The sequence below is a fragment of the Oncorhynchus gorbuscha genome, linkage group LG12 (genome assembly GCF_021184085.1).
Source record: "Oncorhynchus gorbuscha isolate QuinsamMale2020 ecotype Even-year linkage group LG12, OgorEven_v1.0, whole genome shotgun sequence".
NCBI lineage: Eukaryota > Metazoa > Chordata > Actinopteri > Salmoniformes > Salmonidae > Oncorhynchus > Oncorhynchus gorbuscha.
Window position 1 is genome coordinate 35,405,793 of NC_060184.1, and position 139,874 is coordinate 35,545,666.

The 139,874-nt window shown below is 44.0% G+C and overlaps 1 protein-coding gene across 1 annotated transcript; it reads left to right on the top strand.

Moving 5' to 3' along the window:
• The first annotated feature begins 18,942 nt into the window (after window positions 1–18,942).
• Window positions 18,943–105,809, top strand: LOC123990367 (disks large-associated protein 2). The gene is made up of 3 exons (XM_046290934.1): window positions 18,943–19,066; window positions 102,040–103,259; window positions 105,798–105,809. The coding sequence occupies exons 2-3, from the start codon at window positions 102,117–102,119 to the stop codon at window positions 105,807–105,809; spliced, it is 1,155 nt and encodes a 384-aa protein (XP_046146890.1). The 5' UTR covers window positions 18,943–19,066; window positions 102,040–102,116.
• The last annotated feature ends 34,065 nt before the right edge of the window (window positions 105,810–139,874 follow it).

Sequence of the window (139,874 nt, forward strand, 5' to 3'; positions counted from 1 at the left end):
GTGTGTGCTTTCCAAATCATGTCCAATCAATTGAATTTACCACAGATGGACTTCAATCAAGTTGTAGAAACATCTCAAGGATGATCAATGGAAACAGGATACACCTGAGCTCAATTTTGAGTCTCATAGCAAAGGCTCTAAATTCTTCCGTAAATAAATAGTCACTTTCCGAATGCAGTGTATGTATATGTGATGGGACGTATAGACGATATATGCGTAGAATATGTACTATATCTGAATAATAGTATATGTACAGCAATAGTTAAATAGGAAATGCCTTGACTAGAATACAGTATATACTGTACATATGAAGTGGGTAAAACTGTATGTAAACATGATTCAAGTGATCAGTGTTCCATGACTATGTACAGTACATAGGGCAGCTGCCTCTAAGGTGCATGGTAGAGTAACCTGGGGGTAGCTGACTAGTAACAGTGACTAAAGTTCAGGCCAGGGTACTGGGTGGAGGCTGGCTAGTGGTAACTATTTAAGTCTTATGGCCTTAAGATAGAAGCTGTTTTTCAGTCTCTTTGTCCCAGTTTTGATGCACCTGTACTGACCACACCCTCTGGATGATAGAGGGATGAACAGGTCGTTGCTTGGGAGGCTGAGGTCCTTGATGATCTTCTTGGCCTTTCTGTGACACCGGCTGCGGTAGATGTCCTGGAGGGCAGGCAGTGGTGATGCGTAGGCATGTTGTCTTTGTGTTTACTGTGTCGTAATGTGTGATCATTGAGATCCTAGTAGATGACATAAGTATTCTAATTCATTATTCTGTGTGTGATACTCTTCATGTAGCATATGTCAGTATGTATACAGTCCTTCCTTTGTTAATATTATTGTTTCTCTACTTGTGCTACCAGTTATTGATTTGTGTGCTCCAAATTATTGTTATTGTAATTGTTATTGTTATTGTAATTATTGTTTAGAATGTCAAGACATGAACACAACATGCTTTCTCAGTCGTTCTACAGAAAATAATATGATAGACAGCTGTTGTGATTTTTGGGTTCAGCTGAGGCTGCTCCATCACGTGAAAAAGAAAATGAGAGCCGCAAACTCTAGCTCAGATGCAATCATTTAATAACCAAATAACCAACGTTTCAACAGACAAGTTGTTCTATCATGTAACAGGTAAATCTGCATGGTCTTCCCCGGTAGACCTTGGTATTAATCTCTTCATTTGGATTGGATCAGAACCAGGGATCAACAGTGCCTTCATATAGTCTATATCCTTGGTCAGGTTTCTAGGCTGCTCACCCAACAAATGATTACAACGGTCTCTCAATGCTTCCTCTTTTGAAAAACAATACCTCACTCAGTGCATACCCCGGTGCACATGATTCGGACCCCAATGCATTATGTATCCGTTTTTTGTTGTTGTCAGTTAAGACGCAGATGACTCTTTAACAAAACTCCTCATACAGAGTGAGGATGGTTTTGATGACAAAATGCATATTAAAATAAGCACACTGATAAAGCAAGTACAAGATCTCACCACAGTATAGAGAAAACCGTGTTCCCAGTCGAGCTATAGGACACTTAACACTCATATTAAACTGGTCCATTTAAACGGACCAGTTTAACGTTGTCCATCAAAGAGCAGGTAAAGTTCTTCATATGACATCAGTCCTTCAGTCACACGCAATGACCAGCCCACACTGTCCATCTGTACTGCATGTCAAGGCTATATGTTAAACTAGACATCAATGCTAAAGAGCGATAAAGTGAGACACGGATATAGGGGAAGAAGCCATGCATCTTGTTCCATCTATACATATTCTCCTTCACCGGAGCACACGGGCGCAGGGCTTGTTGTGTAGGGTGAGCTGGCGGGAGCTGTACCCAGAAAGGGTGATGCCCATGGCCCCTAATAGGAAGGCAATGTGGGGGGTCATGATTTCCCCAGGCCCGCTCCTCTCCAACCAATCCATGTTATGCTTTGTCTGAGTCTGAAACACACATACAAACACCCGAAACCACCTAATAGAGCTTCTTATCTCCCGTCAGAATTTAAATGTTTAAGAAAACAAGTTAGTGAATTTATGCCATTAAAATGAACTCAATATTTTTTTCCATCTATATGTGGGATGTAAAAATGGTCTTACATGGTTACATGTACTTAAGCATGAATGAGAATGGGTAGTATGGTTTAGGGCACTCACCTTCAGGTATTTGATGTACCCTGGGGATAGCCTGGGCAGCTGGAAAAACACATTTGCCCTCTTCATGGTTGCGCTTAGAAAAGAACGTTATCAGCTAAGTTTCCTGGGCTTTCAGTCTGTTCTCACACACAACTCCACTCAGTTCTCCTATCTTTCTACTGTGATGCAAACCCTTAACCTGTATATAAAGGCTCTCTCCATAATAATTTAATCTCCTACGTGGTTTGGCCTGTCCTAGTGATAAGAGGCTTGGACGCAGGGCCAGCAGACTGCTCCAATCCTAAATTCATGGCATAGACACGCACACACCTGGTCAAACAAGCAAATGCACAGTTATAGTAATGACAAGAAATGAATGAATTCTAGTACTAAAGAGTAATTATTTGTACTTTTGCTAAATACAGTGATAAGCATTAAGACAGAGAGAGAGAGAGAGAGATACGATGATTGTGTCATTAAAGTTGTTATGCTACATGAGCTAACATGCCAAGAAATCAAGACTTATGTCTCATCGGTTAATGTAATGCAGAGCTGCACAAAAATAGTGTACATTGAAAGAGTGTGTGTGTGTGTGTGTGTATGTGTGTGTTTAGCAAGGAGCTTATCTCCAGCCATTTGTCTGAGCTGGATCAGATAGGATAATAGGATCAGCAGCTGCATAACATGTCTTTCTACAGATGGGAAGCCTTCATCAGTACTTACTGACAGGTCAAGCTTGTTAGAGTTTTTATTATTGGATGATGATTTGCATGACATTTTCGATACAAATCCGGGTATTTGTATGGTATTTGTTGTCATGAGCAATCCATGTGAGATCGCCTTGCAGTGCTGCCTAGTGTATGTTCATTGTACTGTATGTGTGTGCTCTTATGTTTGTTTTGTGTATGAAAATGGTATATGCAAAAAGTATGTTATTGAGACCAATACACCATGGACTGACTGACTGTGTGACTATCTCTCTGAGGGTAGGCTGGTTTTGAGAGGGGGGAGCGTGGACCTTGTCCTCTCACTCAGTCTTGGCAGCCCGTTGAGACGGCATCATGGGGAATATCTAGCTCGTTAAAGAGCTAGTGTGCAGCACCTGTTTGTTTGTAAAGTTCCAGAGATGTGGGCGGAACATGCTGATTAGCAGCCTGTTCTCAGCCTCCCGCGGTTCTGTGTGTCATCATCCCCTCATAGTCTCCACTGACGCGAATGTTTCTGCAGAATCTTCTCTTTCAACACGCACCCACCATCCCAGTCACAAAGTATTGTATAGAGATGCTTCTTACTACTGGCTTCACCGGTGGATCTGAATAATAAACGATGTCAACATTTCCTGGCTACTGCATTGGTGAAGGTATCCCTGAGAGACAAACATGTTTGTATCAAAGTTCACCCTGTCCTCATCTCTCTCTCTCCTACAGACATATGTTTGTATATACGCACCGTCACACACACACACACACACACACACACACACACACACACACACACACACACACACACACACACACACACACACACACACACACACACACACACACACACACACACACACACACACACACACACACACACACACACACACACACACACACACACCACTAACATACAGTATAGTATCCCTATTCCCTATCTTCACTCGTCTCCGCTCCTCTGTCTTCCTCATACGCACTCAGTTAGCTGCATTTATATTGCCGTTTGCAAAATATGGTCCCTGCAGGCTCACAGTGGCGAAGTGATTGGAGTGCTAGATCTCTGCCGGGGACACATTTTAACATGGGGAGACGCCACACCTCAACATGGCATCATCCCACACAGCCAGTGCAACCGCCAACCAGAACGTTTCCATACTCATGAGAACTGAGATGCCCCCATCTAAAGACAAATCATCATGTATCACTGGATAGTTTGACTAGGGTAACCACATGTTGTGTGGCTTTAGGTCACTTATGGATAGACGCATTTAATATCTCTCAAGTTAACTTAGAAGGTGGAAGCCTACCCAGCTGCTGGGCCATTAGGCCTATGCGTTGCTTGATAAACAGGCAATGCTGAAGGGTAAACTGGTCAACTCACATTGACATCATTGCATGTAGTAACACAGCTAGATTTAGTTAGAATCAAGCTGAAATTATTACCCCATCTAGTGGTTTGAATACATTCATGTATGTACCTTCTCATTTTTTTGACAAAGCATCTCCTCACAGCCTGGTCTCAGACTAGACGTAACATAGTAAATGTAAATCAAGGATACTCGTTAGTATGATATGTTATGTTTGGTTACATAAGACAGTAGGGTGGTTGGTTGGGGTGTATAAGTGGCTGTATAACATGAACGTCTAGCAACCCAAATGTTGCGAGTTTGAATCTCATCACAGGCAACTTGAGCATTTTTGCTATTTAGCTCATTTTCAACTACTTAGCATGTTAGCTAACCCTTCCCCTAACACTAACTTGAACTCTTTTAGCTGACCGTTCTCCTAACCTTAACCCTTTAACCTAAGTCCTAACCTAACCTTAACCCCTAACCCTAACCCCTAGCCTAGCTAACGTTAGCCAGTTAGCTAGAATTCGTAACATTTCATACATTTTGCAAATTCATAACATATTTTACATTTTCCAGGTTTGACATATAATAAGAATTGTGTCTCAGATTTACATACATAATAATACAAAATGCTCTGAGACTAGGTTTCTTCTCAACATCTTTAACCAAGAGGGTATTCATTACCTCTTGCAACAGAAACAATTGACAATTTATGAATCAAAAGGAAGTAAACAGAATGAATTGGGTACGGACCTACCTGAATTTGTTCAATAGAACTCTTGTTTTTGTTGCAAAACCTTTCCTGTTTGGACTAAACTGTTTCTGTTGTAAAACATTTTGTTAAAAGGCAGCAAACAGAACAAAATAGGGAGGGACCTACCTGAATTTCTCCAATAAAAAACTCCATATATTGCATCAAAACTGTAGCCAATACTTTATATTTGTGATGAATAATGCTGTAAATGTGATATTATGTTAAATATCTTGTGTTACAGTCATGGCCATTCAGTAGTTTGGTATAGGTAGGCCCTACTGAGTGCCTTAGTAGATAGCCTAATATTAAATTCATGTGCATATCTGACTCATTCAATTGATTCTATATTCAGATTTTCAAAAAATTGAAAACAACAAAGTGTAACGCCGTTCGTCTGTTGAAAGAAGAGAGTCGGACCGAAATGCAGCGTGTTGGTTACTCATGATCTTTAATGAAGAAAACGAAACGATACATGAAATAACTAAATACAAAAACAACAGAACGGAACGTGAAACTAATTACAGCCTATCTGGTGAATACTACACAAAGACAGGAACAAACACCCACGAAATACAAAGCGAAACTATGGCTCCCTAAATACGGTTCCCAATCAGAGACAACGAGGATCACCTGACTCTGATTGAGAATCGCCTCTGGCAGCCAAGCCTATACAACACCCCAAATTAGCCGCGATCCCAAATACTACAAACCCCAATACGAAAACAACATATAAACCCATGTCACACCCTGGCCTACCCAAACATATAACAAAAACACAAAATACAATGACCAAGGCGTGACAGACCCCCCCCCCCCCCCCCTAAGGTGCGGACTCCCGGACGCACCTCAAGAGCATAGGGAGGGTCCGGGTGGGCGTCTGTCCATGGTGGCGGTTCTGGCTCGGGACGTGGACCCCACTCCATTAATGTCCTTGTTCCTCCCCTTCGCGTCCTGGGATAATCCACCCTCTCCGCCGACCATGGCCTAATTGTCCTCACCCAGATCCCCACATAACTGAGGAGCAGCTCGGGACAGAGGGGCAGCTCGGGACAGAGGGGCAGCTCGGGACAGAGGCAGAGGGGCAGCTCGGGACAGAGGGGCAGCTCGGGACAGAGGGGCAACTCGGGACAGAGGGGCAGCTCGGGACAGAGGGGCAGCTCGGGACAGAGGGGCAGCTCGGGACAGAAGCAGCCCGGGACTGAGGGGTAGCCTGGGACTGAGGGGAAGCCCAGTACTGAGAGGAAGCCCAGTACTGAGAGGGAGCCCAGTACTGAGAGGAAGCCCAGTACTGAGAGGAAGCCCAGTACTGAGAGGAAGCCCAGTACTGAGATGAAGCTCAGGCAGGTAGTAGGCTCCGGTAAATCCTGGCTGGCTGGCAGAACTGGAAGAGACTGGTTGTCTGGCAGATCTGGAAGAGACTGGTTGTCTGGCAGATCTGGAAGAGACTGGTTGTCTGGCGGCGCTGGGCTGACTGGCGGCACTGGCGGCGCTAGGCAGACTGGGAGCACTGGCGGCGCTGGGCAGACTGGGAGCACTGGCGGCGCTGGGCAGACTGGGAGCACTGGCGGCGCTGGGCAGACTGGGAGCATTGGCGGCGCTGGGCAGACTGGGAGCACTGGCGGCACTGGGCAGTCTGGGAGCACTGGCGGCGCTGGGCAGACGGGAGAGACTCCGGCAGTGCAGGAGAGGAGAAAAGCTCTGGCTGCGCTAAACAGGCGGGAGACTCCGACAGCGCAGGAGAGGAGAAAAGCGCTGGCTGTGCTGAACAGGCGAGGCACACTGGAGGCCTGGTGCGTGGTGCTGGAACTGGTGGTACTGGATCGAGGACACGCACAGGAAGCCTGGTGCGGGGAGCTGCTACCGGAGGACTGGTGTGTGGAGGTGGCTCTGGATAGACCGGACCGTGCAGGCGCACTGGAGCTCTTGAGCACCGAGCCTGCCCAAGCTTACCTGGCTCGATGCCCACTCTAGCCCGGCCAATAGGAAGGGTATGGGCCGCACCTGGCTCTGCACCCGCACTGGAAACACCGTGCGCTCCATAGCATAACACGGTGCCTGCCCTGTCTCTCTAGCCCAACGGTGAGCACAGGGAGTTTGCACAGGTCTCCTACCTGGCATAAACATACTCCCTTCTATCCCCCCCCAATATTTTTTGGGGCTGCTTTTCAGGCTTCCAACCGCGTCGCCTTGCTGCCTCCTCATACCAGTGCCTCTCCGCTTTAGCCGCTTCTATTTCGTCCTTGGGACGGCGATATTCTCCAGGCTGAGCCCAGGGTCCTTTACCATCTAATTCCTCCTCCCATGTCCAATTCTCCAAGTGGTGCAGCCTCTCCCACTGCAACTGCTCTTCACGATTAACAGGGAGAGTTGGCTCAGGTCTGAACCCTGACTCAGCCACTCTCTCTCTGCGCCCTCCCCCAATAAATAATTGGGGGTTACTTTCGGTTTTTGCTCTGCGTCGCCGTGTTTTCCTTTTTGACTCCATTCGCCTGTAGCCCTCTTCGCACTGCTGAAGCGAATCCCAGGCGGGCGCCTGCACTCTCTCTGGGTCGGCCGCCCACCTGTCGATTTCTTCCCACGTCGTATAATCCATGCCTCTACCGTCCATAACGTCCTCCTTTAGCTCCTGAAACTGTCGCTGTCGTAGCCAGTTTACACACTGCTCGGTCCGTGAGTGGTGGGTGTTTCTGTAACGGCGTTCGTCTGTTGAAAGAAGAGAGTCGGACCGAAATGCAGCGTGTTGGTTACTCATGATCTTTAATGAAGAAAACGAAACGATACATGAAATAACTAAATACAAAAACAACAGAACGGAACGTGAAACTAATTACAGCCTATCTGGTGAATACTACACAAAGACAGGAACAAACACCCACGAAATACAAAGCGAAACTATGGCTCCCTAAATACGGTTCCCAATCAGAGACAACGAGGATCACCTGACTCTGATTGAGAATCGCCTCAGGCAGCCAAGCCTATACAACACCCCTAATTAGCCGCGATCCCAAATACTACAAACCCCAATACGAAAACAACATATAAACCCATGTCACACCCTGGCCTACCCAAACATATAACAAAAACACAAAATACAATGACCAAGGCGTGACACAAAGTAGACTGTAAGAGGAGTTATCTTTTTCACAGCATAACTGTGGTTTTTGTCAGGCACACAAACAACACAGTAGTCTACTTCAAACGTCTTATGACACATTGTAGGCGAAAACTACACAGAAGACAAATGGAAGCGCAACATGTAAAGGTCCCATGTATTATGAGCTGAAATATAAGATCCCAGAAATTTTCCATAGGAACAAAAAACATATTTCCTTATTGTTTACATCCCTATTACTGAGCATTTATCCTTTGCCAAGATAATACATCCACCTGACAGGTGTTGCATATCAAGAAGCTGATTCAACAGCATTATCATTACACATGTGCACATAGTGCTGGGGACAATAAAACGCCACACACAACACAATGTCATAGATGTCTCAAGTTTTGAGGGAGTGTGCAATTGGCATGCTGACTCCAGGAATGTTCACCAGAGCTGTTGCCAGATAATTGAATATTCATTTCTCTACCATAAGCCGCCGCCAACGTTGTTTTAGAGAATTTGGTACTACGCCCAATTGGCCTCACAACCACAAACCACTTGTATGGCATTGTGTTTGCGAGAGGTTTGCTGATGTCAACGTTGTGAGCAGAGTGCCCCATGGTGGTGGTGGGGTTATGGTATGGGCAGGCATAAGCCACGGATAACGAGCACAATTCCATTTTATTGATGGCAATTTGAATGCACAGAGATACTGTGATGAGATCCTGAGGCCCATTGTTGCTCCACTCATCCACCACCATCACCTCATGTTTCAGCATGATAATGCATGGCCCCAAGTCGCAAGGAACTGTAGACAGTTCCTGGAAGCTGAAAATGTTCCAGTTCTCCCATGGCCTGCATACACACCAAACATGTCACCCATTGAGCATTTTTGGGATGCTCTGGATCGATGTGTACGACAGTGTGTTCCAGTTCCCGCCCATATCCAGCAACTTCGCACAGTTGGACAACATTCCACAGGCCACAATCAATAACCTGATCAACTCTATTCAAAGGATATGTGTCACACTGCATGAGGCAAATGGTGGCCACACCAGATACTGACTGGTTTTCTGATCCACACCCCTGTATTTCTTTTATGTATCTGTGACAAATACTGTAGATGTATATGTGTATTCCCAGTCATATGAACTCCATAGATTAGGGCATAATTTATTTATTTCAATTGACTGATTTCCTTATATGAACTATAATCAAATTGTTGCATGTTGCATTTATATTTTTGTTCAGTATAAGTAAAAAGGCAAACATATTTTGGACCAAAAATAGACAAATAAATTGTCAGTAGGCTAAATGAAGGTCAAGATGTAGGCTAAAGAATGTAGCCTACCATTCGCCTATATATGTAGGAAAAGTGATTATAGGTCTATTAGGGTATTGACCTCATGAAAATGGCATATGCCTATGTTCATTTTGCATTTCACACTCAATGTGCAAAAACGTTGGCTTGGATATGGGTGTTGGGAGAGCTTGAAACTGTCAGAGGAACTATGAAACTGCAAATGTTCTGCAGCTGACTGCAATATTTTTTAATAACATATCAGGCGACCTCGACACGCATGGATAGACCCTATAGCATGCTATAGACTATGTTTAACAATGCATTTCCATATTGAATTAATGCAATTAGACTGCAAACATGTTTAAAATATGTAGCAAATGTGTGGCAGGCTATTTAACAAACTAGGTTATAACAGACTAACATTCAAGTTGGAGTTGATGACAACGCAATATATAAAAGACTGTACTTGAAGCAACCACAAATTTAAACATGGAGCACGTTGTGATTGGCCAGTAAGGGGCCAAGCCTCAATACACCCACAACTTGTTTATTCATCAAAGCCCAGCCCTTTCGCACCACCGCCAGCTACTGCGCCCTAATTCCGGTTGTGAAAATTGCCAACAAAATCGTTGTAGAGGTCTTGGTGAAGGTGGTGGTTTATGGCTATGCATTATGTACATTTTCTTCTTTACATTTTAAAGTGTTGTAAATAATGGCCCACCACTTCTTGTTAGACGTGAATGATCATGCATATGTGTTGCAATAGCCATGTTGCCTAAAATGTCCCCTTTTCAGCGTTGAAGGATACTTTCACATCTACTTTTTACACGTTCTAGATGAACTGATTGTTAATCTCTCCTTATATGAGTACGGAGGCCTATATTAAGTTGCCCCACCAGCAGAATACCTCCTGTCTATCAGTGAATCAGAGTGTCAGCATGGCTTTTGATGTTCAGAACCAGCGATGGAGGACTGTTCCAAGCATTCCTTATCGCCAACTCCTCAGACCTCGCAATTTATCTAGCATGACTCATCAGATTCTCAAGGTTTTGGCATCCTAAGTTATGCATGTTAATCACTTACAGGACACTTCAGTATAGAGAATCTGGCAAATCTACTGCACCTCCTGCCTGATTAGAACACATTGTGAGAAACTGGAGAGGATGGGGACCATATAGGAACTTCGGGGGACTGCTCAGTCTAATATGTATTTATTGAGGAACCAAAAAAATGTGTATGTATGAAATGCTCTTAATATAAATGACTTGCAACACTGTACTTATTGACAATTCTCAAATCTTACTCTACTTTCACTCTAAAATTACCAGGACTATCATCCTCTGAGTTATACACCACCAGGTGGCGCTATCTCCTTTGATGATGAACACATCAAATCAACCAACGTACCAGTGCGGCACAAGAAGCAGTCAGTGTGGCAGTCATATTAATTTAGGCCTACATGTGCAATGTGTGGCCTTTGGGGAAGTCACTTCATCAGTGACCCAATGCAATATGTTTGTGATATTCTAGGTCAGCACTATTACAAATACATTTGCATATTAATATCTAGATTTACTCAGGAAGGTAATCAAGACTGGCGACCTCTCTATCCTGTTAGATAGTGTTCATAGAGAGACAGTGTCTTCCAAAGCATTTTCCCACTGAAAACTGACCTGGAAAATCTGTGCGTTTTGGTGCGTAATGAATACAACCCTGCTCTATCGATCTGCCTCTCTCCCGTGACACCAGCCACCCTATCATAACACAACCGCACCTCTAATTACCTTAAAATGGATCAAATAAAGCCCAGATGCAATTTTAATTATGCCAATGTTCAGATGTATCACTTTGTATTCATGGCTCGGAGCATTGAGCTGCATTTCTCTGGAGTGGAGCCATTTGTCAAGCACCACGCTTGGGTCCTTGAGGGAGCGGGGAGCGGTTACCACACCCACCTTCTCTACCCCTTACTGGTGTAATTAATGCTCACCTTATTCAAATGAGGGGCAGAAACAAAATAAAGCGGGGCCTTACTTGAAAATCTGTGGCAAGACCTGAAAATGGTTGTCTAGCAATGATCAACAACAAATTTGACAGAGCTTGAAGATTACTATTTTTAAAATATTTTAAATGATACAATGTCTGAGGTTAAAGTGCAGACTCTCACATTTAATTTGAGGATAATTTCGTCCATGTTGGGTGAACCGTTTAGAAACTACAGCACTTTTTGTACATATTCCCCCCATTTTAGGGGACCAAAAGTATTGGGACAAATTCACTTATATGTGTATTAAAGTTATAAAAAGTAAAATATTTGGTCCCATATTCATAGCATGCTATGACTACATCAAGCCTGTGACTCTACACATTTGTTCGGCTGTATTTGCTGTTGGTTTTGGTTGTTTCAGATTATTTTGTGTGCCCAATAGAAATTAATAGTAAATCATGTATTGTATCATTTTGTAGTCAGTTTTATTTTGGAATCACTTTTATTTTGGAGTCACTTTTATTATTAATATAATATGTTTCATAACACTTCTACGTTCATGTGGATGCTCCCTGTAACGGCAGATTTCCTCTTCGTCTGAAGAGGAGTAAGGATCGGACCAAGATGCAGACCGAAACAGTACCGTGTGGTGACAAACACTCACACGGAAACAAACACCCACAAACCAACAGTGAAACCCAGGCTACCTAAGTATGATTCTCAATCAGAGACAACTAACAACATCTGCCTCTGATTGAGAACCATACTAGGCTGAACACAAAAACCAACATAGAAAAACAAACAGACTGCCCAACCCAACTCACGCCCTGACCATACTAAATAAAGACAAAGAGGGCACCGAGCCTGCCCAACCTTACCTGGTTGAATGCTCCCAGTAGCCAGGCCAGTGCGGCGAGGTGGAATAGCCCGCACTGGGCTGTGCTGGCGAACCGGGGACACCATGCGTAAGGCTGGTGCCATGTACGCCGGCCCGAGGAGACGCACTGGAGACCAGATGCGTAAAGCCGGCTTCATGGCACCTGGCTCGATGCCCACTCTAGCCCTGCCGATACGAGGAGCTGCCCGGGTCCCTTTCTCTCCCTGGTAAGCACAGGAAGTTGGCGCAGGTCTCCTACCTGGCTTCACCACACTCCCCGTGTGCCTCCCCCAATAACCTTTTGGGGATGCCTCTCGGGCTTCCAGACGCGCTGCCGTGCTGCCTCCTCATACCAGCGTCTCTCTGCCTTCGCTGCCTCCAGCTCTGCCTTGGGACGGCGATATTCCCCTGGCCATGCCCAGGGTCCTTTACCGTCCATAATCTCCTCCCAAGTCCAGGAGTCTTGTGTTCGCTGCTGCTGCTGCCCGTTACCACGCCGCTTGGTCCTTTTGTGGTGGGTGTTTCTGTAACGGCAGATTTCCTCTTCCTCTGAAGAGGAGTAAGGATCGGACCAAGATGCAGCTTGGTAAGTGTTCATGACGATTTATTAAAAACAAACTGAACACTGAAATACAAAACAATAAACGATGTGATGAAAACCAAAACAGTACCGTGCGGCGACAAACACTCACACAGAAACAAACACCCACAAACCAACAGCGAAACCCAGGCTACCTAAGTATGATTCTCAATCAGAGACAACGAACGACACCTGCCTCTGATTGAGAACCATACTAGGCTGAACACAAAAACCAACATAGAAAAACACACAGACTGCACACCCCAACTCACGCCATGACCATACTAGATTAAGACAAAACAAAGGAAATAAAGGTCAGAACGTGACACTACCATAATTTTGGATAACCCTGAATGAATCGTGAATAATGATAAGTGAGAAAGTTACAGAGACATAAATATCATACCCCCCCCAAAAAATGCTAACCTCCCTTGTAATGGTGAGAGGTTAGGATGTCTTGGGGGTATGATATTTGTGAGTCTAACTGTCACGATCGTCATAGAGAGGAGCCCAAAGCGCAGCATGGTGAGAATATATACTTTTAATGAATGACGAAAAAACACAAAGTACACTAAACAAACAAACAAAATAACAAAAACGAACATGACCGCTATCGAAACTGAGCGGCGGCGGCTCGGTTGCGGGACGTGGACCCCACTCTACCTCAGTCTTGGCCCACTTAGGTGGCGCCTCAGGAGCGGGGACCCTCGCAGCGGGCCCTGGACTGAAGATTATGTAGAGAGCGCCCCTGGACGGAAAGGCACCTCTTTACTGAGGAGCGACTCTGGCGGCTCTGGACAGGAGGGAGACTCTGGCGGCTCCGGACAGGAGGGTGACTCCGGCATCGCAACGTGACAGGCGGCTCTGGCAGGTCCTGGCTGGCAGACGGCTCTGGCAGCTCCTGGCTGACTGACTGCTCTGGCAGGTCCTGGCTGACTGACTGCTCTGGCAGGTTCTGGCTGACTGGCAGCTCAGGACAGACGGGAGACTCTGGCGGCTCAGGACAGACGGGAGACTCTGGCGGCTCAGGACAGACGGGAGACTCTGGCGGCTCAGGACAGACGGGAGACTCTGGCGGCTCAGGACAGACGGGAGACTCTGGCGGCTCAGGACAGACGGGAGACTCTGGCGGCTCAGGACACGGGGACAGGACAGACGGGAGACTCTGGCGGCTCAGGACAGACGGGAGACTCTGGCGGCTCAGGACAGACGGGAGACTCTGGCGGCTCAGGACAGACGGGAGACTCTGGCGGCTCAGGACAGACGGGAGACTCTGGCGGCTCAGGACAGACGGGAGACTCTGGCGGCTCAGGACAGACGGGAGACTCTGGTGGCTCAGGACAGACGGGAGACTCTGGCAGTGCTGGGCAGGAGGAAGGCTCTGGCAGCGCTGGACAGGCGGGAGCACCTGTAGGGATGAGATGGAGAGACAGCCTAATGCGGAGGGCTGCCACCGGAGGGCTGGTGCGTGGAGGTGGCACCGGATAGACCGGACCGTGAAGGCGTACTGGAGATCTTGAGAGCAGGGCTGGCACCATCTGCCCTAGCTGGATCCTCACCCTAGCCCAGCAGATGCAGGGAGCTGGGATGTAGCGCACCGGGCTAAGCACGCGTACTGGGGACACCGTGCGCTCCACCGCATAACACGGTGCCTGACCAGTACAATGCCTGCCACGGTAAGCAAGACTCGGAGAACTGTAACGCTGAGCTGGCACAAGACGTGAAGGGCTAGGGAGGCGCACAGGAGGCCTGGTGCGTGGGGCTGGCACAGTCTTCACCAGACGGCTAGCAAGCACCTCAGGACGAGTATGGAGAGCTGACCCAGGTGACATCAAATCCCCGACACGCTCAATTGGGCGGATGTCGTGCCTCAGGCACCAACACAGCACCTCCCTCATAACTCTCTCCTCCAATCTCCCCATTAACTCCTTCACTGTCTCTGCTTCGCTCACCTCCAATACCGCCCTGATCGGCTCTGGTTCCATCCTTGGCTCCTTACGGTAAGCAAGGGGAGTTGGCTCAGATCTGACTCCTGACTATGCCCCACTCTCCCTGTTCCCCCTCCCAATACATTTTTGGGGCTGCCTCTCGGGCTTCCAGCCGCACTGCCGTGCTGCCTCCTCATACCGGCGCCTCTCTGCTTTTGCTGCCTCCAGCTCTGCTTTGGGGCGGCGATATTCCCCTGATTGTGCCCAGGGTCCTTCGCCATCCAGAATCTCCTCCCAATTCCATGTGTCCTGCGTTCTTTGCCGCTGCTGCTGCTGGCCGTTACCACGCTGCTTGGTCCATTGTTGGTTATTCTGTCATGATCGTCGTATTGAGGAGACCAATACGATGGTGTGAATACATCATTTCAATGAATGACGAAAAAACACGAAGTACACTAAACAAACAAAAGAAATACCAAAGAAGAACGTGACCACTATCGAAACTGAGTGCTAGCATGCAACATCACATAGACAATAACCCACCAAATACCAAAAGAAGATGGCTGCCTAAATATGGTTCCCAATCAGAGACAACGATAAACAGCTGCCTCTAATTGAGAACCAATCTAGGCAACTATAGACATACATAAACCCCTAGATGGTAAACAACCCCATGAACCTACAAAACCCCTAGACAGTACAAAAACACATACATTACCCATGTCACACCTGACCTAACCAAAATATATAACGAAAACAAAGAATACTCAGGTCAGGGCGTGACACTAACATTCTCACTCAAATTTGTATCGTCACGCCCACTCAGTCGGACTTGAGAATTCCAATGAGCTACATTAACCCCAAATTTATATAATCCGAAAACAAGCGGTATTTATTTTTCTCACAAGATTTTCTCCTCAAAGATTCCCTCTGTTGAGCTGAGAGAGAGAGAACATGGCCTGGTTTCCCGATAGCGATTGAATTTAGGCTTACAAGTGTTTTAATGATGCATCTTTTGTACAACGGTCGAAGCTGTAACATACAGTATGGTACCCCCAAAAACACGCAGAGAGAGCATTCGCTAAGTTCGTCTTTGAGGCATGTGTCGATGCTGATAGGATCCAAAAAAATGCAATGCTAGATTGGATCCTCTTTCTCCATTCAAATCTTACGATAATCAGGGGCGATTTTAGCATGTAAATCTTGGTGGGGCAAAAAATATATATAATTATGCATGTCAGCAAAGCCACGACATGACACAACACAACACTAAACAATACATTAATTGCACTATAACAGTGACAAACGGTGCACACAAACTGTTAAGGCCTACATAAAGCTGTGTCCCAACAGAAGTCACAACACCTTACCACTGCTACACCTGGCTATCAACGGAGCCTTGTCTGGCAGCAAAACAGTTCACTCATCCTCATTTACTGCCTTTAAAAAAAACATAGCTGATATGACTGACTTTCTTGAACAAATGTGGTTTCTCCTGACAATTGAGATGTACAAAATATGGCATAAGGGAACAACGAGCGGATAAGAGGCAATCGGTAATTTCGATTAAGACATTAATGAACGAGCTAGGACGGACATTGTCAATATAACTATTTGTTCAGCACTTTTGAAATGTTCAGCGACAGAATTCAGAACATGGGCCGTTCGTTCAGTATTCTCCCTACACACCAAGTCAGAACCGTAGGATAAATAACGGTGGCATATAAGCAGACAATGAAAGCACTTACAATATTCAACGATTATATTTCTCATTTCTCTCTTTGGCTATAGGCCAAATTATTAACTTGCGGCACATGGGCTACTAACAGCTTACTACACAACGTACACCTAGTAACGTTATTACTTTCTTAGCTACAGTATACATATCTTCCTGGCATATTACATAATTTATGCAGCAGCATACAATACATTTTTGGACTCATGCTGTTGTGCTGTGCTCACTTTCTTCCTAACCACTCATTGTTGAATTTGCAATCAAATCAAATTGTATTTGTCACATGCCACCTTACAGTGAAATGCTTACTTACAAGCCCTTAACCAACAATGCGGTTAAGAAAAAATATATAATAATACAAATTTAAAAATACTTAAAGAGCAGCAGCAAAATAACAGTAGTGAGGTTATATACAGGGGGTACCAGTACAGAGTCAATGTGCAGGGCACCGGTTAGTTGTGGTAATCGAGGTAACATAAACATGTGGGTAGAGTTGTTAAAGTGACTTATGCCTAGATAATAACAGAACGTAGTAAAAATTATTGTAAAGGATTGAAACAGTTTCCCATGCTTGTTTAATGAGCCATAAACAATTAATGAACATGCACAGTCGTTAAGACACTAACAGCTTACAGACGGTAGGCAATTAATAAGGTCACAGTTATGAAAACGTAGGACACTAAAAAGGCCTTTCTACGGACTCTGAAAAACACCAAAAGAAAGATGCCCAGGGTCCCTGCTCATCTGCACGAACGCGCCTTAGGCATACTGCAAGGAGGCATGAGGAAAAGTGGAGGGTCCGTCATGGTCTGGGGTGGTGTGTCGCAGCATCATTGGACTGACCTTGTTGTCGTTGCAGGCAATCTCAACACTGTGCGTTACAGGGAAGACATCCCCCTCATGTGGTACCCTTCCTGCAGGCACCACCTTACATGACCCTCCAGCATGACAATGCCACCAGCCATATTGCTCGAACTGTGCGTGCAAGGCAGGAATGTCAGTGTTCTGCCATGGCCAGCATAGGCCCGGATCTCAATCCCATTAAGCACATCTGGAACCTGTTGGAATGGCGGGTGAGGGCTAGGGCCATTCCCCCCAGAAATGTCCGGAAACTTTCAGGTACCTTGGTGGAAGAGTGGGGTAACATCTCACAGCAAGAACTGGCAAATCTGGTGCAGTCCATGAGGAGGAGAAGCACTGCAGTACTTAATGCAGCTGGTGGCAACACCAGATACTGACTGTTACTCCTGATTTTGACCCCCCATTTGTTCAGCGACACATTATTTGATTTCTGTTGGTCACATGTCTGTGGAACTTGTTCAGTTTATGTCTCAGTTGTTGAATCTTGGTATGTTCATACAAATATTTACAACATGTTAAGTTTGCTGAAAATAAACACAGTTGACAGTGAGAGGATATTTCTTTTTTTGCAGAGTTTATAACGTGATTTGACGTAATTTTATCTGTGGCCAATGACCTTGATCCTTCTTTGATGGGCACTTCGAGGTCTCCAAATACACTTCGTGGTGACGTAGTTTCCCCATGAGTGTCAGAACACTGAGCCAATCACGGCGCAACGCTCTGTGATATAGCCTGGATTCGAACCAATTGGCCCAGAACTTAACCTTACCCTACCACTTACCCTTATCCCAACAACAACCTAAACCTAACCTTTTGCAATTGCATGTAAATGTAAGTTGTCTTGGGCGTTAGCGTTTCTCGGGCTATTTGATTAATTTTTTACCACGCGGTGTTGTCTTGTGTAATTACGTTATTACATGATCTGCAACCCCAAACTGGGTAATTGTGTCATGTGATATCACCTAGGATGAGAAATCATCAATGGAACTTCCAACTGAATCCAAGAAATGTGTCTGATGTCAGTGACGTTAATATTCACACGAGACGAGAAAAAACACTCCATCTCAGTCAGCTGAAGCAGTGATGTAATCAGAGGAGGAGGAGGTTGGCGCTTTTGGGCTTTACAATTTATTGCCAGGAGTATCAGACACATGACGGACATCTAGTGAGAGGAGAGAGGGACAACGCAAAGGACGGAAAAGGAAAATAAGGATTAAATGAAATAGAGATAAACATAAGACATACTGTGAATCTCTAGAGTCTAGAGAAATAGGTTTTAAAAAAAGGGGGTGAGGGGGGTATGTGGAGATATAGAACTGCAGAGTCCTGAATCCGTTCAACAGGAATTTCGTAGCCGTGTTTTGCTGTGTACCGGTAGAGCCTGTGGAACAGGCAGCGTGCGCCTCTGTCTCTCACACTGCTGCAGTGGAGTACACGCAGAGCCCAGCACTGCTCTTGGTGATACACAGCACAGTACACCAGACGGGTCCTCCTGCCTCTTCTCCTCTCCTCTTCAGTCTATTCCTCTGAGGGCTTGGATAAAAAAAAGAAACGGAAGGAAGGAAGAGTGGGATCTTCTTTTTTTTTTTTTTTTTTTTTTTTTTTTACCCACCGGAGCAGACTCTTTCTCAGATCTGATCAGAAACACCACTGTCTGTGTCTCTGTATGACTCTGCTTTCCTGTTATCGAGTGAAAAAGCGACACATGTGCTCCGATGTCTCCACAGTATAGGCACGCTGCAAGGTAAGAGCATTGGGATGCATGTCATGTTACCCCTAAAAGCTCAGCCACATTTCTCGCAAGCAGGAGGAATGTGAGACCTATTGCGGTAATATAAATGTTATTGTCATAGCCTTGCTTCTGTCTCAGAGGCTGATGAAACAGGTTGATTGAAAGTTGACGGACCCTGACCTAGTACCTGGTGTTCATCTTCTTATTGGATTTCGGGACGGGTAGAAAATACCACCAAACCAAGCCTCGGTGGAGGCTGAGAAATTCATAACACCTTGGGCAGAAGTGAAGAGCGAATGCTCTCCCCCTCGATCTTCAGTGATCCGTTCGGCTACTGTATGCATGTGTGCGATAAGCTTGAAGAGTGGGAGGGCCGACCTACTGCCAATGCTCTTGATGGGCAACGGGGGAATTTTTCTGTGACTAACATCTGTAGATGGAGCTACCTTGATATGTTGAAGCCGTGTATCTTTGGGGCTCAGTTTCTCAAATGAAATGGATGAATGAAATGGGGAAGGAGATAATGTTGCCGAGCAGTAATCTCATAGGGGTTTGGTTGGCCGGAGTGGGGAGATGTGATTTGTGTGTGTGAGAGACAGTGGTTGCATGTACGTTGGTGCGTGCAGGTGTTTGTGTGTGTGTGTTTCTGAAACATAGAGACAGATACTGCGAGACAGGGAGACAAGGGAAGAGAGCAGGGAGGGAGCGAGAGAGAGTCACAGAGTCCTCCGTTTCTCACTCGCCTCTCTCTCTCTCTCTCTCTCTCTCTCTCTCTCTCTCTCTCTCTCTCTCTCTCTCTCTCTCTCTCTCTCTCTCTCTCTCTGCAAACCATGGGGCAGACATGTGGTGGTTTCCCTCGCATTTCTCAATCACATGTGGGACATCTACCCTAAGTCCTTACCCTAGTCTGACCTAAAAGAGATGTCACTTTCAACCTTCTAGGTCCGTCCACCCCCCACCAAGCCTATAAATTAGAGACGGCGAAAAGCTGCTACTGCAGCTCCCTCTAAATCCTCCATGCTGCAGTTGAACAGCTTCACCGGCTTGTGGGTGCGTGCGTGCGTGCGCGTGTGTGTGTGTGCGTGTCTGACTGGCCTGTATGAGATAATTTACCATGTGTGAGGCTTGTACACTCCAAGCACTACAATGTGATAGACAATTCTTTAACACGGATCCAGAGATCGATGTCCTCACTGTGGATATGGTCCGTTGCATTGATGTGACAAACAGGCATGTTCACACACACACACACACACACACACACACACACACACACACACACACACACACACACACACACACACACACACACACACACACACACACACACACACACACACACACACACACACACACACACACACACACACACACACACACACACACACACACACACACACACAAGGACTTGACGTTAACTTTTAGTAGGACAACTTTAGAGAATGGTATGGAGGGAACAGCAGCCGTGTTACGGGCTCCTGACCAATTGTGCTATTTTGTGGGGTTTTTGCGCTGATTTGAACTTTTTTTGTAAATAATGTTTCCGCCATCGTTTGCTATGACTGACAAGAGCTTCTGGACATCACCAACTTTGATTTGGATGTGGATTTCTACTTCATTGATTCGGTGGCGAAGGACATAATGCTCATCCCGGACCAGGCCCAAATCCCGACACCCGTAAAAGGAAGAGGCGGCGTTATAGAGGCCAACTTGACGAGACTATGTTGGCAAGTGGGTAAACTGCCTCTACCCTCTGTTCTATCAGCATACCTGCAACACTGGAAAGTAAACTGGTAGAGCTCCCTTTGAGACTATCCTATCAATTTGATCTGAAGAACTTTAATATCCCATGTTTCTTGTTTTCTTGAAGTCGTGGCTGATCAAGGACATGGACAATGTGAATCCTGCTGATTTATCTATACATATATCATTTTTTTATTGTTGGACCATAAAAAACTGAAAAAACACAAGAAATCAGCGCCAAGTGATTTTAATTTAGGAAATCTGTTCCCAACTATTTCCACGCGTAATAGACACGTGTAAGCAAGGTTTGAAATGATTGTGTTTTAGTCAAATATTATATCTGTTTGTGCTTCTTGCGGTCAATTTGTAATGATTTGGAATTATGTTCCGGCCGCACGACCATCCACTCAAGAAAAAAATCGCCCCGTGGCTGAATCTAGTTGATGATCCCTGCTGTAGACCATACTATTTAACAAGAGAGTTTTCAGCTATATTTTTCGTAGCTGGCTGTTTACCAACGAGCTGTACAGGACCATAAGCAAACAAGAAAATTATCACCTAGAGGTGGCGCTCCTAGTGGCCGGTGTTTTACTGCAGGAAAACGGAAATCCGTTGTAACTAATTTCTACCAGCATATCACCTGTGCAACTAGAAAAAACTCTAGATCATCTTTACTCCACACACAGAGACGCATACAAAGCTCTCCCTCGCCCTCTATTTGGTAAATCTGACCATAACTCTATCCTCTTTATTCCTGCTTACAAGCAAAAACTCAAACAGGAAGTACTAGTGACGCGCTCAATAAGGAAGTGGTCCGATGAAGTGGATGCTAAGCTACAGGAATGTTTCGCTAGCATAGACTGGAATATGTTCTGCGATTCATCTGATAGCATTGAGGAGTTTACCACGTCAGTCACCCACTTCATTAATACTGTAGGTGCATCAACAAAATCATCCCCAGAGTGACCATACGTATTTATCCCAACTAGAATACATGGGTTACAGGCAACATCTGAACTTACCTAAAAGCTAGAGCTGCCGCTTTCAAGATATGGGACACTAATCTGGACACTTATAAGAAATCCTGCTACACTCTCCGATGAAGCATCCAACAGGCAAAGCTTCAATAACGGACAAAGATCAAATCCTACTACAATGGCTCTGACACTCGTCGGATGTGGCAGGGCTTGCAGACTATCACAGATTACAAAGTGAAACCCAGCTGAGAGCTGCCAAGTGACGCAAGTCTACCAGATGAGCTAAATGCATTCGATGCTTGCTTCAACACTGAACCATGCATGAGTGCACCAGCTGTTCCAGATGACTGTGTGATTATGCTCTCCGTAGCCAATGTGAGTAAGACCTTGAAACAGGTTAACGTTCATAAGGCTTCAGGGCCAGACGGATTTCCAGGAAGCATACTCAGGGCTGGCAAGTATCTTCACTGACATTTTCAACCTCTCCCTGACCCAGTCTGGAATACCTGCAAACCACCATAGTCCCTGCGCCTAAGAACACCAAGGTAACCCGTCTAAATGACTATCGCCCTGTAGCACTCACATCAGTATCTATGAAATGCTTTGAAAGGCTGGTCATGGATCACATCAACACCATCTTCCCAGACACCCTGGACCCACTCCAATTCACATACTGTACCACCCCAACAGATTCACAGATGATGCAATATATATTGTACTCCACACTGCCCTGTCCACCTGGACAAAATTAACACCTGTGTGAGAATGCTGTACATTGACTACAGTTCAATGTTCAACACCATAGTGCCCTCCACGGTCATCACTAAGCTAAGGACCCTGAGACTGAACACCTCCCTCTGCAACTGGATCCTGGACTTCCTGATGTTGAGTCCCCTCCTGTACTCCCTGTTCACCCACAACTGCATGGCAGCACATGACTCCAAAACCATCATTAAGTTTGCTGACGACACAAAGGTGGTAGGCATCATCATCGACGATCGCCTATAGGGAGAAAGGCAGAGACCTGGCAGGGTGGTGCTAGGACAACGACCTCTCCCTCAATGTCAGCAAGACAAAGGGGCTGATCGTGGACTACAGGAAATGGAGGGCTAAGCATGCCCCCATTTACATTGACGGGGCTGTGGTGGAGTGAGTCAAGAGCTGAAAAGGTTTGGCATGGGCCCTCAGATCCTCAAAAGGTTCTGCAGTTACACCATTGAGAGCATCGTATCTGGCTGCCTCACACTTGTTACAGTATGGCAACTGCTTGGAATCCCACCATAAGGTGCTTCAGTGGGTATTGCAAACGCCCCAGTACATCACTGGGGTCAAGCTCCCTGACATCCAGGACCTCTATAACAGGCGGAAGGGCCTAAAATTGTCAAAGACTCCAGGCACCCAAGTCATAGACTGTTCTCTTTGCTATTGCACAGTAAGCGGTCTTAAACTAATGATGGACTGTCGTTTCTATTTGCTTATTTGAGCTGTTCTTGCCATAATATGGAATTGGTATTTTACCAAATAGGGCTGTATACCACCCCTTACTTGTCACAACACAACTAATTGGATCAAACGCATTAACAAGGAAAGAAATTCCACAAATGTACTTTTAACAAGGCACACCTGTTAATTAAAATGCATTCCAGGAAGCTGGTTGAGAGAATGCCAAGAGTATGCCAAGCTGTCATCAAGGCAAAGGGTGGCTACTTTGAAGAATCTCAAATCTCAAATATATTTAGATTTGTTTAACACTTTTTTGTTTGCTACATGATTCTATGTGTGTTATTTCATAGTTGTGATGTCTTCACTATTATTCTACAATGTAGAAAATAGTAAACACACAAAAAAAGTAGTAGTAGGAGTCCAAACATTTGCCTGGTACTGAAAGTATTCACACCCCTGAGTCCATATGTTGTAGAAGCACGTTTGGCAGTAATTACAGTTGTAAGTATTTTGGGGTAAGTCTCTAAGATCTTTCCACACCTGGATTGTGCAACATTTGCCCATTTATTCTTTTCAAAATTCTTCAAGCTCTGTCAAATGAGTTGTTGATCATTGCAAGACAACCATTTCCAGGTGTTGCCATAGATTTTCAAGTAGATTTAAGGCAAAACTGCAACTCAAACACTTAAGAACAGTCACTATCTATACTGTATATGGTCTCAGAGTTGCATGTCAGAGCAAAACCAAGCCATGAGGTCAAAGGAATTGTTCGTAGAGCTCCAAGACTGGATTGTGTCAAGGCACAGATCTGGGGAAGAGTACCAAAACATTCCTGCAGCATTGAAGGTCCCTGAACACAGTGGCCTCCATCATTCTTAAATGGAACAAGTTTGGAACCACCAAGACTGTTTCTAGAGCTGGCCGCCCGGCCAAACTGAGCAATCGGGGGAGAAGGGCCTTGGTTAGGGAGGTGAACAAAAACATGATGGTCACACTGACAGAGCTCCAGAGTTTGTCTGGGGAAATGGGAGAATCTTCCAGAAGGACAATCATCTCTGCAGCACTCCACCAATCAGGCCTTTATGGTAGAGTGGCCAGACGGAAGACACTCCTCAGTGAAAGGCATGAAAACCTGCTCCAGAGCTCTCAGGACCTCAGATTGGGGCAAAGGTTCACCTTCCAACAGGACAACGACCCTAAGCACACAGCCAAGACAACGCAGGTGTGGCTTCGGGACAAGTATCTGAATGTCCTTGAGTGGCCCAGCCAGAGCCTGGACTTGAACCCGATCGAACATCTCTGGATAGACCTGAAAATAGCTGTGCAGCGATGCTCCACATCCAATCTGACAGAGCTTGAGAGGATCTGTAGAGAAGAATGGGAGAAACTCCCCAAATACAGGTGCACCAAAGCTTGCGTCGTTATACCCAAGGAGACTCGAGGCTGTAATCGCTGGCAAAGGCACTTCAATAAAGTACTGAGTAAATGGTCTGAATACTTACGTAACATTGATTTTTACATGCTCTATTCATAATACATGTAAAATATGTCGGGAAAAAAACAGTTTTTGCTTTGTCATTATGGGTGTGTAGATTGACGAGGGACATGTCTCTTTAAAAATCCATTTTAGAGTAAGGCTGTATCAAAATGTGGATGAAGTCATCGGGTCTGAATACTTTCCAAATGCGCTGTACGGTACTGGCCCTGATAATATTACAGTAAATGAGGTGTGGGTAAATGAAGGTGTAGTATGAAGTTAGCACCTAATGAACTAAACCACTAATCTCTCTGATGATATCAACATATTCCATCACTTTGCTGCAGACAAATTGAATATGTTCTTTTCAGGATCACTTTTCATCAATTAAAACTCAGAGGAATCTAGTGGATGTAACCTGTTCCATTTCATTCCCACCAATTGAGATTCTGGCTCTTTATTTCTTTTTTAAATTCTTACTAATAAATACAATCAAGTTGCATTTTTTAAAAACATTTAATAAATAAATAAAAAATCTGGAATCTTTTGTGTATGTCTATTTAGGCGCAAATCTACATTTTGCCATTACATCTACGTTACCAATCACCTCCATTACATAAGATGGATCAAACTGAAGGAGAGAAGGGAAATAAATGTCCCTTCAGGGATTTCCATCAGTTTTCTCCATTTCCTTTGACAGAGAGGAATCCACATTCCCCTAATTATTATTATTATTTTTTACATTCACATGAAATAACACCCGGATCACTATAGGTCATATTTCCATTGAGATGGGATTAGTTTTAGATGCCTTTTTCTTATTCAACAGTTTATTATTTGTTCTTATACCTTTTTGTAATTGCAGAATTCATGGGAGAGGTGAGAAACTTTTTAGAGACCGGTTGGAAATCTAGGTTTCCAGAACCCTTCTGCTCTCTTACGCAGTCTAACTAAGGGAAAGCAGTGGTGAAATATATAATGATGTGTGAAAAGTCTGTTAAGCCGACTCCACATCGGCCTGATAATAAAAATGTTCCATTGAATTATCGTCAATCAACATCTAAACGTATAAGCTCACAATGACTTTTGTAAAATATACTACATTTAATGCTACTAATAATTCCCATCTGTTCATTTCCAGCTGCCAAAGAGAAGTGGAGAATTGGAAAGTGTTCAGAAATGTCAGTATGAAGTATACCTGTATTAGCCACATTATTCAAATCATTTGTGAAAAAATATGATCAATAAATGTGCAGACGCGGCTACACAGATCTGCTCTTTGATCTCAATAGCACATCTCCCAACCCGGGGATGATTGAAAGTCCGCTCTGCCTGTCATGCAATACAATCCTATCGGAATGAGCTCTGCAGAAATTGGGATAAGATCATAGCATCCAGAGGACACAGATCTAATTTAAAAAAAAATATATTCTCCCGGACAAGCGTTAATGTCGAGCTCTGCGCATGCACGCACACACACGTACACACACACAATAGTTGGACAGCTGTGTCTAACCGAGACAGCCATTTCTCATCCCCTGTAAATATAGAGGAGATTCTCGGAGGGATAGGACAGCAGAAGCTCCTCACAGCGACCTGCGCTGTCTCGGGTATCTGTGCTGCTCCATTCCCCCCAGATAGCAACCTTAAAACGGTTTCCCCAGCAGTTAGCCTAGCATCCCTAAAGCCCCACTCTTCAGCTTCTCCCTCACTATTGCACGTTTACCTGTCTGTCGCAAATCATTCTCATAGCTCGATTTACGAGACGGGTGACGCCGTTATCTGGCCTTTAGTTTCAGTCATGGGAGGCCTACCACCACGTATGTTTTATGGGCAATAAAAGCAGTGTGTAGCCCTCTCTCTCCATATCTAATCCTACAGTGTTATGACCTCGTCTACGGTGTTTAACAAGCTGTAGTATTTATGTCTGACATTGGTTGATGTGATCCTCAGTGTGTGTTCTTCTGTTGGGGTCCATGGTGTGTACTACTGTATACAGGATAATGATATTACATAGCCTACTGCTTAAAAGACTTGGATCCCTTGTTTGGTGGATAGTCGTGCTTAGCATCATGCACTGGGTGTGTGAGTGAATACGAGTTGGACTAGAGTGCATTCAGAGCCTCCTCTTTGATTGTGTGACATTCCTACTCATTCCTACGCACGCACGCACGCACACACACACAGAGAGAGAGAGAGTACCTCAATATTGGCAATGAGGGTTTGGTGTGATGCTGGAGTAGCAGCCAGCTCTGCTAGTAAAATGTCTCAAAATAACTTAACCAAAATAAACACCCAAAATTTTGTGCCACATCAAAAACCACTATTATTCCTCATGACTTGGCGACTAACAAGTGCGCGCATGTGCGTTAGGGTGCTTTTGGGCATGTGTGCATAGTGTAGGTATTCCTGTGGGAGCCGGGAAAGGGATATTCCGCTTGATGTAGGCACCCATTATCTACAGTAGGCACCCATTATCTACAGTAGGCACCCATTATCTACAGTAGGCACCCATTATCTACAGTAGGCACCCATTATCTACAGTAGGCACCCATTCTGAACCGTGAATCCAACGTTGAATCTCTTTACCACCCTATTCATGACTACTCATTCGTTTATGGTCAATGGGTCCATTTGGCACACACATTCCCCTTTCCATATCATGCAAGCATGGTTAATACACTGCATGTGTTCCATGGCCTCAAGGCTCTCCTTTTGCAGACGTTTAGTGGGTTAAAAATGGAGCTAAACACCATGACTGCACATCCTGAGTATATCATATCCCCACCACAGATCCGCATTGAGACCTTCTCTCTGTGTCGAGGTTAGAGTGCATGCGGAACCATGCGGAACCAGAGCTCAGGTGTTTGTAGAGAGGAAACCTTTCATGGTGGATATTAAAGCATGTGTTCTGTTCTCCGGTAGAGAGATGTTGCAGTAAATAATAGGTTTCCGTGGCTTCCCTAATGAGGGCTGGATTCATGCTTTCTCTGACAGTAACGCAGATCGCAATGCGCTGCTCTCCTCTCCAGCCTGTTTCCATGGAGATGCTCAGCAGCTGTAGTGTTTTTTTCCCATCCCCTTTTTGTTCCTCTCTCTCTCTCGCTTTGTACATTCCTCCAAACGATGATGGTGGTGCTTCATAGGATCTGGGCCAGAGAGTACATGTTCTATGTGTGTGTGTGTGTGTGTGGAGGTTGACTTGTTTAGAGGTTTAACTGTGTGTGTGTGTGTGTGTGTGTGTGTGTGTGTGTGTGTGTGTGTGTGTGTGTGTGTGTGTGTGTGTGTGTGTGTGTGTGTGTGTGTGTGTGTGTGTGTGTGTGTGTGTGTGTGTGTGTGTGTGTGTGTGTGTGTGTGTGTGTGTGTGTGTGTGTGTGTGTGTGTGTGTGTGTGTGTGTACTGCGGGGGTGGTTTTAACGTGTATTGTGTGTTACTGAGTAACCGGCAGTGTGTGTGTGTGTGTGTGCAGGGGTACGTTCATGGACGGGGGTGCAACTGACTGTGTGTGCGTATGTTCAAGAGTGGGTGGGATTATGCTCTTCTCTCGTTGGGTTATTCAGCCTCTGATGTGTTGTGATTCACCAATACAAGATCTTCTCTGTTTCACCGCTGATAGCAGGAGCGCCCCATGGATCTATATTTAGGCCTGCAAATGACAGATGACACACAGATTCCTCAGACAAAATCAGCCAAAGTCAAGTCGTTTCTATGGGGGAGTCCAAGATATCGTTTGATGAATCATAGCACAATTATAGATGCAAGTCAATGGCCTTGGTCATCAGTAGATATTTTACAGAACATTCAATCCTGACACATCAGAACGGACCTATACTCAACAAAAATATGAAATGCAACATGTAAAGTGTTGGTCCCATGTTTCATGAGCTGAAATAAAATATCCCAGAAATGTTCCATACTCACAAAAAGCTTATTTCTATAAAAGGATGTGCACAAATGGACAATGACCCCAAGCATACTTCCAAAGTTCTGGCAAAATGGCTTAAGGACAACAAAGTCAAGGTATTGGAGTTGCCATCACAAAGCCCTGACCTCAATCCTGTAGAAAATGTGTGGACAGAACTGAAAAAGCGTGTGCAAGCAAGGAGGCCGACAAACCTGACTCAGTTACACCAGCTCTGTCAGGAGGAATGGGCCAAAATTCACCCAACTTACTGTGGGTTACTGTGGGTTGTGGAAGGCTTCCCGAAATGTTTGACCCAAGTTTAACAATTTAAAGGCAATGCTACCAAATACTAATTGAGAGTATGTAAACTTCTGACTCACTGGGAATGTGATGAAAGAAATAAAAGCTGAAGTAAATAATTCTCTCTACTATTATTCTGACATGTAACATTCTTAAAATAAAGTGGTGACCCTAACTGACCTAAAACAGGGAATATTTACTAGGATTAAACGTAAAAAATGGTGAAAAACTGAGTTTAAATGTATTTGGCTTAGGTGTATGTAAACTTCCGACTTCAACTGTATCATGTGGCTGTCCATGGTACTGATTTCTATGTGTGTGTGTGTGTGTGTGTGTGTGTGTGTGTGTGTGTGTGTGTGTGTGTGTGTGTGTGTGTGTGTGTGTGTGTGTGTGTGTGTGTGTGTGTGTGTGTGTGTGTGTGTGTGTGTGTGTGTGTGTGCTCAAGTAAAATTGGTGAATGCACCAATTTGTAAGTCGCTCTGGATAAGAGCGTCTGCTAAATGACTTAAATGTAAATGTAAATGTAAAGTAAAACTCAGATACATGGGCTACAGATACTGAGGTCAGAGGGGTGCTGTTTCCCTCACTCTGATGATTTCTCCAGTGAGATTCAGCCACTTGCGAATTGACAGAAAATTATGAAAACACTCTGTGTTACAGAAAGAGTTGTAAGACAAATTATTTTATAATGTAAAAAAAATGTATTCGTCAAATATTTGGGGAAGCCTTCTCCCCTGCTGATGTCAACGTTGTGAACAGAGTGCCACATGGTGGTGGTGGGGTTATGGTATAGGCAGACAGAAGCTCCGGACTACGAACACAGTTGCATTTTAATGATGGCAATTTGAATGCACAAAGATACCGTGACGAGATCCTGAGGCCCATTGCCGTGCCATTTATCCGTGCCATCACCTCATGTTTCAGCATGATAATGGACTCCCCCATATCGCAATCTGTACACAATTCCTAAAAGCTGAAAATGTCCCAGTTCTTCCATGGTCTGCATACTCACCAGACATGTCACCCATTGACCACGTTTGGGATGCTCTGGATTGACGTTTATAACAGCGTGCTCCAGTTCCTGCCAACATCCAGCAACTTCACATAGTCATTGAAGAGGAGGTTGACAACATTCCACAGGCTAAAATCAACAGCCTGTTCAACTCTATGCGAAGGAGATGTTTCACGCTGCATGAGGCAAATGGTGGTCACACCAGATACTGACTGGTTTTCCGGTCTGCGCCACTTCTTTTTTTTAAGGTACTGTTTCTGTGACCAACATATGCATATTTGTATTCCCAGTCAGGTGAAATCCATAGATTAGGGCCGAATGAATTCATTTCAATTGACTGATTTCCTTATATGAGCTGTGACTCAGTAAACTCTTTGAAATGATGCATGTTGCGTTTATATATTTTTTTCAATGTATATTTTACCCCTGTTCATGTCCTCAAAATGTAAATGCCGCCCTTTCAAGCTTAGTGTGAGTGATAGCCATAACGCGACTAGATGAAAAAAAAGATTGCGTCTGACCCCACATTTGCTCCGATCTCCCCAGAGGCTGAAGACTGAGAGCAGTGGTTAAGACAGACTACTGGGGGTTTGTGGTGACAAGGATGATAGACAAGTGTGACCTTTGGCCAGACAAAATGGCCACCATGGGACTGGAGGAAAGAGGGGATGTAAAAAAGCTGTGAAAGGGTCTTTCTCGGTTTCAGCCGGAGTGATGCAATGCAGAGGCCTTAACAGAGAGAGCCAGAGAATCCTGACAATTATCTGTGGAATAGATGGGTAAAGCCTCTCTCTGTTATGTTCAACTATCCTCCAGTCCTCCTGTCCTCCTGGCTAGTGTTAATACTTGAATAATGGTTTTGTTGTGAGTTTTACACAGGAGTATCTGTCTATCTAAGTGCTAGGGTCAAGGGAGTGCCCAGAAATGATTGACTGTGCATGTGTGTGCGTGTGTGTTGAGTGGTCAGGTGTATGCTCACCTTACCTTGTGGAAACCCACAGAACTATGAGCCGAAAACTACATCAACCTGTGTTTCCTGATTAGTGTTCTTACCAAGCATGAAGTCAACATTTTTTTGTTTGTTTTTTTGGGCAGCATGCAAAGTGAACATCTCCACAACAGATAATAGGATTGTCTCTGTGCTGGGTTACCCTGTGGAAAAAAACAGTGGGGTTACAGTAACCTCTGTGGGGGGGAGAATGCTTATAGGATTAGGGAGGGGGAGAGAGGGAGCTCAGAGTATCATCTCCACCTGGGCTTGGTTGATCTCTTGGCAATGCCTTGGCTCTGCCAAGGGGACTGTAGGGCGCTAATAAGGAGAGTGTTAGAGTGGGAGTGGGATAGCAGAGCCGTGCCAGGCTGCACATGTCCACACTGGTAATGCCGAGCGGCTAATGCTCTAACGACTGTAACCACATCGGCAGGCAGGCATTGGGGTGAGGCTGCTGTGACCAGGGCCAGGCTAATGCCGTTAGTGCATGGTAGAAGAACGAAATCAGCTGGTTAACTTGGCTGGACAGACAGACACATGCACGACCACACACACACACACACACACACACACACACACACACACACACACACACACACACACACACACACACACACACACACACACACACACACACACACACACACACACACACACACACACACACACACACACACACACACACACACACACACACGCCATAGACTGTCCACTCTGCACTGTCCGGCAAACGATACCGGAGCATCGGCTCTCGGACCAGCTCGCTCCGAGACAGCTTCTACCCCCATGCCATAAGGCAGCTAAATAGCCATAAGACTGCTAAATAGTTCAATTAAATGGTTAGTGGACTATCTTGCACTGACACTGTGCACACACAAGATAATATATACAAACCATAGACACACACTCACTCACACACACTACATCAGTGGTTCCAACCTTTTTTCGGTTACTGTAATACCAACTGAGTACCCCTGAATTACCCCCCCCCCCCCACGTGTATTTTACCAGGCCTATGGTGACATGAGTCTTCTCAAGTACCCCCTGTGGATAGGAAAAGTACCCCTAGGGGTCATAGTAACCCTCGTTGGGAACCACTGCACTACACTGACACTCTCACACAAAACCCACACACATTCACACGCACATAACACACTCCCGTATACCGACGCACACACACGGTAATCAACCCCCAAATTACCTACACAGGTGTTTGCATGTGTTTGCGTAAGACTGCATGAATAGTCTGCTTTGAAAAGCCAGCCTGGTATCATTCAAGCCACACCTGACTTCGAGGTAAGCCCTGTCAGGTACCATACTTACCTAAAAAAAAAATGAGCATGTTTTACAGCAAAACTACTACATTCTACAGGCACAATCAGTGGGCTAAATTAACCCAGAAATACAGCCTTGGGTCATTGTAATTGATCCGGGAAGACTCATCCGGATTTGTGCCAAGCTTAACTCGTTCAGCCTCACCAGGGAATGAGAACGCCAATGTAAATCATTGTTAGAAGGAAACACACATATGGCCAGTTCACACTGTCATTCGTCTCAGTGTCCTAATAGGGTGTTACACTTCATTATCGACAGTTGTCTCGTCAGATGAATTAGTCACTGTGTATAGAGGTAGACATTATTGGTGGTATACAGTTTATGCTGGACCTCAGGTGACTGCCAGGTGGTTCATGGTTCTGTAAAAGCATTTTGTGACCCACTGCTGATGTAAATACTTTGGATTGATGGATTGTTAGCGTAATGACTCCATTTGGATGATTGATTGATGTTCTCTCTGAAGAGGTTGATGATGTCCTACGGTGGATTGTAGTGACTGATTTAGAGGTTTCCTTTGAAAGGGAACGATGGGGAATTGACCTTGTGTAACCTTGAGTATTAGATTAGGTGGTTATGAGAGGGAGCACGTGTGTGCATTGTGTCATGCTGTGCTCTGAGAGGAGAGAGACGGGGAACCACACACCTCCTATCCAACTAGTTCTGCACAGCCTGTACTATCTTAGTCACACACGGGCACTGCCGACACTGGGAGAAAACAGCCACTTTTGAGAGGTCAATAAACTGCAGAAACATCCCAGTAACGTTTCTGAAACGTTTTCGAAAAACTAGCTGGATGTGAATGGGCAAACACTGACTAGTGTTAGACTGTGAAATACCTGGGTTCACACCAGGTAATTATCAGAGTAGTTCTCTGTGTTAATGTATCTGGTAGGGGTTTGACCTCAATGGCATTTATAGTTTAGGGCAGTGGACTCAATGACCTTACTTTGGTGGTTCCCAGTCGTAATGTCACCCACCCACTGTATCATGGTAGTCTGGAGACACAGACACATGGTAAGCACCATCTGGTCTGGGTGTGTGCAACATTCATTACACACACACACACAGGATTACACTTGTACGCACGCACGCACGCATGTACGTACGCACACACCGTACACAGGTTCACAGCCCCAGACGTCAATACTAATTATCTGCGTAGCATCTGTCAAGAGGGCTAGGGCTCACTAAAGAAGAATTTTACGCATAAAACAACACTCATTTCAGGCACTCATTAACACAGAACAAGACCTAAATTCACCCAGCAATGTTAGGTTCCATGTTCCTACCAGTAGCTTCTGTACACACAATAGATCATTCATTACACGTTATTTGTTCCAATTTGCAAAGTCATGTGATTGAGGTGATCACCAGTTACAGAGTCACAGAAGGTATGTGTATCACAGGAAAGTGTGATAGTTAGATGGAATGGATTTATTGCTAGGTCTGTGTGAAGAGTGGCCATGGGTGTATCCCAGATGGCTCCCTTTTCCCTATATAGGGCACTACTTTTGACAAGGGACCCTCGGGCTCTGGTCAAAAGTAGTGCACTATGTAGTGAATAGGGTGCCATTTGGGACGCCACCAAGTCTTGTCCTGTTGGGGCTGTCCTACAGGGACTCACAACATTGTACCCATCTCTCTCTGCAAACATCTACTGTAGAGTACTATGTGTTCTGTGAGCTGTGAGTCGCATCAGTTGAGGGCAAATAAACGTGTTGATGCGGCAGTCCCCCCCCCCCTTCCTTTGCCTATTTCCTCCCTCCTCCCTCTATTTGTGGAGCCTCTACTCTTCTCTCTCCTCAAGCTGTACTGAAGTGATGCCTAAGATTGGTACACAAGCCTACTCTGCAAGATGAAATGAGAGTTGTCGCAGGCCGTTGCCTAGTTACAGGGGACAGGGGCCATCTCCATAGTGAAAACACTCAGCCGGGCTAACCGTCTCTGTCGCCGAGACCCTTCACAACTGTTTGCCTCAGTAGGTGACTTTGGAGAAAGCAAACAGCATTTAGACAGGAAATGATCTGCATTAGCTGTTTGATGGTGCGGTAGATTTTTGCCCGGACTGTAGTGGTCTTATTCGCTGTATGGGGAAAACACATGTGGAATAGCAAGAGAGAAGCTAACTGTTTCCACATTTTTGTATCAGACACTGTTACAGTAGACGGCCTTTTCGGAACTACTCCCCAATGTAATATACCTAAACTTAAAGCATCATTTGGATGATGTGATGGTTTGCTCAGTATGTGTTTGTGCGTATGTGTCCGTGTGTGCGTGCACGCACCGGGGGCAGCTGATGTGGCGGGACACAAACCCCCTGCCCTCCTACATCTTTGGATTGCTTTTCTGGGGCATTAAACCCAACCTGGAATGAACCCCCTCACCTCTCTCTATCTTTTTCCCCTCTCTTCTCTCCTTTCTCATGACACACACACACACACACACACTTCAGTACTAATTGCCTGCATAGACATCTGGTTATGAGAGCAAGGGCTCACTAAAGAAGATGTCAATCTGGGATGAACCCCCTCACCTCTCTCTGTCTCTTCCTTTTTTCTCTTTCCTTTCTCATGGCACACACACACACACACACACACACACACACACACACACACACACACACACACACACACACACACACACACACACACACACACACACACACACACACACACACACACACACACACACACACACACACACACACACACACACACACACACACACACACACACACACACACACACACACACACACACACACACACAGTCCCAGGACCTGGACTGGACCCTGTAACTAGTAGCATAGCAGCTGCCTCAGAGATAATTGGACTTGATTACATCTGTGGAACAACGGGTGTCCTGTTGAACAAGGACACCCGTTCTTCATATAGGGCATCAAATTCCCCAACACACACATGTACAACAGGCTTTTAAAGGTGAATGAGGATTCCTCGACACACACATGTACAACAGGCTTTTAAAGGTGAATGAGGATTCCTCGACACACACATGCACAACAGGCTTTTAAAGGTGAATGAGGATTCCTCGACACACACATGTACAACAGGCTTTTAAAGGTGAATGAGGATTCCTCGACACACACACGTACAACAGGCTTTTAAAGGTGAATGAGGATTCCTCGACACACCACATCATCGGAAAGTATAGTTGCTACTTACAACTGTAATACCCCTGTTAAAACCAAGTATAGAGTCTATTTGCTATATTTAATTGGTATTCGATTTAAAAGGTGATCGAATTGCTCCTGAATTGTAATGTTGTTAATGCACTTTTTAAAGGAATATTTTGTTTAAAGAACAAGTTGGTTTACTTTTAAGTTTAAGTTTTGACCAATAAGGTAGCTTGTTAAGCTGTGGCCAATAGGAGAGTTGACCTGGTTAACAGAAGGAATGGGAAAGAGAGGTTGAAAAAGGATGGAGAGACATTATTAGTGTAGGTAAAGAAAAACTATAAAAGACAATAAAAGTATAACAAAACCCATATCTACCGAGTTGTGAAGGGGAATACTGATTTCATTTCATAAGAGAGTTATTACTATTTTGTTAAGAAAGACTTAGTAGAGAGACTGAAGCTACAGTCTTATTGTGGAGGTATTTGACAGCTCGAGGTTAGCCTAGCATCGTGCCAGACCTGGAGAGAATTGCTTGTGGGAGACGAGTTCATGTTTCCATGGGATATCTGTTGCTGCTAAGGAGTACTGTCTGCATTGATAGCTGTGGATCTAGTGGGGACACCTGCACAGAACTGCTATACTTTGCTGAGGAAATATCTACAAGTAGTGAGTAACCACAACTGTGGGTTGATTCGGGACTCTATGCGTATCGTCATTTTTGAGCTCCAACTCGCGCCAACGGGTTCAAGCAAGCTTGCCAGTAATTTGGACATGGGTTGTGAGAAATCATTGGGGTTCATTATTTGTATTTATTTTGATGTGGTACATTGAAAATGTGGTAATGTACATCTTGAACCTTTTGTCTGTTGCATTGGTGGAGTCATTTACAGTTTCAGTTTCATTCAATGCATGGGAAAGCATATCTTTATGGAATAACACAAATCTATAATCATTCTATCTGAAGGTAATCCCCTACTTGTCATCACCCTAGCGAGTTTACAATAGGGATTCTTATTGGAGATGTCCTTCTCACCTAATATCCCATGCTGTTCAGATATTCTAAGTAAGGTAACATCGTGAGAGGCAAATCCGAGCCAAGTGAGAGGGTTACACAACAGTACATGAAACCAAACTTAGTACGCCTCAGTACATTGTGACTATATCAGTACCACACCCCTCCTTCCACTCACCCGTCCCCTTTAAACACCCCACTGACACAGATGGACAACAGTAGATGGGAGCTGTCTCTTACTGTAGCTCCCCAGGCGGTGGACTGCTGACGGGGAAGATCTTGGAGATAAGTGATGATTGCCCATCATGTACTCACCATCTGCTGCTGTGGAACCACTGCACAGAGAGAGAGAGAGAGAGAGAGAGACTGAAAAAGAAACCGGAGGCCCAGGGGGCCAGGGCCTGATACTGGGCAGCCTGAAAGGGGCCTGCTGGCTATACCACATCAGCCTGCCTGACTGTCCATAATAAACCAAGCCTGTCTGGATGAATCTGACTCCTGTACGACAGGTAGACAATCTTATGCCACCAATTCAATCAATTGCAGTCAGATAAAGGACAATCACAGTGTCTGTATTTTAAGGACAGGTGTGGTTTTGCATATAATTACATATATAAATTATTTATAGGGCCTTTGTGTGGTTTTGCCCTAATATCCAACAGTGATTTATGTGTGAGGAACAGCTTGTGGGGTGTATTGGCTTTAACTTAACACTTTGTCAACTGATTGAATGTTACGGGCTTCTTCCTGGGAAGGAGAGGCAGACCAAAACGCAGCGTGGTTATTTATAAACAGCTGTAATAAAGATGATAACTTGAACAATGTATAATACAAAATAAGACAACCGAAAACAGCCCAATCTGGTGCAACAAACAAAGACAGGAACAATCACCCACAAAACCCAACACCAAACAGGCTACCTAAATATGTCATGTTTGTCATTTATTATCATGTCTTGTCCCTGTGCTCCCCATTCTATTCGTTTCCCTCTGCTGGTCTTATTTGGTTCTTTCCCTCCTTCTATCCCTCTCTCTCCCCCTCCCTCTCTCACTCTCTCGCTCTCTCTTCTCTCTATCGTTCCGTTCCTGCTCCCAGCTGTTCCTATTCCCCTAATCATCATTTAGTCTTCCCACACCTGTTCCCGATCCTTTCCCCTGATTAGAGTCCCTATTTATTCCTTTGTGTTCCGTTCCTGTTCCGTCGGTTCCTTGTTTAGTATTCACCATGCTGTGATTGCGTTTCGCCCTGTCCTGTCGTGTTTTTGCTGTGATTGTGTATCGCCCTGTCCTGTCGTGTTTTTTGCCTTCATCAGATGCTGCGTGTGAGCAGGTGTCTCTGTCAACTACGGCCTGCGCCTACCCGAAGCGACCTGCAGTCTGTGGCCGCTTCTCCAGTTATTTCCCCTCTACAGACTAGAGGATTTCTGTTATTCCCTGTTTGGACTTAAATAAACTCTGTTTCTGTTAAGTCGATTTTGTCCTCTTTCACCTGCATGACAGAAGGAACCGACCAAGGAATGGACCCAGCGACTTCAGACGCTCGTTACACTGCCGTCAAGATCCAAGGAGCCATGCTCGGCAGACACGAGCAGGAATTGTCTGCTGCTCGCCATGCCGTGGTGAACCTGGCCGCTCAGGTTTCCGACCTCTCTGGACAGTTCCAGAGTCTACGTCTCGTGCCACCTGTTACTTCCTGGCCTGCCGAGCCTCCAGAACCTAGGGTTAATAACCCACCTTGCTACTCCGGGCAGCCCACTGAGTGCCGCTCCTTTCTCACGCAGTGTGAGATTGTGTTCTCTCTCCAACCCAACACATACTCTAGAGAGAGAGCTCGGGTTGCTTACGTCATTTCACTCCTTACTGGCCGGGCTCGAGAATGGGGCACAGCTATCTGGGAGGCAGGGCTGATTGCTCTAACAAGTTCCAGAACTTTAAAGAGGAGATGATTCGGGTTTTTGACCGTTCAGTTTTTGGTAGGGAGGCTTCTAGGGCCCTGGCTTCCTTATGCCAAGGTGAACGGTCCATAACGGATTATTCTATTGAGTTTCGCACTCTTGCTGCCTCTAGTGAGTGGAACGAGCCGGCGCTGCTCGCTCGTTTTCTGGAGGGACTCCACGCAGTGGTTAAGGATGAGATTCTCTCCCGGGAGGTTCCTTCAGATGTGGACTCTTTGATTGCTCTCGCCATCCGCATAGAACGACGGGTAGATCTTGTCACCGGGCTCGTGGAAGAGAGCTCGCATCAACGGTGTTTCCCTGCTCCGCATCGCAACCATCTCCCTCCTCTGGCTTTGAGACTGAGCCCATGCAGCTGGGAGGGATTCGCATCTCGACTAAGGAGAGGAACGGAGGATCACCAACCGCCTGTGCCTCTATTGCGGAGTTGATGGACATTTTGTTAATTCATGTCCAGTAAGAGGCCAGAGCCCATCAGTAAGCGGAGGGCTACTGGTGAGCGCTACTACTCAGGTCTCTTCATCTAGATCTTGTACTACTATGTCGGTCCATCTACGCTGGACCGGTTCTGCTACATGCAGTGCCTTGATTGACTCTGGGGCTGAGGGTTGTTTCATGGACAGAAGCATGGGTTGAAACATAACATTCCTTTCAGACCGTTAGACAAGCCTACGCCCATGTTTGCCTTAGATGGTAGTCATCTTCCCAGTATCAAATTTGAGACACTACCTTTAACTCTCACAGTATCTGGTAACCACAGTGAGACTATTTCTTTTTTGATTTTCCGTTCACCGTTTACACCTGTTGTTTTGGGTCATCCCTGGCTAGTATGTCATAATCCTTCTATTAATTGGTCTAGTAATTCTATCCTATCCTGGAACGTTTCTTGTCATGTGAAGTGTTTAATGTTTCTTCTGTCCCTACTTCTCAGGAGGAACCTGGCGATTTGACAGGAGTGCCGGAGGAATATCATGATCTGCGCACGGTCTTCAGTCGGTCCCGAGCCAACTCCCTTCCTCCTCACCGGTCGTATGATTGTAGTATTGATCTCCTTCCGGGGACCACTCCTCCTCGAGGTAGACTATACTCTCTGTCGGCTCCCGAACGTAAGGCTCTCGAGGATTATTTGTCTGTGTCTCTTGACGCCGGTACCATAATTAACAGAAGGACGGTACTCTGCGCCCCTGCGTGATTATCGAGGGCTGAATGACATAACGGTTAAGAATCGTTATCCGCTTCCCCTTATGTCATCAGCCTTCGAGATTCTGCAGGGAGCCAGGTGCTTTACTAAGTTGGACCTTCGTAACGCTTACCATCTCGTGCGCAACGGCGTTTAACACTCCGTTAGGGCATTTTGAGTACCGGGTTCTGCCGTTCGGTCTCGCCAATGCGCCAGCTGTTTTTCAGGCATTAGTTAATGATGTTCTGAGAGACATGCTGAACATCTTTGTTTTTGTCTATCTTGTGATATCCTGATTTTTTCTCCGTCACTCGAGATTCATGTTCAGCACGTTGACGTGTTCTACAGCGCCTTTTAGAGAATTGTCTCTACGTAAAGGCTGAAGTGCTCTTTTCATGTCTCCTCCGTTACTTTTCTCGGTTCCGTTATTTCCGCTGAAGGCATTCAGATGGACGCTAAGGTCAAGCTGTCAGTGATTGGCCCGTTCCAATAAGTTGCAGCGCTTTTAGGTTTCGCTAATTTCTATCGGCGTTTCATTCGTAATTTCGGTCAAGTTGCTGCCCCTCTCACAGCTCTTACTTCTGTCAAGACGTGTTTTAAGTGGTCCGGTTCCGCCCAGGGAGCTTTTGATCTTCTAAAAGAACGTTTTACGTCCGCTCCTATCTCGTTACTCCTGACGTCACTAGACAATTCATTGTCGAGGTTGGCCTTCAGAGGTAGGCGTGGGAGCCATTCTATCCCAGCGCTTCCAGTCTGACGATAAGGTTCATCCTTGCGCTTAATCGCCTGTCGCCATCTGAGCGCAACTATGATGTGGGTAACCGTGAACTGCTCGCCATCCGCTTAGCCCTAGGCGAATGGCGACAGTGGTTGGAAAACCGTTCCTTTGTCGTTTGGACAGACCATAAGAACCTTGAGTACATCCGTTCTGCCAAACGACTTAATGCCCGTCAAGCTCGTTGGGCGTTGTTTTTCGCTCGTTTCGAGTTTGTGATTTCTTACCGTCCGGGTAGCAAGAACACCAAGCCTGATGCCTTATCCCGTCTGTTTAGTTCTTCTGTGGCTTCTACTGATCCCGAGGGGATTCTTCCTTATGGGCGTGTTGTCGGGTTAACAGTCTGGGGAATTGAAAGACAGGTTAAGCAAGCACTCACGCACACTGCGTCGCCGCGCGCTTGTCCTAGTAACCTCCTTTTCGTTCCTGTTTCACTCGTCTGGCTGTTCTTCAGTGGGCTCACTCTGCCAAGTTAGTTGGTCATCCCGGTGTTCGAGGCACTCTTGCGTCTATTCGCCAGCGCTTTTGGTGGCCGACTCAGGAGCGTGACACGCGCCGTTTCGTGGCTGCTTGTTCGGACTGCGCGCAGACTAAGTCGGGTAACTCTCCTCCTGCCGGTCGTCTCAGACCGCTCCCATTCCTTCTCGACCATGGTCTCACATCGCCTTAGACTTCATTACCGGTCTGCCTTTGTCTGCGGGGAAGACTGTGAGAGCCGCCAATAAACGCAGGATTAAGAGTCCAAGGTATTGTTGCGGCCAGAGAGTGTGGCTTTCCACTCGCAACCTTCCTCTTACGACAGCTTCTCGTAAGTTGACTCCCGCGGTTCATTGGTCCGTTCCGTGTCTCCCAGGTCGTCAATCCTGTCGCTGTGCGACTGCTTCTTCCGCGACATCTTCGTCGCGTCCATCCTGTCTTCCATGTCTCCTGTGTTAAGCCCTTTCTTCGCACCCCCGTTCGTCTTCCCTCCCCCTCCCGTCCTTGTCGAGAGCGCACCTATTTACAAGGTACATAAGATCATGGACATGCGTTCTCGGGGACGGGGTCACCAATACTTAGTGGATTGGGAGGGTTACGGTCCTGAGGAGAGGAGTTGGGTTCCGTCTCGGGACGTGCTGGACCGTTCACTCATCGATGATTTCCTCCGTTGCCGCCAGGATTCCTCCTCGAGTGCGCCAGGAGGCGCTCGGTGAGTGGGGGTACTGTCATGTTTGTCATTTATTATCATGTCTTGTCCCTGTGCTCCCCATTCTATTCGTTTCCCTCTGCTGGTCTTATTTGGTTCTTTCCCTCCTTCTATCCCTCTCTCTCCCCCTCCCTCTCTCACTCTCTCGCTCTCTCTTCTCTCTATCGTTCCGTTCCTGCTCCCAGCTGTTCCTATTCCCCTAATCATCATTTAGTCTTCCCACACCTGTTCCCGATCCTTTCCCCTGATTAGAGTCCCTATTTATTCCTTTGTGTTCCGTTCCTGTTCCGTCGGTTCCTTGTTTAGTATTCACCATGCTGTGATTGCGTTTCGCCCTGTCCTGTCGTGTTTTTGCTGTGATTGTGTATCGCCCTGTCCTGTCGTGTTTTTTGCCTTCATCAGATGCTGCGTGTGAGCAGGTGTCTCTGTCAACTACGGCCTGCGCCTACCCGAAGCGACCTGCAGTCTGTGGCCGCTTCTCCAGTTATTTCCCCTCTACAGACTAGAGGATTTCTGTTATTCCCTGTTTGGACTTAAATAAACTCTGTTTCTGTTAAGTCGCTTTTGGGTCCTCTTTCACCTGCATGACAAAATATGGTTCCCAATCAGAGACAATAACCAACACCTGCCTCTGATTGAGAACCATATCAGGCCAAACACAGAAACAGACAAACTAGACACACAACATAGAATGTCCACTCAGATCACACCCTGACCAACCAAAACATAGAAACATACAAAGCAAACTATGGTCAGGGTGTGACTTTGAACCTGTAGTGCTGTGTTCCTTTATTTGCAATGAGTTGAATTGGGGCCTCGGGCTCCTCTCATAGTAGGTTTTGTAAATGTTCTGAACTTCTGATCCAAGCTGGAGGGATACTGCTGGTCAGCGCATTGGTTAGTTATTTGAGACTTATTGACTCAGTTTTGAAGCTACAGGAGGAGCTCATAGAACAGAACAGGTCCCTAGCACCATTTTAAATGTATTTATTTTGCTTTGCCCCGTTGGCCCTAAGAGCTGACTGTATTTCAAATAGGACATTATCATTGTGTCTGGAATTGCACAAAGTTAATGCACACTGACATTTCAGTCTGAAAAACAGCTTCTATCTCAAGGCCATCAGACTGTTAACTAGCACATTAGAGGCTGCTGCCCTGTAGACTTGAAATCACTGGCCACTTTAATAATGTTTAAATATTTTGCTTTACTCTTCTCATATGTATGTACTGCATTCTATCCTATTATACTGTATCTTAGTCTATGCCACGCTGACATTGTTCATACAAATATTTATATACTCTTAATTCCATTCCTTTACCTAGATTTGTGTGTATTGTTGTGAAATTGTTAGGTGTTACTTGTTAGATATTACTACAATTTGATTTGATTACATTTTTTTTTCTCGGTTTTAGCAAGCCTGAAAGATGGAATCTTTGTCTGATCTCTCTCCCAGATTTGGGTCACAAGTGTTGTGTGTGTTTGAGTTGTTCACTGCCTGAGGTGAAAGACACTTCACACAGTGTGATGTACCCCTAAGCGCTAGCATTGACACTACTATCTTTCACCTAGCTGCAGTAACCTGAGGCCACACACACACACACACACACACACACACACACACACACACACACACACACACACACACACACACACACACACACACACACACACACACACACACACACACACACACACACACACACACACACACACACACACACACACACACACACACACACACACACACAAAATAAGGGCCTTTCAGGACACCCGACATAAAGTAAGCGGCACTTTTGACCTATTCAGACCTTTTGTCAATCTCCAAACATTAAAATGTGTCAACATCCCCAACACTTTCCCCTATCCTCTCCACACCAGCAGAACTGGGAGTGCTTCATCTCTTCATTTTCCCTTCATCTTGAAGAACAGAGCTGTGTTCGAATACCCATACTAACATACTATAGTGCCTTGCGAAAGTATTCGGCCACCTTGAACTTTGTGACCTTTTGCCACATTTCAGGCTTCAAACATAAAGATCTAAAACTGTATTTTTTTGTGAAGAATCAACAACAAGTGGGGCACAATCATGAAGTGGAACGACATTTATTGGATATTTCAAACTTTTTTAACAAATCAAAAACTGAAAAATTGGGCTTGCAAAATTATTCAGCCCCCTTAAGTTAATACTTTGTAGTGCCACCTTTTGCTGCGATTACAGCTGTAAGTCGCTTGGGGTATGTCTCTATCAGTTTTGTACATCGAGAGACTGAATTTTTTCCCCATTCCTCCTTGCAAAACAGCTCGAGCTCAGTGAGGTTGGATGGAGAGCATTTGTGAACAGCAGTTTTCAGTTCTTTCCACAGATTCTCGATTGGATTCAGGTCTGGACTTTGACTTGGCCATTATAACACCTGGATATGTTTATTTTTGAACCATTCCATTGTAAATTTTGCTTTATGTTTTGCATCATTGTCTTGTTGGAAGACAAATCTCCGTCCCAGTCTCAGGTCTTTTGCAGACTCCATCAGGTTTTCTTCCAGAATGGTCCTGTATTTGGCTCCATCCATCTTCCCATCAATTTTAATTTTTGTTGCTTTTACGCCAAACATAACATTTTGCATTGTTGCCAAAAAGTTCCATTTTGGTTTCATCTGACCAGAGCACCTTCCTCCACATGTTTGGTGTGTCTCCCAGGTGGCTTGTGGCAAACTTTAAACAACACTTTTTATGGATATCTTTAAGAAATGGCTTTCTTCTTGCCACACTTCCATAAAGGCCAGATGTGTGCAATATACGACTGATTGTTGTCCGATGGACAGAGTCTCCCACCTCAGCTGTAGATCTCTGCAGTTCATCCAGAGTGATCATGGGCCTCTTGGCTGCATCTCTGATCAGTCTTCTCCTTGTATGAGCTGAACGTTTAGAGGGACGGCCAGGTCCTGGTACATTTGCAGTGGTCTGATACTCCTTCCATTTCAATATTATCGCTTGCACAGTGCTCCTTGGGATGTTTAAAGCTTGGGAAATCTTTTTGTATCCAAATCCGGCTTTAAACTTCTTCACAACAGTATCTCGGACCTGCATGCTGTGTTCCTTGTTCTTCATGATGCTCTCTGCGCTTTTAACGGACCTCTGAGACGATCACAGTGCAGGTGCATTTATACGGAGACTTGATTACACACAGGTGGATTGTATTTATCATCATTAGTCATTTAGGTCAACATTGGATCATTCAGAGATCCTCACTGAACTTCTGGAGAGAGTTTGCTGCACTGAAAGTAAAGGGGCTGAATACTTTTGCACACCCGATTTTTCAGTTTTTGATTTGTTAAAAAAGTTTGAAATATCCAATAAATGTCGTTCCACTTCATGATTGTGTCCCACTTGTTGTTGATTCTTCACAAAATACAGTTTTATATCTTTATGTTTGAAGCCTGAAATGTGGCAAAAGGTCACAAAGGGGGCCGAATACTTTCACAAGGCACTGTATATACTACATGCTATTAGTTCATTTTAGTATACTGTAAACAAACGTTGTCCATTCAGTTGAGCGTACTAGTGCTTCTCCTGTCTACCGGAAGTTGATGCTGTTGCTATGCAACCTCTTGCTAGATTGCTAGCATAACAAATGACTAGCTGGACATTTTACGACTTTGGGTGTGTTCTTAAATTCAATCTGGAGTGCCAGAGTGCACTCTGGGGCGTTCGTAAATTCAGAGCTTTGTCAGACTGTCCGCTTGTAAATTCAGAGCACACACTGGATGCTCTGGCTGAGGATTAGGGTTGATTCGAGCGTTCTGACCTCACAACGGCAGTCAAACACCCAAGCTAACGTTGGCTAACTTGCTAGCTACTTCCAGAAACAAATGAGAGAACACCTCACTCTGACCATTTTACTCGCACTAGCAGAGCTGGTTAGGCAGTTGTCATGTTATCCAGGGAGTTGGTGACTGTAATTGTGCTTCTGGCAACATTTTAATTATGCCTTTTTTCCGACTTTTACTGAAACCAGCCATATTCAACGGGTGTTGGGCGTTCATAAATGTATCAGTTAATCTGCACTCTGGTACACTCAGACGAGAGTGCTCTGAAATTGGAGTAGATAGCCAGAGCGAATTTACGATAGCACCTAAATGTCCATTGAGAATGCCCATTGACTATACCACTTAGCTAAGAATGACGGCAATAATCAAGTCAATAAACGTTGGGTAGTTAGTTAGATAGCAGCGGTCTAAGGCACTGCATCTCAGTGCAAGAGGTGTCACTATAGTACCTGGTCGAATCCAGGCTGTATCACATCCGCCCGTGATTGGGCATCCCATATGGCTGTGCACAATTGGCCCAGCGTCATCCGGAATTGGCCGCAGTAGGCCATCATTGTAAATAAGAATTTTAATTAGTTCTTAATTAACTGACTTGCCTAGTTAAATAAAGGTAAGAAAATATATAGAGTTAATATACTGTCAAGTTTGATGTATTGGTAGCCAACTAATGTTAGGTAGCTAGCGAACATACCGGTGCATACTGCTGTAATGATATGCTGTGGTTCGTAAGGATAGCGTAGCTAACAAATTGTTAGCCAACATAACGAGTAAGGTAACTTATTTGAAAAGTCACTACTTTATTACGTTGCTCAACATTTTCTTAACATCTGTCATAATTAGTGAAAGCAATTCATTTGTATCCGCTCTTGTTGGACTTCAGGTGCATATTTTCCATCATTTTCTTCAAATTTGAAAACTTATGTGAAGCCACTCCCATTTGCCTTAAGAATTGTTTATGGGCCCTAAAAGCACGGAAATAGTTCCCACTGTTTGTATAATTCGTATTTTGCTGAGTGTAGTACGACATCCAGGAACTTTTGGCATGGTAACTATATCCGTACAATGACCAATAAGCATACTGTATCCTGAATTTACGCCACAAATAGATGTACTTTTTTTGAAGTCACCTTGTAAAAAAAATATGTAAAGTTGTGTCATTCCCTTCTCCCAGAAGTCCCTAGAGGACATACACTCTTCCCTCCTACAGTGGCAGAGATCGTCCCTCTGTGACAGGCTGAGAGCACTAACACCTTGTATTTCCCCCCTCTCAACTTACCCTTTTCAACCCAGCGGAGGAAGTCAAAGAGAAGTATGGTGTATGTCGACAAACAAACTCAGACATTTGTAGAACATGTCTTATCACACATAGGCCAGGTAGAAATGAAACCGACGTCAGTGTGCTGCTAACAGTGTAGCTTCCTCCTCTGTCCCTGTCCCCATACCGGTCTCGAACCAGTGAACCTCTGCTCGTAACACACATGACCGCGCTCCTTGACAACTGTCACATGTGCTCCCTCTCCGGCCTCTAGGTCACCAGGCTGCTCATTAGGGCACATACCTGTCACCAGCATTATGCGCATAATGACTCACCTGGACTCCATCACCTCCTTGATTACTTGCCCTTTATAAGTCTCTCCCTTTGGTTTCTTCCTCAGTCGTCATTGTTCCTGTTTCATGTCTGTGCGCTGTTTTTGTCTCTTGTTTTGTTCATTTATTCATTAAATGTATTCACTACCTGAACTTGCTTCCTGACTCTCAGCGTACATCGTTACAACGACGTGCCAACCAATTGAATGATCTAAAAAGAACGAATTTGGCGACATTTCAATCTAGCTGTGGAGTGCACTTACAGTACGTTCTTTACTCCGTCACAGAAGGATCAATGATATATGAGTGAGTGAATGAATGAGGAGAGGAGTTTAGTAAACAGAGGCAATTAGCATGTAAAAATGAGGAATGGACATGGGAGCGGTATGTGGGATAAATGGGTTGCATTATCTTTTCGATTCGCTGAACAGGTGTTTACGGGTCATTGATATGTAAACATGCTCTGAGCACGTTGGAACCATTTCATTTAGGGCCTAGATGTTGGCTGTGGGACTGTTGGTGTGACACGAGGAGACTCTGGCTGTGTCTGAAATGGCACCCTATTCTCTATGGACTCTGGTCAGAAGTAGTGCACTATATAGGGAATAGTGTGCCGTCTGGGATGCTGCTGAGGAGACATTGTATCCTTAGAGAACATAAGCAGGAGTGTTACATTCCACCCAACCCCTCATATACAATATCTCTTATGTTAAGTTGGAATTTTTTGGTGCAATACAATTACGGTCTATCCAGATTATTGGGGCTGTTTTGGCTAGATTGGCTGCTTTGGGTTACTTTCACTTCCTCACCTTCAGCATCCTTGTGATCCAAAAGTCTGGCAGTGTCCATATGAGCGTTTGTAGGCGTCTAATAATAATTTTAAAAAAAGACCTAATCGAAAAGTTCAGATGGGTTCATTCTGAGTGCCTCACTATTCAGTTCATGTCCTACTCTGAACTCGGAGTCTCTGTTGATACGGGTATGAAGTTGCAAGCGGGTGAGGGTTACCTTTCTACCTTGCTATAGTGTCTCTCCCACTGACATCTTTTGAGTTGCCTAGCAATGGGCTACCGCATTTCATACGAAGGATACCTACGTCCAACAAATGAAACCGTGAAGGCTAAATTCCGTCATCTGCCACTGTGGGTGTTTGCCCCGCTGAATACACTAGAGCCTCACCAGTAACCCTTCATTGGAATAGCATCCGGATAACGCTGGGGGAAGCGTTTCTAAGGCAGTACTCTTGACCCAGAGCATCTTCTTCAGCCCTAATTGGTTGTAAAGAGGCAGCTACAGTAGAACTGTGGGATTGTGTGAAGTGAAAGGAAGGAACTGTTGGCAGAAATCAATAAGGTTGTAAATGCATTTGGTGGTTTAAAAAGCCATTGTGTGTTTATTTGCTGGAACACAATGAAATGGATGTTTCACAAATGCAAGGTCATTGCCAGTTTGGGCATATGCTTTTAACATTCAAATTATAATTATTGTGTGTCCAAGCTCAAATAGGATAATTCTGCATAATAGCAGTATGGTACACTTTATCCCAGTGTCAAACGTGTACATCATGTTTACATAAAAATCTCTACTTGTAACAGAGGTGGTTCAGAACAACGCTTGAGTGTGACGAGTAACCTTGCCTGAGGACCTGAAAACTTGGATTATCTCCCTGAGCAAATGCCTAGGCATTAGCTCAACTTACTAACACAGTCTTGTGGTGCACAGGACGCCCAGAGTTGAACCCTGGTCTGTCACATATTTAACACAGAACATGTGACTTTCATAGCGCTCTACAATTTGGGACTTCTCCTTCCTGTCACCTGACATGTTACTTTGTTTTATCATTGAGCTTGCTGCTGTGACCCACTGGGGGACATGTGATGCTGCAGTGAGGGGTCATGGGTCACCCTGATTAACCATTCCCCTCTGCCTGCCCCGGGGCTGATGGTTTGATGGAGTAGGGCTCACTGAGCTAGCTGCTCATGAGGTGCCATAGGTGGGATTTCTGTTCAAGGACAAGGGCACAGATGTAGCCATATAAATAGGAAAGGTATAGAATCTATACATTTTTTAAATGTATTTATTTAACCTTTATTTAAACTAGGCAAGTCAGTTAAGAACAAATTCTTATTTGCAATGATGGCCTACCCCGGCAACACTGGGTCAATTGTGCGCCGCCCTATGGGACTCCCAATCACGGCCAGTTGTGATACAGCCTGGAATCGAACCAGGGTCTGTCGGGACACCTCTAGCACGGATATAGTGCCTTAGACAGCTGTGCCACTTGGGATCCCACACAGTATATTCCCCAACTATGCTAATATCTTAGATTGATGGCCAATATGAACCTAGTTTGAGAAGTTGAGACAATAAGCCTAAATGATGCTAAATGATTCCTCTGCAGATTACATGCTAAAACATGCTCAGCAGCAGTTGATTAGTCTGTGTCTGGTCATTAGCTCTATTTCCTTTCTGGACTGTTTTTACATTCATAAACAGACCATCTGCATACCATTGTAACAACATACACAGCCAAATGAGATCAAACTAACAAGGTTCTGGCAATGTCCCAATTGTCCAAATCTTTGAAAAGGCTGTCAAACGTACTGTTAAAGAGTAGGAGACCAGGTGTTGGGTCAACGCACATAGGCTTCAACAGGGAGGCGCACTGTTAGATGGAACTTTGGAAGGGCTAACCTATTTCTGTTTCTGTCTGTCTGACTGTCTCTGTCTGTCTGTCTGTCTGTCTGTCTGTCTGTCTGTCTGTCTGTCTGTCTGTCTGTCTGTCTGTCTGTCTGTCTGTCTGTCTGTCTGTCTGTCTGTCTGTCTGTCTGTCTGTCTGTCTGTCTGTCTGTCTGTCTGTCTGTCTGTCTGTCTGTCTGTCTGTCTGTCTGTCTCTCTCTGTCTCCTTCTCTGTATTAGAGGTTGATCGATAATGATTTTTTAACAAAAAAAATTGACCTGTGGGTGAATTTAAAACTGGGTACATTATTTACCTTCAGAGTTATCAAACCGGTTGCCGTGATAAATGTTTTTAGTTGTTGTGCACTCTCCTCAAACAATGTCATGGTCTTTTTTCACTGTAATAGCTACTGTAAATGGGACAATGCAGTTAGATTAACAAGAATGTAAACTTTCTGCCCATCCCGTTGCATAAGAATACAACATGCGATCCACAAATAGGCTGGGGAATCTGATTATGTATTAGTGTGGCAACGTAAAGTGTTGACCACAAAGGGGATTACGTAATTATTTCTTGAATTGGATTAGGAAATTATTGTTGGCATGCATTATATGGCCATTTTAGAGAGTATGGCAAATGTGCCATTTCAGAGAACATGTGGTTGGTTAGCCTACCCTGCACGTATTTGTTCTTACTAGGCTGTGTAATGTAACAACATGTGTGAGGTTATGTGCTAGTGCTACAGTGTGATGACTGTCCATGAGAATCCAAATAGGTCAGATCAGGTTTGCAATGAATAACTTCAATCAGTCCCCTCTCTCACCGTAGAGGGGGAAGGCAGAACTAGTAAATGGCATATATATATATATATAGTGGAGATGAACAACTCACATCCTGTTGTAAATCAAGGGAGAAGATTCAGGTCTGCACTCTCAAGATTCACCAAAGGAATGTCTTTTGTTTTAACAGACTACTTCCCGCTGAAACTCCAACATGTTCAAAAGCGAATACTGGATCAATATTTCTAATGTAGCATCTGACCATTCCCCAGGTTCTATCTATATAACACTCATGTCATTTTCTTTGTTATTTTGTGATGTCATTACAAATGTTATAAAGGAAATACTGTTACTTGGAAAGTATACCCACTACGTACACAACATTTCCATACTATGCATTGTGCATGTAATATGAAAAATTGTGAAAGTGTTTTTGTTAAGAGAGGGATGAGATTTGAGAAGTTATAAGAGATAATTGTTTTCCATATACTTTGCACAGTGAGTAGTTACTGCCCGGAGTGAGGTCAGAGAGCATGTCAACGGCACGTTCAAAGTGGTTTGCACTTTGAATCTCAACACGAGGTAGAGACGACAATCACTGGTATGGCTGATTAGCTCTCCTATGTAAAGTATCTTAGAAAGCGAATTTAAGTAGGACCATTCTGTTACTCAGATCAAACCATCGTATTACACTACTCTCATCACCCCACTGGGAAACAATCGATGCGGCTGGCTAAGCTTATCTTAGCCAGCCGCAAATGTAAGGAAAATCAACTCTGTATTTCTGTTCAGGACTACACAACAAGTCACTGGATACAGGACAACTAACTACAAAGGAGGACAACAGTAGAAGATGTGTTGGAACCATTTTGGACAATCAGAGCCTTACAAGTGTGACGCGGAAAGGCCCAACCCCTTTCCAAGGGGGCAAACCCAGGCATTTCACGTAAAAACATTCATGATTTCTCACTCAATGCAGGCGGCGGTTCGTGTGGAAAGTATATGGTTACTGTAGGTGGGAGTAGTTTCTGAATGTACCAATGTTAAGTGCCTCTGTCTCTCTCTCTCTCTCCCCATCTATTCTTTAACAAGCAGCCATCTTGTCATTCTGCTAGGGACCTGTTTTCAGCGTATTAAGTCTCCAGTCAATAACGATGCAAAGTGTGTATGTTTATCCTGTGTTCCCTTTTAATTATCTAGTAAATAAATAATTAAACCAATTAGTGTAGTACTGAATCATGAGCATGGCTCTGGTTTTTGCAGATGCAAGGAGGTTACAACTGTTCAGAATGATGATATGATACGAGTTTATGATTAATAAGTGGGCTATTTATAGATGTGATAGGTAAAGACCTTTTAGAATTTAATTTGGGAGATGGTAACTCTTTAAAGAACCACTCTCGTGGTGCCCCAGATCCTAATGAGTTAATTGTTACATGATTCATTTAATTGGGTAACAATTAAACATAGTTAACAGTCTTCAGATTGATGTTAAAGTCAAGTCACGACACATGTATGGTTGCTAGCATGAAAGGAGGGGAAATTTAGTGGACTCATTCTTCACTGAGTGTACAGTAAATGCTTGTGAGGGACGTGGATGTTTCGTAACGGTCTAATGACTGTTTCAACCAGTCAAAGGCTCATGTTTACAAATGTGACACAAACACTTTGTTTTCATACGCACAGAATCTCAAATTTGGAAGAATCTCAAATACAAAATGTATTTAGATTTTTTTAACATATTTTTGGTAACTACATGATTCCATATGTGTTATTTCATACTTTTTTTTGTTATCATTATTATTCTACAAGAAAATATATAAAATAAAGAAAAGCCCTGGAATGAGTAGGTGTCCAAACTTTTGACTGGTATTGTCACGGCTGGCTAGATGTGTAGCGAGGAATCAGGCGCAGAGAGCAGAGAGGTCCAGGGGAAAAGTGAGCTTTAATACGGCACCAAAATGAAATGCCTACACGCAGGGCGCAAACACTGACCAACCCAAACAACGGGTAACAAGGTCCAGAGCACGAACAACACCAACAATACAACGTGAACATCAAAATAATCCCGCACAGCAAATGGGCAGGTTCCCTACGCAAAATAGGGAAGAAAATCACGCACACACAAAATAGGAACAGGTGGAACAAATGAGACAAAAGTAACCGAAAAGAAAAAGGGATCGGTGGCGGTTAGTAGTCCGGTGAAGACGACCGCCGAGCACCACCCGAACAGGCGGGGGAGCCAACTTCGGCGGGAGTCGTGACAGGTACTGTATATATATATTTTTTTAAATTAATTGCTTACTAGTTTTTCAGGTTATTACACTGAAAATGAATTGCATAGGAGGCATTACATCCTATGCAATGGGAAAGTTGATTGGGCAAGTTGATTGACAGCTAGTCAGTCTAATGTATCGCTACTGAACAGTACAGTATATTACTTTAGATGCCACTACTACTTTACTTTACTCTTCCACCACATTGTCTGATCTAATATTTCCATATCAAAGCCGCCACACTCTCTATAGTCTGTCTTTAACATTTCCTAAACACTCAGAGGTTGTGTTTGAAATGGCACGCTATTTCCTATATAGTGCCCTATGGTCCCTGGTCAAAAGTAGGGCACTATATAGGTAATGGGGTACCATTTGGAACACATCCAGAGATAGGGACAGATATCAGATGAGTGCTCCTTAGGACAAGTGTTTTGTGGAGCTGTTATCTTGTTTTTGATCTAGTTGCACCAGAGTGGAATTATGTGTTGATCAAGGGAAATCCTCGGGTCTTTCAGCTTTATCACATGGGGATTATGTTGAAAGCTTATTAAGCTTCACCTTATTACTTGCATGCAATATGAGTCTGAGTAAGATTTAGCCCATGACAATACAAACAGGATATATCTGAGAGTGGACTATATGAGGTAAAAGAGGTATTATAGAGGTAGAGATTTAAAAAATAATAATAATAATTGTAACGATTCTCCTCTTCGTCTGAGGAAGAGTAGTCAAGATCGGACCAAAATGCAGCGTGGTATGTGTCCATGTTAAATCTATTAAAACTGAACACAAAAAAAATACAAAATACCAAAGTGAGGGAAAGAAGTTAAAATCGAAACAGCTCTGTATGGTGAAAACACAGACACAGAAAACAACTACCCACAACCCATCAGAGACAAAGATTGACAGCTGCCTCTGATTGGGAACCATACCAGGCCAAACACCTAGAAATATAACACACAGAACTAAAACATAGAATGCCCACCCCAACTCACGCCCTGACCAAACTAAAATAGAGACATAATAAAGGAACTAAGGTCAGGACGTGACAATAAGAATGATTTTGTCTTTTTGGAGAAAAATTGAATGTACTCTATGTCCTATTCTATGAAATGCAGGACATGACCTGGCATGTTGTAACGGTCGTCGTATGACGAAGGTGTGGACCAAAGCGCAGCGTGGTATGTGTTCATGATTTTTGATTAACTGAACACTGATATACAAAACAACAACGTGAATAAACGTAAAACCGAAACAGTCCTGTAAGGTGCAGAACACACTAAACAGAAAATAATTACCCACAAGACTCCGGTGGGAAAAGGCTACCTAAGTATGGTTCTCAATCAGAGACAACGATAGACAGCTGCCTCTGATTGAGAACCACACCCGGCCAAACACACAGAAATAGAAAACATAGAATGCCCACCCCAACTCAACCCTGACCAAACCAAATGTACTTCGCTGTAATGCAGTAAGTGTTACTAAAGATCTCTCCGGTCTTATTGGCTCGGTCCTTAAAGTGGAATGGATAGTTTTAGAGATTGAAGTTCATCATGCTTTCCCATAAGCGGTTGGTGTTGCTGTAATAACAGGAGATGGAGACAGGTGATCAGGGGCTATTCTATCCCAGTAGTGGGCTACTGTCTGTCCATTGCCAGAGGAAGTTTAGTTAGCATCAACGAAAAAGCTACTATATGCTTTTCCTACACCAATGATCCTGCTGCTTGAAGTCAGTGAACTAGCTGGCTCTCATCCTATTTCTCTCTCATGTAATGCGATCAATGCACCACTGACTTTATGCTCTGTCAGACAAAGCCACTGCATACTTATCCCCGGCCTCACTCCAAGATGGCACTGGAGATCAATAAATAGTGTCTTCCATGGACAGGGCGGAAAGGGAGGATGGCCAGAGGGGTTAACCTCTTCCTGTGTGTACACATTAAATGCCCTACACAGCAGTTGTTCAGTACTAAATGAGGGGACATAAATAAACATATTTTGGAGTCATCGTGACAATTGTTATCTTTTGGTTTGCATTTTTTGTAATCACATGACCAAGAGATTGCCTACTTTCTTCTTTTTCTTTTGTGTGAATTTTACCCTTTTTTTCTCCCCAATTTCGTGGTATCCAATTGTTAGTAACTACTATCTTGTCTCATCGCTACAACTCCCATACGGGCTCGGGAGAGACGAAGGTTGAAAGTCCTCCGATACACAACCCAACCAAGCCGCACTGCTTCTTAACACAGCGTGCATCCAACCCGGAAGCCTCACCAATGTGTTGGAGGAAACACCGTGCACCTGGCAACCTTGGTTAGTGTGCCCGCCACAGGAGTTGCTGGTGCGCGATGAGACAAGGATATCCCTACCGGCTAAACCCTCCCTAACCCGGATGACACTAGGCCAATTGTGCGTCGCCCCACGGATCTCCCGGTCACGGCCGGTTACAACAGAGCCGGGGCGCAAACCCAGAGTCTCTGGTGGCACAGCTGGCACTGCAGTACAGTGACCTTAAGCACTGCGCCACCCGGGAGGCCTAGATTGCCTACTTTCAGCTGGATGTTTATTATGCCTACATTTGATGTACAGTATACAAAAAAGTATTCAACCACAAAGAACAGGGAGGTTTTCAAAGAAGGGCACCTATTGGTAGATAGGTAAAAATAAAGAAAGCAGACATTGAATATCCCTTTGAACATGGTGAAGCTATTAATTAAACTTTGGATGGTGTATCAATGCACCCAGTCATTACAAAGATACAGGTATCCTTCTTAACTCAGTTGCCGGAGAGGAAGGAACCGCTCAGGGATTTCACCATGAGGCCAATGGGACTTGACAATAGTTTAATAGCTGTGAAAGGAGAAATGGATGGATCAACAACATTGTAGTTGCACCACAATATTAACCCAACTGACAGAGCGAAAAGAAGGAAGCCTGTAAAGAATTCAAATATTCCAAAACATGCATCCTGTTTGCAACAAGGCATTCAATTAATACTGCAAAATAATTGGCAAAGCAATTCACTATTTGTCCTGAATACAAAGTGGTATGTTGTATTGGATTTGCCCCAAACCTTACTGAGTACCACTCTCCATATTTTCAAGCATAGTGGTGGCTGCATCATGTTATGGGTATGCTTGTAATTGTTAAGGAGTGGGGAGTTTTTCAGGATAAAAAGGAAACAGAATATAGCTAAGAACAGGCAAAATCCCAGAGGACAACCTGGTTTAGTATGCTTTCCACCAGACACTGGGAGATTAATTCACCTTTCAGCAGGACAATAACCTAAAAGGCCATATCTACATTGGAGATGCTTACCAAGAAGATAGTGAATGTTCCTGAGTGGCAGAGGTACTGTTTCGACTTAAATCAGTGTCACGTGTGCTCCCTCTCCGGCCTCTAGGTCACCAGGCTGCTCGTTATGGCGCACACCTTTCACCATCATTACATCACCTGCGCGTCATCAGACTCACCTGGACTCCATCACCTCCCTGATTACCTTCCCTATATATGTCACTCCCTTTGGTTCCTTCCCCAGGCGTTATTGTTTCTGTTTCTTGTCTGTGTGCGGTTAGTGTTTCTTGTTTTGTATTATGTTCTGTTTGTTTTATTAAAACACTCACTCCCTGAACTTGCTTCCCGACTCTCAGTGCACTCGTTACAATCAGCTTGAAAATATATGGCAAGACTGGAACATGGCTGTCTAGCAATGATCAACAATCAATTTGACAGAGCTTGAAGACTTTTGTAAATAATAATGGACAATGTTGCACATCCAGGTGTGGAAAGCGCTTAGAGCCTTACTCAGAAAGATTCACAGCTGTAATCACTGATCTAACACGTACAGTATTGACTCAGGGAGTTGAATAGTTATCTACTCAAGATATACATATTATTGTTTTCTTTTTCATGTTTTCTTTTTTTGCACATTTTAGCATTTTTCTTCCACTTGACATTAGAGTGTTCTGTGTAGAGTGTTGAATGAAATGACAATTAAATCCATTTTGATCCACTTTGTAACGCAACAAAATGTGGAAAAAGTCAAAGGGTGTGAATACCTTTTGAAGTCACTGTATATGATTGCGAACAGCATATTGCTGCTGAACATAGAGCGGAGGGAGCTACGATTCTCTTTATAGCTTTCAAATCGTTTTCTTTTTTCCAGGGAATGGGCTGTCATGTGTGTGCGTGTGTGTGTGCTCGTGTGTGTGCGCGTGTAAGGGCCAGCTTTTGTGCATGTTTGTGCGTGCGTGTGTTTTGTAGGCGTGTGTGTTCTCTGAAGGTAACTCCGTACTATCTCTAAAGAATCACAATCCCTGTGTGACTGTGGCTGTGTAGATGGTCATTCTCCTCCACTGGGTTCCTGATTGACAGTCCGAGTGGTCTCAGTCTACAGTAACGTGATTGACTACACAAAGCACTAGTTTCACTTGACAGGGGTGATACCGTAGAGGATGTATTTTTCTATTGGGGGAGTACCCTAGAGATATGTTGTATGAAGAGCAAATGACTGCAAGTTGAAGAGATGATAGAGAGAAGTCTGTTTAACATTATTTGTACATGCAAAATGTATGACCCAAGAAGCTTTACTACAAGTTGAAATTCAGACCGATATGGCTAGTAAGATTTATCCTACCAAGTGCATTGAGAACATTTTGTATGCTAGGCTATATTTAGTGAGTATGAGATTATATAAATAAAACATTTCATCTCACACTGTGACTTGCTCACACTTGTGTGAAATATTTCCTGGAGAGCATTGGCCGTGGGAAGTAGGGGTGCTGAAGGTGCTGCAGCATCCTCTGATGAATGTAAATAATTTTTCCAAAATGATATTTTTAAAAAGTATTTTGCCAAAATACTATACCAGAGAGCATCATTTAGCCACAGGCGATCAATAGCTTCTAAAAAATAGCTGTGGATTAATCACAAGCACATACAGTCGGGAAGGCCACAATTTGGACAGTACGAGTGCCAAATATAGAAAAGCTTGCTGCTTTGTGGTCACACACACATAATCCAAAAAGGTTTTGGAACCTCTGACCCTTGCAATTTGTCAATTAAACTCATGGTTACACTAGCAACGGACGCCAGTTCCGACTTGAATGGGAACTGCCATCTATGGATTATATTGCTATGGTTGGTTGCGGCTGTTAGTTTCCCTCGCAAATTTCTAAATACATTTGCTGGAAAAAAACGTTCAGCTTAGAAAAACTATGCTGTTCGCTCAAATTGGGAGTTGAGAACTAATTTTCGCTTCTACAGAGATATTAGTCCTCAATGTTTAGCAGCAGCTTACCTTGAGATAGGCTATCGGCCATCACCGGTGGTAGTTTCATCTTCATCATTGGGTGAGTCAGTTCCACAGGAAAGTTTACTTAGTAACCTACAGTAGCATATATATGTATACAGTGGGGAGAACAAGTATTTGAAACACTGCCGATTTTGCAGGTTTTCCTACTTACAAAGCATGTAGAGGTCTGTCATTTTTCTCAAAGGTACACTTCAACTGTGAGAGACGGAATCTAAAACAAAATCCAGAAAATCACATTGTATGATTTTTAAGTAATTAATTTGCATTTTATTGCATTATCAGTATTTGATACATCAGAAAAACAGAACTTAATATTTGGTACAGAAACCATTGTTTGCAATTACAGAGATCATACGTTTCCTGTAGTTCTTGACCAGGTTTGCACACACTGCAGCAGGGATTTTGACCCACTCATCCATACAGACCTTCTCCAGATCCTTCAGTTTTCAGGGCTGTCACTGGGCAATACAGACGTTCAGCTCCCTCCAAATGTTCTATTGGGTTCAGGTCTAGAGACTGGCTAGGCCACTCCAGGAACTTGAGATGCTTCTTACGGAGCCACTCCTTAGTTGCCCTGGCTGTGTGTTTCGGCTCATTGTCATGCTGGAAGAACCAGCCACGACCCATCTTTAATGCTCTTACTGAGGGAAGGAGGTTGTTGGCCAAGATCTCACGATACATGACCCCATCCATCATCCCCTCAATACGGTGCAGTCATCCTGTCCCTGTTGCAGAAAAGCACCCCCAAAGAATGATGTTTCCACCTCCATGCTTACATTTACATTTACATTTAAGTCATTTAGCAGACGGTCTTATCCAGAGCGACTTCACAGTTGGGATGGTGTTCTTGGGGTTGTACTCATCCTTCTTCTTCCTCCAAACACGGCGAGTGGAGTTTAGACCAAAAAGCTATATTTTTGTCTCATCAGACCACATGACCTTCTCCCATTCCTCCTCTGGATCATCCAGATGGTCATTGGCAAACTTCAGACGGGCCTGGACATGCGCTGACTTGAGCAGGGGGACATTGCGTGCGCTGCAGGATTTTAATCCATGACGGCGTAGTATGTTACTAATGGTTTTCTTTGAGACTGTGGTCATTGACCAGGTCATTGACCAGGTCCTGCCGTGTAGTTCTGGGCTGATCTCTCACCTTCCTCATGATCATTGATGCCCCACGAGGTGAGATCTTGCATGGAGCCCCAGAGCGAGGGTGAGTGACCATCATCTTGAACTTCTTCCATTTTCGAATAATTGCACCAACAGTTGTTGCCTTCTCACCAGGCTGCTTGCCTATTGTCCTGTAGCCCATCCCAGCCTTGTGCAGGTCTACAATTTTATCCCTGATGTCCTTATACAGCTCTCTGGTCTTGGCCATTGTGGAGAGGTTGGAGTATGTTTGATTGAGTGTGTGGACAGGTGTCTTTTATACTGGTAACGATTTCAAACAGGTGCAGTTAATACAGGTAATGAGTGGAGAACAGGAGGGCTTCTTTTTTTTCTTCTTTTTTAAAATTTGACCCTGTTTTCATGGTATCCAATTGTTTAGTAGCTACTATCTTGTCTCATCGCTACAACTCTCGTACGGGCTCAGAAGAGACGAAGGTTGAAAGTCATGCGTCCTCCTATACACAACCCAACCAAGCCGCACTGCTTCTTAACACAGCGCACATCCAACCCAGAAGCCAGCTGCACCAATGTGTTGGAGGAAACACAGTGCAGCTGGCAACCTTGGTTAGCATGCACTGCGCCCGGCCTGCCACAGGAGTCGGTGGTGCGCGATGAGACAAGGATATCCCTACTGGCCAACCCCTCCCTAACCCGGACGACGCTAGACCGATTGTGCGTCGCCCCACGGACCTCCCGGTCGCGGCCGGTTACGACAGAGCCTGGGTGCGAACCCAGAGTCTCTGGTGACACAGCTGGCGCTGCAGTACAGCGCCCTTAACCACTGGAGGGCTTCTTAAAGAAAAACTAACAGGTCTGTGAGAGCCGGAATTCTTACTGGTTGGTAGGTGATCAAATACTTATGTCATGCAATAAAATGCAAATCAATTACTTAAAAATCATACAATTATGATTTTCTGGATTTTTGTTTTAGATTCCATCTCTAACAGTTGAATTGTACTTATGATAAAACATTACAGACCTCTACATGTTTTGTAAGTAGGAAAACCTGCAAAATTGGCAGTGTATCAAATACTTGTTCTCCCCACTGTATATATATTACAGTACCATTCAAAAGTTTGGACACACCTACTCATTCATGTTATGCAGGTGAATGAGGACCCAAAAGCGACTTGGCGAAAACAGAGTCTTTAATCCAGTAAAGTAAAAATACAATCAAAAAACACAATTTCCACTCGTAATGACGAGAACAGACTGGAGACTCGATCTTGAACTGCAGGTTGCCTCGGGAAGGCACTTGAACTTAGCAGACTCAGACACCTGCTCACCACGCAGCATCTGAGGGAAACACGACACGACAGGGCGATACACAAACACAGCACGGTGAACAATAGACAAGGATCCGACAGGACAGGAACGGAAAACAAGGGAAGAAATAGGGACTCTAATCAGGGGAAAAGATAAGGAACAGGTGTGGGAAGACTAAATGATTGATTAGGGGAATAGGAACAGCTGGGAGCAGGAACGGAGCGATAGAGAGAAGAGAGAGAGGGAGGAAGAGAGAAAGAGGGGAACGAACCTAAAAAGACCAGCAGGGGGAAACGAACAGAAGGGAAAGCATAATGACAAGACAATATATGACAAAACATGACAATTCAAGGGTTTTTCTTTATTTTTACTATTTTCTACATTGTAGAATAATAGTGAAAACATCAAAACTATGAAATAACATATATGGAATCATGTAGTAAACAAAAAGCATTTAACAAATCCCCTTTGCCTTGATGACAGCTTTGCACACTCATTCTCTCAACCAACTTGAAGGAGTTCCCAAATATGCTGAGCACTTGTTGGTTGCTTTTCCTTCGCTCTGCGGTCCAGGTGATATTGGAGGTCAGGCCATCTGATGCAGGACTCCATCACTCTCCTTGGTTAAATAGCCCTTACACAAACTTTTGACTGGTACTGTAAGTATGTATGTACAGTTGAAGTCGGAAGTTTACATACACCTTAGCCAAATACATTTAAAATCAGTTTTTCACAATTCCTGACATTTAATCCTCGTAATATATCCCTGTTTTAGGTCAGTTAGGATCTAACTAAGGATCTTAGGTTAGTTAGGATGACTTTATTGTCAATATAATAGCAGAGAGAATGATTTATTTAATCTTTTATTTATTTTATCACACTCCCAGTGGGTTAGAAGTTTGCATACATTCAACTAGTATTTGGCAGCATTGCCTTTAAATGATTGAACTTGGGTCAAAGGTTTCGAGTAGCATTCCACAAGCTTCCCACAATAAGTTGGGTGAATTTCGGCCCATTCCTCCTGACAGAGCTGGCACTTTGTAGGCCTCCTTGCTCGCAAATATGCTTTTCCAGTTCTGCCCACAATTCTTCTATAGGATTGAGGTCAGGGCTTTGTGATGGCCACTCCAAAACCTTGACTTTGTTTTCCTTAAGCCATTTTGCCACAACTTTGGAAGTATGCTTGGGGTCATTGTCCATTTGGAAGATCCATTTGTGATCAAGCTTTAAGTTCCTGAAAATAAGAATTTGTTCTTAACTGACTTTCCTAGTTAGATAAATAAAAAACTATCACCAGTGTCCTCAATGCACCCAGAATTCATGATTGCCTTGGTGAGCCTCCTGCTAAACTGAATGAAACAAATAGCCCATTTAAACGTCAGGTACTTCTCATGTTCACCCCTGGACATATGGGAGACAAACAAAATCAAATCATATCAATTCCTCTCTCAAGGCAGCTGAACACATTGAAGACAAGGCATAAAAGGAAAGCAGATATGAATCTAAAGTAGCAAATTGCCTGTACTGCCGTACCAGCGTATCCAGCGGAGTTGCAAGTCTCCCGCCATTGGAAATAAACCCCCTAGGTTCTCAGCACTGACTGAAGGTAGATTGCTTATCTGCAGACAGCTTGCAGAATGAACGTTCTCCATGAAAAAGGTGCTATTAACTTTTACACACGAGAGTGGTTGTGTAAATACATCTGGAGCGCTGCACAATTTGGCTTCAACTTGACATAATTTATCTGTCTGCTTTTGATTCCAGACAGGAAATAGGACAGGCACCAATATATGATCAGGTGGTCTCTTTAGGTCATTGTCAAAATTGGATATATTTATTTGTATTTTATTTTTGTATCTTTTACCTCCTTTTTCTCCCCAATTTCATGATTATGATCTTGTCTCAACGCTGCAACTCCCCGACGGGCTTAGGAGAGGTGAAGGTTGAGTCATGCGTCTTCCGAAACATAACCCACCAAAGCGTGCTTCTTAACTCCCGCTCGCTTAACCCGGAAGCCAGCCGCACCAATGTGTCAGAGGAAGCACTGTTCAACTGATGACCAGAGTCAGCCTGCAGGAGCCTGGACCGCCACAAGTCGCTAGAGTGTGATGAGCCAAGTAAAGCCCCCCTGGCCAAACCCTCCCCTAACCCGGATGATACTGGGCCAATTGTACGCCACCCTATGCGACTCCAGGTCACAGCCGGTAATGATACTGGGGATCGAACCCCAGGCTGTAGTGATGCCGCAACAATGCAATGCAATTCATTAGACCACTGTCCCACTCAGGAGCAAAAAAAATGGGTGAATTTCAATGTATATATAAAAAAAGAATATAAGTGATACAGTATAATGTTATCAATAAAGCTGTAAAGAAAATATTCTGGTAGCATACAACCAGGTGACCAGGAGGCCATAATGCAGTCACAGAGCAGTATTACACTGTTACAGCCATATGTTCTAATTTTGCTTTACCGCAAACAAAGTAGAACTCGAAGGCAAATTACATAATTATTTCTACCTTGGCTATTTAAAAAAATGAAATACATTTCAACAAACATAAAAATAATTTTGCAATATGAATCATGCTTTCAAAAACTCAATGCATGGTTGCTAGGAGATTAGGAGTTTCCATAGAAACTAAATGCAGGTGCATGGCCCTATTCTTAGTCCATCTATGGGTTTGAAAGACATGGCGTAATGTGGGATTAATATATGTAACCTGTGATTATATTACTTCACAATAAGGGTCTCTGTAAGGCTTTCTCCCATCGTCATTAGCTTATTTTTCACAATAAAGTATGATCATTGTTTTATCTTTAATGGGATGGCTTTCTTCAGCATCATTATCTTAGAGCTGTCAGGCTACACACTACACAGCTATTCCTCGCCAAAATGTTATACAACTTGAAAACATTTTATTTATAACATTTATTTGGTAGGGACAATGCACAACACAAATTAAGTCTCAAAGCTCTGAGAAATTATGCGTCGCACAAGATTTAGCTAATAGGTACTTTCGATCTGTAGTCACTGTGAAATTATTATAGCTTGAGAGTGTTGCAAAAGTGTTTGGGTGTTATGCGGGATATTGGGGTGCTTAATCCGAGGTTGTATAACTTTTAAGGATCTGCCCTTTTTCAATTTTCGCTTAAATTGACATACCCAAATCTAAATGCCTCAGGCTCTGAAGCATGGATATGCATATTATTGGTATAATTTGAAAGGAAACACTTTGAAGTTTGTGGAAATGTGAAAGGATTGTAGGAGAATATAACACAATAGATCTGGTAAAAGATAATACAAAGAAAAAAAAACTATTCTTTTGTATTTTTTTGTGCCATCTTTGAAATGCAAGAGAAAGGCCATAATGTATTATTCCAGCCCAGGTGCAATTTCGATTTTTGCAACTAGATGGCAGCAGTGTGTGTGTGCAACGTTTTAGACTGATCCAATGAACCATTGCATTTCTGTTCAAACCTTTGTATCAAGACTGCCCAAATGTGCACTCTCCTCGATCATGGTATTCTTTCACTATAATAGTAATGGCAAATTATACAGTGCAGTTAGATTAACAAGAATGTAAGCTTTCTGCCAATATCAGATATTGCTAATCGCATTAGCCTATGTTAGCTCAACTGTCCCGTGGACGGACACCGATCCTGTAGAAGATTTATAAGAACAAAGTGTTTTTCAGTTTGTTTCACAGAGTCATGGAGAGTTTTAAGAATATAGAATAGGACATATGGTGACAGTGCCATCCCCACAATTCCCCTGTCTTTCACCTATGTCAAGGTGATTTGCTGTCAGAATTGCTTGTTGAATTTTTCATTCCTAGTTCGTGATCTTCTTCTTGAGCCTGCAATCTTTTCTGTAGGTTTTGTGTCCCGATGAGCCAAGTGACAACTGACATTCTGAACCTCAATCACAGTATTCTCATATCTCCCCTTGAACCCAATTTAAATTCCCAGAGAACGATTTTATATGTATTCTACAGTTGAATAGAGAAAAGACAGTAATGGCACAGCCATAAGAGTGGGCACTCTTTGGGTGAATCTCAAAGTTTTTCCTTGTTCCATCCTCTCCCTGCCTCCTTTTCAAAATGCCAGAAGGAAATGAGTTGTCTCCTCAAAATCCTCTCCTCACTTCCCTCTGATGTTTTGAAGAAGAGGCATAGAGAGGATTAAGTATAGAGGATGTGAGGAAGCGAGGAAATGGAAATTCACCCTTGGTCCTTGGGAGGAAATAGTTATGGTAATCTGACCTCTTATCATGGTTCAATACCAATAAGTGGTTGCCACAAGAATATTTTGAATAGAAAAATGGTCCCCCATTGAAATGTGATGACATGAAAGAAAGTGAATCTGATTTCACTGATTGAACACAAATAAGTATGTCTTGGTCCAAGCCACTCCAGAATTCAAGCCTCGATCATCTTATGAGTTTCCATGTAGATGTGTCAATATATTCTCAGTTGTGAGTCAGGGTGAGGCACCTATGCTTTTCTTCTCTCTCTCCCTTTCTCTATCAAAATGTGACCTCAAATCCACTGATATAACTGGTAGGGCTGGGACGATACCAGTATCACGATACTCGTTAGTATTGTGGCAAGGAGAGAAAACAAGCGGATTGAACTTCTTTAGGAAAACAGCCCTAATGTTGGAACCCTACATCATTAAGCTGTCATCCAGTCACATTTGTTTATTTTCCAAGCTATATCACACAATAGTTTACATACAGCAGTTTTTTGGGGGAAAGCTATTGTGATACTAGTATCGTCACAGCCCTAATAACTGACCTTTTGTATTTTACAGAGCCACTGCCCCTAAAAACCAATTCATCCCTGAAAACAGCCTGTGGCATTGATATGAGTCAGGAACATTTGTTTATAGTGTAAAAACTGATTGCAAAGGATAATTTTTGTCATAAAGTCCGTCTTGTCTAAAACAGAGTTTGGAACCTAGCTAGCTTGCTGGCTAACTTTAGCCTACCTTAATACAACTCAGATTTGGCTTGGAAACACAATACCATTTCAAAAGAAGGCAAATAACTAGTAGGAAAACCTTATGTCATGATTCTGATGTCGCCAGATTGACTTTAGATGCAGTATAACTTTAGCCAGCTAACTCAGATTGAGGGGGCCACCGTATTTTAGCTAGATAACATTAGCATTGCTAGCTATTTTTGACAAACTTTGCTAATAACAGTAATGGAAACAATGCAATCTCTCTAGAGTAAATTTGATGACATCATAATATGGCAAAGTTGTTTCCCACAAATATTTGCCCACTCTAGCAATGTCATTGTATTTACATGCTACTCTAAGTTTGTGTTATTTATAGGGCTGGGAATTGCCAGGGACCTCACGATACGATATTTTCACAATATTTAGGTGCCGATACGATATGTATTGCAATTCTATATGTATTGCGATTTGATACTGTGATTTTATTGCGTTTTGATGTTCCAAACATATTGCTGCAGAGGGACGAACAAGCCATGAGAAAACAAATTTTGACCAGCTCATCATTTGTAAAAATACAGAAGGTAACCCACTTCATTACTTTGAAAAATTTGATAACCCAATTCTGGGAAAGAATTTATGTAAAATGCCATTATTTGTTGCTTATTTTCCACTTCTTAGAGGCATATCATGTAAAGGGCATAACCTAGCCTCGTGGAACCAGCCTGATCGCGGTGATCAACATTGTATTTTACTTCACATTTTATGATATCTGAAGTGAAATAGAAAGGTGAATGCAGCGATCAGGTTAGTTCCACCAGGATAATCATAACCCCCTTTGATAATGTAATCAGTGCTCTGTGTGTGTGTGTTTGTGTGTTACCGACCAGTATCTTTGATGAGGGGCTAGGAGCTGATCTACGGTGCTATGCCCATCAATGGGGCTCTGGAAAAGGCTCTACCTCCAGCTTTACCTATTGCCTGCTCACCAACCGTCGTTGACGAGGAGAACACAATTAGGCAGGTTTAGTCTCTGTTCAACATAGCATATGTTAGTGTTTCAGATATCACCAATTCCTAACTGCCATTGGTAATAGAACAGTGACTGTGTGTATGTGTTCACAGATGCATGAGATGAGAGAGAACCGGCACTCAACAGATCCACTCAACACATCCACAACGAGGTGATGACGAATAATACAGTACAGCACAAATGTCCAGTAATAGCAACACCCTTTTCATTCCATGTATCACTGATGAACTCTGCCTCAACTCTGCCCATTTCTTTAGATGGACTGGAGCTGCTTTTTGCCAGATGGCAGCCTCAGTCATGTAACGGGGAGACCATAATTGGTTAGGTTTAATCAGACCTGTTCAAACTTGAACATAGTAACTGTTTGTGTGTCCGATATGATCTATCCTAACTGCCATTGGTAATAGAACAGTGACTATGTTGTGTATGTGTTCACAGAAACATGTATGAAGCCAGAACATTGGAGACCTGCAATATGATGTGATGAAGTCCAGGCTGAAAGACGGGCTTGATACTGAATGGAGAGAGACCGGGCACTCGGCATTAAAATTTGACTAGACACAACTTTTAATTGTATTGTCTTTTTTTTAATTCAATGATATGGTATTAGTCAATATGAGGAGGGAAACACACGGTATATTCTGTACTAGGATAAGGGAACTCCTGTTGCATACGGGACAACACATAGAAAGGTATGATCACCTACATGTTTGCCAAGGTAGCCCCATTACCACCAGACAAAATGCCGATAGGCACTGTATCGGCTGGGAATGACAATGAAAGATGAAAAATGCACATTGTCATAGTAGCAGAACACTGCTTCTTTGGTTTACAGTGCATTCGGGAAGTATTCAGACCACTTGACTTTTTCCACATTTTGTTATGTTACAGCCTTATTCTAAAATTTATTCAATTGTTTACAATCTACACACAATACCCCATAATGACACATTTTTGCAAATCATTTACATTTAAGTCATTTAGCAGACGCTCTTATCCAGAGCGACTTACAAATTGGTGCATTCACCTTATGACATCCAGTGGAACAGTCACTTTACAATAGTGCATCTAAATCTTAAAGGGGGGGGGAATACTTATCCTATCCTAGGTATTCCTTAAAGAGGTGGGGTTTCAGGTGTCTCCGGAAGGTGGTGATTGACTCCGCTGTCCTGGCGTCGTGAGGGAGTTTGTTCCACCATTGGGGGGCCAGAGCAGCGAACAGTTTTGACTGGGCTGAGCGGGAGCTGTACTTCCTCAGTGGTAGGGAGGCGAGCAGGCCAGAGGTGGATGAACGCAGTGCCCTTGTTTGGGTGTAGGGCCTGATCAGAGCCTGGAGGTACTGAGGTGCCGTTCCCCTCACAGCTCCGTAGGCAAGCACCATGGTCTTGTAGCGGATGCGAGCTTCAACTGGAAGCCAGTGGAGAGAACGGAGGAGCGGGGTGACGTGAGAGAACTTGGGAAGGTTGAACACCAGACGGGCTGCGGCGTTCTGGATGAGTTGAAGGGGTTTAATGGCACAGGCAGGGAGCCCAGCCAACAGCGAGTTGCAGTAATCCAGACGGGAGATGACAAGTGCCTGGATTAGGACCTGCGCCGCTTCCTGTGTGAGGCAGGGTCGTACTCTGCGGATGTTGTAGAGCATGAACCTGCAGGAACGGGCCACCGCCTTGATGTTGGTTGAGAACGACAGGGTGTTGTCCAGGATCACACCAAGGTTCTTAGCGCTCTGGGAGGAGGACACAATGGAGTTGTCAACCGTGATGGCGAGATCATGGAACGGGCAGTCCTTCCCCGGGAGGAAGAGCAGCTCCGTCTTGCCGAGGTTCAGCTTGAGGTGGTGATCCGTCATCCACACTGATATGTCTGCCAGACATGCAGAGATGCGATTCGCCACCTGGTCATCAGAAGGGGGAAAGGAGAAGATTAGTTGTGTGTCATCTGCATAGCAATGATAGGAGAGACCATGTGAGGTTATGACAGAGCCAAGTGACTTGGTGTATAGCGAGAATAGGAGAGGGCCTAGAACAGAGCCCTGGGGGACACCAGTGGTGAGAGCGCGTGGTGAGGAGACAGATTCTCGCCACGCCACCTGGTAGGAGCGACCTGTCAGGTAGGACGCAATCCAAGCGTGGGCCGCGCCGGAGATGCCCAACTCGGAGAGGGTGGAGAGGAGGATCTGATGGTTCACAGTATCGAAGGCAGCCGATAGATCTAGAAGGATGAGAGCAGAGGAGAGAGAGTTAGCTTTAGCAGTGCGGAGCGCCTCCGTGATACAGAGGAGAGCAGTCTCAGTTGAATGACTAGTCTTGAAACCTGACTGATTTGGATCAAGAAGGTCATTCAGAGAGAGATAGCGGGAGAGCTGGCCAAGGACGGCACGTTCAAGAGTTTTGGAGAGAAAAGAAAGAAGGGATACTGGTCTGTAATTGTTGACATCGGAGGGATCGAGTGTAGGTTTTTTCAGAAGGGGTGCAACTCTCGCTCTCTTGAAGACGGAAGGGACGTAGCCAGCGGTCAGTGATGAGTTGATGAGCGAGGTGAGGTAAGGGAGAAGGTCTCCGGAAATGGTCTGGAGAAGAGGGGAGGGGATAGGGTCAAGCGGGCAGGTTGTTGGGCGGCCGGCCGTCACAAGACGCCAGATTTCATCTGGAGAGAGAGGGGAGAAAGAGGTCAGAGCACAGGGTAGGGCAGTGTGAGCAGAACCAGCGGTGTCGTTTGACTTAGCAAACGAGGATCGGATGTCGTCGACCTTCTTTTCAAAATGGTTGACGAAGTCGTCTGCAGAGAGGGAGGAGGGGGGAGGGGGAGGAGGATTCAGGAGGGAGGAGAAGGTGGCAAAGAGCTTCCTAGGGTTAGAGGCAGATGCTTGGAATTTAGCGTGGTAGAAAGTGGCTTTAGCAGCAGAGACAGAGGAGGAAAATGTAGAGAGGAGGGAGTGAAAGGATGCCAGGTCCGCAGGGAGGCGAGTTTTCCTCCATTTCCGCTCGGCTGCCCGGAGCCCTGTTCTGTGAGCTCGCAATGAGTCATCGAGCCACGGAGCGGGAGGGGAGGACCGAGCCGGCCTGGAGGATAGGGGACATAGAGAGTCAAAGGATGCAGAGAGGGAGGAGAGGAGGGTTGAGGAGGCAGAATCAGGAGATAGGTTGGAGAAGGTTTGAGCGGAGGGAAGAGATGATAGGATGGAAGAGGAGAGAGTAGCGGGGGAGAGAGAGCGAAGGTTGGGACGGCGCGATACCATCCGAGTAGGGGCAGTGTGGGAGGTGTTGGATGAGAGCGAGGGGGAAAAGGATACAAGGTAGTGGTCGGAGACTTGGAGGGGAGTTGCAATGAGGTTAGTGGAAGAACAGCATCTAGTAAAGATGAGATCGAGCGTATTGCCTGCCTTGTGAGTAGGGGGGGAAGGTGAGAGGGTGAGGTCAAAAGAGGAGAGGAGTGGAAAGAAGGAGGCAGAGAGGAATGAGTCAAAGGTAGACGTGGGGAGGTTAAAGTCGCCCAGAACTGTGAGAGGTGAGCCGTCCTCAGGAGCTTATCAAGGCATCAAGCTCATTGATGAACTCTCCGAGGGAACCTGGAGGGCGATAAATGATAAGGATGTTAAGCTTGAAAGGGCTGGTAACTGTGACAGCATGGAATTCAAAGGAGGCGATAGACAGATGGGTAAGGGGAGAAAGAGAGAATGACCACTTGGGAGAGATGAGGATCCCGGTGCCACCACCCCGCTGACCAGAAGCTCTCGGGGTGTGCGAGAACACGTGGGCGGACGAAGAGAGAGCAGTAGGAGTAGCAGTGTTGTCTGTGGTGATCCATGTTTCCGTTAGTGCCAAGAAGTCGAGGGACTGGAGGGAGGCATAGGCTGAGATTAACTCTGCCTTGTTGACCGCAGATCGGCAATTCCAGAGGCTACCGGAGACCTGGAACTCCACGTGGGTCGTGCGCGCTGGGACCACCAGATTAGGGTGGCCGCGGCCACGCGGTGTGGAGCGTTTGTATGGTCTGTGCAGAGAGGAGAGAACAGGGATAAACAGACACATAGTTAACAGGCTACAGAAGAGGCTACGCTAATGCAAAGGAGATTGGAATGACAAGTGGACTACACGTCTCGAATGTTCAGAAAGTTAAGCTACGTAGCAAGAATCTTATTGACTAAAATGATTAAAATGATACAGTACTGCTGAAGTACTGCTGAAGTAGGCTAGCTGGCAGTGGGTGCGTTGTTGACACTACACTAATCAAGTCGTTCCGTTGAGTGTAATAGTTTCTACAGTGCTGCTATTCGGGGCTAGCTGGCTAGCTAGTAGTGTTGTTTACGTTACGTTGCGTTAAAAGAACGACAATAGCTGGCTAGCTAACCTAGAAAATCGCTCTAGACTACACAATTATCTTTGATACAAAGACGGCTATGTAGCTAGCTATGTAGCTAGCTACGATCAAACAAATCAAACCGTTGTACTGTAATGAAATGAAATGAAAATGTGATACTACCTGTGAATGCGACCGGGTTGTTGAGTTCTATTCAGAAGACGTTGGCTAGCGTTGGCTAGCTAGCAGAGTCTCCTACGTTAAGGACGACAAATAGCTGGCTAGCTAACCTCGGTAAATTAAGATAATCACTCTAAGACTACACACTCTAAACCTAAACAACACAATTATCTTGGAACGAAGATATGAAGACAGCAAAGACAGCTATGTAGCTAGCTAACACTACACTGATCAAGTCGTTCAGTTGAGTGTAATAGTTTCTCCAGTGCAGCTAATCAGTGGACGTTAGCTAGCTGGCTAGTGAAGACTACGTTAGGACGGCGAAATACGATAATTACGCAATTATCTTTGATACAAAGACGGCTATGTAGCTAGCTGAGAAGAAATTGCTAAGATTAGACAAATCAAACCGTTGTGCTATAATGAAATATAATGAAATGTAAAAAGTTATACTACCTGCGGGAGCGAAGCGCCAATGCGACCACTCGCTCCGAACCCCTGACACAAACATCTCAAATGTATTAAAAATAAAACACTTAAATATTCCATTTACTTAATTATTCGGACACTTTACTTAGTATGTTGTTGAAGCGCCTTTGGCATCGATTATAGTCTTGAGTTTTCTTGGGTATTATTACTACAAGCTTGGCACACCTGTATTCGGGGAGTTTCTCCCATTCTTCTCTGCAGATCCTCTCAAGCTCTGTCAGGTTGGATGGGGAGCATTGCTGCACAGCTATTTTCAGGTCTCTCCAGAGATGTTAGATCGGGTTCAAGTCCGGGCTCTGTCTGGGCCACTCAAGGATATTCAGAGACTTGTCCCGAAGTCACTCCTGTGTTGTCTTGGCTGGGTTCTTAGGGTCGTTGTCCTGTTGGAAGCTGAACCGTCACCCCAGTCTGAGGTCCGGAGCGCTATTGAAGAGGTTTTCATCAAGGATGTCTATGTACTTTGCTCCTATCATCCTTCCCTCGATCCTGACGAGTCTCCCAGTCCCTGCCGCTGAAAAACATCTCCACAGCATGATGCTGCCACCACCATGCTTCACAGTAGGGATGGTGCCAGGTTTCCTCCAGATGTGACACTTGGGATTCAGGCCAAAGAGTTCAATCTTGGTTTCATCAGACCAGAGAATCTTGTTTCTCATGGTCTGAGAGTCTTTAGTCTGAGAGTCTCTACCATAAAGGCCTGATTGTTGGAGTGCTTCAAATAGGGTTGTCCTTCTGGAAGGTTCTCTCATCTCCACAGAGGAACTCTGGTCCTCCTTCAAAGTGACAATCAGGTTCTTGGTCACCTCTCTGACCAGCTCTCTGCTCAGTTTGGCTGGGTGGCCATCTCTAGGAAGAGTTACTGGTTCCAAACCTCTTCCATTTGAGAATGATGGAGGCCACTGTGTTCTTGGGGATCTTCAATGCTGCAAAAAAAATTTTTTTTACCCTTCCCAACATCTGTGCCTCGACACAATCTTGTCTCGATGCTTTATGGACAATTCCTCTGAACTCATGGCTTGATTTTGTCTTTGGCATGCACTGTTAACTGTGGGACCTTAAATAGAAAGGTGTGTGCCTTTCCAAAGGTGTGTGCCTTTCCAAATCATGTCCATTTAATTGAATTTACCACAGGTGGAATCCAATCAGGTCGCGGAAACAATGGAAACAGGATGCACCTAAGCTCAATTTCGAGTCTCATTGCATAGGGTCTGAATATCTGTTTTAGACTTTTTAAACTATTTCAAAACTTTCTAAAAACCCGTTTTCGCTTTGTCATTATGGGGTATTGTGTGTAGATTGCTGATATATATACATTTTTTTGATTAAGGCTAATGTAACAAAATGTGGAAAAAGTCAAGTGGTCTGAATACCTTCCAAATGCACTGTACGTAAATGATTATTTATTCTACACAGACCTGTTACTACATTTGAAAGTTATCAGAACACAAATTAAATTCAGCAATTGCAGTATTTTCATATTACTCTGTAGGCTATTGACTAAAGGTAAATTGCTGCTGTTTCATATTTTGTTTGTTGTGTTGTGTGCTCCAACATCTTACTATACATCTGCCTGTACTTATTGAACTCAACCTGCAGGAGGTTTGCTTGTTATGATTGAGTGGGAGGGAAAGAGCTCTGGGCAAGGTGCTGACAGATGGGTGTGTCTTGCTGGAGGCAAGGACACACCAAAGAGACGCCCCACATCAAACCACACCCCCAAGCCAACTCCCTTTTGGCTTCTGTCAAGGCCGCCTTTATCTCTTGAGGAGCAAACATAAAAACGAGGCCAATTCAGCCGGTGCAATTCCCCAATAAAATGATGGATGCATGCTTAATATTTTTCCAGGCACTGTATGATACTGAAAGCCACAGAGAAGTAGGATAATGGCTTCGTTGGAATTGGGACTGTACTGGGGCTGATTTTGAAAAGCCATTAGAATATAACTCTTCAGGGGGCTGGCTTGCTGTGTCATATTTGGTTACCATTTGAAGTGCTTCGCAGAGACAGATGGAAGAAGATCGCCAGATCATTTTACCTTGCGTCATGTGGAATGGAACACAGACACACACACACACTTACACACTCTCACACACTCGCAACCACTCCAGAGGAATGAGTGAGGGCATATTATAGCCTCTTCCGTAACAACTATCATTATATCATTTAGGCTAGAAACGTTGTGAGAGGTTTTGGAGAATGTTCACAGTGGGTGGTGATAGGCTATAGCCTATCTCCCTATTAGGTCTGCCTTCCGATGGGGGCTGCTAGATAGACTGGAGTTGGTGGAGAGAGAATATAGCATCACAATGACATGAACCAGTGTCTGTTGAATGTGAGCAGCACCAGTAGGAGTGAGTGGGAGAGGAAATCAAAGGTGAATGCAGAATCTGCCGCAAAGCTTGTCTAATTTCAAAAGTTTTGGGATCAGGGTCTATATCTATCTCCTCCCTCTGCTTGCATAACAGTTACTGCACCTCTTGGTGCTGATGTGAACATAAACTGACTGCTATAACAGAACTGTCTTCTGATTCATTTGTGCTTAATGTGTTTGTAGTTGGGGATGGCTTCCAGTAAAGAAAATAAGATTTGTTTGAATGAATGAAGAGGGAGGTTTTGTTCAGTCTCCTTTAAGCATGTTGTTTCCCTTTAAGAGAAGCAGCAACAGTGTTAATTCACAAGGCTCTTGTGTAGAAGTGCATTTTGTTTATTGAATCACTAAAGAACCTTATGCGACACTCACACACTTTCTCTTAATGTTCTTGACGTTCATACAGTACCAGCATCATTAAACATACAAAAGTGTCGATCTCCTCACAACATATGATCGGGGTAGAATGTATGCACACATGACTGTAAGTCGCTTTGGATAAAAGCGTCTGCTAAATGGCATATATTATTATTATTATATTATTAAACGTTGGTTCAGCAGTCAGGGTTAGAAAATAGTCGAAGCGAGTAATAAGCATTGATTTAAGAAAGGAATCATTTGCCCCCACTGTAAAAGAAAATGTTTGGGGTGTTTATGTTTAACTGTGTGATTCAGGTCGCTACAGGGTCGTTTGCCCACCTTTCTTTCTGTCTTTCTCGCCCTCTGTCGGTCTCGCCCTCTGTCGGTCTCGCCCTCTGTCGGTCTCTGTCGTTCTCTGTTGGTCTCGCCCTCTGTCAGTCTCTGTCGGTCTCATCCTCTGTCGGTCTCGCCCTCTGTCGGTCTCTCTATCTGTCTGTCTCTCTTTCTGTCTTTCTCTCTTTCTGTCTTTCTCTCTTTCTGTCTGTCTCTCTGTCTGACTGTCTGTGTGGAGGAGGGAAGGACTAGTTTTTGCCAAGTTATGTAACCATCTCTGGAGGAGCCAAGCAGGGCCTGTACTCTACTGTAGCAGTAGTGTAGCTGTTTTCTCTCTCTCTCTCTCTCTTACTCTCTCTAGCTGCATCTCTCTCTCTCTCTCTCTCTCTCCCTCTCTCTCTCTCTCTCTCTCTCTCTCTCTCTCTCTCTCTCTCTCTCTCTCTCTCTCTCTCTCTCTCTCTCTCTCTCTCTCTCGCCATCTCTCTAGCTGCATCTCTCTCTCTCCAGCTCTCTAGCTGCATCTCTCTCTCTCTCTCCAGCTCTCTAGCTACATCTCTCTCTCTCCAGCTCTCTAGCTGCATCTCTCTCTCTCTCCAGCTCTCTAGCTGCATCTCTCTCTCTCCATCTCTCTAGCTGCATCTCTCTCTCTCCAGCTCTCTAGCTGCATCTCTCTCTCTCCATCTCTCTAGCTGCATCTCTCTCTCTCTCCAGCTCTCTAGCTGCATATCTCTCTCTCTCCATCTCTCTAGCTGCATCTCTCTCCCTCCATCTTTCCAGCTGCATCTCTCTTTCTCTCTCTCTCTAGCTGCATCTCTCTCTCTCCATCTCTCTAGCTGCATCTCTCTCTCTCTCCATCTCTCTAGCTCCATCTCTCTAGCTGCATCTCTCTCTCTCTCTCCATCTCTCTAGCTGCATCTCTCTCTCTCTCCATCTCTCTAGCTGCATCTCTCTCTCTCTCTCTCCATCTCTCTAGCTGCATCTCTTTCTCTCTCTCTCTCCATCTCTCTAGCTGCATCTCTCTCTCTCTCTCCATCTCTCTAGCTGCTCTCTCTCTCTCTCTCTCTCTCTCCATCTCTCTAGTTGCATCTCTCTCTCTCTCTCTCTCCCTCCATCTCTCTAGCTGCACCTCTCTCTCTCTCTCTCTCTCTCTCTCTCTCTCTCTCTCTCTCTCTCTCTCTCTCTCTCTCTCTCTCTCTCTAGCTGCATCTCTCTCTCTCTCTCTCTCTCTCTCTCTCTCTCTCTCTCTCTCTCTCTCTCTCTCTCTCTCTCTCTCTCTCTCTCTCTCTCTCTCTCTCTCTCTCTCTCTCTCCCTACATCTCTCTAGCTGCATCTCTCTCTCTCTCTCTTCTCTCTCTCTCTCTAGCTGCATGCATCTCTCTCTCTCCCCCCCCTCCCTGGGAGGAGAAGAGGATTTTCTCTGTGCCTGCCTCTCTGCTCCTAATCCTTCCCCCATGAGAAAGTACCTTTATCCTCAGTAACAACAGATTTAGAGGCTGCATCAGGTGCTGACATGAGCAGACCTACTGTAGAGAGAGGGAGATACCTGTTGATCACATGGACTACAGTACAACTACAGCTGTTGTGGTATGAGTGATATGGCTCTCATCAATGTTTCATGAGTGTGCATGGATGATTGTGAATCTCCCCTGCCCTTCATAGCAGCACTGGGGTTGAAACAATGCCAGAATACTATTTACTGTGTCATTTTGCTAATCATGGGAGAACTCGTTAGTTGAGCTAAAGGGAAGGTTTTCAAATATGGACTAACACCATTCAGTACAAATTTACGCAACTGCACCATTCAAACGAGGCTGCAATGAAAACGAATGGGACTGTAGCGACTGTGTTGGCATCAAAATCTGGGGCGTGAACTATGTTTCTATTCAAGCGTTGATTGACATGATAATGGCCCGACGCTGTACGTTAAATTGTGACCTGTCATGGCGTAACGTACAGCACGCGTAATGCACCTCATTCTGTGTCGTACAGCCTCATTCCACCAGGTGTAACACTTCTCTCACAGTTTTAAAACAAGACCGGGAAGGGACAGGGTAAGAGGTGGATTCCTAGTCAATTGTACAACTGAATGCATTCGTTTCTTTTGCGTCAACACCGCAGGCCATCATGACTCTCAAAGCCGCGACAGCCGCTGTTTACTTCTGAAGATAACTTTAGCGCCGCCCTAAAAAAACAATTCAAATTTGACACAAATCTTCAAATAGGTATGTAAGGACACATTATATAGACTCTTTATAGTGTTTTATTTACATGTTAGAGGTGATAGGTTGGACAGATCGGGTGAAAAAAAAGAGGTTTCCCCACACATCTTATCTCCCACCTTTCCCTGTCACGCAGTAGGTTTCGCTTCCCCACCTGACATTTTTCTAGAGACCCGACGGAGCTCATTGGCTTCTTCAATCATGCAGAGACGGGCAGCATGAAGGTCTCGTCATTGATTTTGCTGGAAAGGGGAGAAATTGTGCTTTACAATAGTATTCATATTGCAGTTGACCTGGAAGTATTGCATTTTTTGGGTGCAAAAATAAGATCAGTTGTACGTTACAGCGCGATGTACAAAAGAGTGTTAGCTAACTATAGCCGATATGGACTTTTCATTAAAGAGTAGTGTGGTCATTATATTTATGTCACAAATCCTGCCGCTCCTATGCTCTAGTAATCTCAGTAGGCCTATACTCTGTAATCCAGTCTAAATTTGTGTTATGCATGTGTATGTACCGTTATCGTAAAAAAAAATCTATAATTGTGCATTCATGTCCAAAGGTCTATAGGCAAAAATCTATGGAAAGTTTTGTTTTAATCAAAAGGGATGCTGTCAAAAAGTGATTGAATTCAAATAGATTTACCCCATGTCCTCTGCGTTCCCTTTTTACTGCAGAAGAATAGTCAAGTTAGCCTGGAATCAAGAAGTTTTTATCAGGCTATGATCAAGTTGCTTCACACATATGGTTGGAGATGTGTTGCAGAAACGAAAGCATAGCTATTCAATCAGGATTTAGATTATTGAGTTTGAAACTTATAAATTATGGTCCCTGTTCAATTAACTGTGGCAGGTTTTCCTGGAGAATGATAATACACTACATGACTAAAAATGTGGACACCTGCTCGTCGAACGTCTCATTCCAAAATCATGGGCATTAACATTGAGTTAGTCCCCCCTTTGCTGCTAAAACAGTCTCCACTCTTCTGGGAAGGCTTTCTATTAGATGTTGGAACATTGCTGCAGGGACTTGCTTCCATTCAGCCACAAGAGCATTAGTGAGGTCGGGTGCTGATATTTGGTGATTAAGCCTGGCTCGCAGTCGGCGTTCCAATTCATCCCAAAGGTGTTCGATGAGGTTGAGGTCGGGGCTCTGTTTAGGGCCGTCAAGTTCTTCTACACCAATCTCGACAAACAATTTCAGTATGGACCTCGCTTTGTGCACAGGGCATTGTCATGCTGAAATAGGAAAGGGCCTTCCCCAAACTGTTGCCACAACATTGGAAGCACAGATTGTCTACAATGTCATTGTATGCTATAGTGTTACGATTTCTCTTCACTGGAACTGAGGCCTAGCCAAACCATGAAAAACAGGCCATTATTCCTCCACCAAGCTTTACAGTTGGCACGATGCATTGGGACAGGTAGCGTTCTCCTGGCATCCGCCAAACCCAGATTCGTCCATCAGACTGCCAGATGGTGAAGTGTGATTCATCACTCCAGACAATACGTTTCCACTGAATCCAATGGCAGCAAGCTTTACACCACTCCAGCCGATGCTTGACATTGCGCATGGTGATCTTAGGCTTGTGTGCGACTGCTCGGCCATGGTAACCCATTTCATGAAGCTCCTGACGAACAGTTCTTGTGCTGAAGTTGCATCCAGAGGCCGTTTGGCACTTGGTAGTGAGTGTTGCAACCGAGGACGGACAATTTTTACGCGTTACATGCTTCCGCACTTGGCTGTCCCATTCTGTGAGCTTGTGTCGCCTACCACTTTCTGGCTGTGCCATTGTTGCTCCTAAACATTTCCACTTCACAATAACGTCACTTATTGTGAATAGTTCTTCCCAGTTATAGTCACAGCCATGTATATCTCCCCTCAAGCCGATACCACGACGGCCCTCAAGAAACTTCACTGGACTTTATGCAAACTGGAAACTATATATCCTGAGGCTGCATTTATTGTAGCTGGGGATTTAAAAAAAGCAAATTTGAGGAAAAGGATGCCTATATTCTATCAGCATATCGACTGTAGTACTTGTGCTGTTAAAACGTTAGCCCACTGTTACTCTAACTTCCAGGATGCATACAAGGACCTCCCCCGCCCTCCTTTCGACAAATCTGACCACGACTCCATTTTGCTCCTCCCTTCCTAAAGGCAGAAAACAGGAAGTGCCCGACTATTCAACGCTGGTCTGACCAATCGGAATCCGTTCTTCAAGATTGTTTTGATCACGCGAACTGGGATATGTTCCCGGGTAGCTTCCGAGAATAATATTGACGTATACACAGAGACGCTGACTGAGTTTATTAGGAAGTGTATAGGAGATGTTGTACCCACTGTGACTATTAAAACCTACCCTAAGCCGTGGATAGATGGCAGCATTCGTACAAAACTGAAAGCGCAAACGACCACATTTAATCATGGCAAGGTGACTGGGAATATGGCAGAATGCAAACAGAGAAGTCATCATAGATGACAAAATGTCGCGGACACCGATGTCTTGCTTCCTAGAAGTGCTTTGTGAGACTAGTCAAGGATCATATCACCTCCACCTTACCTGTCACCCTAGAACCACTTCAATTTTCTTACCACCCCAATAGGTCCATAGACGATGCAATCGCCATCACACTGCACACTGCCCTATCCCATCTGGACAATGCTGTTCATTGATTATAGTTCAGCATTCAACACCATAGTACCCTCCAAGCTCATCATCACTCAAGACCCTGGGTCTGAACTCCGCCATGTGCAATTGGTTCCTGGACTTCCTAATAGGCCGCCCCCAGGTGGTGAAGGTAGGAAGCAACAACTCCACTTTGTTGATCCTCAACACTGGGGCCCCACAAGGGTGCGTGCTCAGCCCCCTCCTGTACTTCCTGTTTACCAATGACTGCATGGCCAAGCACGCCTCCAACTCAATAATCACATTTGCAGAAAACACAACAGTAATAGGCTTGATTACTAACAACGACGACAGCCTACATGGAGGTGAAAGATCTGGGAATGTGGTGCCAGGAAAATAAGCTCAAAGGAGATGATCGTGGACTTCAAGAAACAGCAGAGGGTGCACCCCCCTATCAACATCGATGGGACTGCAGTGGAGAAGGTGGAAAGTTTTAAGTTCCTCGGCATACACATCATGGACAAACTGAAATGGTCCCCCCACACAGACAGTGTGGTGAAGAAGGCGCAACATAGCCTTATTCTAAAATTGATTCAATTGTTTTTTTCCCCCTCACCAATCTTCACACTACCCAATAATGACAAAGTAAAAACTGTTTTTTGTCAAGGCTCAAGAGAAGACCCAGCAGACAGTTTCGAAGTGACAAAAGTGTATTATGAAAACGGGGGCAGGCAAACGACAGGTCAAGGGCAAGCAGAAGTCAGTAATCCAGAGCAGAGTCCGAAAGGTACAGAACGGGAGACAGGCTCAGGGTCAGGGCAGGCAGAGTTCTGTAATCCAGAGTGGTGTGACAAGGTACAGAACGGCAGGTAGGCTCAGGGTCAGGGCAGGCAGAATGGTCAAAACTGGGAAAACTAGAAAACAGGAGCATGGGAAAAACGCTGGTAGGCTTGACGAAACAAAATGAACTGGCAACAGACAAACAGAGAACACAGGTTTAAATACACTGGGGATAATGGGGAAGATGGGCGACACCTGGAGGGGGGTGGAGACAAGCACAAAGACAGGTGAAACAGATCAGGGTGTGACAGTTTTTAGAAACAGGATGCACTTGAGCTCAATTTCGAGTCTCATAGCAAAGGGTCTGAATATACTTATGCATGACGGTATCTGTTTTTTTATTTTCATAAATGTGCAAAATATTCTAAAAACCTGTTTTCACTTTGTCATTATGGGGTATTGTGTGTAGATGGATTCAATATATATTTTCTCATCTATTTTAGAATAAGGCTGTAACCCAACAAATTGTGGATAAAGGGGTCTGAATACTTTCTGAATGCACCGTATATTGTAAACACTATGTTTAACTCAACATTTTCTGGCCGACATCGAAATGTTAAATGACCCTTTTTGCTACATTATTCCCAGTGTTTGTTGCTAGTGGTTTTTAATGTTTTGTCTTGAGGACATCAATTACAGAGTTATCAAAACAGCCTGAGATTTGAGGCAATCAGGACCATGGGGTGGCTGTTGGTGGAAACTGCTAATCTCCTAGATAATGATGTCATTAGGATTTAAACTGACTTCAACCAATGAATGAACAGATTTCATGGCCCTGAAACTAGATAATGCAAATGTAATGTACGGTATGGTATATAAGATGAACAAAGGCTAGTGGTATTTTTACTGCAATTTTGCAATCAGGGGTTTTAGATAAGCAGAGATTTTAGAATTGATCAATCTCTATATTGTATTATTATTTTATGTTTTATCAAAACTCATGGATCTTTCCAATATCCACTACCATCCAATCAGTGAATGTTGTGGTCTCTGGAGGGAGATCCATGAGTGTGTGTCAGTGTAATCCAATCCCTGTTTCCCGTCTCAAGATGGATCCTTGTATTAGTTTATTGGGTGACTTTAGGTGGCTGGGGGGTGACGTGGGATCATGTGGGCCGCTTAGCATTGCTCTGCTATCCTGCGCTATAATGTTTCAGTATGGTAATAACTCAGCAGGCTGAGGTGGAGGGAGGCACTAATGGTATGGTGGTAATGGTGTTGCTGAGTGGTTCAGGGTGGCCGAGGCCATCTACTGTAGGTTGGGTTAGAGACCCTGCGTCTCTCGTACCATTTATCCAACTATCCAAGCTCTGTTTGTTTGTGTGTTTGTGTGTGTGTGCATGGTGGCCATTCTTCGCTCAGTTGCTGTTGATGTAGTACTGGGATACAAACACACATACATTGTTTGTGTAGCCTACTGATTTGTATTTAATTTAGCTGATGTTTTGAATATGAACCGGTGTGAATTGGAAGCACATAACATATTGAGGTGAGATCAAGGTTTGATGATAACTATTTAACTCTGACACCCTTGGGGAAGGAGTAGGCTCTACATAGTATTCCATTACAGTTTCATGGTCAGACATTTCGACTGTGTTACTTACATGTAAAGTTCCCTGATTAAAGTCAGAGCCATCTCATGTGAAATATAATGATTAGTGGAAGAGAGACTTGCCTGTTCAGGATCTAGGCTAAAACATGATTTTAATTGAATAAAAAAAACTTCACATTGGTATTGTAACATGTCCAACCAGATTCACTGGGATTCCCATTCAGATTTCAAAGAGGCCTACAGTAAGTGAATAGATAGAATGGACACGTGCACACACGCACGCACGCACGCACGCACACACGCACACACACACACAGACACTGTTCTCTCCATAACCATATGCACTGACTATGCACACTTACCTGTCTCTACACACACGCACGCACATTCCCCACATTACGCTGCTGCTATCCGTACTATTATTATTATTTTGGTATTTTATTTCTTTAAAAAAATATACAGTAACAGTCAAAAGTTTGGACATACCTACTTATTCAAGGATTTTTCTTTATTTTTTACTATTTTCTACATCGTAGACATCAAAACTATGAAATAACACACGTGGAATCATGTGTAACCAAAAAAGTGTTAAACAAATCAACATATTGCACACTTTTGGCATTCTCTCAAACAGCTTCATGAGGTAGTCACCTGGAAAGGATTTCAATTAACAGGTCTGCCTTGTTAAAAGTTCATTTGTGGAATTTCTTTCCTTCTTAAAATGCATTTGAGCCAATCAGTTGTGTTGTGACAAGATAGGGGTGGTATACAGAAGATAGCCCTATTTGGTAAAAGACCAAGTCCATATTATGGCAAGAACAGCTCAAATAAGGAAAGAGAAACAACAGTCCATCATTACTTCAAGACATGTAGGTCAGTCAATATGGAAAATATCAATTATTTTCAAGTGCAGTCGCAAAAACACATCAAGTGCTATGATGAAACTGGCTCTCATGAGGACCAACACAGGAAAGGAAGACCCAGAGTTACATCTGCTGCAGAGGATACGTTTATTAGATAAGTTCATAAATGCACCTCAAATCGCAGCACAAATAAATGCTTCACAGAGTTCAAGTAGCAGACAGCTCAACATCAACTGTTCAGAGGAGACTGGGTGAATGGCCTTCATGGTCGAATTGCTGCAAAGAAACCACTACTAAAAGGACATCAATAAGAGAGACTTGCTTTGGCCAAGAAACACGTTAGACCGGTGGAAATCTGTCCTTTGGTCCAAATTTTAGATTTTTGTTTCCAACCGTCGTGTCTTTGTGAGACGTACGGTTCTGACTGTGAAGCATGGAGGAGGTCTGATGGTGTGGGGGTGCTTTGCTGATGTCACTATCTGTGATTTATTTAGAATTCAAGGCACACTTAACCAGCATGGATACCACAACTTTCTGCAGTGATACACCATCCCATCTGGTTTGCGCTTAGTGGGACTATCATTTGTTTTTCAACAGAACAATGACCTAAAACACACCTCAAGGCTGTTTAAGGCTATTTGACCAAGGAGAGTGATGGAGTGCTGCATCAGATGACCTGGCCTCCACAATCACCCGACCTCAACCCAATTGAGATGGTTTGGGATGAGTTGGACCGTGGAGTGAAGGAAAAGCAGCCAATAAGTGCTCAGCATATGTGAGAACTCCTTCAAGACTGTTGGAAAAGCATTCCTCATGAAGTTGGTTGAGAGAATACCAAGAGTGTGCGAAGCTGTCATCAAGGCAAAGGGTGGCTACTTTGAAGAATCCAAAATATCAAGTATATTTTGATTTGTTTAACACTTTTATGGTTACTACATGTTTCCATATGTGTTATTTCATAGTTTTGATATCTTCACTATTATTCTACAATGTAATACACAATCAATCAATAATTTAAGAATAGTCTTAACAAAACACTTTATCTTTAATTTACAATCTGTAGAAATTATGAAGATAATAAGGATCAGGATATTTGTGAAACATTACAGCACAGTTGAAAAATATATGGCTAATAGAAATCAAACACGGATGCTGTTCTGAGATAAATGAGACCATATTTATGTTTTTTAATTTTTAATATTAATTTTACTAGGCAAGTCAGTTAAGAACAAATACTTATTTTCAATGACAGCCTAGGAACAGTGGGTTAAATGCCTGTTCAGGGGCAGAACGACAGATTTGTACCTTGTCAGCTCAGGGAGCTCAGAGATTTGAACTTACAACCTTTCGGTTACTAGTCCAACGCTCTAACCACTAGGCTACCCTGCCGTTTGGAGGAAATAGGGGGAGGCTTGCAAGCCGAAGAACACCATCTCAACAGTGAAGCACGGGGGTGGCAGCATCATGTTATGGAGGTGCTTTGCTGCAGGAGGGACTGGTGCACTTCACAAAATAGATGGCATGAGTAAGAGGAAAATGATTTGGATATATTGAAGCAACATCTCAAGACATCAGTCAGGAATGACTCCCGGCCTGCAAATCTGAACCTATAGGGGAGGGTCCGGGTGGGCATCTACCCTCGGTGGCGGCTCTGGTTCTGGACGCAGCTCTCCCTCTTTACGCTGATCCCTCCGCCTTTGTAGAACCGGACCGTTGATCATCACCGGAGGCTCTGGGCCGGCGACCGTCGCTGGCGGTTCCGGACTGTAGCCCGTCGCTGGATATTCCGGACTGTGGCCCGTCGCTGGAGGTTCCGGACTGTGGCCCGTCGCTGGAGGTTCCGGACTGTGGCCCGTCGCTGGAGGTTCCGGACTGTGGCCCGTCGCTGGAGGTTCCGGACTGTGGCCCGTCGCTGGAGGTTCCGGACTGTGGCCAGTCGTTGGAGGATCCGGACTGGGAACTGTCGCCGGAAGCTTTGGACTGGGAACTGTCACTGGAAGCGCTGGACTGGGAACTGTCACCGGAAGCTCTGGACTGTGGAGGCGCGCTGGAAACCTGACGCATGGTGCCGGCACTGGTGGTACCGGGCTGAAGACACGTATCTCAGGGCGAGTGCGAGGAGCAGGAACAGGACGTACTGGACTGTGGAGGCGCACTGGAAGCTTGGTGCGTGGGACCGGTTTCCAAACACAGTCTGTGCCTGTATTTAGCTTTCATGCTAGTGAGGGCCGAGAATCCACTCTCACATAGGTACGTGGTTACAAAGGGCATCAGCGCAATTTTCCAAGGCGGGATACTCTGAGTGCAGCCAATCCAGAAATCTGGTAGTGGTTTCTATTTAAATTCCATTTTCACAGAACCGCTTGTTGCAATTTTGATGAGGCTCTCTTGTTCAGATATCGTTAACTGGACTGGAGGCAGGGCATAACGAATCCAGTTGTTTGTGTCATCCGATTCGGGAAAGTACCTGCATAATTGCACACCCAACTCAGGTGCTTCGCTATATCACATTTGACATAGTCTGTGAGCTTGATTTCATTTGCACACAGAAAATCATACAATGATGGGAAGACCTGTGTGCTGTCCTTGTTAATGCAGACAGAGAAGAGCTCCAACTTCTTAATCATAGCCACATTTTTTTCCTGCACATTGAACATAGTTGCGGAGAGTCCCTGTAATCCTAGATTCAGATCATTAAAGTGAGATAAAACATCACCGAGATAGGCCAGTCATGTGAGAAACTCGGCATCATACAAGTGGTCAGACAAGTCAAAATTATGGTCAGTAAAGAAAACTAAGCTCGTCTTTCAATTTTAAAAAAAGTGTCAATACTTTGCCCCTTGATAATCAGCCCACTTCTGAATGTTGTAAAAGCATTGCATGGTTGCTGCCCATATCATTGCATAGTGCAGAAAATACACAAGTTCAGGGGCCTTGCTTTAACAAAGTTAACCATTTTCACTGGAGTGTTCAAAACATCTTTCTTGCTGTCAGGCATTCCCTTGGCAGCAAGAGCCTCATGGTGGATGCTGCAGTGTCCCCAAGTGGCGTTGGGAGCAACTGCTTGCACGCGCGTTACCACTCACGTGTCTCTCTGTCATGACTTTTGCGCCATTAGTACAGATACCAACATGAGCAGCAGCTACATTTGTCTACTTAAAGATCGTTAGTGGAATTCACACCGGAGAGTAATGGTTAATGTGATTGGATGTTAACTATTTGACTAGGCTACCTGTATTTGACATTGTGTTGTTATTTTGCTAGATGTTTAAAAAAAAGATAGTGTAACGAGGCTACTCAGGCGAGAAAAAAACCTCACCCAAATGTATAGCTCCGTTGGAAAATATACAGTATATATATTTGTTTATGTGAGTCACAATGCGCGTACCCCAGTTTGGGAATACCTGTGCTAGAGAACCATTTCAGATTTAAGTATAATGTTTTGTATGACTGAAGCCTTTTGTGAGAGGTCTAATGCAGTAATATTTAAGAATTTATGCCCACTGAATTCATATTCATTATATACAGTGCCTTCCAGAAGTATTCATCCCATTGGCGTTTTTCCTATTTTGTTGCATTACAACCTGCAATTTAAATGGATTTTTATTTAGATTTCGTGCAATGGACATACACAAAATAATTTTTAAAAATTACTTGATTCAATCAATTCTAAAGAAAACAAAAAACGGAAAAGTGGTGCGTGCATATGTATTCACCTCCTTTGCTATGAAGCACCTAAATAAGATCTGGTGCAACCAATTACCTTCATAAATCACATAATTAGTTAAATGTGTGTGTGCAATCTAAGTGTTACATGATCTGTCACATGATCTCAGTATATATACACATGTTCTGAATGGCCCCAGAGTCTGCAACACCACTAAGCAAGGGGCACCACCAAGCAAGTGCCACCATGAAGACCAAGGAGCACTCCAAACAGGTCAGGGACAAAGTTGTGGAGAAGTACAGAAGTGGCAGCATCATGCTGTGGGGATGTTATTCATCGGCAGGGACTGGGACACTGGTCAGAATTGAAGGAATGATAGATGGCACTAAATACAGGGAAATTCTTGAGGGAAACCTGTTTCAGTCTTCCAGAGATTTGAGACTGGAACGGAGGTTCTCCTTCCAGCAGGACAATGACCCTAAGCATACTGCTGAAGCAACACTCAAGGGGTTTAAGGGGGAAAATGTATATATCTTGGAATGGCCTTGTCAAATCCAATTGAGAATCTGTGGTATGACTTAAAGATTGCTGTACACCAGCATAACCCATCCAACTTGAAGGAGCTGGAGTAATTTTGCCTTGAAGAATGGGCAAACATCCCAGTTGCTAGATGTGCCAAGCTTATAGAGACATACGCAAGAAAATAATAATTTGCACATTCAAAGTGGTAGGCATGTTGTGTAAATCAAATTATACAACAAGTTGTTTGGTGTAGACAGTCATGAGCAAATACATAAACTGGAATATGATTAAAGCAAGGAGACCAAAGGGTGATTTTTCCATAAATAGACATGTATTTTCCTTTCCGTGGTAGCAAGATCTTATCTATTTTGCTACCTTAATATTAAAAGGTATTTTAGTGAGATCCTTTTTGTTTCTTTCGGGATATGAATACCTAGTATGTCCACTTCACCGTCAGACCATTGTATTGGTAAACTACACAGTAATGAAAAAGTTGTCTTTTTTTGTGATCCAATACGTAATATCGCAGTACACTTATCATCATTCGATAGGAATCCAGAGAGGTAAGGAAAAATGATGTAGATCCTCTGTGAGGCAAATTGTGGATAAAAAAAACATGAATAATCAGCATACAATGTCACCTTTGTTTTTAAGCCCTGTATTTCTAGCCCCATTAATGTTGGATCTGATTTTAATAGCTGTGGCCTTATTAAATAGATTTGCCGATAGTGGACAACCTCTTTTACTCCTCTTCACAGTTGAATACTGAGAAGTAGCCAGTACTTACTGTTTTACAACTATGATTACTTTACATAACTTTAACCCATTGTATAGGAGATTATCCCAAAATGTTATATTCCAGGAATATATATCCCAAGACAGCTTCTATCCCCAAGCAATAAATCTGCTGAACAGCTAATCAATGGCTGCCCACCCTCACCCACAGACACTCTGCTCTGACTCTATGCACACTCACAAGTCTCCATCCTGACACATACACACACATCAATGCACACAAACACAAACACACACACTGTAACACAAACACACACACACACATTCACCACATATAGTGCATTTGGAAAGAAATCAGAACCCTTGACTTTTTCTACATTTTGTTACGTCACAGCCTATTTTAAAATGTATATAAAAAAATATTCTCCCCCTCAATCTAAACACCATACCCCATAATGACAAATCAAAAACAGGTTTTTAGACATTTTTGCAAATAAAGATTACAGCCTCAAGTCTTCTTGGGTACGACGCTACAAGCTTGGCACACCTGTATATTCGGGGAGTTTCTCCCATTCTTCTCTGCAGATCCTCTCAAGCTCTGTCAAGTTAGGTGGGGAGCGTCGCTGTGTTCAGAGATGTCCAGAGCTATGTCCAGAGATGTTTGATTGGGTTCAAGTCCGGGCTCTGGCTAGGCCACTCAAGGAGATTCAGAGACTTGTCCAGAAGCCGGTCCTGCTTTGTCTTGGCTGTGTGCTTAGGGTCGTTGTCCTGTTGGAAGGTGAACTTTCACCCCACTCTGAGGTCCTGAGTGCTCTGGAGCAGGTTTTCATCAAGGATCTCTCTGTACTTTGCTCTGTTCATCTTTCCCTCGATCCTGAATAGTCTCCCAGTCCCTGTCGTTGAAAAACATCCCCACAGCATGATGCTGCCACCACCGTGCTTCAACGTAGGGATGGTGCAATATTTCCTCCAGACATGACGATTGGTATTCAGGGCAAAGAGTTCAATCTTGGTTTCATCAGACCAGTGAATCTTTTTTTTCAGAGTCTGAGAGTCCTTTAGGTGCTTTTGGCAAACTCCAAGTGGGCTGTCATGTGCCTTTTACTGAGGAGTGGCTTCTTTCTAGCCACTACCATAGGGCCTAATTGGTGGAGTGCTGCAGAGATGGTTGTCCTTCTTGAAGGTTCTCCCATCTCCACAGAGGAACTCTAGAGCTCTTTCAGAGTGACCATTGGGTTCTTGGTCACCTCCCTGACCAAGGCCCTTCTCCCCCGATTGCTCAGTTTAGCTGTGCGGCCAGCTCTAGGAAGAGTCCTGATGGTTCCAAACACAGGCCACTGTGCTCCCGGGGACTTTCAATGCTGCAGAAATTGCTTGGTACCCTTCCCCAGATCTGTGCCTCGACACAATCCTATCTCGGAGGTCTACAGACAATTCCTTCGATCTCATAGCTTGGTTTTTGCTCTGACATGCACTGTCAACAGTGGGACCTTGTATAGACAGGTGTGTGCCTTTCCAAATCATGTCCAATTAATTGAATTTACCACAGATGGACTCCAATCAAGTTGTAGAAACATCTCAAGGATGATCATTGCAAACAGGATGAACCTGAGCTAAATTTCGAGTCTCATAGCAAAGGGTCTGAATACTTATGTAAATATGGAATTTCTGTTTTTTTTTTTATTCATTTGCAAAGATTTCTAAAAATCTGTTTTCATTTTGCCCAATCCCTTTTACTCTTGCTTACATATCAACTACCGCCGTGTCCCTGCACATTGATACCGCACTGGCACTGACCTAGTATTGACTATCTACTCTTTTTATGATTCTTTTCTGGATTTCCTATTTATTTACCTTTGATATTGAATACTGCATTGTTGTGGAAGAGCTTGCAAGTAAGCATTTCAATGTATTGTTTATACCTGTTGTATCCGGTGCATGTGACATATAAACTTTGATTTGATATCCAGAGAATGCAGAGAGTTTCCTGGAGAAAAAAACATGATGTACGACTAAGTCCCTTATGTGTGGTGTATCTCATTCTTATTCCAGCCTGCAGAGCAGAAAGTGTTTCGATTACACTAGTTAATGACCCCTTGGTCCCTGCCCATGTGGAAATACTGTATACTAGACCGCTGTGGGTTCATTTTCTGTTGACATCCAATTGGGTTTGTCAACCTGAGTGTTCACGTGTTTGCATGCGTTTGTGTGTGTGTCTGCGTGCTTGTGTGTGTGTGTGTGTGTGTGTGTGTGTGTGTGTGTGTGTGTGTGTGTGTGTGTGTGTGTGTGTGTGTGTGTGTGTGTGTGTGTGTGTGTGTGTGTGTGTGTGTGTGTGTGTGTGTGTACCGTAAGTGCACACGTTGTACTGTATACGTGCAATGTGTACAGCGCTCTATACATGTATGACTACTGCTTGCTTGCCTCATTTTGACACGTAGTTGCCTTGGCAACCACACAGTCCATCTCATCTGCTTTGCTGTGTGCTGCATTGTAGAGAGAGGGAGAGGGAGAGAAAGCGAGAACAAGAGTGAGATGGCTACGGTTTTAATTGTTATACTGCAGGTGCAGTATGTACAGTGACTTTTTTCCCCCATGGCCGGCAGCCATCCAGCAGTACTGCCCTTGTCCTCCTATCCTCCTGGTTCTCCCTCATATGTACGTAGAGTACAAGATGGACCTGTCATATCGTCTGCATGTTAGGGGTTAGCGTCTCGCTAAGGCTGATTTATTGCGCTGCCAAGCCTGTCTGATGAGTTTCACTGGGCTGATCCCTGCCTCTACTCTACTGACCCAGTCATTTTTTCTTTCTCTTCGTCGATAACTATGGGGCCGTTGTAGCATTATTCTGCTTTGGCAGGACAGAACAGAAAGGGGCAGATCCAGGCGCCAGCAGGTCACAGGTGGAGGTCTCAGTAGGTTGGTCACATGTAGAGAAGTCACAGGGAAGCAGGTTTCCGGGTAGGGCAAGGTCAGAGACTGGACCGGGTGGTCAGAGACTGGACAGGCTGGGATCAAGCCAGGCAGGTAAGGGTCAGGCATGATTGCTATGATGGTCTGTCAGAGGACCTGGTGAGTTCTACAGGTGTGCGTGTGCGTGTGCGTGTGCCTGCATGTGTGTGTGAAGTTAGAAGACATCTATCCCTTAAAGCAGGGGCTTTCAAATGTTTCTGTACGGGACCCCTGCCCAGGCAAACCTGCGACCCAGGGACCCCCATCATATGTCAGCAATAAAAAAGGGTCAACTTTGTGTCTATTAGCTAGAAAGGTATCAAGGCAGCGTAGAGAAAACGTTGCAGTTTTGAAGATCATTTCCAGCAATTCTACAGTTTGTCATGGAGCTGAGAGTAAATGGTGCAGTGTAAAAGCCATTCTATGCATTTTAACATGGCTAATGCTGTATTCCTCTGCTCAAACATTACAACACAATCAATGGACATGTGGCCTGAATGGCCAGTCTCTGGAATGTTCTTTTCTCCCTGACTGCAGTGTAAAAATAGAAAGACTCAAATACACCATGATAGGTGTAAAGGAACCATGACAAGTAGTGCATCTAACCTGAGATCTGGTGTTTGGAGGGTGTTTGAATGTAAACCAAACGTAAGTGTTTTGATACACGGAAAGTGCTTTTAAAATAAAATCATAAATGTGCTCTGAAACACCCAAAGAGGTTCTTCAATGTGAATATTGGTGCTTTGAAGAGTGTGGTAAAAACTATTTGAGGGGGTTTTCAGTGCATGTAAAAGGCTCTTATATGTCTCTTATATAGTCAATTGGTTAAGAAATGCAAATGGTTTGTTGCCTAAATATTGATTGATGATAAGGGCCTATGAAGAATATTTTTGTGGAATTCCACATTCATTTTTGAATTGCTTTATTTAGACCAATTAGAAATAGGAGACAGAGGGGTGAATGTGGGACAGTTGGAAGTGGAAATTGGACCCCTGACTTCTGGGGAAGTAAAACGGTACATGTCATTGGAATTTTACACACTCGACCATACTAAAAAAATGGTATTCTCGGGTGAATTGAAATTGACTCAAAAAACAACCAACAAGGGCCTCCCAAGTGGTGCAGTGGTCTAAGACACTGCAACGCAGTGCTTGAGGCGTCACTACAGACCCGGGTTTGATCCCAGGCTGTGTCACAGCCGGCTGTTACTGGGAGACCCATGAGGCAGCGCACAATTGTTCCAGGTTAGGGGAGAGTTTGGCCAGCCGGTATGTCCTTGTCCATCGCACTCTTGAGACTCCTTGTGGCAGGCCAGATGCCTGCAGGCTGACTCTGGTCACCAGCTGTACAGTGCTTCCTCTGACACATAAGTGTGGCTGGCTTCCGTGCTAAGCGAGCAGTGTGTCAAGAAACAACTGTGGTTTGGCACTGACTTGTTTCAAAGGATGCATGTTTCTCAAACTTCCCCTCTCCTTACCGGAGTTGCAGCGATGGGACAAGACTGTAACTACCAATTGGGGAGAAAAAGGGTTAAAAAAAAAAATTAAACATGCACTTGATAAAAATGTAAGTCGTTTCAATGATTTGATCATTTAATTTAAATAAATCCAATTTAACATGTCTCTGAAAATATTGGCCTAAGTATATTTTATAAGATTAACAACAAGACAATTTAGTAATTTAACTAATTAGAAGTCTGGTTTTAATCTCCTTCCACTTGGCTCTATTTTTAGAGGATTGTAATTACATTTTTGTCGACTTTGTGATTATTTTACACAATGTTGTATGCGTGTAGCTCAGTTGGTAGAGCATGGCGCTTGTAACGCCAGGGTAGTGGGTTCGATCCCCGGGACCACCCATACGTAGAATGTATGCACACATGACTGTAAGTCGCTTTGGATAAAAGCGTCTGCTAAATGGCATATATGATTATTATTATTATTATTATTATTATTTATTATTATATATTATTATTATTATATTATTATTATTATATTATATTATTACTATATTATATTATTATTATTATATTATTATTATTATTATTATTATATTCATATATTATATATTATTAGTATACTTCTATATTTGTATTTAGTAACTTGTTGTGCCATGAGGTGTTGGCCTAATGGATCATGAAGAACGGTTATCAAAACTATCAGGCAAAATGGCGTTCAATGATGAGAAGACCAATTACCATTTCCAACTTTAATGGTAGAGGGAGATAAAGGATCTTGCTATGCTTGCTGTGAAGCCTCTAGTTACTGCTGGCAGATTGAGCACTTATCAACAACGCCTGCCAATGATCAGATACTTAATCAATGAAAATACCCCAGAAGTGATTTAATTCTGCACTAGACAGGATTTGAAACACCATAATAGTGTTTAGAAGTTTAGAGAGAGAAAATGACACCCAAAGAGAAGCTACCTAATTCTGCACTAAACAGACTTGAAACACCAAAATAGTGTTTTCAACATCTTCCGGTAGTGTTCCCAGTCCCTGGCGAGGTGTTGCACAACGCTTGATTAAGTGATGTTACAACGCATGATGTAATGTTTCATAACATCTCAGGATGATGTGTTTCAATACTCCAGCAAAGTTAGAGTTTCATCTCCTACAAGTTGCTGGCAGTAAAGTTGCCACTAGTTCTGAGTTACAAAGCACTTCATTTTAACAGTGTGTCGTGTAAGTTTAAACTGTTTTTCCATCCTGAAAATTACCACTTAGATGGCCCACCTAGGAGTTTTCTATGCAGAAAAAAACTGTAATTAGCTCCAATGACTCTAATTTCCTCCATATTAAAATCATAGTTTGAGATTTTGAAAATTCAGCCATTTATCTACTTCCCCAGACTTGGATGAACAGGAACAGCTAGCATGCTAACTGTCCATGTAGACTTAGTCATTGCGTTAACATACCTTTTAACGCTAGTTAGTCATTGCAGTCATTGCGCTAAAGCTAAAGTTCCTTTCTACTGGACGTAGAGAAATACAAATGTTATCCACAGTGGTATTTTGTTGCAGCCTGCGAAATTCATAAACATTTTTTAATAAAAAATATATTACAAAGTCTCTAAAATAATAATTGGTCCCCCTCCAATACTTCCACGAATCCTTGCAACATGCCGTACACCACCCTGACAATTGTGTATAAGTATATACACACTACCTTTCAAAAGTTTGGGGTCACTTAGTTTGGAATTTTTTAAAGAAAAGCCTCCCACTCCTCTTTCTATTCTGGTTAGAGCCAGTTTGTGCTGTTCTGTGAAAGGAGTAGTACACAGCGTTGTACGAGATCTTCAGTTTCTTGTCAATTTCATGCATGGAATAATTTCTCAGAACAAGAATAGAGTGACGAGTTCCAGAAGAAAGTCCTTTGTTTCAGGCCATTTTGAGCCTATAATCGAACCCACAAATCCTGAAGCTCCATATACTCAACTAGTCTAAAGAAGGCCAATTTTATTGCTTTTTTTAATCAGTACAACAGTTCTCAGCTGTGCGAACATAATTGCAAAAGGGTTTTCTAATGATCAATTAGCCTTTTAAAATGATAAACTTGGATAAGCTAACTCAACATGCCATTGGAACATAGGAATGATGATTGCTGATAATGGGCCTCTGTACGCCTATGTAGATATTCTATAAACACATCTGCCGTTTCCAGCTACAACATTAATTTACAACATTACATGTTTACGCTGTATTTCTAATCCATTTGATGTTATTTTAATGGACCAATTCTTCTTTTGCATTTCGTTCAAAAACACGGTCATTTCTAAGTGACCCCAAACTTTTGAACGGTAGTGTACGTGTATCACATTGCACAATTTCCTTTTAAGATAGGGTCCTCCTGAACAGATGTGAAAATCCTATTATGTTTTTCAGTTTTCAGCAGTGGTTGCCACGACAACTGTGCATTTTATTTCAGGCTCTTTTGATACAGTGTGGAGGGATCAGAGTCCCTAACAGTATGTACGATTGTGAATGTATTAATGACAGGGGTTTCCTGCAGCAAGAGAAGGATTAAATAACAAGTTAATTCCGATACTCCTTATCATCTGGTTTGGGGTTCTTGTTCAATATTGTTTATAATTTTGTTCAAATGACATTCCAGAATGATAAGTCCTTGGTAATCTTTTTGTGCGACCATCTTGGCAATTTCCCAGCCAGTGTAACAATATTTGGTTAATGAATATTCCCAAATATTTTTGGGGGGTGTGTTGATAAGGGATTGTTGCAAACAGTTTGTATCAAAATGAAATGTTACAAGTACATACTCATGTTAGTGTATTGCTAGTGCAACTGCCTTTCATCTGTCAGAATGGAAGATGTCTTTAATCCTAAGCTCCTAGGTATAGTACTAGAAGTGGAACAGGAACTGATGTAGAGTACAATGGTTTTGTTTATGGAGGACTCTTAAGGAGTCTTATGGAAGGGAGAGGAGAGGAGATGAGAGGAGAAATAGAAGAGATAAAACATTCCTGTGGGCCTCTCCAGATCCGGTAAAGCCTAGAGAATGATTAGCCTGAGCCTGTCAGCCGGGCACAACCAGCCTTCACGGAGCTGTGCTGCACTGGTGGCAGAGACGGAACAGCCTGTCATCTGTTTTAAATAGACCTGACACAGGAGGGGGGGGGGACTGCAGGTTCCTATACAGCTTCAATTACTTCTTAGTCAGCCTCAGATATGAGTGGAACTATTGTCAATTTGATAAGTAATAACTTGCACTCACCATGTTCTCCTCATAAGACTTTAGACCAGGGGTGTCAAACTCATTCCATGGAGGGCCTAGTGTCTGCAGGTTTTTGTTTTTTCCTTTCAATTAAGCCCTAGACAACTAGGTGTGGGGAGTTCCTTACTAATTCGTGACCTTAATTCATCAATCAAGTACAAGGGGAGGAGCGAAAGCCCGCAGACACTCGGCCCTTGGTGGAATGAGTTTGACCCCTGTTCTTTAGACCCTCCTTCAGAGCACCGTGATTTAATGTGTGCTGCTGGGTGTGGATTGTGGAAACATGAAGTGGAGAGTGCACGTTTGATGAATATGTGCATATTTTCCACCATAATTTGCAAATAAATTCATTAAAAATCCTACAATGTGATTTTCTGGATTTTTTTCTCTCATTTTTTCTGTCATAGTTGAAGTGTACCTATGATGAAAATTACAGGCCTCTCTCATCTTTTTAAGTGGGAGAACTTGCACAATTGGTGGCTGACTAAATACTTTTTTGCCCCACTGTAATTCACTGTATCACAATTCCAGTGGGTCAGAAGTTACACTAAGTTGATTGTGCCTTTAAACAGCTTGGAAAATTCCAGAAAATTGTGTCATGGCTTTAGAAGCTTCTGAAAGGCTAATTGACATCATTTGAGTCAATTGGAGGTGTACCTGTGGATGTATTTCAAGACGTACCTTCAAACTCAGTGCCTCTTTGCTTGACATCATGGGAAATCAAAAGAAATCAGCCAAGACCTCAGCAAAAAAATTGTAGCCCTCCACAAGTCTGGTTCATTCATGGGAGCAATTTCCAAATGGCTGAAGGTACCACGTTCATCTGTACAAACAATAGTATGCAAGTATAAACACCATGGGATCACACAGCCATCATACCGCTCAGGAGGATGCGTTCTGTCTCCTAGTGATTAAAGTACTTTGGTGCAAAAAGTGCAAATCAATCCCAGAACAACAGCAAAGGACCTTGTGAAGATGCTGGAGGAAACAGGTACAAAAATATCTATATCCACAGTAAAACGAGTCCTATATCAACATACTGCTAACATACTGCTATATCAACTGGAAGAACCACTGCTCCAAAACCACCATTAAAAAGCCAGACTACAGGTTGCAACTGCACATGGGGACAAAGATCATACTTTGTGGAGAAATTACCTCTGGTCCGATGAAATAAAAATAGAACTGTTCACCATAATGACCATTGTTATGTTTGGAGGAAAAATGGAGAGGCTTGCAAGCCGAAGAACACCATGCCAACCATGCAGCACGGGGGTGGCAGCATCATGTTGTGGGGGTGCTTTCCTGCAGTAGGGACTACTGCACTTAAAAAAATAGATGGCAGGAATATTATGTGAATATATTGAAGCAACATCTCAAGACATCAGTCAGGAAGTTAAAGTTTGGTCGCAAATGGTTCTTCCAAATGGACAATGGCCCCAAGCATACTTCCAAAGGTGTGGCAAAATGGCTTAAGGATGACAAAGTCAAGGTATTGGAGTGGCCACCACAAAGCCCTGACCTCAATCCCATAGAAATTTGTGGGCAGAACTGAAAATGTGTGTGCGAGCAAGGAGGCCTACAAACCTGACTCAGTTACACCAGCTCTGTCAGGAGGAATCGCCAAAAATTCACCCAACTTATTGTGGGAAGCTTGTGGAAGGCTACCCAAAACGTTTGACCCAAGTTATACAATTTAAAGGCAATGCTACCAAATACTAATTGAGTGTATGTAAACTTCTGACCCACTGGGAATGTGATGAAAGAAATCAAATCTGAAGTAATTAATTCTCTCTACTATTATTCTGACATTTCACATTCTTAAAATAAAGTGGTGATCCGAACTGACCTAAAACAGGGAATTTTTACTAGGATTAAATGTCCAGAATTGTGAAAAACTGAGTTTAAATGTATTTGGCTAAGGAGTATGTAAACTTAATAATAATAATAATAATATATGCCATTTAGCAGACGCTTTTATCCAAAGCGACTTACAGTCATGTGTGCACTTCAATTGTAGATACTATATGTACATATAACTGGGATTAATGTGACAGATAGTAAACAGTAGCAACAGCATAAATGATGAGTCAGAGTTTGTGCAAACGGTCAATGCAGATAGTCAAATCAAATCAAAGTTTATTTGTCACGTGCGCCGAATGCAACAGGTGTTTCACCTTACAGTGAAATGCTTACTTACAGGCTCTAACCAATAGTACAAAAAATTTGTTAGGTAAACAACAGGTAAGTAAAGAAATAAAACAACAGTTAAAAGCCAGGCTATATACAGTAGTGAGGCTATAAAAGTAGCGAGTCTACATACAGACAGGTTAGTCAGGCTGATTGAGGTAGTATGTACATGTAGATATGGTGAAGTGACTATACATATGTGATGAACAAAGAGTAGCAGTAGCATAAAAGAGGGGTTGGCGGATGGTGGGTGGTGGGACACAATGCAGATATCCCGGTTAGCCAATGTGCTGGAGCACTGGTTGGTCGGCCCAAATGAATTAGTAAGTACATGAATGTATAGTTAAAGTGACTATGCATATATGATAAACAGAGAGTAACAGCAGCGTAAAAAGAGGGGTTGGGGGTGGCACACAATGAAAATAGTCTGGGTAGCCATTTGATTATCTGTTCGGGAGTCTTATGGCTTGGGGGTGAAAACTGTTGAGAAGCCTTTTTGTCCTAGCTTGGCTCTCCGGTACCGCTTGCCATGCGGTAGTAGAGAGAACAGTCTATGACTGGGGCGGCTGGGGTCTTTGACAATTTTTAGGGCCTTCCTGACACCGCCTGGTGTAGAGGTCCTGGATGGCAGGCAGCTTAGCTCCAGTGATGTACTGGGCCATACGCACTACCCTCTGTAGTGCCTTGCGGTCAGAGGCCGAGCAATTGCCGTACCAGGCAGTGATGCAACCAGTCAGGATGGTCTCGATGGTGCAGCTGTAGAACCTTTTGAGGATCTCAGGATCCATGCCAAATCTTTTTAGTTTCCTTAGGGGGAATAGGCTTTATCGTGTCCTCTTCACGACTGTCTTGGTGTGTTTGGACCATTATAGTTTGTTGTTGATGTGGACACCAACAAACTTGAAGCTCTCAACCTGCTCCACTATAGCCCCGTTGATGAGAATGGGGGCGTGCTTGGTCCTCCTTTTCCTGTAGTCCACAATCATCTCCTTAGTCTTGGTTACGTTGAGGGATAGGTTGTTATTCTGGCACCACCCGGTCGTGCCTGGCCATGCAGTCGTGGGTGAACAGGGAGTACAGGAGGGGATTGAGCAAGTACCCTTGTGGAGCTCCAGTGTTAAGGATCAGTGTGGCAGATGTGTTGCTACCTACCCTCACCACCTGGGGGCGGCCCGTCAGGAAGTCCAGGTTCCAGTTGCAGAGGGAGGTGTTTAGTCCCAGGATCCTTAGCTTAGTGATGAGCTTTGAGGGTACTATGGTGTTGAACGCTGAGCTGTAGTCAATTAATAGCATTCTCATATATGTGTTCCTTTTGTCCAGGTGGGATAGGGCAGCGTGGAGTGCAATAGAGATTGCATCATCTGTGGATCTGTTTGGGCGGTACGCAGGTTGGAGTGGGTCTAGGGTTTCTGGGATAATGATGTTGATGTGAGCAATTACCAACATTTCAAAGCATTTCATGGGTATGGACATGAGTGCTACGGATCTGTAGTCATTTAGGCAGGTTGCCTTTGTGTTCTTGGGTTGCCTTTGTGTCCGGGTAGCTTTTTGGTTAACTATTTAACTAACTATTAAGCAGTCTTATGGCTTCGGGGTAGAAGTTGTTCAGGGTCTTGTTGGTTCCAGACTTGGTGCATCGGTACCGCTTGCCGTGCGGTACCAGAGAAAACATTCTATGACTTGGGTGGCTGGAGACCATTTTTAATGCCTTCTTCTGACACTACCTGATATAGAGGTCATGAATGGCAGCTGTAGAACTTCCTGAGGATCTGAGGGCCCATGCCAAATCTTGTAAGCCTCTTGAGGGAGAGGCGTTGTCGTGCCCTCTTCGCGACTGTGTTGGTGTGTTTGGACCATGACAGATCCTTAGTGATGTGGACACGAGGAACTTGAAGCTCTCGACCCGCTCCACTACAGCCCGTCAATGTGAATGGGGGCATGCTCGGCCCTCCATTTCCTGTAGTCCACGATCAGCTCCTTTGTCGTGCTGATGAGGGAGAGGTTGTTGTCCTGGCACCTCACTGCCAGGTCTCTGACATCCTCCCTATAGGCTGTATCATCATCGTCGGTGATCAAGCCTACCATCGTTGTGTCGTCGGCAAACTTAATGATGGTGTTGGAGTCGTGAGTGGCCAAGCAGTTGTGGGTTAACAGGTAGTACAGGAGGAGACTAGGCACACAGCCCTGAGAGGCCACCGTTTTGAGGGTGACCGTGGCAGAAGTGTTGTTGCTTACCCTCACCACCTGGGGGCGTCCCATCAGGAAGTCCAGGATCCAGGTGCAGAGGGAGGTGTTCAGTCCCAGGGTCCTTAGCTTAGTGATGAGCTTGGATGGCACTATGGTGCTGAATGCTGTAGTCAATGAACAGCATTCTCACGTAGGTGTTATTTTTGTCTTACGTCGGAAAGGGCAGTATGGAGTGCAATAGAGATTGCGACATCTGTGGATTTTTTGGGGCTGCATGCAAATTGGAGTGGGTCCAGGGTGTCAGGGATGATGGTGTTGTTGTGAGTCATGAACAGCCTTTCAAAAATAATGCCACTTTAATAATGTTTACCTATCTTACATTACTAATTTCACATGTTTATACTGTATTTTATATCATCTATTGCATCTTGCCTATGCCGCTCGGCCATCACTCATCCATATATTTATATGTACATATTTTTTTCCATCCCTTTACATTTGCGTGTATAATGTGGTTGTTGTGGAATTGTTAGATTACTTGTTAGACACTACTGCGCTGTTGAAACTAGAAGCACAAGCATTTCGCTACACTCACATTAACATCTGCATGTGAACAATAAAATGTGATTTGATTTGATTTGAAAGCATGTCATGGCTACAGATGCGAGTGCTACTGGGAAATAGTCATTTAGACTAGTTACCTTGGCGTTTTTGGTAGAGGTACTATGCTGGTCTGCTTGAAACATGTAGGTATTACAGACTGGGTCAGGGAGAAGTTGAAAATGTCAGTGAAGACAAACATGCCAGCTGGTCAGCGCATGCTGTTAGTGTGCGTCCTGGTAATGCGTCTGGTCCTGCAACGTTCTGAATTTTAACCTGTTTAAAAGTCTTACTCACATTGGCTATGGAGAGCATGATCACACAGTTGTCCGGAACAACTGGTGCTCTTGTGCATCGTTCAGTGTTGCTTGCCTCAAAGCATCGATGGCATTTATAGCTCATCTGGTAGGCTTGTCACAGGGCAACTCGTGGCTAGATTTCCATTTGTAGTCTGTGATAGTTTGCAAGCCCTGCCACACTGATGCCGTGTCTTTGGCTATGATATGACATGCTATTCTATAAAATTATTTCTCCGTAATTAATATTACCTGATTGGGCCAATCATGTAAATGTAAGAGCGTCGGGGCACCAATAAATAATATTTATAGAGCTGTTATCTTCCGAATAAACTCTTAACTTCTTATGGTTGAAAATGTCAGTGAAGACAAACATGCAAGCTGGTCAGCGCATGCTGTTAGTGCAGTACTGAGTAGCTTGGATGAATAAGTTGCCAAACTAAATGGCCTGCTCCTCAGTCTCAGTTGCTAATATATGCATATTATTATTAGTATTGGATAGAAAACATTCTAAAGTTTCCAAAACTGTCAAAATATTGTCAGTGAGTATAACAGAACTGATATTGCAGGCGAAACCCTGAGGAAAATCAAACCAGGAAGTGGCTGGATGGAACTCCCTGTTCCATAGCCTGCCTTTGCTCCATTTAAAGGGATATCAACCAGATTCATTTCCTATCTCTTCCTCAAGGTGTCAACAGTCTTTAGACATAGTTTCAAGCTTTTATTTTGAAAAATGAGCGAGAAAGATAACATTGCGTCATTGTATGGCTGGGTGCCAGCAGCATTTTGTATGCATAACAGAATTTGGGCAGCCATCTTTATGGAACAAAAGGAACATTTATTGTGTAACTGGGAGTCTCGTGAGTGAAAACATCCGAAGATCATCAAAGGTAAACGATTAATTTGATTGCTTTTCTGATTTTCGTGGGCGGGCCATTGAGTCAGACCTAATTCACTCATGAAAAAAATCACATTTCATCCCATCACGAATAATTTAATATTCAAACATTTACATTGAACAACAATTCCATGTGAATTTGATAACTCTGATATGTAGACTTTACACAGTAGAGTTTATGTAATCTTATCATTGATGAGAATGAGGATAGAGTTATGGACAGATGACATGCTGGTAGAAATGAGGTAAGACAGATTTCAGTTTTCCTGCACTAAATTCACTGGCCACTAGGAGTGCAGGTTCTGAATGAAGATTTTCTTGTTTGCTTTATGGCCCTGTACAGCTCATTGAGTGTGGTCTTAGTGCCAGCGTTGGTTTCTGGTGGTAAAGAGACAGCAATGAAAAGTATAGATAAAAATGATATTTCCTTACTAATTAGTGACCTTAATTAATAAATAATATACATGGGTGGAGCTAAAAACCTGCATATCAAGGACCCAATATGAAATGAGTTTGACACATGTGCGATAGTAGATCTTCAAAGTAAATTATCAAAATCTTTATTAGATTTCATGAGAATTGAATTAAAGGAACAATTTGCCAGCTACCTTGCTGCTGTTTTTGAAAGCAGCTGAAACAGCAGCTCTTGTTTTAATGGAGATTTCGAGTGATCACTTACTGTACTTACGTAAGGTCACTGAATGCATTTACACCAGTCTGAGCATTAATCTTATTTCTCTCCCTCTGTGTATCTCTGACAGACCAGCAGTATTCCCCTTGGTCCCCGTCTTGACACTTCGATGAAGACAGACGCCTCCCTGTCCCCCCAGCCAGGAACATGAAGGGCTTATCGGGTGGCCGCTCCCAGCACCAGATCCCCTCGCCCCATGGGCTAGACCAGTTTGACCACCCTCAAGACTTCCATGGCATGGGCCACCATGGCGGAGCCTCTGAGTCGCGCCACTCCTCCTACCTGCTCAGCCCCACTGAGAGCTGCCCAATGGACTACCACCACCGCTACTCACCACGCAGCTCCATCCACTCTGACTGCATGATGATGTCCCCCGTCATCATGGCACCCTCGTCGGGTGTTGGTGGCGGCGCAGGCATTGACCACATCTCCAGCAGCACCTTCCCCAGAATGCACTACAGCTCCCAGTACTATGACTCGGCCACGCGGGATGACTGCGCCGCCATCGCCGCCATCACCGCCTCCGCCACCTCCCATGTTGCTGCTGCCCCCACCACTTCAGCCTTGCAGTACCAGGGCAGCGGCAAGAGCAACCGCATCCCGGCAAACCTGCTTGACCAGTTTGAGAAGCAGCTGCCACTGCACCGTGACGGCTTCCACACACTGCAGTACCAGAGGACGTCCACCACCACCACCACGGAGCAACGCAGCGAGAGCCCCGGACGCATCCGCCACCTTGTCCACTCCGTCCAGAAGCTCTTCACCAAGTCCCATTCCCTGGAGGGCTCATCCAAGATGAACGGAACCAAAGGTGACGGTGGAGGAGGGGGACACCACGGCGGCTCCCAACACAGCCACCACGGAGGCTCCAAGCATGGCAGCAAGCGAAGTAAGAGCAAAGAGCGCAAGACGCACCGCTCGGGGGGAGCGGGCGGCTTCTGGAGTTCCGACGACAACCTGGACAGCGACAGCACCTACCGCACGCCCAGTGTCATGAGCCGTCACCATGGCGACCATGCCCATGCCGCACACTGCTACCCGGACTCCATGCACCACAGTCACTTTGGGGACCTGTCCCTCAAGACCTCCAAGAGCAACAACGATGTCAAGTGCTCAGCATGTGAGAGCATGGCCATGACTCCGGAGGGGAAGTTTATGAAGAGGAGCTCCTGGTCCACGCTGACCGTCAGCCAGGCCAAGGAGGCCTACAGGAAGTCCTCCCTCAACCTCGAGAAACCCATGATGCACACAGACCTCAAGCCCTCGCTACGGGCCTGTCACTACCTACAGGTCAGTGGTGGTATGTGTTTTGTGGTGTGTGTGTGTGTGTGTGTGTGTGTGTGTGTGTGTGTGTGTGTGTGTGTGTGTGTGTGTGTGTGTGTGTGTGTGTGTGTGTGTGTGTGTGTGTGTGTGTGTGTGTGTGTGTGTGTGTGTGTGTGTGTGCGCCACCGTAATGTAGATGTTACTCTGAATGTTGCACAAAGCTTACAGTAACTAATAATAATAATAATAATAATAACTTTAAAAATAGTAACTTTTGTGTTATGTGGAATACTGCTTATCATTACCCAGGTAGGCCTAATTTGATTCTCTCATATTGATGAGAAATGCTTTAATCTCACATACAGTGTGCTCTGAATGTATTGGGACAGTGACAATTTTGTTGTTGTTTAGGCTCTGTACTCAAACTCTTTGGATTGGATTACTATGAGGTTAAAGTGCAGACTGAAAGCTTTAGTTCGAGGGTATTTGTGTTACCACCTCACAGATCATCACACCAAATACAAGTCTACGGCCTAGCCAAACCATAGTGTGAAAGCTAAGCATGGATGAAACCATTTTAGGAGCCCATCGGGGATAGAAATGGGGGAAGGTATGGGGGGTTATGATGCATGAAATGTTACTATGATGGGCTATTTCTCAATAAATCTGTGGCAAACACAGAAGTTTATACGCTAAATAAAAATTAAACTCCTGGAAAGGGGGATCTGAGGTGGCAACTCTGAGGTACCAAAGTTACAATCTGATGTCGTGTTCAAAACAACTGGAAAATGGGAAATCGGAAATCTCTGACTTTAAACTTCAGTGCATTCAAGACAACTGGGAACTCAGAAGACCAGAATGCATTGTATGATGTCAACCAACATAACACCACAAATAGCTTAGCATTAGCTTCAAACGATTATTTTTACACACAGCATATGTGTCCATTACAATGTATGCAAGAATTGGAATGCATTATTTGTAACCAGTACTTGAAAACCTAAATGAAACAGTAAATAAATACATTTTGCTCCATACATACATACGGTATGCTACAGAAGAAACGACAAGACGATGTACAGAAAATAAGGCACTAACTTTGAACGCACACATGACCAAAGTTATTATTTATAAGGAAAACAACAATGAAGGCAAGTGCCACCTATAAAATGTGCCGGGGGGACAAAGTTTGTACAAGGCTTGGTCTTGCTAGAGATGCGCAATGTCTTCATACTTGATCTGGGGGAAATACCTGAGAAGAGCTTGGGCTCGCCTCAAAGAGAGAAGTTTGTCCGGCTTAGTAAAGCGTCAAACATAAATTGTCCGCAACAGTGAAATGGGCTACTTCTTATGTGAATTAATGAGAAGGAGGAACACAACTCAATTCATTCTGTTGTTAGAAAATCATTTGAAATTGACAAGTTGAAACAGTCTAACTGTCCTGTTGCGTAACAATGTTGGAACAGGGAGTGCTTCCTGACATCACCCGCATAAATAAACTCACGCTGGGACGACTGTTAGAGATATTTGGAACTCATTCGTGAAAAGGTCAATCTATACTCCTTTGAGACCCCTCTTTCAAGGGAACCACACCTGTGTGGAAGCACCTGCTTTCTATATACTCTGTATCTCTCATGTTTCCTTTATTTTAGCAGTTACCTGTATATTACAAACAATAACAACCATTGATTTCATTGATTCTTAGAAAGGTCTTCCCGAGAAAAACATAATGATGAACGCATCGATCAGGGAGCCCAGTCAGTAAAAACTCCTTAAACAAACCTGTCCTTTGCTATTCTCAAAGGAAAAATCCCAGCTCCTTTATGTGTGAGGCTAGAACCTTTATCTGTGAATCCCTATTGTGTGCTACCTGGGAGAGCTATTGTGTATTTAGATGGCGCGATCAATTGAGGGAATCAATTTCATGATGGAGGAAGACACTGTAAATAATAAGGATGGAAGCTGACTTGGATAACCTGCCACAGGGTTTCTATCTTGTGGGCCACTCCTGCTGTTTTTCAGACACCATGCACGTTTTCAAACACACACACACACACAAATGTACATGCATGTGCGCACGCGCACACACACACACACACACACACACACACACACACACACACACACACACACACACACACACACACACACACACACACACACACACACACACACACACACACACACACACACACACACACACACACACACACACTCAAAAGTATTGCTTGTTGAACATCTCATTCCAAAATCATGGGCATTAATATGGAGTTGGTCACCCCTTTGCTGCTATAACAGCCTCCACTCTTCTGGGAAGACTTTCCACTAGATGTTTGAACATTGCTACGGGGACTTGCTTCCATTCAGCCTCAAGAGCATTATTGAGGTCAGGCACTGATGTTGGGCAATTAGACCTGGCTCGCAGTCGGCGTTCTAATTCATCCCAAAGGTGTTCGATCAGGTTGTGGTCAGGGCACTGTGCAGGCCAGTCAACTTCTTCCACACCAATCTCGACAAACCTTTTCAGTATGGATCTTCTGTGGATCTTCTGTGTTCCTTCTGTAGCTCAGTTGGTAGAGCATGGCGCTTGTAACGCCAGGGTAGTGGGTTCGATCCCCGGGACCACCCATACGTAGAATGTATGCACACATGACTGTAAGTCGCTTTGGATAAAAGCGTCTGCTAAATGGCATATATTATTATTATTATATTATCTCGCTTTGTGCACAAGGCATTGTCATGCTGAAACAGGAAAGATACTTCCACAAACTGTTGCCACAAAGTTCAAAAGCACAGAATTGTCTATAATGTCTTTGTATGCTGTAGTGTCAAGATTTCCCTTCACTGTAACTAAGGGGCCTAGCCCAAACCATGAAAAACAGCCTCCGACCATTATTCCTCCTCACCAAACTTTACACTTGGCACTATGCATTCGGGCAGGTAGCATTATCTTTGCATCCGCCAAACCCAGATTTGTCCGTTGGACTACCAGATGGTGAAACGTGATTCATCACTCCAGAGAACGCATTTCCAGTGCTCCAGCGTCCAATGGCAGCAAGCTTTACACCACTCCAGCCGACACTTGGCATTGCTCATGGTGATCTTAGACTTGTGTTCGACAGTTCTTGTGCTGACATTGCTTCCAGAGGCAGTTTGGAACTCAGTAGTGAGTGTTTCGACCGAGGACAAACAATTTTTTACAAGCTATGCACTTCAGCACTCGGCGGTCCTGTTCTGTGAGCTTGTGGGGCCTACCACTTCGCGCCTGAGCCATTGTTTTTCTCCTTGACATTTCCACTTCACAATAACAGCACTTACAGTTGACCGGGGAAGCTCTAGCAGGGCAGATATTTTACGAACTGACTTGTTGGAAAGGTGTCATCCTATGACGGTGCCACATTGAAAGTCACTGAGCTCTTCAGTAAGGCCATTTTACTGCCAATGTGTGTCTATGGAGATTGCATGGTTGTGTGCTCGATTTTATACACCTGTCAGCAATGGGTGTGGCTGAAATAGCCGAATCCACTAATTTGAAGGGGATGTCCTTATACTATTATGTATACAGTGGGGCAAAAAAAGTATTTCGTCAGCCATTAAATTGTGCAAGTTCTCCCACTTAAAAAGATGAGAGAGGCCTGTAATTTTCATCATAGGTACACTTCAACTATGACAGACGAAATGAGAAAAAAAAATCACATTGTAGGATTTTTTATGAATTTATTTACAAATGATGGTGGAAAATAAGTATTTGGTCACCTACAAACAAGCAAGATTTCTGGCTCTCACAGACCTGTAACTTCTTCTTTAAGAGGCTCCTCTGTCCTCCACTCGTTACCTGTATTAAATCAACTGTGGGAGCAATTATTAGGAAATGGAAGACATACAAGACCACTGATAATCTCCCTCGATCTGGGGCTCCACACAAGATCTCACCCCGTGGGGTCAAAATGATCACAAGAATGGTGAGCAAAAATCCCAGAAGCACATGGGGGGACCTAGTGAATGACCTGCAGAGAGCTGGGACCAAAGTAATAAAGCCTACCATCAGTAACACACTACGCTGCCAGGGACTCAAATCCTGCAGTGCCAGACGTGTCCCTCTGCTTAAGCCAGTACATGTCCAGGCCCGTCTGAAGTTTGCTAGAGAGCATTTGGATGATCCAGAAGAAGATTGGGAGAATGTCATATGGACAGATCAAATCAAAATATAACTTTTTGGTAAAAACTTAACTCGTCGTGTTTGGAGGACAAAGAAAACCTCCTTCCATCAGCAAGGGCATTGAAGATGAAACGTGGTTGGGTCTTTCAGCATGACAATGGTCCCAAACACACTGCCCTGGCAACAAAGGAGTGGCTTCATAAGAAACATTTCAAGGTCCTGGAGTGGCCTAGCCAGTCTCCAGATCTCAACCCCATAGAACATTTTTGGAGGGTGTTGAAAGTCCGTGTTGCCCAGCAACAGCCCCAAAACATCACTGCTCTAGAGAAGATCTACATGGAGGAATGGGCCAAAATACCAGCAACAGTGTGTGAAAACCTTGTGAAGACTTACAGAAAACGTTTGACCTCTGTCATTGCCAACAAAGGGTATGTAACAAAGTATAGAGATAAACTTTTGTTATTGACCAAATACTTATTTTCCACCATAATTTGCAAATAAATTCATTAAAAATCCTACAATGTGATTTTATGGATTTTATTTCTCATTTTGTCTGTCATAGTTAAAGTGTACCTATGATGAAAATTACAGGCCTCTCTCATATTTTTAAGTGGGAGAACTTGCATAATTGGTGGCTGACTAAATACTTTTTTGCCCCACTGTATACAGTGTATATAGAAAGTAAAATGACATTACACACACTGGCAATAAATGATGTAATTCCCATGTTTGACAGATTTGGGGTATCTGACTGTTTATTAACCTACTGACACATTAAAGGTCTGTGGCTTTCAACTGAATTGCAACAACACTGAATTGCAAAAATGTCTAACACTGCCTTGTCCTAATATAGTATCTGGGAGCTGTGTACAGTACACTTGAATGGAAGCCGAGATAGATTTTATTGTTCAATATAGCTCTTTGCTTTGTTAAACACTAACAATCTTCTGAGCCATGTTACTGTATTCTAAGATAATTAGGAATATAGTGGAGGGTAAACACAATTAACAAAATAAAAAGATGCGCAAACGGTGTTTACTGTACTTGTCCTTTTATTTTGTGAAAAGCACCTAGTCACATTTATTTTTCCACTATATCCCGAATTATAGTCTTGCAAAGCAGCAAATTGAATTTCTAACACATAAATAAAGTCTTGTAGGACCGGTGGTGTTTGCATGCAGGTTGCTTTATATGCATTGAACTAAGCCTGGTAGATGTACACTACCGTTCCAAAGTTTGGGGTCACTTAGAAATGTCCTTGCAAAGTTTAAACAGCGCTGTGTTTCAGGAATTGCTAAGAGCTGCTGGCAAACGTAGTAAAGTGCTGTTTGAATGAATGCTTACGAGCCTGCTGCTGCCTACCACTGCTCAGTCAGACTGCACTATCAAATATCAAATCATTGACTTAATTGTAATAAACACACAGAAATACAAGCCTTTGGTCCTTAATATGGTCAAATCTGGAAACTGTCATTTTGAAAACAAAATGTTTATTCTTTCAGTGAAATACTGAACCGTTCTGTATTTTATCGAATGGGTGGCAACACTAAGTCTAAATATTGCTATTACATTGCACAACCTTCAATGTTATGTCATAATTATGTAAGATTCTGGCAAATGAATTACGGTCTTTGTTAGGAACAAATGGTTTTCACACAGTTTGCAACTATTGCATACACCCCGACTCTGCTTGCACTGAAGCTAGTTAACCTAGTAATATCATCAACCATGTGTAGTTAACTAGTGATTATGTGAAGATTTATTGTTTTTTGTAAAGATATGTTTAATGCTAGCTAGCAACTTTCCTTGGCTCCTTGCAGCCACAAGATCCTTTTGATGCTGCACTCGCGTAACAGGTGGTCAAGCCTGCCACGCAGTCTACTCTTGGATTGCAATGTATTCTGCAATAATCAGCATCCATAAAGGCAAATTACCGATTGTTATGAACACTTGAAATCGTCCATAATTAATTGGTCAAGCTGATTAATCGGTCAACCTCTAAAACAGACGCCTCACAAGTCCTCAACTGGAAACTTCATTAAATAGTACCCGCAAAACACCAGTCTCAACGTCAACAGTGAAGAGGCGACTCCGGGATGCTGGCATTCTAGGCAGAGTTGCAAAGAAAAAAAACATATCTTAGACTGGCCAATAAAAATTAAAGATTAGAATGGGCAAAAGAACACAGACACTGGACAGAGAAAGATTGGGGGGAAAAAAGTGTTATAGACAGAGGAATCTAAGTTTGAGGTGTTCCAAACGCAAAGAAGAACATTTGTGAGACGCAGAAAAACTGTCAAGCATGGTGGAGGCAATGTGATGGTCTGGGGATGCTTTTGTAGTAGTAAAGTGGGAGATTTGTACAGGGTAAAAGGGATCTTAAAAAAGGAAGTCTATCACTCCATTTTGCAATGCCATGCCATACCATGTGGACGGCACTTAATTGGAGCCAATTTCCTTCTACAACAGGACAATGACCCAAAGCACAGAACAATGCAAGAACTATTTAAGGAAGAAGCAGTCAGCTGGTATTCTGCCTATAATGGAGTGGCCAGCACAGTCACTGGATCTCAACCCTATTGAGCTGTTGTGGGAGCAGCTTGACCGTATGGTACGTAAGAAGTGCCCATCAAGCCAATCCAACTTGTGGGAGAGGCTTCAGGACGCATGGGGTGAAATATCTTCATATTATCTCAACAAATTGAGAAATAGAATGTCAAAGGTCTGCAAGGGTGTAATTGCTGCAAATTGAGGATTCTTTGACGAAAGGAAAGTTTGAAGGACACAATTATTATTTCAATTAAAAATCACTATTTACAGTGCCTTGCGAAAGTATTCGGCCCCCTTGAACTTTGCGACCTTTTGCCACATTTCAGGCTTCAAACATAAAGATATAAAACTGCATTTTTTGTGAAGAATCAACAACAAGTGGGACACAATCATGAAGTGGAACGACATTTATTGGATATTTCAAACTTTTTTAACAAATCAAAAACTGAAAAATGGGGCGTGCAAAATTATTCGGTCTCCTAACCAATTGTGCTATTTTGTGGAGGTTTTTCACGATATTTGTAAATGATTTTGTACATAATGTTTCTGCAACCGTATCTTACGGAAGAAAAGAGCTTCTGAATATCAGGACAGCGATCACTCACCTCGGATTAGACGAAGATTTATTCAACAACAACAACTAGCAGGACTCACACGATATTCTCCAAACACCCCACAGGGCAGACATCCCAATTATTCGCAAAAGGAAGCGACGCAGAGGACGAAGAGCCTGATGCCTCGTCCCGACCCGCATAAGACAACTAGAAAAGCTGCCATTACCGTCAATATTACTCGCCAACGTGCAATCATTGGACAATAAACTAGACAAGGTACGATCACGAAAATCCTACCAACGGGACATCACAAACTGTAATATCCTATGCTTCACGGAATCGTGGCTGAATGACGACATGGATATTCAGCTAGCGGGATACACGCTGCACCGGCAGCATAGAACAGCACACAGTAAGATGAGGGGGGGCGGTCTGTGCATATTTGTAAACCACAGCTGGTGCATGAAATCTAAGGAAGTCTCTAGATTTTGCTTGCCTGAAGTAGAGTATATTGTGATAAACTGCAGGCCACACTACTTGCCTAGAGAGTTCTCAGCTATACTTTTCGTGGCTGTTTATTTACCACCACAGACAGATGCTGGCACTAAGACCGCACTCAGTCAGCTGTATGAGGAAATAAGCAAACAGGAAACCACTCACCCAGAGACGGTGCTCCTAGTGGCCGGAGCCTTTAATGCAGGGGAACTTAAATCAGTTCCACCAAATCTCTATCAACATGTTAAATGTGCTACCAGAGGGAATTTTTTTAGATCACCTGTACTCCACACACAGAGACACGTATAAAGCTCTCCCTCGCCCTCCATTTGGTAAATCCGACCACAACTCCATCCTCCTGATTCCTGCAACCAGAAGCCATACAGGGTAGAGCTGCCGCCTTCAAGGTGCGGAACTCTAACCCGGAAGCTTACAAGAAATCCCGCTATGCCCTGCGACGAATAAAGGGCTAAGATTGAATCATACTTCACCGGCTCTGACGCTCGTCGGATGTGGCAGGGCTTGCAAACTATTACAGACTACAAAGGGAAGCACAGCCACGAGCTGCCCAGTGACACGAGCCTACCAGACGAGCTAAATCACTTCTATGCTCGCTTCGATACAAGCAACACTGAGGCATGCATGAGAGCATCAGCTGTTCCAGATGACTTTGTGATCACGCTCTCTGTAGCCAATGTGAGTAAGGCCTTTAAACAGGTCAACATACACAAGGCTGCGGGGCCAGATGGATAACCAGGACGTGTGCTCCGGGCAAGTGCTGACCAACTGGCAGGTGTCTTCACTGACATTTTCAACATGTCCCTGATTGAGTCTGTAATACCAACATACTTCAAGCAGACCACCATAGTCCCTGTGCCCAAGAACACAAAAGCAACCTGCCTAAATGACTACAGATCCGTAGCACTCACGTCCGTAGCCATAAAGTGCTTTGAAAGGCTGGTAATGGCTCACATCAACACCATTATCCCAGAAATCCGAGACCCACTTCAATTTGCATACTGTCCAAACAGATCCACAGATGATGCAATCTCTATTGCACTCCACACTGCCCTATCCCACCTGGACAAAAGAACACCTATGTGAGAATGCTGTTCATTGACTACACCTCAGCGTTCAACACCATCGTACCCTCAAAGCTCATCACCAAGCTAAGGATCCTGGGACTAAACACCTCCCTCTGCAACTGGATCCTGGACTTCCTGACGGGCCGCCCCCAGGTGTTGAGGGTAGGTAGCAACACAGGGGTACGTGCTCAGTCCCCTCCTATATTCCCTGTTCACCCACGACTGCATGGCTAGGCATGACTCCAACACCAGCATTAAGTTTGCAGACGACACAAACAGTAGGCCTGATCACTGACAACAATGAGACAGCCTATAGGCTGTCAAAGACCTGGCCAGGTGGTGCCAGAAAAACAACCTATCCCTCAACGTAACCAAGACTAAGGAGGTGATTGTGGACTACATTCTCATCGACGGGGCTGTAGTGGAGCAGGTTGAGAGCTTCATATTCCTTGGTGTCCACATCAACAACAAACTATAATGGTCCAAACACACCAAGACAGTCGTGAAGAGGGCACGACAAAGCCTATTCCCCCTCTAAAAAGATTTGGCATGGGTCCTGAGATCCTCAAAAGGTTCTACAGCTGCAGGAGAGCATCCTGACTGGTTGCATCACTGCCTGGTACAGCAATTGGTTGGCGTCCGACCGCAAGGCACTTCAGAGGGTAGTGCGTACGGCCCAGTACATCACTGGGGCAAAGATGCCTGCCATCCAGGACCTCTACACCAGGCGGTGTCAGAGGAAGGCCCTACAAATTGTCAAAGACCCCAGCCACCCCAGTCATAGACTGTCCTCTCTAGTACCGCATGTCAAGCGGTACCGGAGTGCCAAGTCTAGGACAAAAAGGCTTCTCAACAGTTTTTACCCCCAAGCCAAAAGAATCCTGAACTGAACCCGGACTATTTGCATTGTGTCCCCCCCCCCCACCGCTCTTTTACGCTGCTGCTACTCTCTGTTTATCTTATATGCATAGTCACTTTAAATATACATTCATGTACATACTACTTAAATGGCCCGACCTACCAGTGCTCCTGCACATTGGCTAACCAGGCTATCTGCATTGTGTCCCAACACCCGCCAACCCCTCTTTTTACGCTTCTGCTACTCTCTGTTCATCATATATGCATAGTCACTTTAACGATACCTACATGTACATACTGCCTCAATAAGCCTGACTAAACAGGTGTCTGTATATAGCCTTGCTACTCTTTTTTCAAATGTTTTTTTACTGTTGTTTTATTTCTTTACTTACCTACACACACATACCTTTTTTTCGCACCATTGGTTAGAGCGTGTAAGTAAGAATTTCACTGTAAGGTCTACACCTGTTGTATTTGGCGCACGAGACAAAATAAACTTTGATTGTATTTCATTTGTAGGTTGGTCTACTCTCCATGCAGTGACCAGCCCGGTAGATGTAGGTTGGTCTATATGAAGTGACCTAAGCCTGATAGATGCAAGTTGGTCTACTCTACATGCAGTGACTTAAGCCTGATAGATCTACAAGACTTAGAGGGAGTTTAGTTTACTTTAGTTCCCCATTGGTTACTGCACATGCAGCAGCTACTCTTCCTGGGATCCACATAAAATGTACAAAGTCATAACAAAGTACAGAACAGTTATAGACAAGGACATTCAATTCGACTTAAAAATAAATCAAGAAATAAGAGTTTTGGAAAGACGACAAGAGAGCTATTTACACACTATTCATATATACTGTGGCGGTTTTGGCTCCATGGTCTTGGCAGGGTTTATACATACAAACACACCAGTCCACGGGAAGGGTTGGCACAGGGTTGGCACGGTACTGGCAGCGTTCCTAATATACACAACTCAAAAAACTAAGTAAATACGTCGTCACCAGTGGACGGTCCTCCACTTTTGGTCTTTGGGGTTCTAGAAGTTTCCTCTGAGCTGTCCATGGTCATGCCTCTGGGGAATACTTCCCATTGCTGTCTGTGATCCTGGCAGCCAGAAAACACAGAAACCTTGCAGGCACATACTCTCCATCCACCACACAACCCCCCGAAACCTCTACATAACTTCCCCCCCAACGTTGACCCTGTGGTCAGAGCGGTCGTAGAAAACATGGCATGCATACGGGACGTGGCATCAGCATTACCATGTTTAGAACGCAAACGGTGGACGATACAATCAGGAGGCAGAGGAACCACCGGGAAATCCTATCGTTAATGTCCTTTTTGTGCTTCATCCAGGTAGGGGGAGCGTGAGCTGTCATCAACACAAACTTGCGGCCCAGAACATAATACACTGCTCAAAAAAATAAAGGGAACATTTAAACAACACAATGTAACTCCAGAGAACACCGAGATTGGCAAATTCGCCACTGGCACCCTGTGCTCTTCACAGATGAAAGCAGGTTCACACTGAGCACATGTGACAGTCTGGAGACGCCGTGGAGAACGTTCTGCTGCCTGCAACATCCTCCAGCATGACCGGTTTGGCGGTGGGTCAGTCATGGTGTGGGGTGGCATTTCTTTGGGGGGGCTGCACTGCCCTCCATGTGCTCGCCAGAGGTAGCCTGACTGCCATTAGGTACCGAGATGAGATCCTCAGACCCCTTGTGAGACCATATGCTGGTGCGGTTGGCCCTGGGTTCCTCCTAATGCAAGACAATGCTAGACCTCATGTGGCTGGAGTGTGTCAGCAGTTCCTGCATGAGGAAGGCATTGATGCTATGGACTGGCCCGCCCGTTCCCCAGACCTGAATCCAATTGAGCACATCTGGGACATCATGTCTCGCTCCATCCACCAACGCCACGTTGCACCACAGACTGTCCAGGAGTTGGTGGATGCTTTAGTCCAGGTCTCGTGGGAGATCCCTCAGAAGATCATCCGCCACCTCATCAGGAGCATGCCCAGGCGTTGTAGGGAGGTCATACAGGCACGTGAAGGCCACACACACTACTGAGCCTCATTTGGACTTGTTTTAAGGACATTACATCAAAGTTGGATCCGCCTGTAGTGTGGTTTCCACTTTAATTTTGAGTGTGACTCCAAATCCAGACCTCCATGGCTTGATAAATTTGTGTGATTTTGTTGTCAGCACATTCAACTATGTCAAGAAAAAAGTATTTAATAAGAATATTTCATTCATTCAGATCTAGGATGTGTTATTTTTAGTGTTCCCTTTATTTTTTTGAGCAGTGTATTTCAAGGACTCCAAATCCCATTTGATTGCCAAGCACTCTTTTTCCACTGTTGTATATTTGGTTTAGCAGGGGATCAACTTACAGCTAACGTACAGCACAGGATGTTCCTCTCCCTCAATTTCCTGCGAGGGTCGAGCTCCAATTCCAGTGTCCGATGCATCTCTCTGTACAATCAGAGGTTTCAAGAAATCCAGTGAACATAACACAGGGGCAGTGCATAAGGCTGTTTTCAGTTTCTTTAATGTCTCTTCGGAAGTCATTACAGAATCGTACTGTACCATCTGTACCATCTAGTTTCGACACCAGTACTATCGGGCTGGACCACGCACTGTGTGACTCTTCAATGATATCCAGCTCCAACGTCTTCCCGACTTCTTGACTCTGGCACCCGGTAAGCTTTTTAATGGACCCTTATCCCCGGAGTTGTGATGATGTCATGTTGGATGTGATGGGTGTGTCCTGGAAAGGAAGAAAATACTTTATGAACCACCATACCAACCAGGATCTCTCAGGGTAAACCTACCCTGGAAAACATCTGTAGCAGCTCTCTGGCGATGATCTTGGTGTTGGCAAAACGCAGGGTCGTAGCCTCGGTATACCTGGTGGCATAATCCACTACGACCAGTATATGTTGAAAACCTTTTGCCAACCGTGGTAAGGGTCCAATTATATCCAAAGCAATTCTATCGAATGGCGTGTCTATCATTGGAAACAGGAATAAAGGATTTTATAAATCCGGGAGGGGTGAGGTTCTCTGACAGTCAGGACACCTCTGACAGTACCTTACCACATCCGCATACACCCTGGCCAGAAGAAGCCTTGCATCAATTGTTCTTGTATTTTACCTCTCCATAAATGTCCTCCCAACAAGTGGCTATGGGCCAGGTTCAGCACTGTATGCCAAAATGGGGTAGGAACCAACAGCTGCTCCAATGTGACGTTATGGGACTTTGTGACCTGGTATAAGAGATTGTTTCGCATTGAAAAATGGGAAAAGGTGAGTACATGAGCAGGATTTACAGGTACCCCATCGAATACCTTGACATTCTGTCTGGCGTTCTGTAGTGTGGGGTATTCCAGGTGAGCAGTACCAAACCTTCCCCTTTACTATGCTAAATCAGGAGGAAAAATGTTATTGGCATCACAATTTCCAGGTCCCTCGGCCTGCGCTTCCTGTTCCTCTTCCACTATTTCTGGCCCATTTATCCCCACTGGGTTTCCTGCCTCTTCGTCGTTTCCTTCCCTTTTTTCTCCCAGGAGAACTCGAGTGTCGGCTACGGTAATCGGGCAGGTAAGTACCAAGTTGTTAATTTTCCTTTCATAGGTCAGGGAGTTCTTTGGTAGCGGTTTCCTTTCCAAACCCAGAGAGCCTGCAGTTGAGATGTCTTCCTTCCTCCTTCTTTGATGCCTCCCTTTTCCTGGGGGGTTCTGCCCAGCCGACTGGGTTTGAGCAGTTCTTCAGTTGCTCCACATCTCTCAACAAGGTCCACCACTCCGTCCCCTGTGGTGGGACTGCCCAGGCTGCCAATCTTCTTTAACTCGTAAGGTACAGTGGTTCCTTCTTTAAAAGTTGCAAGCTTACGCCGCTGGACTTAGTGGTACCCAGCGTCACGGCTTCATTGCTCCAGACCACCACAGGGGGGTGTTAGAGCACTCATTATGCATTTTAGGTCCCAGGGTTTTTATATGACCAATCATATCAAGTGGTTCCAATGATGAATTTGACGTTGTCACACCCGTCGTTGTCCCACTTTCTTCAGCAAAGATGTTTGACCAAAACATTACGGTGGAAGCAAATGTAAGTAATTATAACGTGTTAACGAGTCAAGCAAAAAATGTACAGTTGAGAAATATGTTAGTTAATGTAGAGACAAACGATTGTTCAAGGGTTTTTTTTCGTCATATCCAATACCAGGTGTATCAAACTCCATTCTTTGAATGATGCTGTGTCTGTACACTTCAACAGTGTTGACCAGTCCTGCTCCTGGGACATCAATGATTACACATTGTAACTATGCAATAGACTAGAAACATGATATCAGTAAAGGTTGATTTGTAATTCATATATACAGAAAAAACAGTACAACAGTTCCTATGCATATCTAACTCCCTTCATCTGCATTAATCTGAGGAGGTTCTCCCAGCCATGTGGACGATTGAAAACAGGGCAGCAAAGTTTGCTTGTCACCAAAGCAGTTTAGAGCATATTACTATTTGCCTGTGAATACATCCATTCATACAAACAAACATTCATACAAACTTGCTATCCTGAAGTTTTAACGCACAACCGAAGAGGCCATATCTTGCCAGCACACCCACAAGCGAGCCACTCAGGCAGAGAATGACGCGTGGAAGAGGGCGAGGAACCAGACGGGAGTAACAATCCATGCTATTTGCTGAGACCGGCATAATAATGTAATGAAACAAGCAGGGAGCAGGTTTTGAACCCTCAACATTCTAGCCCGAAGTCCAGCACGCTATCGAATGTGCCCAAATGTATTGTGGCTAAAAAACACTTTATCAATTGGAATCTTTAACAAGTCGAAAGGGGAAAGGTATTATTACTCGTTTTTCACAAGCGTAGCAGGCTGTGAATTCCGCTAACAACGTTTCTAGGATGGGATATTAGCTGAACAATAAACTTAAGAATTGTCTAATATCCGAGTTCGGTGGAAACCCCCCCAACTTCAGCTAGGTGTGAAATCCCCCCACCCCAACTTGCAACAAATCATTTGTATCTACCTTTCCACATCTACCTACACACGGTTAATGTTCTGGAGAATTTATATATAGTCCCTGGTTCAAATACAGGCTGCATCACATCCGACGATGATTGGGAGTGCCATAGGGCGGCGCACAATTGGCCCAGCGTCTTACGGGTTTGGCCGCAGCGCAATCAATAGGAGGTGAACATTGGCTGGTGCTGAAAATATAGCTAACTTGTTATGCATGTGTTGCATCCCAACGGATGGAGAAAACCTACACCAGTTGAGCAATTCATTTCAACAATAATCTTCATTTTAATTTGACTTTACACACAACAAGTGGGCTTATTTGGAGTCTATTTCTTCAGAGCCTAGACCAATATAAAACCAATATAAAATAACTTAACTGGCTGAGGTAGGCTAAGAGGCCTAACAGCCTAATGGAAGTAGGATTTTTTAAATTAGGCCTACATACAATTGTAACTGGTCAAAAATGTAGCATCCTACATAAAATAATCATTTAAAGAAAAAAAGTCTGCACGTTTGAACTAAAACAATGTAACTAATAATGAAAAGCGCACATTTGTAAATCCCTAACTCAAAGTAATTGGAAAGGTAGATACACATTATTTGTGAAATTGTGGTTACAATAAAGAATGTAAACAAGATGCTGTGTTTTTATTTACAGTAGTGATGGACAACTGGAGGCATTTCGAAAACAGGTTTTCAAACACTTTTTTTTCACAAGTGTACTGTAGTACTGTAGCAGGTGTATAAGGTTTTTCCTATTAGCAGGACAATAGACTTTATATTGCCCGCTGTTGTAATTAAAATTCCTCAACTTTCAATTTATTCGATGCTTAAGTGTTACATTTCGAACTCAAAACAGCAGTAAAGTATTTCTTCATCAATATCTTTATGCTTTCATTAATAAAATAATTAGAAAGAAGACATTCAAATGCTGATTATTTATTTAAACTACATTTTAGACACACTTCCACTCAGCTCCACAACCACAGGTAAAACCTTGCTCAGATGAACGGCATTTGTGGAGAGTCAGACGGCATTGGAGGAGAGTCTGGTGGAGAATGATGTGTTGAAAGGTGTGAGGAATGAGATGGAGTCACAATCCATGCCAGGTACACCTGTGAGCTCTGGAACGCCACCTCTGACATTTTCATTCATCTTCTAACAACAGAACTGGACCTACTGCTCACCCGGACCGTTCTGCTGTTCTGCTATTCTGCTAGTGGGCACAGAATACAAACTGGGATGGATCCAGAGGCAAATGTGGCTTACCAGTGAAACTCCTTGTGTTCATCATTAATACTGTGTCTCAGAAGTTTCTGTATATGACTGATGCAAACCGAAAAAGCATTAAAGACAGACTTAATGGTTACTTGAGGTGACCGAGAAAGTCTGGCCATGGCCTGCTCTCCATTATGTAAGGAATTAGGCACTTTCCCATGGTTACTACAGTATTACTGTAGGGTATGTTTACTTGTCAGACTGCACAGTAGCCTAATAAACAAATGCAGGTGGCTACTATCTTCAAAAGGCTTTAAATGAATTATAATTCAAATGTAAAAGCATATACTATACAGTACTGTATTTCTTCATCTGCATCTTTACCTCCTTTTTGTAGGCCCACCGATCTACTTTGTACAATATACAAGGTGCAATTTCTAAATTTGGTTGTTCATCAGCAGTTGTTCTCTTATGTCTGTCGCTGAAAGTCACTCCGTTAGCCCATGTCACCTACGATGTTTTAGGTTGGTAAGTTAGTCTAGCGGACAGAAATCTAAACTTATAGCAATCAGGGAGTAGAGCGGTCAGCTATCTAAACTTGCAATAATCATGGCCAAATTACCGACCGGGGGATTCCCATTGATTCTGTTAGTCACTCTCACTCAGATATCATATTAAAAACAAACAAAAACATTTTGCTTAGGGCCCAGCTCTCAGTGCATGTGTGGAAATGGAATTGTATTTATTTATCTGTTATTTTACCAGGTATGTTGACTGAGAACACGTTGTCATTTACAGCAACGACCTGGGGAATAGTTACAGGATGAATGAGCCAATCGTAAACTGGGGATTATTAGGTGACGGTTTGAGGGCCAGATTGGGAATTTAGCCAGGACACCGGGGTTAACACTCTACTCTTATGATAAGTGCCATGGGATCTTTAATGACCTCAGTGTCAGGACACCCGTTTAATGTCCCATCCAAAAGACCACCCTACACAGGGGGGATTATTATTTATTTATTTTAGAGCAGAGGAAATAGTGCTTCTTACTGGCCCTCCAACACCACTTCCAGCAGCATCTGGTCTCCCATCCAGGGACTGACCAGGACCAAACCTGCTTAGCTTCAGAAGCAAGCCAGCAGTGGTATGCAAGGTGGCATGCTGCTGGCTGTTGGTTACAGACCAGTGAGCCACTGAGGCCCCTCATGATGAGTTCAGATTTTTTTGTGGACCCCACCCTCATCAAAGTTGTCTAACCCTGATTTACTTCATGCTATGGAACTGAATGTCTAGAAAAAAAAAAAAAAATCTAAATTCGAAAAGTTGGCCCAACTCTCTAAATACATGGCTCTGGTCTACTCTACATTCAGTGGCCTAAGCCTGGTAAATGCACAGGACTTTAGAGGGAGGACAGTGATTGAGCGATGCTGGGCTCTTAATGGTATGTTATTAGTCTCACCTGCATCTTTCAGGCAAAGTCATTATGATAATGATATCCAATTAGCCTCTGCTGCACCTGCTTTAGAAACGGTGTGGCCACGTCAAGACTATGGTGAGGCCGGTAGTTTAATAAAGCGTTGCATTCAGGCCAAAGGAGCAGTGGTGGAAAAAGTACCCAATTGTCATACTTGATTAAAAGTCTAAAAGTATTTGGTTTTAAATCATCTTAATTATCAAAAGTATATGTAATTGCTGAAATATACATAAGTATCAAAAGTAAAAGTATAAATAATTTAAAATTCCTTAAATTAAGCAAAGCAGATGGCACCATTTTCTTGTTTTTAAAATGTATGTATAGCCAGGGGCACACTGCAAGTCAGACATTATTTTAAAAAGATGTATTTGTGTTTAATGAGTCCGCCAGGCCAGAGACAGCAGGGATGGCCACGTGTTTTCTTGATAAGTGCTTGAATTTGACCCTTTCCTGTCCTGCTAAGCGTTCAAAATGTAACAAGTACTTTTGGTTGTAAGGGAAAATGTATGGAGTAAAAAGCACAATATTTTCTGTAGGAATGTAGTGAAGTAAAAATTGTCAAAAATATAAATAGTAATGTACAGATACCCCAAAAAACTACTTGTAGGTATTTTTAGGTAAGTACTTTACACCACTGCAAAGGAGAGAGTTTGATTGCATTAATATCACTCAAGGCCTTACTGTCACTCCAGTTACCCATCCGTCAGTATGTTAATTATTCTGGTCCTGCCCTTGCTTATGAGGACTGTTTACATACAGGTATATCTACTATAGGGCCAGATTAGATGATTACATCTGTTAATTTCGTAAGGGAATAAAAATCAAGAAACAGAGGTGAAACATTCAACTGTTCTTTTATCATATGGCCAATGTGTTTTTCATGGGATAGTCTGGAGCCTGGATAGTCTGGAGCCTAATGGAGAAGTAGACTGGGCTGAATCTGTCAGCCTTCTGTCCCTCATTTTCATATCCGTCCATCCACATGGCATTTGAAGTTAGATTTAGACAGTAACACATCTGAAGGTCATGGCCATGTGTCCCTATGATGATTTGTACCCGTCATTGTAACAAATTATGTTCCCAGGACCTAAACACCCCGGCCTCCATATGTTTAGAGACTGTGACACACCTTTCCCCAGTCTGTGTGTGTGTTTTTGAGAGAGGAAAAGGGTACATGTATGTGTACGTGTGTGCCATGAAGCGTTATGGAGACAGATTAGGGTAATGGTCTACGTCCCTGTCTGAGGGGCATGGTTCAACATCTGGCCGCCTCACATGGACCCAGTAATCACGTGCACCCAGTAATTGTAATGAATAAGCTGTCAAGACTCAGGCCTCACATATATATATATTTTCCTGAGCACTCGCTGGCTGGGCTATCTGCTCGCAACACTCAACTATTCCCAGCATTTTGAATTGAGAGAGAGAGAGACAGAGACAGAGACAGAGACAGAGACAGAGAGAGAGAGAGAGAGAGAGAGAGAGAGAGAGAGAGAGAGAGAGAGAGAGAGAGAGAGAGAGAGAGAGAGAGAGAGAGAGGGAAATCATGAGCAGATGGGCTCCAGCATTTTTCAGCATGTTTTTACAAAAAGATAGATTTAGAGTTAAATAAACTTAGATTTTTCCGCAAGGATATTACCCTCCACAACATAACCTTCACCTCAAATCAAAACTCCAAACATAAAAATAAAATATATATATTTTTTAAATTATAATGATATGTTTTACTTTATGAGGGTTGAATGCTACGTTAAGGCTACCAAGCATGCTTGGACAGAACAGATCAGATCAATGAGCACTGAGATGTGAAGTGAGAGGTGTCAAAGCCCTTGAGCCCAACAATGGCAGGATAGTTTTACAGCCTCCATCACCCAAATTCAAAGGCCTTTGAAGCCTCCTGGATCTGTGCAGAGGTCATTACAATACAGTAGCCCCACTATTGTTATTTTACTGCTGCTCTTTAATTACTTGTCACTTTTATTTCTTATTCTTATCCATATATTTTTAAACTGCATCGTTGGTCAGGGGCTTTTAAGTAAGCCTTTCACTGTAAGGTCGGGCACATGTGACTAATACAATTTGATTTGATTAATCTCTATTTTGAACTGATATGCAGACAGGACACTTCAATTGTAAATTACAGCAATAAGAAACAATATTGTTGCTTTGATCGCATCCGAAGATATCCTCCTCACAATCTCCAAAATATAACAGCCACAGGACAACTTTGTTTGGACGTCGTAAAGGACCATTTGTCGATACTGAAGAGATGTAGCTAGCTGGGATTTTCTATAAGGAATCTGCATCCCCAAAACAGCTTCTCCCATGTGAGTGTGACACCTACTCATGTTGCCTGCTGCACTGCTGCTTGGATTTCACCTGGCGATCTGTTCACCGTCTGACCTGGCCTGTCTCCCCCTGTCTGGTATAGGTATCCCCGCCACACTCCCACCTCTCTTCCGAGCTTTTGTTCGCCTCCAGCACACACGCACTGTTGGGGCGAGTGACTCTGAACTTACAATGGCTAGCCCCAAGTCGTTTTCGGATTCTACCACATTAACACTAGAAGCTTATTATTAAAAATGGATCAATTGAAAGTGTGGGTTCACAGCTCCAATCCAGATGTGTTGGTCATTACTGAGACATGGTTAAGAAAGTGTTTTGAACACTGATGTTAACTGTTCTGGTTATAACCTTTTTTGGCAAGACAGATCTTCCAAAGGTGGTGGTATGGCAATCTTAACCAAGGAAAACCTTCAATGTTTGGTTGTCTCCACCAAGTCTGTCCCCAAACAATTTGATTTGCTGGTTTTAAGCATTAAACTTTTAACTTTGTTGACTGTTGCTGGGTGTTATTGTCCACCATAAGCACCTGCCTGTACCCTAAATTCTCTAAGCTCTCTCCTGGCCCCTTACACAAAGTCTGTCCTGCTAGCTGACCTAAACTGGGACATGCTTAAACCATCTGACCAAGTCCTAAAGCAATGGAACTCCCTAAATCTTTCTCAGATTATTACGAATCCCACAAAGTATGACTCCAAACACCCAGAAAAGGCTATTCTCCTTTATGTTATCCTCACTAAATAATCCTGATAGGTATCAGTCTGGTGTTTGACCTTAGTGATCACTGTTTTACAGCCTGTGTTTGTAATGGCTGCTCAGTGAAATGACCTGTCCTGATTTGTCATAGACGCTTGCTAAAACACTTTAATGAGAAAGCCTCCCTTCATGACCTGGTCTCTGTTAGTTGGTATAGAATCAGCTTGATCCCCTCTGTCTATCTGTCACTCCTGCTCCCTCCCTCACTCTCTGGCACTTGAGGGCGCCAGGCTTCCTTTCATTACGCACACCTGTCACCGTCATTACATGCATCAGTGCTCATTGGACTCACCTGGACATCTTCACTTTTTTATTGCCTTCCCTACATGGGTCTGTTTCCTCTGTTTCATCCCTGTGTCAGAATTATTGTCATTTCCGTTTCCCCTGTCCAGACGCTGTCCGTATTCTGTTCCTGTCCGTGGTTATTAAATGTTCACTCCCTGTACCTGTTTCTTGTCTCCAGCTTCGATCCTTAAGCTGTCAAAGACGCTTGGAAGTTATTTTTTTGTTATTTTCACTGGTATTGTTAACAAACACGCCCTCAAAAAGAAAATTAAATTTAATAACAGGTTCAGCCCCTGTTTCAATCATGATCTGGTTGAGTTACTCCACCTCAAGAATTCCATTTGGCGAAAGGCACACGCATACTCAGGATGACTGGCTCTCGTTCAGAAATAAGTGCACTCAGGCTATCTGGAAGCACAAAGTTAGTTACATTAAGGAGCAGTTATCTCTCTGTGGGTCTAACATCAAGAAGTTATGGAGACCTGGAGAATAAACCCTCCTCCTCACAGCTGCCCATGCCCCTTAATGTTGATGATGTGGTTGTCACAACAAAGTTTCTCCCTGCAGGCAGTCACTGAGTCCGAGGTCTTAAACTTGGACTCAGTTTATCTGGGTCAGATGGTTAAGAGTCTTTCTTATGTAAGGTTGATGCCCCTGTCTCTCCTCTCTGGGGAGGTTCCTATTGCTTGGAAGGCAGCCACAATCCACCCTTTATTTAAAGGGGGAGATCAAGCTGATCCAAGCTGTTACAGGCCAATTTCTATTTTGTCCTGTTTATCAAAAGCATTGGAAAAACTTGTCAATAATCAACTGACCTGCTTTCTTGAAGTCTATAGTATTCTCTCTGGTATGCAATCTGGTTTCTACTCAGGTTATGGATGTGTCACTGCAAACTTAAAGGTCCTCAATGATGTCACCATTGCCCTTGATTCAAAGCAATGTTGTGCTGCTATTTTTATTGTCTTGGCCAAAGCTTTTGACACGGTACACCATTCCATTCTTGTGGGCCAGTTACTGTAAGTAGTATTGGTGTCTCTGAGGGGTCTTTGGCCTGGTGTGCTAACTACCTCTCTCAAAGAGTGCAGTGTATAAACTAAAAAAATCTGCTGTCTCAGACACTAACCTGTCACCAAGGGAGTACACCAAGGCTTGATCCTAGGCCCCATGATCTTCTCAATATACATCAACAACATAGCTCAGACAGTAGGAAGCTCTCTCATCCATTTATATGCAGATGATACAGTCTTATACTCAGCTGGCCCCTCCCCGGATGTTGTGATAATCGCTCTACAACAAGCTTTCTTAGTGTCCAACAAGCTTTCTCTGCTCTTATCCTTGTTCGGAACACCACCAAAACAGAGATCATGTGGTTTGGTAAGAAGAATGCCCCTCTCTCTCTGAGGGTTTAGAGCTTGAGGTAGTCCCCTCATACAAGACTTGGGAGTATGGCTAGACGGGACCCTGTCCTTCTCTCAGCACATATCAAAGCTGCAGTCTAAGGTTAAATCTAGACTTGGTTTCCTCTATCGTAATCACTTCTCTTTCACCCCAGCTGCCAAGCTAACCCTTATTCAGATGACCATCCTACCCATGCTAGACGGAGACATAATTTATAGATTGGCAGGTAAGGATGCTCTCAAGCGGTTAGATGTTCTTTACCATTCCGCCATCAGATTTGCCACCAATGATCCTTATAGGACACATCACTGCACTCTATACTCCTCTGTAAACTGGTCATCTCTGTATACTGTACCTGTCGCAAGACCCACTGGTTGATGCTTATTTATAAAACCCTCTTCGGCCTCACTCCCCTATCTGAGATATCTACTTCAGCCCTCATCCTCCACATACAACACCCATTCTGCCAGTCACATTCTGTTAAAGGTCCCCAAAGCACACACATCCCTGGGTTGCTCCTACTTTCAGTTCGCTGCAGCTAGCGACTGGAACGAGCTGCAACAAACACTCAAATGGGACAGTTTTATCTCCTTCTCTTCAATCAAAGACTCAATCATGGACACTCTTACTGACAGTTATGGCTGCTCACCTGATGTATTGTTGTTTCTACCTACTTGCCCTTTGTGCTGTTGTCTTTGCCCAATAATGTTTGTACCATGTTTTGTTCTGCTTTCATGTTGTTCTGCTGCCATGTGTTCCTACCATGTAGTGTTCCTACCATGTAGTGTTGCTACCACGTTGTTGTCATGTTGTTTTGCTACTATGATGTGTTGTCATGTATTGCTGCCATGCTATGTTGTTGTCTTAGGTCTCTCTTTATGTAGTGTTGTGGTGTCTCATGTTGTGACGTGTGTTTTGTCCAATATTTTATTTTTAATCCCAGCCCTCATCCCCGCAGGAGGCCTTTTGTCTTTTGGTAAATAAGAATTTGTTCTTAACTGGCTTGCCTGGTTAAATAAAGTTCAATAAATATAGTCCATTTTAACCTCGTATCAACTTTTATCTCGCTTGTTGATGGGCTGTTGATACAGCATAAGTGAAGATTATAACATCTCAAAACATCCTCATTGACATACAATATATGATCAGTGGAGGCTGGTGTAAATAGAAATGGGGAAGTCGGGCTCATTGTAATGGCTGAAATGTGAAGAAACTAATGATGCCAGAACTTTGCTAGCGTAGTTGGACCCAGTGGCACCTCTTCTTTCAGGTATAATAACACCCGCTCAGAGAAGAGATAGGGGAATGCTAACAAGCTTGCGCTGGGCTCACATGAATGACGCCTGCCTTGTTAACCACTGCCCTAGCCAGCTGCTCAAAGATGATGCATTAGAAGGAAAATTATTTAAAATTATTCCTTTCCTTTATTGCTGTCTTTAGCCTGATTAATTTAGTTTCCGTACAATGCCTGTGCTTTTTTTCAATGCTCTCATGTGGGAACAGAGAAATGCACAAACAGCAATTTAGTGTGCGTGATGGTTTTGCTGATAGAGCTTTGAAGCAAAGATATAAGCGAGCCAGCTAATTATCATGTTGACTTGCCAAGTCAGGCATTGGTGAGGAGATTTGAGTGTTTTTGGAAGCTTAGCATCTCTGCTCTGTTAAGCGGGATGACACACCTAACGGTGTCAGCCCGGGGTTTTGAATTTGCAACCGGAAGATTGCAAGTTCAAAACCCCGGGCTGACAAGGTATAAATCTTGCCTAGTTAAATAAAGGTAAATATTTGTGCATATTTGTTTACATCCCTGTTAAGGTGTCCACATGCTTCCCAGCCGAAACAGATCGATAGAGTTTGTGTATATATTATGATGACATTTTGTGACGTTTTTGCTTGTTTTGGACTTTAGTGAGTTTTTTTTCTGGTACACAATATGTTTTTGGGCATTTCACTACACTCGCAGTAACATCTGCTAAACATGTGTATGTGACAAATAGAAATAGATTTGATGTTTCAGCATCATAATGCACAGCCACATGTTGAATGGATCTTTAGAAAATTCCTGGAAGCTGAAAATATCCAAGTTCTTCCTTGACTTGAATCCTCACCATACTTGTCACCCATATTTGGGATGACGCATATTTGGGATGTTCCAGTTCCCAAAAATATCCAGCACCTTCGCACAGCAATTGAAGAGGAATGGGACAACATTCCACAGGCCACAATCAACAGCCTGATCAACTCTATGCAAAGTAGATGTGTCACGCTACATGAGGCTAATGGTGGTCACACTAGCTACTGACTGGTTTTCTACTTTTATTTAAGGTCATGTATCTGTGACCAACAGATGCATATCTGTGTTCCCAGATTAGGGCCTAATTAATATATTTTAATTGACTGATTTCCTTATATGAACTGTTATTTTCTTTCAGTGTATGCAAACGGAGTGTACAAAAAATTTGAAACTCTTTCCATGACACACAATGCATTCCAAAAGTATTCAAACCCCTTCCATTTTTTCCACATTTTGTTACGTTACAGCCTTATTCTAAAATGGATTTTATAAAAGCTTTTCCTCAGTAATCTACACACAATACCCCATAATGACAAATAGAAGACATGTTTTTAGAAATGTTTGCAAAAAATAAAAAAAATTAGCATTCAGACTCGAAATTGAGCTCAGGTGCGTCCTGTTTCCATTTATCATCCTTGAGATGTTTCTACAACTTGATTGGAGTCCAACTGTGGTAAATTCAACTGATTGGACATGCTTTGGAAAGGCACACACCTGTCTATATTAGGTCCCACGGAGCAAGAACTAAGCTATGAGGTTGAAGTAATTGTCCGTAGAGCTCAGAGACTGGATTGTGTCGAGGCACAGATCTGGGGAAGAGTAACAAAACATTTCTGATGCATTGAAGGTCCACAAGAATACAGTATTCCTAAATGGGAGAAGTCTGGAACCACCAAGACTTTCTAGAGCTGGCGGACCGGCCAAACTGAGGAATCGAAGGAGAAGGACCTTGGTCAGGGAGGTGACCAAAACCCGATGGTCACTTTGACAGAGCTCCAGAGTTCCTCTGTGGAGATGGGAGAACCTTCCAGAAGGACAACCATCTCTGCAGCACTCCACCAATCAGGCCTTTATGGTAGAGTGGCCAGACCGAATCCACTCCTCAGTAAAAGGCACATGACAGCCCACTTAGAGTTTGCCAAAAGGCCCCTAAAAATATTCTCTGGTCTGCATGCTGGCAGCATCATTCTGTGGGGATGTTTTCAAATGGCAGGGACTAGTAGACTAGTCAGGATCGAGTGAAATATGAACGGAGCAAAGTACACAGTGAACCTTGATGAAAACCTGCTCCAAAGCTCTCAGGACCTCGGACTGGGTTGCAGGTTTACCTTCCAACAGGACAACAACCCTAAGCACAGAGCCAAGAGAATGCAGGAGTGGCATGGGACAATTCTCTGAATGTCATTGAGTGGCCCAGCCAGAGCCCCGACTTGAACCCAATCGAACATCTTTGGAGAGACCTGAAAATAGCTGTGCAGTGACGCTTCCCATCCAAGTTGACAGAGCCTGAGATGATCTGCAGAGAAGAATAGGAGAAACTCTCCAAATACAGGTTTGCCAAGCTTGTAGCATCATACCCCAAAACAATCTAGTGTAATCGCTGCCAAAGGTGCTTCAACAAAGTACTGAGTAAAGGGTTTGAATACTTACAGTGCCTTGCGAAAGTATTCGCCCCCCTTGAACTTTGCGACCTTTTGCCACATTTCAGGCTTCAAACAAAGATATAAAACGGTATTTTTTGTGAAGAATCAACAACAAGTGGGACACAATCATGAAGTGGAACGACATTTATTGGATATTTCAAACTTTTTTAACAAATCTAAAACTGAAACATTGGGCGTGCAAAATTATTCAGCCCCATTAAGTTAATACTTTGTAGCGCCACCTTTTGCTGCGATTACAGCTGTAAGTCGCTTGGGGTATGTCTCTATCAGTTTTGCACATCGAGAGACTGAAATTTTTTCCCATTCCTCCTTGCAAAACAGCTCGAGCTCAGTGAGGTTGGATGAAGAGCATTTGTGAACAGCAGTTTTCAGTTCTTTCCACAGATTCTCAATTGGATTCAGGTCTGGACTTTGACTTGGCCATTCTAACACCTGGATATGTTTATTTTTGAAACATTCCATTGCATATTTTGCTTTATGTTTTGGATCATTGTCTTGTTGGAAGACAAATCTCCGTCCCAGTCTCAGGTCTTTTGCAGACTCCATCAGGTTTTCTTCCAGAATGGTCCTGTATTTGGCTCCATCCATCTTCCCATCAATTTTAACCATCTTCCCTGTCCCTGCTGAAGAAAAGCAGGCCCAAACCATGATGCTGCCACCACCATGTTTGACAGTGGAGATGGTGTGTTCAGGGTGATGAGCTGTGTTGCTTTTACGCCAAACATAACGTTTTGCATTGTTGCCAAAAAGTTCAATTTTGGTTTCATCTGACCAGAGCACCTTCTTCCACATGTTTGGTGTGTCTCCCAGGTGGCTTGTGGCAAACTTTAAACAACACTTTTTATGGATATCTTTAAGAAATGGCTTTCTTCTTGCCACTCTTCCATAAAGGCCAGATTTGTGCAATATACGACTGATTGTTGTTCTATGGACAGAGTCTCCCACCTCAGCTGTAGATCTCTGCAGTTCATCCAGAGTGATCATGGGCCTCTTGGCTGCATCTCTGATCAATCTTCTCTTTGTATGAGCTGAAAGTTTAGAGGGACGGCCAGGTCTTGGTAGATTTGCAGTGGTCTGATACTCCTTCCATTTCAATATTATCACTTGCACAGTGCTCCTTGGGATGTTTAAAGCTTGGGAAATCTTTTTGTATCCAAATCCGGCTTTAAACCTCTTCACAACAGTATCTCGGACCTGCCTGGTATGTTCCTTGTTCTTCATGATGCTCTCTGCGCTTTTAACGGACCTCTGAGACTATCACAGTGCAGGTGCATTTGTACGGAGACTTGATTACACACAGGTGGATTGTATTTATCATCATTAGTCATTTAGGTCAACATTGGATCATTCAGAGATCCTCACTGAACTTCTGGAGAGAGTTTGCTGCACTGAAAGTAAAGGGGCTGAATAATTTTGCACGCCCAATTTTTCAGTTTTTGACTTGTTAAAAAAGTTTGAAATATCCAATAAATGTTGTTCCACTTCATGATTGTGTCCCACTTGTTGTTGATTCTTCACAAAAAAATACAGTTTTATATCTTTATGTTTGAAGCCTGAAATGTGGCAAAAGGTCGCAAAGTTCAAGGGGGCCGAATACTTTCGCAAGGCACTGTATGTAAACGTTATATTTCAGTTTATTTTTTTTCGAACAACCTGTTTTTGCTTTGTCATTACGGGGTGAAAGCTAACGAGAGAAAGAAAGGAGCGATAAACATTCCTCCAGGAAAAGAAAAAAACAATAATCCGCTTTGCTCTTTCTGATAGCAGCCCAGGGACTGGGACTGTTGAGAGGAAATAGCTGGGGAGGGCCCATGATTGGTTGGAGTGAGTAACTGGCAGAGGGAGAGAGAGACCACTAGTGCCCTGGGCTGTTGTTCTAAGAACCGCAGCTCCCCTTATCCACTCAGAGTACAGCATGAGCAGCGTAATGGAATGTTATGTTATACATACAGTACATACACCTGATCAATATACTGGACACTACAACATGTGCGACATCACGCAGCTTTAGATTGCCATCTCCAAGGTCCAGGAAGAGGAAAGAAACAGATTACTCACTGTGCAAGCTAATGTAGCAGGTGTAAAAGAAACGCTTGAGCGGAGTTCCCATATCTGGTTCTCAGCGGAAAAGGTTGAGAGAGACACATTCCACGTAGTCCTTATTATATCCTGTTATAATCCTGTCGGCAGAGAGACACATTCCACGTAGTCCTTATTATATCCTGTTACATTCCTATCAGCAGAGAAACACATTCCACGTAGTCCTTATTATATCCTGTTATAATCCTGTCGGCAGAGAGACCCATTCCACGTAGTCCTTATTATATCCTGTTACATTCCTATCAGCAGAGAGACACATTCCACGTAGTCCTTATTTTATCCTGTTACATTCCTATCAGCAGAGAGACACATTCCACGTAGTCCTTATTATATCCTGTTACATTCCTATCAGCAGAGAGACACATTCCACGTAGTCCTTATTATATCCTGTTACATTCCTATCAGCAGAGAGACACATTCCATGTAGTCATTATATCCTGTTATATTCCGACAGAATGAAAGAGAGAGAAAGGATCATGCATTTTAACAGCCACTAATGACTTCCAGTAAAATGTGTCTTACGCATCACACTACCCGTAAAGGAATACATACGTTTAACTGACCCATTTTTACAGTGATAGTTTCATCAGCTGTTGTACAATGTGATATAAAACACAGGGAAAAAAATAATTTTGACTGTTACTGGGCCTTCTTTGACATCACCAATTAGAGCCACTCGTACAGTAGAACACAAGCCACTTTGTTTTGGTGTATGTTTACGGCAAAGCGTTCGTTTGCACCATACACCACTATGTAATTAACCTTAATCCCTTAATCGCTATTAATTGTGCTGCTGTTCGTCGAAGCAGGCCCCTTTTTGTCCTTTACAGTCGAGGCTACGCTGTTGCATATGCATGATGTGTTAATGTCGCTTGTTCATCTCCAGTTGCTATGGCTGCAACCTACACACTTGCCTACAGTACATTCCCCTTCAAAGGAATCTGGGGGAGTAAAAGGACATACTGTAGGATTCAGGAGGAATCCATTACTTTATTTCTGACTCACTATGCTGTGTAACACTCTTCTCCCTAGGGCAGACCCTGAGACGTGTGAATTTACAGTATACGTCTCAAATTTACCACAACGGGACATTAATTTACTGAAATGCACCGCTTGTCTAGGCTTGTTAACTGCTGTTGTGGCCCATGGGAAAGACAATCGCTGGACAAGTCCTCATTATCTTAGATACTTGCATAGCAATAGTTCCTATAATCAGTGGAGTTTCATTTTTTGTTGATGTACACTGTGGCACCTAAAGCTATATGCTTTTGTATGTATGTAAAAAAAATATATGTAAATACTGTATGTAAAAAAAGGTATATGTAAATACTGTATGTAAAAAATGTATATGTAAATACTGTATGTAAAAAGAAAAGAGGGTACTTTAAATCACATTGTCCAGAACAATTACTGACATTGAAACTTAATAATAGTACCAAGATTATTTGCCACTTAACTTGTCTGCTGCTTGAATTAATAATTTGTTATTAACTACACTGTGTCAACGTAAAAGTGATGAGCACAGCCTCAGGTGAATTAATGGCAGCCACTGTAGGTAGGGTTCAATCAAACCCACACTGTGCTTAAACTGGCATTGTATGAGAAATCATATTGGTCCTGTGTCACAAGAAAGTAAGAATTGATTTGTCTGTCTGTCCCCCAACATTTTAACAGGGCACTGTGGAGCTAGTCCACAGAGCCTCCCTGTAGATGAAACAAGCCATTTGGTGACAGATTACAATGCCTTTATTTCTCACTCCTTTCACACCCCTCCTTTCATCACACTGAGCCCATCTCACCGGGACCCGCCACTCCGACAGGCGCTTGTGGTGTCATTCCCTGTTTGGAATCTGGAATGGGCTGGAATTCTCCAATCCACAGTTCCATTGTCATGCAGGTGAAAGAGGACCCAAACGCGACTTAACAGAAACAGAGTTTATTAAAGTCCAAAACGGAATAACAGAAATCCTCTAGATTTGTAGAGGGGAAAACAACTGGAGAAGCGGCCACAGACTGCAGGTCGCTTCGGGTAGGCGCAGGCCGTAGTCGACTGAGACACCTGCTCACACGCAGCATCTGATGAAGGCACAAAACACGACAGGACAGGACAGGGTGATACACAATCACGGCAAAAACACGACAGGACAGGGCGAAACGCAATCACAGCATGGTGAATACAATACAAGGAACCGACGGCACAGGAACGGATCACAAAGGAATAAATAGGGACTCTAATCAGGGGAAAGGATCGGGAACAGGTGTGGGAAGACTAAATGATGATTAGGGGAATAGGAACAGCTGGGAGCAGGAACGGAACGATAGAGAGAAGAGAGAGCGAGAGAGTGAGAGAGGGAGGGGGAGAGAGAGGGATAGGAGGGAAAGAACCAAATAAGACCAGCAGAGGGAAACGAATAGCATGGGGAGCACAGGGACAAGACATGATAATAAATGACAAACATGACAGTACCCCCCCACTCACCGAGCGCCTCCTGGCGCTCTCGAGGAGGAACACTGGCAGCAACGGAGGAAATCATAGATCAAACGGTCCAGCACGTCCCGAGAAAGAACCCAACTCCTCTCCTCAGGACCGTAACGAAAAACGATAAAAGGGAAACTAGGGTACTACTCTAAAAAAAAAAATGAGAACTAGGGACAGACTGAGACACAGCAAGGGCAGGGACAAGAACAGGAGAGATGCGATGGCAGGGAACAGACTGAGACCCAGCAAGACCAGGAGCAGAAGCAGAAAAAAATTACCAGACTTCTTCTGCGCGCAGTCTGAACACGCAGCCACGAAACGGCGCGTGTCACGCTCCTGAGTCGGCCACCAAAAGCGCTGGCGAATAGACGCAAGAGTGCCTCGAACACCGGGATGACCAGCTAACTTGGCAGAGTGAGCCCACTGAAGAACAGCCAGACGAGTGGAAACAGGAACGAAAAGGAGGTTACTAGGACAGCGCGGCGACGCAGTGTGCGTGAGTGCTTGCTTAACCTGTCTTTCAATTCCCCAGACTGTCAACCCGACAACACGCCCATAAGGAAGAATCCCTCGAGATCAGTAGAAGCCACAGAAGAACTAAACAGACGGGATAAGGCATCAGGCTTGGTGTTCTTGCTACCCGGACGGTAAGAAATCACAAACTCGAAACGAGCGAAAAACAACGCCCAACGAGCTTGACGGGCATTAAGTCGTTTGGCAGAACGGATGTACTCAAGGTTCTTATGGTCTGTCCAAACGACAAAAGGAACGGTCGCCCCCTCCAACCACTGTCGCCATTCGCCTAGGGCTAAGCGGATGGCGAGCAGTTCACGGTTACCCACATCATAGTTGCGCTCAGATGGCGACAGGCGATGAGAAAATAAGCGCAAGGATGAACCTTATTCAGACTGGAAGCGCTGGGATAGAATGGCTCCCACGCCTACCTCTGAAGCGTCAACCTCGACAATAAATTGTCTAGTGACGTCAGGAGTAACGAGGATAGGAGCGGACGTAAAACGTTCTTTTAGAAGATCAAAAGCTCCCTGGGCGGAACCGGACCACTTAAAACACGTCTTGACAGAAGTAAGAGCTGTGAGAGGGGCAGCAACTTGACCGAAATTACGAATGAAACGCCGATAGAAATTAGCGAAACCTAAAAGCGCTGCAACTCGACACGTGACCTTGGAACGGGCCAATCACTGACAGCTTGGACCTTAGCGGAATCCATCTGAATGCCTTCAGCGGAAATAACGGAACCGAGAAAAGTAACGGAGGAGACATGAAAAGAGCACTTCTCAGCCTTTACGTAGAGACAATTCTTAAAAGGCGCTGTAGAACACGTCGAACGTGCTGAACATGAATCTCGAGTGACGGAGAAAAATCAGGATATCGTCAAGATAGACAAAAACAAAAATGTTCAGCATGTCTCTCAGAACATCATTAACTAATGCCTGAAAAACAGCTGGCGCATTGGCGAGACCGAACGGCAGAACCCGGTACTCAAAATGCCCTAACGGAGTGTTAAACGCCGTTTTCCACTCGTCCCCCTCTCTGATGCGCACGAGATGGTAAGCGTTACGAAGGTCCAACTTAGTAAAGCACCTGGCTCCTGCAGAATCTCGAAGGCTGATGACATAAGGGGAAGCGGATAACGATTCTTAACCGTTATGTCATTCAGCCCTCGATAATCCACGCAGGGGCGCAGAGTACCGTCCTTCTTCTTAACAAAAAGAACCCGCCCCGGCCGGAGAAGAAGAAGGCACTATGGTACCGGCGTCAAGAGACACAGACAAATAATCCTCGAGAGCCTTACGTTCGGGAGCCGACAGAGAGTATAGTCTACCTCGAGGAGGCGTGGTCCCTGGAAGGAGATCAATACTACAATCATACGACCGGTGAGGAGGAAGGGAGTTGGCTCGGGACCGACTGAAGACCGTGCGCAGATCATGATATTCCTCCGGCACTCCTGTCAAATCGCCAGGTTCCTCCTGAGAAGTAGGGAGAGAAGAAACGGGAGGGATGGCAGACATTAAACACTTCACATGACAAGAAACGTTCCAGGATAGGATAGAATTACTAGACCAATTATAGAAGGATTATGACATACTAGCCAGGGATGACCCAAAACAACAGGTGTAAACGGTGAACGGAAAATCAAAAAAGAAATAGTCTCACTGTGGTTACCAGATACTGTGAGAGTTAAAGGTAGTGTCTCAAATTTGATACTGGGAAGATGACTACCATCTAAGGCAAACATGGGCGTAGGCTTGTCTAACGGTCTGAAAGGAATGTTATGTTTCCGAACCCATGCTTCGTCCATGAAACAACCCTCAGCCCCAGAGTCAATCAAGGCACTGCATGTAGCACCCGAACCGGTCCAGCGTAGATGGACCGACATAGTAGTACAAGATCTAGATGAAGAGGACTGAGTAGTAGCGCTCACCAGTAGCCCTCCGCTTACTGATGGGCTCTGGCCTCTTACTGGACATGAATTAACAAAATGTCCAGCAACTCCGCAATAGAGGCACAGGCGGTTGGTGATCCTCCGTTCCCTCTCCTTATTCGAGATGCGAATCCCTCCCAGCTGCATGGGCTCAGTCTCAAAGCCAGAGGAGGGAGATGGTTGCGATGCGGAGCAGGGAAACACCGTTGATGCGAGCTCTCTTCCACGAGCCCGGTGACGAAGATCTACCCGTCGTTCTATGCGGATGGCGAGAGCAATCAAAGAGTCCACATCTGAAGGAACCTCCCGGGAGAGAATCTCATCCTTAACCACTGCGTGGAGTCCCTCCAGAAAACGAGCGAGCAGCGCCGGCTCGTTCCACTCACTAGAGGCAGCAAGAGTGCGAAACTCAATGGAATAATCCGTTATGGACCGTTCACCTTGGCATAAGGAAGCCAGGGCCCTAGAAGCCTCCCCACCAAAAACTGAACGGTCAAAAACCCGAATCATCTCCTCTTTAAAGTTCTGGAATTTGATAGAGCAATCAGCCCTTGCCTCCCAGATAGCTGTGCCCCATTCTCGAGCCCGGCCAGTAAGGAGTGAAATGACGTAAGCAACCCGAGCTCTCTCTCTAGAGTATGTGTTGGGTTGGAGAGAGAACACAATCTCACACTGCGTGAGAAAGGAGCGGCACTCAGTGGGCTGCCCGGAGTAGCAAGGTGGGTTATTAACCCTGGGTTCTGGAGGCTCGGCAGGCCAGGGAGTAACAGGTGGCACGAGACGTAGACTCTGGAACTGTCCAGAGAGGTCGGAAACCTGAGCGGCCAGGTTCTCCACGGCATGGCGAGCAGCAGACAATTCCTGCTCGTGTCTGCCGAGCATGGCTCCTTGGATCTCGACGGCAGTGTAACGAGCGTCTGAAGTCGCTGGGTCCATTCCGTGGTCGGTTCCTTCTGTCATGCAGGTGAAAGAGGACCCAAACGCGACTTAACAGAAACAGAGTTTATTAAAGTCCAAAACGGAATAACAGAAATCCTCTAGATTTGTAGAGGGGAAAACAACTGGAGAAGCGGCCACAGACGGGTAGGCGCAGGCCGTAGTCGACTGAGACACCTGCTCACACGCAGCATCTGATGAAGGCACAAAACACGACAGGACAGGACAGGGTGATACACAATCACGGCAAAAACACGACAGGACAGGGCGAAACGCAATCACAGCATGGTGAATACAATACAAGGAACCGACGGCACAGGAACGGATCACAAAGGAATAAATAGGGACTCTAATCAGGGGAAAGGATCGGGAACAGGTGTGGGAAGACTAAATGATGATTAGGGGAATAGGAACAGCTGGGAGCAGGAACGGAACGATAGAGAGAAGAGAGAGCGAGAGAGTGAGAGAGGGAGGGGGAGAGAGAGGGATAGGAGGGAAAGAACCAAATAAGACCAGCAGAGGGAAACGAATAGCATGGGGAGCACAGGGACAAGACATGATAATAAATGACAAACATGACATCCATTCCCTAGGAAGTTTGACTCCACTCTGTGCTGACTTCAGAGCCATGCTATACACAAGTGGGCCTCAATGGGGGGTCGTATTCATAACCCTTCTGTACAAGATGGGAGTCCAAGTGGAAAGGGAATTGGTGTAGCCTGCGGTACAACATCTTTACAAAAAGTATATTTTGCTCCATTTCTTGTGTATTTTAGTACTTAAGTGCTTTGGACATTTGTATCATATAATGTTTTTGGAGATAATTCTCGCTTATCATACAGAGAATATTATCTTGCCACCAGGATAATTTCTTTTGAGTTGTTTCTGTAAAATATTTCATGCTGTTATTCAGCTGCCTATACACACGTACTGTCCATTGTTCTGGTTCAAAGATCTTTGGCTAAAATACAAGATGTTTAATGTTAGAGAAAGATGAATATTACAAAAAGGGCTTTGGAGTAGGAGAGAGGAATGAGACTGGAGATTTAGAGTAGCTAGACCTTTTGGGAGCGAGGGGGGAATCTGAAGGGAAGGTAGAACAGAGGCTGGGAATGGGGATCATTCTGCTTCAGTGAGTCCCTGTGTGTGTTTGGGGAAAACTCTTTCTGGCCTGAGTCAGCTCACCCAATCCTTTGGCTAATTGGCCCCCATTGTCCCAGTAAATAAAGGAACTGCTAAGAGAGCAGGCATACAAGGCTGAGGTGTGTGTGTGTGTGTGTGTGTGTGTGTGTGTGTGTGTGTGTGTGTGTGTGTGTGTGTGTGTGTGTGTGTGTGTGTGTGTGTGTGTGTGTGTGTGTGTGTGTGTGTGTGTGTGTGTGTGTGTGTGTGTGTGTGTGTGACATACAATACAGTACATCCTACATGTTCACCTGTGCAGACAAGTTGGATCTATGTGACTGACAGAGGTGGGCTCTCTGCTAGGGTTGAATACCAGAAAATGGGTTACTGAGATACACCAAGATTTCCCGCCCAAACCCATTCCCTTTGATAGATAATTACGAGAAAACTGTCAATTATAAGGTGAAATGGAACAAAAATGTAAACGTAACGTGCAACAATTTCAATGATTTTACTGAGTTACAGTTCATCAGGAAATCAGTCAATTGAAATAAATACATTTGGCCCTAATCTATGGATTTCACACGACTTGGCAGGGGCGCAGCAATAGGCTTGGGAACCAGGCCTACCCACTGCGGTGCCAGCCAACCAGAATGAGTTTTCCCCCACAAAACAGATTAATTAATTAATTAAACAGACAGAAATACTCCTCAGTTTCATCAGTTATCTGGGAGGCTGGCCTCAGACGATCGCACAAGTGAAGAAGCCGGATGTGGAGATCCTGGGCTGGCGTGGTTACACGTGGTCTACGTTTGTGAGGCCGGTTGAACGTACTGCCAAATTCTTTAAAATGACATTGGAGTTGGCCTATGGTAGAGAAATAAACATGCATTTTAGAGAAATAAAGCTCTGGGGGACATTCCTGCATTCATCATTCCAATTTTATTTTTGTTCAGTATATACAAGATGTCTAAATCTGGCTTCTCTATGGCCTCTCTGCTATCTGCATAATCAATCATCAACGCTCAGGGTGGGGCCAGCCACTGCTTATCAGGAGGAGGGCAGTTCACAATGCATGTATGATCTCATCACGGTTCTTATGACAGGTAGGCCTACATTTGCTGCAGCATGGCCTATGTTACAGTAATATAAGGACTGAATGCACGTCTAATTTATACATCTCCTTCTGGCTTTCGGTGGTACCCTTATTTATTAATTGTACATTAGATATACATATTTTTGCAGCCTATCACTTGAATATCGTTGCTTTAAATCAGTACATACGCGAGCACGCTCTCACCGTCTTTCTCTCTCTCTGCATCAATTCCCTTCAAATTGCATCCAAAATAGATAATCCTTTTCAGGTGCAGTGTAAGCCATATATCTAATGAATGATGGGTTATGCAAAAGTGTATAGCCTCTTGTCTCTTGTGCATTACGCACCTGTGCACCGCTGGCCATTAAAAAACGCTCCTTCGCTCTTCCGAGTCCCACGAAAAACTAGACTAGAATAGTTTACTGGATTTTGTTTGTTTGCATTTCGTATAGTTTACCAACAGACTATTGGAAGAGGGATACCAAGCTCTTATTTGCGGAATGTTAT

Coding starts and splice junctions, on each gene's coding strand:
- LOC123990367 (XM_046290934.1), top strand. CDS start 102,117: ATGAAGGGCTTATCGGGTGGCCGCTCCCAGCACCAGATCCCCTCGCCC.